The 143,147-nt window shown below is 45.5% G+C and overlaps 1 protein-coding gene across 6 annotated transcripts; it reads left to right on the top strand.

Moving 5' to 3' along the window:
- Window positions 1-22,385: 22,385 nt before the first annotated feature.
- Window positions 22,386-116,343, top strand: EBF2 (EBF transcription factor 2). Of its 6 annotated transcripts, XM_054396674.1 has the most exons (17): window positions 22,386-22,516; window positions 24,928-25,084; window positions 26,102-26,165; window positions 26,450-26,505; window positions 26,845-26,918; window positions 32,042-32,110; window positions 92,679-92,760; window positions 102,840-102,957; window positions 103,319-103,321; window positions 104,732-104,862; window positions 105,471-105,597; window positions 109,757-109,845; window positions 110,404-110,469; window positions 110,572-110,749; window positions 111,670-111,855; window positions 112,962-113,129; window positions 116,312-116,343. In XM_054396674.1, the coding sequence occupies exons 1-17, from the start codon at window positions 22,386-22,388 to the stop codon at window positions 116,341-116,343; spliced, it is 1,731 nt and encodes a 576-aa protein (XP_054252649.1). The 6 variants fall into 6 exon arrangements, with proteins under 6 accessions (XP_054252649.1, XP_054252652.1, XP_054252650.1 ...); XM_054396677.1 differs by lacking the exon at window positions 103,319-103,321 and having other exon boundaries at window positions 111,670-111,853; window positions 113,038-113,129; XM_054396675.1 differs by lacking the exon at window positions 103,319-103,321.
- The last annotated feature ends 26,804 nt before the right edge of the window (window positions 116,344-143,147 follow it).

Below are 143,147 nucleotides of genomic sequence, written 5' to 3'. Positions count from 1 at the left end.
ATCCTTACCTTGCTCTTGGGGCCAGGGTCCTTCGGGGACCCATGCTACCAAGGCACAACTAGAGGCTTTATTTTTCTCACTTGTACCAATGTAAAGCAGATGCCTTACCAGAGGTATAAGGAAATGCAGCTGGCATTGTCTGGTGTGGTTTTTGGTCACGGAGCCTGCTCTATTGTGCCCAACACACACTGGCTGCACTTAGCCCTGCTGCACAGACTCCTTAACACTCTCCCTTTGGATTGAAGGGAGCACACCTGCGAGTGAACCTGTATGAGCTTCCTGAGGAGGATTCTGTGTGTCATGCCCTCGTTAGGAGCTTCATGCTCTGGCTGTTGAGTAGTGTGGCAGTCCCTTCCACCCCAAGAGCCCACACAGCGGATGCAGCTGTCTGGCAAGCTGCTCAGCTGTGTCTGATGTGAAGGGTCCTGGGACCAGCAGAGATTGGTGCTGGGAGTACTGGAGCAGCACAGAGACTGGAGGTGTGACAGCTCTGCCTGGAGTCAGGGCAGAGATTCTGTTGTTTTTACTATGGATTCTGTATCCATGTGAACAACTGGTTCCAACCCCCTGCCATGGGCAGAAACACCTCCCACCAGCCCAGGCTGCTCATCCAGCCTGGCCCTGAACACCTCCAGGGAGGGGGCAGCCACAGCCTCCCTGGGCAACCTGTTCCAGTGCCTCCCCACCCTCACTGTAAAGAATGTCTTCTTAATATCTTCTAGATCTCCCCTTCTCAGTCTTCAGTCCATTCCCTCTTGTCCTATCACTACAAGTCCTTGTAAAAAGTCTTTTCCTAGCTTTCTTGTAGGCCCCATGTTTTTGCTGGGTGTTCCCTCCCTTGTGTTAGATGGAACACTGCATAAAGAAGCAATTGTTTGCTTAAACCACTATATCTCTATTGTCCTTTTAGAACAGTAATGAGTATGAGGTAACTGGACTTGGGGTCTGCCACAAGAAGTAAGAGCAGCCAGTCCAGAAAATGAAGCTGCAGTGTTCATTTACAGAGGTGTTTTCTGCAGCAGCTTGAAATAGATTCTTTCTCTGCTTGCTGTTTCCTCTGATTCCTTTGTGCAGTGCCAGCATCAGCAGAACTGTTGCAAGTAGCCTGGTTTCATCCAGTGTAGACAAATTTGCAGATCCACAGACCTGACCACTCTTTCCCTCCCATGTCGTAGGAAGCTACTGATTTCAGTGTTGTGTTTGCCATCCTCACAGTGTGGATGATGTGATGCAGTGCTCTAAATAAAATCAGACTCCTGTGGAATACTTTATTCTGTTGTGCCTGTAATGGGTGCTTTGTTTACCAGGAAAGCCCTGTCCCATGAGTCAATTCTGAAATGGATTCATTCTGGGTGCACCACCAGAATCTTCCATAACTGGCGAGACATTGATCTTGAGGGGAAGGTTGGGGAAGTAAAATCCAGTAAATGGGAAAACGCCATCCACAGGGCCCACCCTGACAGCCATGAATGTGCATGAACCAGAGTGATGTTTATCCAGTGTTCCTCCCTGCACTTAGAGATGTGGTTTTGGCCATGAGACAACTCAAATCAAGATCTCCAGGAGGCACATTCCAACCTGCCTAGGAGTTCTGTTGACAGCAGTAATAAGTCAACAAACCTTTGTTTTCCCAGTGTCTGATGTTTCTAGGACTCCTGAAAAGGCCACAACTACATGCACTGTTAAATATTGCTGCCATTCCTCATCTTGATACACATCCACAAAACAAAATAGTCCAGGCAAACTTTTCCAGTTGCATCTTGTCAAAAATCATCCCCAAGTTGAATGTGAAGGTAAAAAAAGTTAGCTGCTCTTGGAGACAAGCTTTGCTCCCTAGTGATCTGCATTCCCAAAGGTTTTATGATGCTTTTTACACCGGAACTGCTCCTTTCACTTTACAAGTTGTGTCAATGGTAGCAGCTGCTCCACACAGCACTGAGATTCAGCCCTTTTTGGGGTAGATTTTCAAAACTGTTCAGTGAAAAAGCTTCCAGCACCTATCAAAAAGGAACCCATCCTATGTTTTTTTTTTTTTTTAAAATCAAGGGTAAGGTTTTAATTAAAGACTGACAAGGAACTTAAGGGATGTGTATTTTTTTCCTCTGTTCTGTTTCACATTTGTTGCATGAGCTAAGCAAATAATCTCATCTCTTCCTTCCCTTTTGCCTAAAAGCGGGAACAATAATAGTTTCTTCACTAGGCTCATGCATTTGGGTTATCCCACTGTATCTAACATTGTTTTGCTGCACAAATAACTCTGTAATTGTTATTTACTAAGGGAGACCTGAAGTTCCTTTGGATGCCTGTGTAAAATACACTCTGGATAGGATTTTGTGTGATGCCAGAATAATTGTAAAAGAAAACAAAAATGAAAACATCCTCTAAAACTATCTGGGAAATTCAAGGCAGGGAATAATAACCCTTTGTGGAATATGACCAAGAACCACTGTGATAACTCTATGAAGAGTTGCAGAGCTATGCAGGTATCCTAGGCTTTTTAGAAACGCTTAACATGGAGGAAAACAAAGTCCTTGTGCCTAAAAATGTACACAAGCAGACAAGATCTTGGGTTTTAATTCCCCTCTGAGGAGGTGTAGAATTTCAAGAGCTGTGCCAGGTGTGAGGACACGATGCTAGGCAGATCCAAGCAGTGTGGACACTTGCTTGGTTATTTTTGGACACAACTCTTTAGTCAATGACTTCTGCTTTGCTGTGGAGGTAAAACTTGAGGGAGGAGGGGAGGAAAAGAAGATGAAGACTGGATGGCGTGCCCCATATCACGTTTTGCTAACAGCATTAATTCATCATTTAATTAAATAGTTAATTAAGTTCGGTGTCTGGACTGGATAGAACAATTAATTGGGTGCTCATTTTGTTTTTCAATTGAAGAAAACAAAATTTAATTCATCATCACCCCCTGAATTTTGCTTCCCTCAGAGCACTGATCTAATCAATGTGACAGACATTAGCTGCCCTTTGTAGTATTAATGGGTCATGGTAGAAGAGCTTCCCATGGTTCATGGAGAGTAGCTAGAGAAGACTGGGAAAATGTGGTGGAGTAGGAATGGCAATTTGTTTGAGGCCAGCTTTTAAAGGGGAATTTCAGTGTGGTAGTTGAAGTGAGGAGGAGACTGGGGAGGAGGCTTTACTGGAAGGAAGGTGGAGAATCATGAACACAAAACCAAGAAATTATCTATTATTTTTTTAAAGAAATAGCTACATGAAAAATGCAAATGTCCTCTTATTTATTTTTATTTGTGGGAATATGGCTGATGTTAAGATGCTGTGAAAGAGGGGGTAAGTCTGGAGAAGTTATAACTGACTTTAACATTCATTGTCAAAATGAGAATTGGTGAGGTTTACAGTCAATGGTTTTTGTTAAGCTGTGATTTTGTTTGGTTTGTTTTTTTTTTTTTTTTAGGTAGAGACTTAACAGAATTCTCAGAATGCTTCAAATGAAAACTTCAGTCAAAAAAACCAAACAAAACCCAACCACTCTTTCTCCTTGGGAGTTTGTTATGGCTCCTTGCCAAAAATGAATCCTGGGCAGGCTTGGTCAGCTCTCTCCCATTTATATGTTCACAAAGATTTGTGACACTCCAGTTAATGCTACCAGGAATGCTTCTTCAGAGCAACTTGGGGTATTTGTCCTTGATATACCTGAGGTTAACAAGTGGTGTGCACAGTGTTAGCTGTATCAGGATGGCAAGGAAGATTGAGCTGGGAGTTCCCACGGTCTGGATAATTTCTATCCTGTCTTGGGTGCCAAATGATGGGCCAGCAAGGCTTGTAAAAAAGGGAATGTCTTCTCTTCAGCCTTCTCTACAAACATTAGGGTTTTGCAATTTTCTCCTCGTTTTCTAGGCTGAAGTCAGCCAGGAGAGGGAAGCAAAAGCATAGCTATGTGAGGCAGGTGTGAGATAACAGGCAGCTTCCTTTGGGACATTTTTACCACTATCCTCAAAACAAGATGCAGAGGGTATGCAGGAATCCTGAAGCTGATGAAGCAGAGGCCTGGGCAGCTGAGTAAAATCAGCGTACAGAGCTGCCTGCTACTGCTGTGTGGATTGCAGCAGGACATGTGCCTGTCTTGGAGAGGAACTCTGCTAGTTCTCCTTCTCCTCTCCACTGAAGATGTGTGAATACCAGTACAACCAGTTCAGGTCTCACAACGAGAACTGAACTGTACCAGCTTAAAGTGCATTTTCTGATACTGTAATTGCATCAGTATCGGAGCTTTTCTCACCTCTTCAGTGACGAAAGAGAAAACGCTGTGCCCAAAAAGCAGGAAAGCTTGATGAATGGTGCCTGGTAAGAGCAGCTCTACAGAGCGCCACTGCCTGGGTGGCAGCACTGCAGAGAAGTAATTCCTGGAAAGTTGCTCCCGTGGATGCTCCACTGGATTCCTCCTGGAACTCTGCAGTCATGCTGCCACCTATGGAAACCTCCCCAGCCCTGCCCCGGCATCCTGGCTCGCTGCTCCACAGCTGTGCAAACAGGCTGTGAGCATACACCTCTGATCTGCTGATAAAACTCCTTTCTATTTTACTGGATCTTTGTTAATCTAGACATGAGATGGGTCAAATTCTCTTCCTTTCAAATGAATTAGTTTTGAAATTGAAATTGGTTCCGGAAATTGCTCCTTAAGACAGTATTTTTGTTTGACAGTGAGGCACCAAGGCCTGCAGAAGGAGGATTTTTTTCAGATGTATTCTAGTGTTCTCACCAGTGTTCTGGTTCTCTGGTTTCGGTTGTTCTTTTCCTCATAAGTACATAACTAGTGTTAGGTGTACTATGAATGTTATAAAGAAGCTGTAGCATTTGTGATTAAGAAATTTTCGTGTAGTGTGTGAAGGTAGCAAATACTGTTGAGATCTGGGGGAAAGACTTCATGAGCTAAAACTTTCAAAAGGAGCTCAAGGGAACAGGGTGCTCAAACGCTTATAGAAATTGGACCCTAGAGCTTATCTGAGTGAGAAGAATAACTCCATAACTGTTCTTAATCACTCCCAAAGTAGATATTTCCAGTCCTGAAATCCTAGTTTGTCTTTATCTGCTTTGAAGAAAATAAGAACAGTTGTAAAATGGCTGATTCTGCAATAAAAATGTTCCCCACAGAGTATAGCCTTTGTTATTTCACTGGCAGAGTTCTGAAGCTGCTCCACATAGACCTGAAAGAAGCAGAAAGGTAAAAGAGGAAAGGCAGTATCTTGATGTTTTTGAAATGAGTTTGACTACAACATAAAGCTCTCTCAGGTCTGTGACTACTTGGCATGTGTAAGCTAAACTGAGGAATGGAAATGCAAATTTACCTGGTGAAACAAGTCTAAACTGAGCAAAGCAGCATGTGTTGCATCAAAGAGCTGCAGTCCAGACGGAGGACATAACTCTGCCTCTGAGGAGGATACTGCAGGCTGTCAATGTCCATTCCTTGGAAACTATGCTCTTGGCTCTGATGTCACCCTGAACCAGTTCTGTGTTGGTGACTGCAGGGAAGACTGCTGTAAATGTTTGTGAGCATCCTGGAAAGCAGCCTAGGTTTGCATCACACAGGATGTCTTGATTATATCAGTAGCAGATATCCAAAGAATTTTTGTTTCTTTATGGCAGTTTCAGACAGAGTAAAACTGAATTTTATAATAAATAGTCACGTGGCCAAACCTGATGATTTTTATATCTAACTTTTTTTTTTGGCTGTCACCTGAGGATCTTCAATCACACTGCAGAGGTGTGATAACCCTGATTTAGAAGGCAAGGGAAAGGAGGTGAACTTGCTTCAGATTGTGAGATGCCTCATTAGCAAAGCCTGGAATTGTTGATCCTCCCTTTTTTTTTTTTTTTGCTCCAGTTTGCTGTTGATGTGATCTGTGTGGCACTGTGATGGTTTGAAACTGTCTTTTTAATTTTTCCTTGCAAAGTTCAGAACAGAGGAAGTGAAAGAATGTAAATAAGTCACTATTGGGTGTAAGAAAGCAAAATAACAATTGTTCTAAACACTTCCATTGGATAGATAGAAATGTTTAAGAACTATTACCCAAAACAAAGTAGGCATTCTGCACATTCTGCGTTCGGCAGTGGGGGCAGTTGCTGGGCTGTCTGGCTGCTGTTTCTTCTTCTCTTCTGGCTGAAGATAACACGTACTGACCTTGGCAGCTAAGTTAACAACTTTCTGCTCTAACTAACTCGCTTCTCTGTCCAGGGGGGTCTGGGGGGAAGCTCCTGGGAGAGAGAGAGGCCCCTTTGGGAGGGTCCCCTTGGGGGGAAGCAAAGGGAGATCGGTTGTGCTTTTTCTGTTGATTGTATATATTTGTGAATGTTGTGAATTTTGTATATTTGTACATATTCATTGCATTTCATTGTAGATTTTAGACTCTGCTTGTAAATACAGCTTTTCATTTGCTTCCAGACTGGGCTAGCCTGGTTATTGTTGGTGGGGGGGGGAATTTCAGCTCACACCGACACACTTTTTATTTTTGGCGCCCAACGTGGGGCTCGATTGCTTGTGATTTATTTCTGCTCAGATTAGGAAGCAAAATGAAGCTGTTTTGGATTCTGAGTCATTCTATTTCATCTATTATCAGTGTGATTGTTTACAGATGGGCTGTTTCCTGCATGATAGACAAGATTGTGAGATATGTGGCATATAAGTCATTTCTTTGGGTTAAGAACAAGTTACTGAATGTTGGTGAATTCTGTTGTGGTCTTATTGGGCTAAGAAGCTATGGTAACTCAACTATGGATCTGCTAGCAGACACATTTGAGTTTGTTACTCCTCTTACAACTACAGAGGGTCCTTGGAACCAGTGGTACCCTAGATATCTTGTGCTAGCCTTAATCTTAATTTTGTTGCTTCTTGGAATAATCATATGGCTACTGATAGCACTGTGTCAAGAAAGACATAAGGCTACTTGCTCTTCCAACTCTGCTGTGAATGTGAAAACCAATCCAGTAAATTTGGTGGCCACTGTAAGCAGAAAGAGTAAAGGAGCTGCAGGAGGAGATGCAGATGCTGCAGGAGATGGTGCAGATGGAGATGAGGGTCCTTCTACTCAGGGTCCCTCTGTTAAGAAAGATCCTTCTGATGAGGAAGAGAGGGTTAGCCTTAAAACTCTGGTAGACCTCTTGAGACCCCACATGGATGATGGAGATGTAGGTCAGGATGTAGACCCTGGTAGATTAGCAACTGCTGGCAGAGCCTCTGAACTCAAAGAAATTCAACGGAGGATTACAACAGGATTATGGGGACAGCAACCTCAGGATGATGATGATGGTGATGATGATGAGGATGACATACAGTCAGCTAATGCACCCAGACAGGAAATTAGACATGTGAGGAAGGATTACATCAGAGGAGATAATGAGCCAGTCCTGTCTTGGCTAGCCAGGTGTTTTGATATGGGAGCCCCAGCATTGGTGGTAGGCGACAAGTCGGCCTCTCAGTTGGGGATGCTCTCAAAGGATACAGGCATAGACAGGCATCTAGGCAAGTGCATTGGTAAAGTTTCTCTGTGGGCACGCCTCCTACTGGCAGTCTCGCTGAGGTACCCCAGCAGAGATGATTTACCATGGAACCCTAAGCCTTGGACCACAATAGCTGAGGGAATCAAGCGTCTGAGAGAGTTTGCTGTGAGAGAAGTAATGTATGGAGATCATAAGACTCTGAATCCTGATGAAATTCCTGTTGGAACAGGCCTTGCCAAAAAGCTCATTAAGCTTGCTCCTCCTAATTATGCTACTATTCTGGCAAGCAGGATTGTGGCAAGAAATTATGGTGGAGCACCTCCCACTGTTGGCCATTTCACTGACCAAATGAGGCAGTTGGAGGATAGTCTTGCACGTACTTCTTTGGTTTCAGCCATTGAAACTCTGTCTGGAGAGATAAAGAATTGCATGAAAGAGCTGAAGGAGGAACTTAAAACCTCCATATCCAACTTGATGAAGGGGGATGATTCTGATTCCTCTTCCTCCAGATGGATACAAGTTTCAGCTGTTAGGAACAGACGTGCTCCAAGGAGGCCATTCCAGAATAGGTCAAACCAAAACAGACAGCAGAGGCAATCACGTGGCAGTATCTGGATAACTCTGCGTGATCAGTTTGGTGAGAACATGAACAGATGGGATGGTCAACCAACTTCTGATCTTTTCAAGAGGTTACGGGAGCTGCAGAGGGGCAGATCCCGAGGTAGCAATACCAGGAGGGTAGCTGTCGCTTCCTCAGTTTCCCAGAACAACTCTGATAGCTCCAACAGTGATCCTAATTCTGGTGCTGGACGTTGTGCCAGCTGTACATGTGGATGTAATCCCCACAACTAGGGGTGCCCTGCCTTCCGCCAGGGGGAGGTAAGGGATAATGGAGATAACAGAATCTATTGGGATGTGTACATCCAGTGGCCTGGCACTTCAAAATTTCAGAAGTACAGGGCCTTGGTTGACACAGGAGCTCAGTGCACCATAATACCATCAAATTACCAAGGGGGAGAATCTATAACTATTCAGGGAGTCACTGGTGGATCTTAAGAGTTGTTTAAGATAGAGGTTGATATAAGTTTAACTGGGAAGCAGTGGAAGAAACATACTATTGTAACAGGACCTAATGCACCTTGTATTTTGGGAATTGATTTTCTGAGAGAAGGGCGTTTTAAAGACCCTAAGGGTTACAAATGGGCTTTTGGAATAGCAACTGTAGAAATTGATGGAGGAAAATTGAAGTTGTCCATTAGACCTGAGCTTTCAGATGAATCTGCAGTTGTGGGACAACATGAGATAGAGGATGTAAAGCTGCCGGTTGCTTCTCAAACTGTGCATCACAGACAATACAGAACCAACCGTGACTCTTTGGTGCCCATTCAAAACTTGATTCGTCAGTTGGAGAGTCAGAAGGTCATCAGCAAAACTCACTCACCTTTCAACAGTCCAATCTGGCCTGTGCGAAAGCAGAATGGAGAGTGGCGTCTGACAGTTGATTTCCGTGCCTTGAATGAAGTAACTCCACCCATGAGTGCAGCTGTACCAGACATGATGGAACTCTAATATGAGCTGGAATCCAAGCAGGCCAAATGGTATGCTACCATAGACATTGCTAATGCTTTCTTCTCTATTCCCATAGCAGAGGAATGCAGGCCTCAGTTTGCTTTCACCTGGAGAGGCATTCAGTACACATTCAATCGTTTGCCCCAGGGGTGGTTTCACAGTTCAACCGTCTGCCATGCAGTGATCCATGATGCTTTGGAGAAAGGTGGAGCTCCAGAACACATTCAGTTCATCGATGACATCATCGTCTGGGGTGAGACTGCTGAAGAAGTCTTCGAGAAAGGTAACAAAATCATTGACATTCTCTTGCAAGCTGGTTTTGCTATCAAGCGAGACAAGGTGAAAGGACCTGCCAGAGAAATCCAGTTTCTGGGAGTGCGGTGGCAAGATGGTCGCCGTCACATCCCAATGGATGTGATAAACAGAGTCTCCACCATGGCAAATCCCATCAACAAGAAAGAAACTCTGCGTTTCTTAGGCATAGTGGGATTTTGGAGACTGCACATTCCTGGATACAGTCAGATTGTGAAACCTCTATATGATGTGACTCGAAAGAGAAACAGTTTCCAATGGGGTCCTGAGCAACAAGCAGCCTTTGACCAGATCAAGCGAGAGGTAGTCCAAGCCATGGTTCTGGGACCTGTCCGAACTGGTCCAGACATCAAGAACATTCTGTACACAGCCGTGAGTGACAATGGTCCAACCTGGTGCTTATGGCAAAGAGCTCCAGGGGAGACACGAGGACGTCCTCTTGGTTTCTGGGGTCGTGGCTACAGAGGCTCAGAGGCAAACTACACTCCAATAGAGAAAGAGATTTTAGCTGCTTATGAAGGAGTGAAAGCTGCTTCTGAAGTGATCGGAACTGAGTCACAACTTCTTCTAGCTCCTAGATTGCCAGTTCTGAATTGGATGTTCAAAGGCAAAGGTTCTTCACCACATCATGCAACAGATGCTACCTGGTCTAACTGGATGGCTCTGATAACACAGAGAGCTCGAATGGGAAATCTCGAAAGGCCTGGTTTGGTGGAGGTGATCACAAACTGGCCAGAAGGCACAAGCTGTGCAAAACCTCCAGAGGAGAGAGTAACTCGTGCTGAGGAAGCTCCTCTTACAGTGATCTGTCTGATGATGAAAAGAGATATGCTTTGTTCACAGACGGTTCCTGTCGTCTGGTTGGGAACAAGCGAAGGTGGAAGTCTGCAGTGTGGAGCCCAATGCGCAGAGTTGCAGAAGCGAGAGATGGAGAAGGAGAATCCAGTCAATTTGCAGAGGTAAAAGCTGTCCAGCTAGCTCTTAACGTAGCTGAACGTGAGAGATAGCTTTATCTCTACACTGACTCGTGGATGGTAGCCAATGCCTTGTGGGGTTGGCTGAAAAACTGGAAAAAGAATGGCTGGCAGAGGAAAGGAAAGCCAATCTGGGCTGCAGATCTGTGGCAAGACATTGCTGCTCGCATTGAGAGAATCCCAGTGAAAGTGAGACACATCGATGCTCACATTCCTAAGAGCAAAGCTACTGAAGAACAACAACACAACCATCAGGCAGATCTAGCTGCAAGAGTTTCCCAAGTGAACACAAACTCTGATCCTGATCCTGATCTTGACTGGAAACACCGAGGTGAGCTGTTCTTAGCTCGGTGGGCCCATGACTCGTCAGGACATCAAGGCAGAGATGCAACCTACCGATGGGCTCGTGACAGATCCATTGACATTTCCGTGGATGCTATCACACAAGTCATCCATGACTGTGACATTTGTGCTGCTATTAAGCAGGCAAAGCGGATCAAGCCCTTGTGGTACGGTGACCGATGGTCCAAGTACAAGTATGGTGAAGCCTGGCAGATTGACTACATCACTCTACCTCGTTCTCGATCTGGTAAGCAGTATGTGCTGACTATGGTAGAGGCAAGCACTGGATGGCTGGAAACTTATCCAGTTCCTCATGCAACTGCACGTAACACCATTCTTGGTCTGGAAAGACAAATCCTGTGGAGACACGGAACTCCAGAGAGGATTGAGTTGGACAACGGAACTCATTTCAAGAACAATCTTGTGAAAAACTGGGCCAAAGAGCACGGCATTGAGTGGATATTCCACATTCCCTACTATGCACCAGCTGCAGGGAAGATCGAACGCTACAACGGTTTGCTGAAAACCACTCTCAAAGCCATGGGGGGTGGATCTTTGAAAAACTGGGAGAAACATTTAGCACAAGCAACCTGGTTAGTGAATAGTAGAGGTTCAGTGAATCGAGCTGGACCTGCCCAATCAGATTTGTTGCAAAATGAGGAAGGTGATAGAGTTCCTGTTATCAGAGAAAAGAATCTGTTAGGCAAAACTGTTTGGGTATTTTCTCCTTCAGGAGAGGCCAAACCTGTCCGAGGGGTGGTTTCTGCTGAAGGTCCTGGTCACACCTATTGGGTGATGCAAGAAAATGGTGAAATTCAGTGTATTCCACAAAGAAATCTAACTTTGGCTGAGAGAGGTTAAATTCAGTGTTGCGCAGATACAGCATTGCGCCCAAGAGGAGAGTTCATGAGATCCACGGTGCATGAACCCTGAGAGCCCTGAGTCACCTGAGAGTCCCTGTTCCTTCCTTCACTCCATCTGCGAGGAAACAAGCTGTTTGCTGTTTTTCCTGTGATTTGACTCTTTTGAATCATCTACATCTGAAATAGCCGGAATGGACTATGGTCTTTATTCACCTATTGTTGTAGATATTATTTTAGATTAGATAAATGATAGTAGCAGCCAATGGAATTGTTTAGAAGGGGTGGACTGTGGTGGTTTGAAACTGTCTTTTTAATTTTTCCTTGCAAAGTTCAGAACAGAGAAAGTGAAAGAATGTAAATAAGTCACTATTGGGTGTAAGAAAGCAAAATAACGATTGTTCTAAACACTTCCATTGGATAGATAGAAATGTTTAAGAACTATTACCCAAAACAAAGTAGGCATTCTGCACATTCTGCGTTCTGCAGTGGGGGCAGTTGCTGGGCTGTCTGGCTGCTGTTTCTTCTTCTCTTCTGGCTGAAGATAACACGTACTGACCTTGGCAGCTAAGTTAACAACTTTCTGCTCTAACTAACTCTGCTTCTCTGTCCAGGGGGGTCTGGGGGGAAGCTCCTGGGAGAGAGAGAGGCCCCTTTGGGAGGGTCCCCTTGGGGGGAAGCAAAGGGAGATCGGTTGTGCTTTTCTGTTGATTGTATATATTTGTGAATGTTGTGAATTTTGTATATTTGTACATATTCATTGCATTTCACTGTAGATTTTAGACTCTGCTTGTAAATACAGCTCTTCATTTGCTTCCAGACTGAGCTAGCCTGGTTATTGTTGGTGGGGGGGGGGAATTTCAGCTCACACCGACACAGGCACTGAAAGCTGGGCCTAATCCAGCAGGCAATTCCCCTTCCTGCAGAACTGCTCAGGATGGTGGGGCATTGTGCTTTCTCTTGCTTCTCTGCATAGCAAACTTCAAGTCTATGCTGCCATTTGTGTTTGGAGGGGCAGAGAGGAAGGCTTCTTATGGACCAGACTCTATGAAACTTAGTTTTGATCGACGTCAGAAGCAAAGCGTATATTTACACTACTCAAAAGCAGAGAGTAGCAGGACTTTATAGGAATCAGTCTGGCCTTAAGGTGCTATAAGGAAAAAGAAAAGTTTAGATGGGAAAGTTTGTTGGAGTACAGTGTGGGTCAGGAGACAGAAGAGACATCTCTGTCAGAACAGCAGTCCTGAGAAGGCATTTTTTTGGGGTTACATGAGCAGGAGGTGTGTTCAGTCAGTGACTGTAGCTTTCCTCATCTTGGGAACGGGTATCAGCTTTGTAATAGCAACTACTAAATGATCATCCCTCATTAAATTCATCAGTGCATACCAGAGCTGTTGAGGTTGTCCATGAGTTGAAGTCTAAGCAAAGTTCTCTCAGAAGAGAAGAGCAAGACAGTTCTGGGTTTATTCCCTCCTGGATGCGGCAGTTCTAGCAGTGGGCCACAAGGTGGTGGCATTGCCCAGCTAAACTATCCTCTCGGTACTGGGACTTCAATGGGTGTGCGTCTTGTGCAGCTTTGTTTGGGGAAAGAAAATCACCTTGAGTATTTTAATCTGTTGCATAATTAATCAGGAACATAAAATACACATCTTGATGGGAGTGACTTTTTTCTCTTCCTCTCCTGCTCTCCCCAGCCCGAGTTATTGGGCACTTTGAATGGCGTTTACCTGTCCTTCAAAAGCACTGAATGTGGATTTGGGAGTTAAGAGTAGGTTCAGTTCCTGATTTCCTGTGTGATCTCAGGCAAGTATCTTAAATTTTGTGGAGCTCTGTTTCTGAGTGGTAAGTTAGAATTATTCCATTCCACCTGCTCTGGTTTACTGTGCAGCCTCTTCAGGCATGACATGTGCACACAGTGCCTGACTCAACAGCATCCTGTCTCTTCTGCAGTATTTAAAGTACTTTTGTAATCTTTGCAAAATTAAGAGGTACAGCCCCAAAACATTTCATTTAATTGTTGTTAATTAGCTTGTACAAATGAGTTGAGCAACAGAAGCTCAATGGAGATGTGCATCAGTGGGCAGCCTCGATTGAGTTGGTGCTGAGCCCTATTCCTTGACCTTGAAATTAGGTCTTATGCTTGGGATTCTGCTCTGACAGGTATAAGGCTGGTGTGTGGTGAAGTCAGTGAGCAGATGGCCAAGGGCAGCTTCAGTACTGCTGAAACTAATGGCAGAACTTAGGCAGCTCACCCAGTTCCCTGCTTCTCTTTTGCTTATACTCATGAACAGTAAGTGCACCTAAGATACTGGGGGACAGCAAATCAGTGCAGGTGTTAAAATATAACAGATGATCAGCTATTTAGTGTCTGTCTTACAAAATAATAAGGCTAGGAGTAAAATGGGTTCTGCCAGCTGTTAAGGCTTGTAAACTATATTCCCCATTTCACAAAAACTGTGGAAGTGGAACCTTTCCAACTGTGGAGTGAATCTTTTAATAGTTTACCAATATCTGCAGTTTTACCTCTGGAGTCAAGCTAAAGACATGCAACTTTCAATGTGATCAGTGTAGATGTGTCTGTGTAAAGAGTGTGCAAGTGTGGTGATTTGGGTTTCTAGATAATCCTGTCGGTGCCAGAGCATGTACATGGCTCATTTAACCAATATTTGGTGCAAAGGTTGTCTTGTTCCCAGCCTGCAGCCTGTTTCTTAAAACAGATGTTTGTGTCTTAGCTTACTTCTTAAATGCTATTTTGCAGGATATGTGGCAAATATGCCAATAATGGAGCCTTGGGGAAATATTTTCACATATTCATGGATAACATTGTCCCAGAATCCAGGAGCTCCTGAGGACAAATCCCCTCTCTGCAGGTGACCTGCTGCAATTTGACTTCCAAGTGCTCTCAATTCCCTGCTCACTGAGCAGGTATGATACAGCAGCATTTGCCTAGTGCAGGTGCTGGGAGACTTGCCTGGGTAGTTTTATTGAAAAGGAGGAAAGACACAACACAAAGCACACCAAAGCTCCCGCTTTGTAGGGTTTCTTTTATGGAAACTAGCTTGCAGTGGTCAAGAAAAGTAGAAGCAAAAAATTAATCAAGAAATGAAAACTTAGGAAGAAACGTGAAAAAATTAACTGGGCCAGTCCTTCAAAAAGCACTGTTCCAAGCTGGACTAATCTCTGAAGAAACTTTGATTCTTGCACTTCTGATTCAGAGTTGTGAAATGAGAAGTGTTTGTTGAGGTGGCTTATTAGCTTATACAATTGCCTAATTGGTTATGTTGTCTGATGATTACTCTGCCTGATTTAAAAAAAAAGAAAATGCATGGCTTGTATTTGCAAATGGCTGAGTCCATGCACAGCAATGGTAACTTACTACTTTTCTGATACTCACTTGTGTTGAGATGATGCCTGATAGGCTGGCTAGAAAAAACATGGCTGTGCAAATGTGTTCAAATGAAAGCTGGAGCTTTTTCATACTAGGGCTGATCTTGCTGCAGATTATGAATGGAAGAAAGGAAATTATCTGCCATATGCTTCAACATATTCTAGACTTCAGATGCTCTGAACACATGGTCTGGAAAACAACAGAGGGTGTTTTCCTTCCCTAAAGCCAAAGAATGCCTGTGGACCACAAAGCTGTCTGCTCAGGGTGGTATTCTGAAACCCTCTGAACCTGCTCATCTGTTTTATTGTGTTTGATGTCTCATGGACTCAGAATAAGCAAAGGCTTACTTTTTGTCTTTGGCAAGTAGCTAAAAGGGAGGCTGCATATTGAGAGCTGGTTTTCTTTACTTCCTTTCATCCCCTGCCCCATGTTAGTCAACTGGTACACAATGAATCTCTAAAGCTGGTGCTGCCTGCGGTGAAAGGATCATCCTAAACAGAAGCGTCTTCTGAGGAATTACAGCTAAGGTGGCAATTCTTCCATCTACAAGAGAAACAGACAGATCTGAGCTGGTATCATGGCTTACTGTAGCTCTTGCTATGATTTCAAATACCTTGTGGTTTGTCATCATGAAGTTTGCCCTGGGCAAATCTACCCAGCACAGAGCCAGGCTCTGGATGGGTGTCATAAAGGTGCCTTTTTGTTTAACAACTCTTCACCAGCCTGAGTCTAACCTGACTTCTGTACTTGTCTGGTACCAGCTCGTTCTCACTGATGCCCTTAACTTGGTTCTTAAATTAGACTGATTTGAACCCTCAAGCTTGTAGATGCTCAGAATTGTACTGGTTACAGGACCCTAAGCCTGGAAAGACCTGTGGAGAGCAGTTGGTGTTGAGTACCATCAGCTTCACTGCTTGTAACACAAGTGCAAATGCTTGCAGGATCAGAATCTGCCTGTGTGGCTCGATAGCTTTTGAAATGCTATCCTCTAAGGCAGAAGTCCAGTTGGCTCTGTGAAGTCAGGTGTGTTAATAGTTCTGTTCCATCAAATAAATACCCCCTCCCCCCCATCTCTTCAGGTTATTTAATATACTTCAGAGGAGAACCAAGTTGCCTCTCCAAGGCTGTAAAGCTCTAATTGTGATATACTGAGCTTTTAACTACCTCTTTGTGCCTTGTGGAAAGAATGTAGGAAGAGTCAGATTAGATTGGGCTTCTTGTGTGTGGTATCTTAGCTTCCAGCACCAGATGCTTTAAAGAAGGCACAGGAAACTTTGCAGGAGGCAGATGTTTTGATTATTGACCCCCCCCCCCATGAGGTATTTTCCTGATCTTAATAATTTGTATTGTGGTTGTAACAATAAACTCCAGTCAGGGATTTAGAACCTGACAAGTGAGTTCCATATTAAGTAAAAAGATTAAAGCCAGTTCCTCTTGGAAGAAGCCTTCAAATGCAGCCCCTAATAACATCACCTGCTTTTTTTTTTTTTTTAATTGCAAAGCTCAGTGCCACTTTCAGGATTGTTTTGCACTAATTCTGTAACTCAAGGCTGAAAATATCCTCCAACAGCAACATATCTGCAAAAAATGGTAAATATGGAATTAAACACAACTCACACACTCCCACTACAATGCCAGTTTACATCAAAGTAATTTTCTATCACTGTAAGCCAAGCATCCACGTTTCAGTGTAAGGCTGTGCTGCACAAACTGAAGAAATTTACAGGTGTTTGCACTTAAATTTTTAAACACTTCAAAAATCAAGGGTTTTTTATCTAGCAAGTTTCTTAAGGTTTGCTGACTTTGAAGCAGGCAAAGTCTCCCTGTGGCATCACTCAAGACTGAGTATTCCTGTAATTAAAGTCAGACACCTGTTTGAGACAGAGCTCTGTTGAGCTGAGTCTGGAAATAAAACTTGGAACCTCACTGTACAGATGTTTAAGCAGGAGGTTAAGCACATGTATATTGTCAAGTAATTCTTGTAAGACCACTTGGGTGACTAATATAGGTTAAGTGCCAATATAAGAATGTTTGTAATGCTGGGGACCACGTTTTATTTGCTTCATATGCTAATGAATTTAATTCTGTTCTTCACTATGCACTTATCCAGTTGCTGCTGGAGACACTGTGTAATAGCTGGAGCTGGCTCACCAGTGTGTGGAACTAGAAAAGTCACAATCACCTGAACTTCTCCTCTTCCTGTTGAATATTTTAGATACTTTATATACAAAGCCATATTGAAAATCTGGCCTTGATTGCTGTCCATAAACTGCAAAATGAGAGAGAAGATCCCAGCACAAATATACACCCACTTAAAGCCTTTTCCCTGCATGTGCTTGTTGCTTCAAATCTCCATGTAGTTAGAAAAACAAACCTGAGCACTTAAGACTTCTCAAATCTGCATTATAAAATAAAAAGGAACATACACTTCTGATAGTAAAATATTATTTGCTAATGTGTTCCAAAAAGCATGCTAGGCAAAAGGCAGGAAAAGTATCCTTAAAAAAAAACAAAAACAAAACAAAAACTTGGGTATAAAACCTTAGCAGATGTGCTTTTCTGTTCTGGTGGAAAGAAAAAAGCACCTACTTACTGGAATGAATAGGAGAGTCAAATGAAGATCTGATGGATACAATATTTCTCCTCTTTTGGGCAAGAAGAGGTGGAGAAGAAGTTATTAAATGTTTACTTAAGCATTTGTAAGCTTGAAAGCATTCCTTTATTCCCTGTTTATAAACGTGATCAGCTGAATCTGTGAAGCTTGCCTATTTGGTAGGTGCTGCAGAGGGGCTGCAGAAAATGGTGCCTTCATGATGCGAGAGGGAAGGGGGAGAGAAAGGGAGAGACCAGGTACAGCTCCTGATGTCAGGGCTCTGAGCCGCGTTCCTGGTTACCGCTCTTGGCACGGCGGGGGTGAGGGTGTGCGCGGAGGGAGACGGTGTTTCATACATGGGGGTTCACCTTGTCAAATGGGGGAGTTCTTTTTGAGATTATATAAACCTGGGCTTCAATAAATACAACCAAAGGGACTTCAGTGCTGAAGTCCTTGGTGCTTTCCACTCAGAGTCAAGAGCTCGATTTGCTTTCAGGACTGAGTCGTGTGGACCTGAGCTGCTTTAAACCTCTCGCATTAAAAACCCCTTCAGAAGGTTTTGGGGGCTTTTGTTTGTTTCTCCTCAAACTGTGTTCTTATTAATTTAAATCAAAGGTCTGGTAAACCAGGAGTAGGCTTGTATCAGTCGGAGTAAACTTCCCATCCAGCTCTGCTCTCTGCACAGGTCTCCATGCCAGCTCAGGGCAAAGCCTGTGCCAGTTTCTTGCAGTCACGTTTCTACTGAAGGGTGGCCCGTGACAGTCAATATTTTGTTGATGCTTGTGTTTGGCTCTTGGAAGTTGTTTTCGAGGACTCGTTTGTTTGTCAAATATCGTTTATTGCAGGAATGTGATGTCTGTGTACTTGTGTTTGCTTGCGTTGTGAACGATTTAAAACTTCGGGCTGCTAACAGCTTCACGGAACGTTTATAGCAGACACTTCTATTTCTAGTACAAGGCTACCAGAAAAATGAACTTCTGGGTGAGATCACTGGGTAAAGGGGGAAGGTCAATTATTCTCCATCCTGACAGTGATGATTTTCACCTATGACTCTTCCCTTGAGACACCTCAAGGAAGGTGAGTTCTCACCATGGTTAGGAACAAAAATGAAATGTTTCCTCAAGTGCCGTCTTCAGGTGTAACTTTTCTCATTGGCGTATTTGCCTTAAGCGCATGAGGAAACGGGAACGGTTTAAAGTTGTGCTTTTAAAGGGCTTAAGTATTATCTGCAATATTTATACTTTGTCCTGCTGGGAGCTCCTGAGATGTATCAAGCCGTGAAAGTTACCTCCGACGCCGCTGAACACCTACATGGGCTTCCCTGTCCTTGTCACCCTGGCGTGTGGCAGCAGGGGGGAGGATCGCTCTCCTCCAAACGGGGACGAGCAGCGCTCGCCCTCAGCAGCCGGATTTTGGTTTTTTCCCCTTTTCAGCCTCGGGCGGCCAGGAGCTTCTAGCCGTTCGCGGGAACGGAGCTGCTCGTTGGGGCGCCTCTCGCAGTGGCGGGACGCGGAGCCAGCCCCGGCCCCGGCCCCGAGCGAGCCCCGGCCCCAGGAATGCGCGGCCCGAGTCCCTTCCGGGCCCCGCTCGCTCGGTCCGTGAGCGGCAGCCGCCCGAGGCTCCGCACCGCTCCCTGTCGACTTGGAGCCGTTTCCCTCGGCGCCACGCGCCTCCGAGAAAGCCTTTCCCGGAATCTTGCTGTGCATTTGTTCGGGTCTCTGCTTCGTATTCGGAACCGGGGGAAAACATGCTGTGGAACAGCCTCTGCTAAAGGGATCATTCCCGTCACCGAGGCTTCCTCCTCGGCTCTTGAGGCGGATTTTTGCCGAGCTCACGCCCTCATCCTTCCCGGAGCTACACGGTGCCCGTTACCTGCGGCGGAACTGGCTTCCGTAGACCGCACTAATCTCTAAAGGGTAAATCCCCATTAAGCGGCTATTGCACCAGTATGAACGCTGCTTTTACTGGGTGAATTTACATCGGAAGCGTTTGAGAGGTGGGCTTTTCCCAGACGGTGTTTATACTGTCGGCATGAAACAGGGAACCTGGATCAGGAATTTCTCATGTCAGAAGCGTTTCCAACTCCTGTGCTTGGTCTGGATGATCTCCGGAGGTCCCTTCCAGCCCCTTCCGTTATGTCACTTAAGATACGCCGCAAAGCAGGGAAACTTAGTTTGGCGGGGAAAGAGTTCTGCCCCCGAAAGTGCTTCTTCAGTCGAGGGCCGTGCCGCTCGCAGCTCAGCGCTTCTCGATGCTTCCGCAGCTGGGGGTAGAAGAGCGCATCTCCCGTGACCTGCGGCGCTGCCCTCTGACCCGCCGTGAATCCCGAGAAGCGGTGGGCTCCCGAGGGCGTCGGCACACGAGTCTCCATTGTTTCCAAAGCTGGCCCTGTCCCGCCGGGCACGCACCGGGGGGGTTCTTTAAGCGACCGGGCTGAGACCGAATGAGCATCTGGGTTGGACCCGAGCGGGGCGACCTTGAACGCGTTCCGGGGAAAGGCTCGGCTTTATCCCAGAGAGCGAACGACTCCAGTTATTAGGGAACATTTTTCTTCTTACGAATGCATCGGCCAAGGTTAGATAGAGTGGGAATTCCGCCCCCTCCCCTTCCGTCTCTATCTCAGGTTTAAGAGTAAATGCAGAAACGGTCGGAGTGACATTGCCAAAACGATCTCGGGACAAAGAGGGGGCTTTTACTCGAGGAAATGTACCCGCGCCAACTGTGAAACAGTCAACAAACAAAATCTCTAGACTATCTTCCCATCGCCTGTACACTTACACCGCATGCTCTTGTTTTCTCACTCCCCCCGTTTTTTTTTTTTTTTTTAAATTATCTTAGCCTCTTTGATTGGATCAGTTTTATTTATGCTGAGAAACTGCATCTCAAAGATGAAAAGATCATCTCTGAAAGCTTGGCCTCCCCTCTGTAACGCCTTCAAACTGTTGTTGCTTTTCTTTACCGTGCAAATAACGCCAGCCTCGGCTTTGCTAACCTGGCGAAATCATTTGCTGCATATTTATCAGCCTGGGAGGTGGGTTAGCATGGCAAATATCCTTGAACAAAGATCGTCTGAGGTGTATTAGTTCATCCTGTGCCATGTCTGTCACTTAAGTAGACAGAATAATTTGGAGTCCCGACTCTGCCCTCAGTCGTGCCTGAATTAAGAATACATTTCCCTGAAAGTTTCATGGGAAGGTTTTAATTTGCTGTTTTTTGGGGGGAGAGAACTGTCTGAAACTTCATAAAAATAATCTGGCGTTGGCTAGAAAGGTTCTTTTTGAAACGCAGATGAATGGGGATGGAAGGATTTGAGTTTATTCTGAAATGGAAGTTATAGTTCTATCCCGTTTAAAAAAAAAAATCATAAAACAAGTTAAAGAGAGGAGCTGCACATAATGAGTGAAGGAAATCTTTGCGCTGTCTCTTTAACTACCGAACATCGGATTCCCTCATCTGGCAGATGGTCTCTGAGCACAGATTTGCATTCATTGTCCTGAAATCTGTTTTCGCGTTGGTGCTATATAGATTTCAGAGGCAAATCTATACACAGATCAGAATACAAAAGGGCCGGGAGGAAAATATCTCCAAGGCAGAGTGGTTTGAAAAAAAAAAATCGACACTAAAAGCAGGCGCAAGTAGCGCCTGGTGCACCGCGAAGTGAGCGGGGACAGCGCCGGCTCCTTTCACGGGGAATTTTGCCTCTGTGGGGTGTTACAAAAAGTTTCAAGGCTTGGTCCTGACAGCTCGTCCACAGCGAGAGCTTCAGGCTCTGGTGGCTGCAATCTCTCTCCCCTCCTTCTGGCTGGGGCAGGCAGTCTGGGCACACGGAACCCCCGCGAGCTCCGCGACCCGGTTCGTTCCCCCGGAGCAATTTGGATTCACACACCCCGCCTGCAGGCAGACCAGTGCTCGCTTTGTTACAGAGTCAATGAACCGTTTAGGCCGGAAAAGACCCTTAAGGTCATCGAGCCCAACCATTCTCCTACTCTACCCAGTCCGGTGCTGAACCATGTGCCTCAGCACCACATCTCTGCGGCTTTTGACCCGTGTGTCTCGGAGATGTGCACGGTAGGAGGTCTGCCAGGACGGTCCGGATATACAGAGGTTCCTGCTTCTGGCGCAATGCAGATGTGAGGCGGCAGAGCCGCTGGGTGCGGGGCTGGCAGGCTGTGACATTGGGTGCAAGTGAGGTATCCCGTTGCCCGAGGTCCTGGGGCCTGTCCCGTCCCACGGTGAATGAGAACCGGCAGCGCCGGGAGCGCGGAACGCTGCGGAACGCCCGCGGACAGCCAATCAGAGACGGCCATGCAAATGAAGCGCCTCATATGGGCGTGGGCACCGCCTCCGCCGCTCCCGCCCGCGACCCATTCATGGTGCGGGGCCGGAGCGCGGCCCGGGCGTGCGGCGCGACTCCAGCTCCAGCTTCTCTCTGTCTCCTGCGTCCCGCAGCTCCCGGCCAGCTTCATTTTTTTCCTTCTTCTTCTTCTTTTTTTTTTTTTCCCTACCCTGGATTAGGCATCAATCAATCCTGCTCTTTCTGTCTGTTGAGAAACAGGTGATCCTTGGTAACAGCGATCCTTTCCTGGATGCGGTTTCCTCTCCTGCCTTTGAAGGATGATGACACCAAGGAAGACTGAAGCAGCGTAACTTTTACTCTACGAGAGGAGAAACTTCCCCCTCCCCCCCTTATTTGAAGGCATTAAACTCCCGTAGCATTTAAAAGCAGAAGAAGTTGGTTTTAAAGCTGAACTCCGTTTTTCTGGGAATTGTGTGTGTCAATTACAAAGACTGCGGTTTTTGTTTTTTGTTTTTTTTTTTTTTAATCGCCTTTTCTCCTTCCTTATCTCCCAAAAGGAAACTGTTGGTAGTTGGAATAGACTTTTTAAATGTTTGGGATTCAAGATACTTTAGGAAGAGGACCAATTCTGAAAGATAAATCTCTAGGTTCTGAAATGGATTCCGTCAGGTCCTGGGTCAGAAACGTTGGGGTTGTGGATGCAAACGTAGCAGCACAAAGGTAACCATCACTATTTCTCCCCAAGTTTCCCCCCGCCTTCTAAAAATTATCTTTAATCAAGTCTACTCTTTACTCGCTGTTATTTGCATTTTATATAACATTTATTTTCTTCTTTTCTGTCCCCCTCCCGGTCTCCTCTAGTCAGTGCCAATTCAAGGTAGCACACCTAGGACTGGGGCGAAGATCGAAACCCTCTGAATACCGAGTCCTAAAGCCCAGTGCAGGGATCAGCTGTCAGAGATCTCAGACCATTTCTTCTCCTGCAGAAGGGAGATGTGTGGAGGGGAGGACTGGTTATATCTAGGGTACAGGCTGCTCCTGCCCGTCTCTGGGGCAGACAGTCGAGAACGAGCAGACGAAGTCAGAATTCACTTCCCTGTAAATCGTTTCCCCGCTCCCTCCTCCCGGCCTATCTTGTTTACTGAATAAAGCGGCCACGCAGCTACCGTGGGCAGTGGTGAAATCCTGATCCGCGAGTCCAAGGCTGATGGTTAGCGCAGCAGGAAGCTGGGCAAGAAGCGGAGTTCACGGAGCCTGCAGCCTCCTGCTCGCTTGCGGGTAGCACCTGCCTGAACCTCCCGGGATATCTGCTGAGCCGGAACGCCGTTCCGCACCCTGAGCTAGGGGCTTAGCTGATCGCTCTGAACTTGTTCGAGGGAGTCAGCTCCCGCTCTGCGTCTTTGCTTTCTCTTCCCAGCCAAGTCAGCAGGACACTGTTATTCCAGTCTTTTCCCATAAGGGGCAAGACGATTTTAAAAACTCCTTTTAAGTAAAATATTTTTCTCTTCACTCTCTGGATACTTTAAAAAAGAAGTAGTAAAGATAATAAAAATAAATAATATTAAAAAAAGTAGCGTCGAGAAAAGCTAAATTTGTCCTGGAATTAAGTTGGGTTTTATTTAGTATAGAGGCAAGGTGAAGAGCATCTAACAGCAGATGGGACTTCAGACGTAACATAGAAATAGTCCATCTATGCACGCACACACGGCCTGAGCGTGGTTTTCCGAGTGCTATGGGAGGAGTTATCAGTTTTACGAACGTCAATAGATGGTTTAATAAATACCAGGTGGAGGGGGCAGATGTTTATTCCTGGAAAAAGTGGAAGTAAAAGGAATCAGCTTCTAAGAAACCTGCAATTTGTGGGAGCGATGCAGTCACGTCACGCTAGTGGTGGCACCGCTGGGTTTAATTCAGAGATCTGTAAAACAAACCAAGAGATCCCAGTCCTTACGTGCATGAGAGGAAGCCCCCGAGTAGGTGCAGTTGTGGCGGGTGTGGTGAGTTCACACCGCACCTCTTTGGCTGTGCCAAACTCGGGGAAACATCTCTAGTTCTCTCAAAGAGTCAAATACTTTTGTCGCTGCAAGTGAAGCTACTTTGGAGGATGAAAAGGAAGCTGTTCTGACTCCAAACTTGTCTGGCAGATAGACTTAATCTGTTTGTTGAATAATAGAGAGGTGCCCATGTGCACCTATCCTCTGCAGTAGGTAGGCATTAGGGAGAGGGGATTAGGGAGAGGGAGTTGCAACGAGTGTCACTTTCCAAGGTAGCTGCAGTTAGGGATAGCGTGGGTAAGGAAAAGCGTTTCCATCTCTCCAAGCAGAGGATTATGTGGGAAACGTCGCTGAACTTTCTGCAGCCAGGGATAAGATTTGTCTGAAGGCTGATTAACCCGAGTTTACTCTCCCCCTTCCTCCCCCCCATTTAAATCAGAAACTGAAGACCCAGGCAGCGGTTCAAATAGATCAGTAACTACAAACTACATGGACAAACTTGGCTGCTGAGGAACTCGTTGTCCTCAGTTGTCTTGCCCAAAATGCAGGTGCCTCAAGCTCACAGGGAATGTTCTGAGGTCGTTTGTCTTCTCCTGCAGGAAAACTGAATGACGCTGGAGTGTACAGAAAGCACTTCCAGACTCTCTGCAGTGTTAGCTCTGCTTCTCCCGCCGCATGTTGCACTCCAGAATCAGTGTGACGGGCAAGAGAGCAGGTAGAGGAGGGAGTGAAACACTTCCTGCGTTTATCAATAACGATCCCGGCGTTCGGGCTCTGTGTTCGCAGCACAGCGGCACACAAAGCGGCACCAGGCCGACCTCAGCTTTCCAGTGACAGCTTCAGGCGTTCCAGTGACAGCTCCCACCCCTGTAATGACAGCTTCCACCATGGTCATGGCCCCTTCCTTCCCGCGCCGGCTCCGCCGCCGCTCCAGCCCGTCTCGTGGCGGCCAGGAAACGCCCAGGTTGGAGCCGGTGCTGGCAAGAAGTTATTTGTAACCTCTGTGGCACCAGCACCAGAAGGACAGGGGCTCCTCGGCTTTCTCTGTGCCTTTGCTGTAGTTTTGCTGTTATTGCTGCACAACCTGGTAATGTCTTTGTCTCTCCCCCCACCCTATCCTGTCTATTTCCTCCACAGCGGAGTAGCTTTGTCCAGAGCTCACTTTGAAAAGCAGCCACCCTCCAACTTGAGGAAATCCAATTTCTTTCACTTTGTTCTGGCTCTCTACGACAGACAGGGGCAGCCCGTGGAAATAGAGAGGACAGCTTTTGTGGACTTTGTAGAAAATGATAAAGTAAGGCTTGTTATCTTCCTTCCTCTTTTCCTCTCCAGATTTGATCTTTTTCTTCTCCCCCGTTGACCTTATAACTTTTAATAACTGTTGCCCCTAACAAAATACAACTAGCTCGTGGTCAGGGGTTCAGGTGCTGTGGCAGAGCTGTTAACCTCTGTGCTGCCGCATTTGAAAAGGCTTGCAAACCTCTGCTGTACCGGGAACACAACGGGGAGTGTATGCATCCAGTAAAAATAACATGAAAAAAAAATCAAAGGGGACAAAAGTGCCTTTATTATTTTTTAATTTTTACTTTTTGCTACCTACCAGATCTGCCACGTTTTATTAGTTCCCCAACAGAAGTGGAATCTGACCTGTAATCCCTCATAATATCTGTTGAGCTCGATTAGGTATGTCTTAGGTATGTCCTAAGACTCCAAAGTCAGTGCAGGACTTAAAAAACCATTTGCTTTTGGATTTGAAATCCATGTGTTAACCACTTCACAATGTTTTTATAATGGTTTTCTTAGTCACGGGCAAGATTTTTTTAATTAAGAAGCAGGCTCATAAATAATTATCTTCTAGGAAATGGCAATAAAAAAACCTCACACAAGAACCATCCCTATAACAACCTTCAGGAAATAAATATCAATAACGACTCAACAGAATTGCAGAGTAATGAACACATTAAAAAAGAACCCAGGGAGCTTCCCCACTATCAATCTGCTTTATATTAACTGACTTGAAATGTACAAATTTATCTCAGTGTATCGCTTTGGGAAAGTCGAGAGGATAATAGTACATAAGGGAGGAAAAGAAGCTCCTGAACTCCTGCAGGAAAAGATGTCAGCAGCGTTTTGTAGCTTGTCCTGGGTCATTCAGAAGGTTAATATACCCCAATCAGTGGTTTCACCTCTCAGAATTTTAATGAACTGCATTGTCACTTCCATCATGATTATCAGTTTTTGCATTTTAATTGTGCGAAGTTTAAGTTTTGGATTCATTTATTTGTTTATTTATTTAAATCCTCTCTTTCAGGAGCAAGGCAATGAAAAGACGAACAACGGCACGCATTACAAACTGCAGCTACTGTACAGCAATGGTGAGTGCCGTCCCCAGTCACCTTCTGCAGGTGGGCAAGGCTGTGGGGTTGCTGTCACTGATTTCTAAAACCCAGAAATTCCTTCCCTTGATGCTCCTTCAGTGTAGCTATGGGCTCTGAACTTTCCCCGGTCTGGATGGACTTGGGAAAGACTCTTGAGGCAAAATGAAATGGTCTTTCTGAGGATGTTTAATCTGGCACTGGATGGAATGAGATGGTTTTGTTCTGATGTTTGGGGAAGGTGCCTGTCACACATTATTGATCTCTCTTCTCTCTTGCTCTAGGTGTCAGGACTGAACAGGATCTGTATGTGAGGCTCATTGATTCAGTCACCAAGCAGGTGAGCAGAGCTGATGTGTACCCTGCTTACTCTGTCCCACCCCAGCCTCTGCTTTTCTTAGCACTGCCCTGCATCTCTTTATTTCTGGCTCATTTTTTTCTGCATGCACATGTTATTTTTGACAGCAGTTGAAAAGTGATGCTGTAAGTCTCTTTTTGCCTCCTCTACAGATTGTAGATTTTTAACAACCTTTCTGTAGAAGCTGCTTTCCCTGCTTGTAAAGGCTTTGAGGGAAGGTATTTATTTGTGAGCAATGGTAAAAAGCCTTTGCCTCAGATCTGATTATTGTGACAAATAAGGTACTTCCTGACTCTGCTGCTTTTGCCTTTATTTTTGTAGCCCATAACTTATGAAGGACAGAACAAAAACCCTGAAATGTGCCGAGTTTTGCTTACCCATGAAGTCATGTGCAGGTAAGAGGATTTTATAACAGCATATCATTGAGGTTTGTGTCCATGGATGCTTAAAGGACCTTTCCAGTGAAGTCCTAGGTAGGAAGAGTTTGATCTGGGGTTGCTTGTTTTGTTGTGGAGTCAGAGAGATTCTTTATGTGGAAAGAACTTCCTTTTTACTTGTGGAAAACATTTGATTTGGGCTCAATATAGATTTGAGTGTGGGGGGGAGGTGTGTGTGTGTGTGTTCTGTGGTTGTTTTTTTTTTTTCTTTTCTTATCTTTTTCCCTGCAAGAGATTTAACAACCCCAGGTCCACAGACTGAGTTCTGCTGTCTTGGTTTAAACTAGGCCTGTGTATATCTTGTTTAAATCAAGACTTTTCATACCCTTATTTCTTGCAAAATTCTCATTCACAGTTTGAACAGTTGAACTGGCAAATTTTTACTTGGAAATCAAAAGGCATTCATCATGTACAGCAAAACATTTTAGTGTTCTGAATTAAATTATTATCCTTAATGTTAATTTTGCTTAGCTTTACCCCAACTGGAATCCCTCAAACCAAAATACCAATCCATCTTTTCTGTACTGTGTAAGCAAGATTTAGGTGACTTCCACCTTTTAATTTTATAACATTCACTACTTTAGTATGTCAGGTTAGAAATTAGAGAGTCAAACGAGTTGAGGCTCTTTTAAATATCATTTGTATAAGTCTGAAGTTATATCTACTTCATATATATACCTCATGCTTCCATGGTAACTTATTACTTTTCCTGTTCTTGTGTAATTATTTTTTCCCAATACACATAGCAATGCAAACAGCCAATGTTCTTAGATTAAAATGTGTTGAATTGTGCATCAAATGTACTTTCATAAAATGAAAGGCAAACCCAGGCATAAATGTACTTTCATAAAATGAAAGGCAGACCTTTATTAAACAGTTTGTGATTTATTGTATTTGTGGGAAGAGGTTAAGCTGTTGGACTAAATGTTACTTAGTTTAATGTTACACTTTGCTACTTGATGTCTTTATTTCAAAGTAGCCTTTTAAATGGATCTAATGATAAGAGCAGCTTCTTGTCAGGGGAAAGTCTCTGTTTCAGCACTTAGCAATTTTGTCAGCTGTATTCCTTTTAAAGAATACCAGGAAACAGATGAATGTGAGTGCTGCTCTGCTGTGCTCTGCTCTGGCTCACGAGGAATACCAGCAGTGTTACTCCCAGCAGCACTCACCCTGTGCACAGTCACAGCCTCCACTGTGCGAGAGAAATACGGCCGCGTTACCAGGAACTGTGGATGTAGTAGTGAAGATTGAGGGTAGATGTGTTACTTTCTGGCACATCTAGAACTTGACTTTGCATTAAATATATCTGCTATCCATCCTGTTGGAGGGCTTCACTGTAACTAGGTGAATGTTAGAGAAGAAAAATCTTTGAATTGCTCTGCAATTGACTCCTGCTTGTGATAATAAGATAGGAGTTCACATACTTCATCTTGCTCTGCTCTTCCTGCCTAAACTGCAGCTCTGTTTCAGCAGGTAAAATATTTCAGTGGTCCACCTGCACCTCCCCATTGAGACATACTTCTTTAAGATCAGATTAATTTGGCTTTTTCCTGCTTTCCTCCCCTTGCCTTTGTAGTGCCAAGGGCTCTGTTCAGCTGTTGTATACCTGGGCTCTGCTGATGCCTACAGCCGTGTTCTGTGCTTCACTTAAGATAGTGTTTTACAAATACAAACCGTGATTCCCATTACCCCGAACTCTCCTGCTTAACAGATTAGCCAAGGAAGAATTACAACTCGGGGATGGACTTTCCATGTAAAACACAGATTAGGGAAGGGACTCAAAAGTGTTCTGTAAGCTAATCAAGGCATTGGATTTGAAATGTGTTTTCCTAAAGCATCTCTGAAGAGATGCTGCGTGTGATCTGAAGAGGCATTACAGAGATCACTGTGAATAACGCCAAGGGAGTAGATCCAGCTCTAGTTAAACTTGACATTTTATTTTATTTCTTTTAAGTACAATAATCAAATCTTCTTCATTGTGTGCTGCTTAAGTGGCAGCATCAATTTTTAAAGCCCCTAGTTTAGTTTGCATTAGTAACAGTAGATAAAAATTTAATGCGCTGTACCCACTCTGCTGTCCAAATTGATGCCTACTGCTTTTAAAAAGAAAGGGCTGCCTGTCTTTCTGCTTCTCCTTGCCCACTCCCTGCTAGCTGAAGGTAGGCTTTTTGGGGGGGTATTTTTCTGTACCTAATTGCACAGTCAGATATTCCTGCTGCGTCTGAAACTCCGCAGCTCCTGCTCCGGCAGTGACAGATGCGTGCTTAGCAGGAAAGTTGTCTAAATATTGATAGGGCTGCAGCAATCTGTCACACCAATTGAAAGTTAAACTCTCAATAATTAGAGCTTTCAGTGAGAGGCTCTATTTATTTATTTGCAGATCTGAATTTTATTATTTTTTTTTAGTTTGGGTTCTTATGGCCTAATGGGAACTGCTCCTCTTAGATGGATCATAGTCATAGAATCCTCTTGGTTGGAAAAGAGCTTTCAGATCATGGAGTCTTGTCTTATGTGCAGAGTCCTTCCCCTCAATGGTTAGAAATCAAGGTAAAGAGCCTCCTTTCCTGGAATAACTTTTCTTCCTCTTTTTCTTCAAATTATCGACTAAGAAGAAACTAGTTGTTATGCTGCTGCCAGCAGCCCCCTATGCCCTCAATGCTCAGAGGGTTAAAAGGTATTATAATTTGAACAGAAGTAGTCTCAGGGCCTACAGCTGGCTAATAACAGAGCTGCATTGAGTGCAGGCGAGCCCCACAGCTGTGACTTTCGCCACAAGGCTCAGGCTAGACGGGGACTCTAATCAGCTGGGCCAGGCAGCCACTGGGCCTGTGTCTTTATCGGCCAGATGGTGTGAATTTAGACACTTTTGTTATGCAATTGCAGGGAGGAGTTGGGGAGAAGAAAACAAAACAAAGGCCACCATGCTGCGAGCTTATGTGAGTTTGAAATTAGAAACAGATTTTTTTTTTTTTTTTGTGAGGAGGGAAGTTGAGGGCTGAATTTTAAAAGCATTTTAGTCAACTGTGAGTAGGGAAAGGATGTGAGCTTGCTTTTGACATGAGCCTTCTGAAGGTTCACTCTGTAGATCTGGTGGTGTCTTTTCTAGTCTTATGGATTTATGTTCGAGTTTAGTTTTTTTCAGGGCAGTTTAGGATGTAAACCATGGAAATAATTTCCCAATGTAGATCTTGTTAGAGGGGGAAGTATAATAAGAAAAGGCATAGAAAATAGAAGTCTTAGGCCTTGATATTTGTGTTTTAATCAAATAAGCATCTCTAAAGGCATGTTGATATTTGTAAAATATTTGGAGACCTGTTCCTGACTGCGATAATTGGGCAAACTAAAATCACAGAAACATTCAGGTTGGAAAAAAGACCCTCAGGATCACCAAGTCCAACCATTAACCCTACTCTACAGGGTTCACCCCTAAACCATATCCCAAGCACCACATCCAAACGACCTTTAAACACATCCAGGGTTGGTGACTCAACCACCTCTCTGGGCAGCACATTCCAATCACTGACCACTCTTGCTGTGAAATTTTTTTTCCTAATGTCCAGTCTAAACCTACCCAGTCGTAGCTTGAGGCCATTCTCTCTTGTTCAGTCACTAATTACCTGTGAAAAGAGACCAGCACCAATCTCTCTACAATGTCCTTTCAGGTAATAAATAATAAATAAACCAAGAAAGCTCATTTCAGAACCCCACTACCTTGTACTCCAGTCTCACATAGCTCCTTTTAAAACACTTCCTATGCCAAGAAGTGGCCACCTCTCTTGGATGGATGTCAGAACTGGGGAGATGTGGTAGAGGTGCTGCTGGTGTGTCCTGCTTGAGCATTATTTTTTAGGACCATCTGCATAAGTTGCACTACTAAAGAATACCTCATTTAGTGTTTTTGCAGGGAGACGAAGTGCCTGCTGCTTCAGCTGGCTGTAAAAACCAAAACACTGCCAAAATACTGTAAAAACTGAGTTCCTTGTGTGTTGTTATAGCACTGTGTAAACCAGAAAGGTGTTTGCTCCTGTTTTTATTTCCACTTGTATTGTTGTATTGGACATATCATCCATACAGGTTCAACTTTTATTCTTCTGAGTGAGCGTTTTCAGCTCTTTTGGGGTCATTAATTTTTTTCTTTAGAAAATATGTCCTATTTTGTCTTTATAGTACAAGAATAAACAATCAATAAGAAGTGAAATGCATAAAAGATGCACTCAAACCAAAGTTTAAGTGGGCAGAGGAGCGAATGGGATATTCTTAGCTGGTGTGAATTACCAGAGCTGTGCTGGAGTCAATGGAGCTGTGACAATTTAGAGCAGCTAGAGGGTCTGCCACAGGGACATTTAAATATTTAGTGTATCCTTTTATTTTAAAAGAACCAGCAGCAATGATGGTTGCAGGCAAAGCGAGTGTAGAAATGTTGAAACAGTTAGAGCTGCTGTTCGATAGATCTGCTGCTTGTAGCTCTTTTTGCTGGGCAAGTTCACTGTGCAAATGGGAAGTTCCTGGCACTGCTATAACTTAAGGAGAAGAAAACTGCATCTGAAATGGCTTCTTTTTGGAAAGAGTTTTTTTTGGGTTTGTGTGTGGCTTTTTTTTTTTTTTTTAATGCTTACTTTAGGTATTTGTAATGGAATACTAGGCATTTCAGTACAAAAAGCTCCTCTTTCCTATTTTGTGCTACTGTAGTGTTGAAGTTTCCTGTGGGTGTATGGAATGCAGAGGTTCCTAGATATTTAATAATGAACAAATCAGTTACTGGAAGATCAATCAAGAGGCTGCTGATAGTCAGTTCTAATGCCTCCTTTTGATGGACTTGGAACCATACCTGACCCCTGACACACCTGTAATGTCATTGTGGCAGCTGCCAAACAGCACATTCTTCTTCAGTTTTGGCTGTGGGGAGCCAAGTGCCAAATCCAGCTAGAATCAGCCAGGCCCTGGGCACCCAGTTCCCTTCTTTTCCTTTCTCTTCTAGACAAATCTTGATTCCTGAAGGTTTGCAGACAAGGCTTTTAGCTGTTGCTTTGCTGTTAGCTGTCCTAGAAATTCCCTAATTTTGCTTTTCTTTCTCTCTCTAGTCGCTGCTGTGAGAAGAAAAGTTGTGGCAACAGAAATGAGACTCCATCCGACCCCGTGATCATTGACAGGTAGGAAACAATTCCTCTTTTTCCCGCAAAAGCAACTCCAAATTGTTGTTTGTGCTTTGGGGATGGCTCAGGGTCTTTCTGGATGGTTCTCTGTCAGTGGCTGCCACTTGGGGCTGCCTGTGCTTCATGATTCTTTAGCTGCCATCCCAGCAGTTGGTTCACTTTGGTCCCTCAGAGGTTACCTTGATAAAATTGTTGATGTTTATTTTTTTAGATTAAATTCTCTACAATTTTTGTTGTGACCAAACATTTCCTGTATGCATCTGGAATATTTTCCATCCACTAGGGATATGATCCAACCGGATTACTTAGACCTCCCTTTCACCTGTGTGTGTGTCTCGAAACTGCGAGTGAGATCTGGAGTTCAGCAGGGGTTATAAGGAGGCACTGAGCCAGGCAGAGTTGCCTTACCTGGCTCTAAGGGCAGCCACTAAATCAGTTTAGGCCACAGAGGAAAGAAATTATTACAATGCTGTACTGCTGCCTGGATTTTGAGGGGTTTAGAGTTCAAGATGGAGCATGATCTGTACGCTCCTATCTGGAGTGGGCACAGTTAAATTAACCACTTAGGGTACCTCTAAGGCTGACGAAGAAGCAAGAGATAAAACACTGCTGTCTGTGCTGCTGCAGCTTTATGGTTTATTGAAGACTATTTGCCTGAGTGGCTCATCTGGCAGGTCTGTCTGTGCCATGACTTCACCCTTCTGACCACCCTGGAGTTGCACCCTGCAAACCTCATGACACTAATGAAGCATTTATATCAGCTAAAGTTAAAACCTGCCAAGCAGTGCTGCAGTGAACTAAGCACACATCAAATTAGCCAAGTTCCAGGACCAGTTGCTGCAGATGAACATGACTCCATTAGCAATGCAGACTTTCCCCATTTTCTTGTTTCTCTTCCTGCTTCCCTGCTTGGTGTTCTCCCAAAGACTGCTGCTAGATGCTGGTGTTGGTGTTCCTGTTTGCTGCTGTGGCGAGGCTCAGCTCGTTGGTGCTTGCCAAACCACAGAAACTTCTATCCCTGTTTATAAAGGAAGAAATAGTTCAGTGGGAAAAAAATGTCAGCCATGTTGTTGTTGGGTTTTTTTGCTTCTCCTTGAACAAATTCCAAATGTTCTTATGCTGAATAAAACATTTCTGCTGTGACCTCTGCTCTGGGGCCTAGATTTAGATCTAAGGACCTTGCATTTATTTTCCCCTTCACTCCTGGAAACCAGCACTTTCCCTCTCCCACTGTCAAAGATCTGTAGGATGCTTTAGAACCTTTGGGTTCTTGCAGTGTTCTGAGTCAGAATTCCAGTGTGACTCAGACTAGGATCTGATCTCAGGGTGCTGCCCCTGTTTTGCCAGCAGTGATGCAGCTCAGAGGCTGCCATGCTGCTACAGCAGGAGCAGAACTGACTCCACTGGAGCACAGGACTGAAAGGACCACCTGAGCAAGTCATTGTGGTTGTACTGTGCGGAGGTTCTGAAGTCCTCTGCTATCTGTGAGCTGATGGAATGAGGCCATTTAGCTCAGATGCTTTAAGAATCCTGGGTTCAATTTCTCCTGCTGTTAACCTAAGCTCTTCCTAACTGTGCTGTAAGAACCTGTCGTGTTTTGTTAGATTTTATCTACTTATATATCTACCTTTTATCTACTTCTTTCTTGCAGTTGTTACTGGGACAGTGATGGATGGGGCTGGAGTGAGCTGCTGGGCTGTGTGAAGTGCTGCCGTGGGTTGAGACAAGCAGTAACCAGTGGGTGGAGGCATGGGGCCAGGGCTGCAGCTGGGCCAGCAGGGCTGCCTGGGCTTCACCAGCTGAGCTTGGCACACTGGTTTCAGGAGATGGTGAGCTGCAGCACTGGCATCTGGCCCAGGCTGTAAGCATTTAGGCTTTCATTATTATTTTTAAGGAAAAGCTCCAAAGCATGAGCACAGCTGTCAGGCTTGGTGGCATCTCTGTGAGGAAGCAGAGGAGGCTGGGTTCCAGGCCTGTGGCATGAAGTCCATCCTGTCAGGGCAAAAATGGGGTGGCATGGCCAGGGGCTGTCCTCCCTGCTGGCGCTGGTTCTCTGGCTGCTGCACAGATGAGCAGAGCAGTGAGGTCTCCTGGGCTGGCACCTTTCACAAGCACTAAAAGTCACTTTAGGGTAGACAGCTGTGGCCAGGTTTAAACATTCTGACTGCCCCTATAACGTCCATACTGTGTGCTAAAGTGCTCTGTGTGAGATGTCCATAACAATGGGGTTGGGCTTTATGTCTTCTTGTGTTCCTTGCTCCCCTCCCTTCAATTCCCTTTCCCTAAAAAAGGCAAGAGGGTACAGAGATTATCTTTCATTTTGAAGGATCTGGCTTGCAGTAAGTGCAGACTTCTGTCTGTCCTGGATTGTTTTGGGTTCAGGTTAGTTTTGTTTTACATTTCTCTTAATCTCAGCCATCAAAAAGGTTTTACTCTCTTCCAGCTCCTTTTCAGGCTGGTCCCAAAAAACCACTGGGTTGTGGTTTTCACAATGCTTAGAGGTGGAACAGCATGAATGGAGAGGCCTGGACCAAATTACCACCAACACTGAGTTGCCCTATTACTTTAAACAAGTCTCTTAACTCCATACCTCAGTTTCCCCCTTGTTACAAAGTGTTAACACTTGCCCATCTGTGGGAAGTGGATTCAGATCCTTGAACAGGAGTTTTTGGGTTTATTTTTCATGTTTCTACTGCAAGGAAGATTTCCTCTAAATGGCAGAGCTGAATTGCTCTTGTTCTGCTCTGCTCTCCATGCTCCTTGTAAGCTTGCCAAGGTAGAATGAATGTCTTGAATCTGTTGCTGCTTTGGGGTGAAGCTGGGAGCCACAGACCGATGCATCTCTCAGCTCCCCACATGCTCCAATCCCCCCTTCCAAGCCTCCAAACTCCACAATGATCTCTTCTCTTGTCCTAGGGAGTCAAAGTCCTTTGTTCACTGCTAAACCCTGCTCTCCTGCAAAGAGCTGCTGTTGTGCCATCTGTCTCTTTATGAATTTTTTAGTAGACTGGATGTTTGTGGGGAGTCAGTAACTCAAAGTGCACTTCCCAGCCATTTGACAAGTGGTTCTTCTGGTGCCTAAATTGTTTGTTTCTTCCCCCCCCTTCCCCTTTTTAGGCAAAATTTCTTTACTAGTTTGCTGTCCATCTTGAAATCTTCAATGTGTACAATCAATTCAAGCTTGTAAACGGAGTGAACTGCAGGCTAGCTTGTGTCACTTTGTCTTACTCTTTTAATGTCAACAGACAGTAGATTTCCCAGCAAGCTGTTGAGTCAAGAGAAGCTTAAAGAACTCCCTGAGCGTGCTAGAAAAGTGAAGAATGGACTCATAGTTGAGGCTGAACTATGGAAGTCCTGGCTTCTGCTCCTTTCTATTGCAGACTCCCTTTATTTTTCCAGCCATTCTCTCCATCTCTCTTTAATAGTAACCCAAGTGTCTCTGGGAATAGAAATTGAGGATAAATTCACTGTGCAAACAGCACAGAAGAAATTGTGAGCATGTGGAGCAGCACTGTGTGACGTGGGATCTCTGCAACCCACCCACGTGAAAAAGGGTCTGTGGTTGCCTGCACCCATCTGCACCCATTATGCAAATGCATCCTCCCAAAAGCATCCTCTGTGTATTTATGGCCTAAAATACTCTTCCTTATCACTTTTGTACTCCTCAGCCACTGTCTAGACTTGGTTTTATGGACTTGTCACTTCATCTGCCCTAACCTTCTTTGTTACTGCCTCTGGCTTTCCTTTTTAATCTTTTGTTTCTGTCCATCCCTTCTTTGTGTCTTTCTTTCACCATCTGTTTTTGATGGGACCTCAGGTATTTTCTACCCTGTAATCATCCCAGGACTCCAACCTCTCTGAAGCAAGTGCTTCATATCTGAAGAAGGCCTCCCAGTTGATGTGTAGTGTTTCCTGCTTTCAGATACAGGATGAAATAATTTGTCCTGCTCAGAACATCACCCAGAGTCCTTGTGAAATGAAGACAAGGCTGAGATCAAAAGTACAGGATGGATGTCTGACACTTGCTTAAGCCATTTGGAGATGGGCTCATGTTTTAAAGTTCTTGCCCAAGATCATGAAGGAGACACAGTTTGTGAAACAGTGCAGAGTGGAATCCAAGTCTGATGTGTGCCAGGCTGGATCACGTCAGCAGGTCCTGGAGTAGCATTTCCTCTCCTCAAGTGTACCTCGTCTGTTCCCATCTTAATCTCTGATTGGATCTCTATCATGCTACTGTCACCCACCTCATCTTTCTTTTTACTCCTTCTTTCTTTTTCCTTCCTTTCTCTGTCTTCTCTTCTTTGCTGATTCTCTTCACAAATAAGTGCTCATTTCTCCATGGGCATTCCATTTATAATGCCATGCTTGCTGGCTTTCCCTTCAAGTGGAGTCCTTTGAGCTTGTAAATTGTATTGGATCAGTGAGCCCATAATGAGGCTTCTAAGTCCAAACAGTGCAAGTCTGCTGGGATTTTATTGTTCATAAAGCTTCTTCCCGGGGGAGTGATAGAGCCATTAGGTGTGTGCTGTGTTTAATATTTGGTCATGACAGGAAGCAATAATTTCCTATCTTTTACTGTGGCTCCTGAGCTGTTTTTAAGCAGTCATCTTATTTGAGTCTTGGTGACTGTGAGCCCATTAGGCAAAATGAGTTGGCCTTTCCTGCTGGGTTTGTATCTTTCCTAAAATGGCTATTTCAAGAAAATAAACTAGACTGAAGTGGGAGCTGATTTGCCCTGTGGTGGCTTGAATCGCTTGCCCCTCTCATGAACTCCCCAGTGCTGTCACACCTGAGAGGAGATGACGCAAAGCTGATTTCACCAGACCATAGCATTTCTCATGCTGAAGGGACTTAAAGAGCCTTTTTTCTTCTGCTCAGCTTTTGGCATGAAGGTAGAAAATTCTGCTTCCCGGATGTTTTCATCCCTTTAAAGAAAAAAAAAAAGAGTAAGTATTCTCACTGGAAATGCGAATCTCAAGCAAAATAAAATGGTATCATCAACTATCACAAATGCTTTTAGGATTCAGGCTTTGTAGCCTGCTAGGAAGATGCTCCTCTGCCTCTCTATCGTATTGCTGATGCTTCCCTCACAGACCTTGTCACCTTTCTCTGCAGGATGTGCCAGCAGCTCTGCATGCTCCCCATGATTTCCATTGTTGCTGCTGGCTGCTCCACCAAGCTGATTATTGTAGGTGTTCTCTTGCTCTGTTCCTGTGCTCCAGGGGAAAAGTTTTCCACTAAATATTTTCCTGCTGAGTCCTTGCCTTGATCTTTGCAGCTCAGTGCAAGAGGCTGGTGTCAGAAAGGGAAGAAATAATTGCCTTGCTCTGGTGGCTCTGTCCCCAGGAGCTATGTGGCAGTGTGGCCGCACAAGGTGCCTGTGCCTCAGCCAGACACATGCAGGATCTTCTGCAGAGTGCCAGACCTTGGAGCAAGATCATCCAGAGCTGGAAAAGAGGTGGCACAGGGAGGGTAATTACAGAGGCGTTTACAGCAGCTGAAAGCCAGTATGTAGTGAGCAGATGAAATTAGCTGATGGCATAAAGAAATTAGACCTGAAGCCGAGAGTGTTGGTGCCAATACAAATTGGATTTAATTATTTTTGAAGAGCTGGGGCTAGGTTTTCTTATGCAACGCTGATAAAAAGCTATTTCAGCAAATGGGTCCCAATTCAGCAAAGCAATTAGCACTTGATATTGTTTAGCATCAACATCAAGAAGCCTGTGCATAAATATTTTGTTAAAAATAAGTCCTGAAAAGAAAAATGAAACCACTCAGATTCCCACCTGGGCTTTTGGCTTGTTCCACATCTGCAAACTTTCTATACGGAAGTGCAGTTGTTGAAGTTGAGTCTCGGGACTCTCATTAACAGGAATCTAAAGCAAAAAGGGCTGCTTTGGGGGATCAGTAAAGATGAAGATGCCTCCTTCAGACAGGCCACTTATCTTGTGGATCTGTCTGAAGTTTTTCTTCTTTCAATGATCCTTCTGTTTATAGCTACTAAAAACTGCACTGGGTCTTCAGATTGTGAGTATGAGTGAAATCTTGGATAGTGACATGTTCCCTCCTTAGAAATGTGGGTGCTCAGGTCCTTGAAGAAAAAATAATGACAACTTTTAGGGCTGAATTCTTGCTGCTATAAATCATCCTACTTGATTTTAACAAAATATCTGGCCAGTCAAAATTCCTCTGCTAAAGAGACGAGAAAAAGTATACAGTGTTGTGTCATGTCACTTGTTGACATGGAGCCTCAAAAAAGTCTCCTCTGGGACGTTTTGGTTAAAGGTGGTGTTTTGGTTTGTGGTTTTTTTTTTTTTTTTCCCCTTTCCTTTATCTCAAGCATTTCCCAGCATTCCTGCAGGCACATCTGGTTCTCTCATTTTCTAGCTTTACTTGATGCCTTCAGAAAGGATCCTTGTCAATTCCTTTCTGTTTAGCCAAACACTACAACAGGACAGTGGCCCAGCCTGATAACTTGCCTAAAATACAGTTGCTCTTTAGAAGCAGTGACCTTAACCCTTCCTGGCCAGGAGCAGTGCAGGCTGGCTGTGGACACACCACTTCTACAGAGCTGATGAACCAGGAGCACAGTCATGGCCATGTCCCTGTGCAATGCCTGCAGGGTTTCACAGGCTGCTAAGGTTTTGCTCAGCTTAGCCCTACACATGTTGAGTGTCTCTGTCATCACCTTCTCTTCCCTGCCCTCCCCAGGCACAGCATTTCAGGTACACCTTGCACATGTTTACTGGTCTTGGACAGCAAAGTTAAAGCTGAAGTCACTGAAGAGACAATTTGATTGGAGTTGCAGCCCTTCCCCTTCCTTAACACATAGATCTGAACTTGAAAAATTACTGAGTCTGTCTCTCTCTGCAGCTGCTTCTAGTCCACAGGAGGCTTAGGTTGGTCATTGGAAGAAGCTTCCTTAGTGAAAGGGTTCTCAAGGACTGGCACAGGCTGCCCAGGGAGGTGGCTGAGTCTCCATCCCTTGAGGCGTTTCAAAGCCCCAGAGATGTGGTGCTGAGAGACATGGCTTAGCCCCAGCCTTGGCAGAGTCAGAGAATGGTTGGACTGGATGAGCTTAAAGAGCTTTCCAACCAAAACAGTTCTGTGATTCTGTGAAAACTTTTCTCCTAAATGGCAAAACATTTTGGTAGGTTCTGTCACTGTCTTTTAAAAGAAAAGATTTTCTTTATAAAACCTTGCTCTATTCACAGCATGCTCCTGCCAAATTCTATTTTTTCACCAAGAAAAACTAGTCTCAGATTTAAAATTAGGGATTACTGAAGATGGATTAAGTTCTTTGTGAAAATTTATTCTACTTCTATGCCCCAACTAATTACTGCTAATGACAGGGTCTCTTATTTTGAGACTGCTGGTTCTAATTGATGTTATTTGATCTAATCTGTTTGCTGGTCATTCAGTGGTGGCTGAAACATGAGACGGCTTTCTGAGGGTCTGGGTGAAAAATCATTTAGTACCGTTGCAGCATCACTGATGAACTGGCTGGGACCAAAAATCCTGCTCAGTTCTGTGCAAACACAAACTCTGGATTTTAGTCCATTTTTGTCTGACCAGCACTTATGTCCCAAAAATCTTATCGCAGCAGCCTTGTTGCTGTGCTTCCAAGGTCAGAAGAGCACCAGGCTGTATAGCTGTGTGGCCTCCTGCTCCAGGACTTGTGGCTCTGTGTTACTGCAGTGATCCCTGCGGAAGCTTCCTGCACGTTATCCACCTGGATGCTCACCAGTAATAAACCCTCAAAACTCCTCCCTTGGCCCACTGAAAATTTCCTGTGCTGTATGCTGTTATCTCTCTCCTAAGCCATGTTTTCTTCTGGAGTTCACCATTGTTTTGTCAGCCCACCCATCACAAAGCAGAGGTCACATCAACATGACCTTTTGCTGGTACAAGGAGGCTGCTAAATAATTCACTTGGCCAACTTGATTTCGGGGTCCACATTTGTTTTTTCCAATCTCCTAATCAAGATGCTCATTTAATTCTATTCCAGCACCTGTTCAGCAATTAACACCCTACAATTTGCATCTTACCCTGACATTTGCTATCTTTCCAATTAGTTTTTATATCAGTATAATTAGGTAGGGTTATTACAGTGCATCAAGCAGGGTCGAGGATATTCCCAAGCCTTTAAGCTCTTTCCCAGATTTGTTTAGGGAAGCCACGGAGGGTAAACGGTTGATTAGGATCACTGTTTTTCTTCTTCATTCAGATCAGGAGAAAATTGTTTCCCCATGTGGCTCATGAAAGATCAGGGAAATATGTCGGTCTGTAAGAACTAATATTGTGTAGTTCGTGACTTTTGGGGTGCATTTACAGGGGATTATGGGGAAGGGTCAGGCTGTGTGGCCATTTGCAGTGGTGTTCACCAGGGGACATTATGCTCTTGCTTTGTATTGCACCCAGCAAACTGCAACAATGCTTTTAATGTTTGATACTAATTTTTGGAGTTAACCTGTGGGTAGGGGGAACAAGTCCCAATTAGAGGGCAACCCAACCATAGTGAACACTTAGCTTAATTGGTAAAGACTATGGGAGTGAAATGGCTACTCTGAACACCTCTCGATTTAAATTCCACAGAAGGAAGGTCTTACTGTTCTTCTGTGACTGGTCTGGGTTGTAGGCTCTTGGTGTTAAAAATTGTCAGCCAATGTACATTGGATGTGGCCCTTCCCCTCTAGACCTTGATAGGGAGGGGTACAGGGGGCCCAAAGGAGGAATCAGCCCACTCCAATTCCCCAGTCTGGAGAAGCTGGGGAGAGACAGAGATCTCATGTGCTGAGCTGGTACAGCCAAAGCCACAAGCAGCGTTAATGTTTTCAACTGTACAACAGGGTTACCCCTACTCAAAGGAATAATGATAATTGCAATGAGCTTCACCTCTCCCCACTGTGTCTTTGTTTTTAATCACTGATAGCTTTATATGGGGAACTGATCAGGCTTAGGAAAACAGTGTGGAAAACTGTGAAACCGGGGCATCAAGGAAGAAGTAGAATGGGAAAGGAGGATGGAGATGGGTAAGAAACATGGGGAGATGAGGCTAGTTAATGGGAAAGATCAGATCCAGAATAAGAAAACCTAAGCAGCAATCAGGCAAGTTTAGAACATCAAATCTCATTGCTGTGGGCAGGATCTTTGTCTTAGCCATCCTCTCTAAGTAATTTTTAAATTGTTACCCCCTGCTGCGTTTCACAATATCAGATCCATAGGAATGAATTTTCGTGACCAGTTGGTAAGAAATTAAATTCCCAAGATCTAAGAAGGTTTCAATAGGGCTGCACCCCCTGCCGTCCCCTCCCCGCCGCCGTCCACCTGGCGCCCAGGTTTAGAGCCAAAGCAGGGGACGGAGATGCTGCAATTCGCTCCCTCTGCTGGTGAAGACATCGGCCCTGGCTAACTGTCTTGGTTTGTTCTCTGAGTGTGAGAGCAGAGCCAGATTTGAAAATTAAGGCAGCATTTATTACTTTGAACACTGGATCAGGCCGTACTGGCAGATAAAAACACGAGAGTGTACTGAAAGACATAGGGCTACAAAGGAGGAGAGCAGGAAAGAAAACGAGTCTTGTGCGGGTTGAAACTGAACTTTGGAAGAAATCAACTGGAAGAAGAGATCTGCCCAGAAGACTTTACTGCCTTCTGCAGTTGGCAAAGCCAACACTCACCTGTGGTGTGTCTTACTTTCAGGCTTTTGTCTTGGCCAGAAACCTGGTTCTTCAACTGAGCTCTTTCGATGAGCATAGATGAGGTTCTGCGGAGCCATGGCTGGAAATGTGCTGAGAGGAATGGGAGAGGAGGGTTTGTATAAGCCCTGGTAAAAAGAAGAGTCTGTGAGATTTCCTATCCCGTTTTTCAAACTCATAGCCTTCAGCTGGACCCTTATCTAAGCTAAACCCTGAGCAGCGTGAAGCTTTGCCCCTGATGTTCACCTCTGTATCTCCTGTGGAAATCTGGAGTCTCATGTGCTTGGTAGGTGGGTGGAGGAGAGAGTGAACAAGCAGTTCAGTTTAAAATGGTAACCATATCCTGCATTGTGTAGATCATGTCATTATCTGATCACCTTGTCTGCACTGAAATCTTACATTTCATCTTTCCCCATGATAGATTTCACCCTGGAATGCAAATACACTTTGGCACTGCCGGGCAGTCTGGTTCACAGAGCTCCTGGGTGCTGGAAGAGAGGTTCTTAATGTGCCCCAGAAATCACTCAGAGTGCTGAAAGTTGAGCAGCTTCTCATTGCATGGCAAGCAGATCATCTCTAGCTGCTCTTGGTGACATCAGGAAAGGTTGGGATTTGTGTGTGTGTGACACCAGTGATTGAATCTTACTGGTGCTGCGTGTGGATTGTTTCTGAACCAGCAAAATGAGAACTTTGGGGCTGGTCTTCTTATGGACTGAGATCTTAAAAATGTGAGTTTTAGCTGCCCTGTCACTATTCAGGCTGAGAACTTTTGTATTGCCTATGAGTTTAGAAAGGAAATTATAAACCAAGTCTAATGTTTGGCATGGACAAAATAGCCCAAAGGCAGCAGCTGATGTTACAGAACTTGCTGGCTCTTAAGGACTTTTGAAAATGAAGCCATTTCTAGCCTGGTACTTTTGAATCTAAGAATTCTGCTCTAAATTGTCTTACCTCATAACATGAGTGACCTCTTTTCAGGAGAAAGAATGAAGTCAGACTGAGGAATCTTTTGCCAATGTCCAAAGAGAAAATGTACCCTGTAGTGTTCAGAATGCACTCATGGTGGCTTTGTCTTTTACTCTGAGCTGTGGAGCTATTTTGTGAAAGGAATCAGACTTTTCAAAGTTAAGTCTCTTCCACCTCGATAAGGTCACTCAGTGCCCTCCCCAGTGTGGCCTGCTCAGGGATCTCTAGCTGTGTTTTGTTAATACCTTCCCCTGCTGTAACTTGGTGCTTTGTTTCCCTGAAGGCAGGTGTCCAACTCTAGTGGGAGGTGGATTTGCTAGCAGAGGGATGTGCCAGCTCCTCAGTCTGCTGTCTGTAGGAAAGGGAGAGGAAAGAAATTAATTAAGTGAATGAATAATAATATTAATGATGTTTTTTAAGTCTCTCACTAGGCAATGTAATTTCTGCAGTGCTTTGTGTGAAAGCCAGCAGGTTGATGGAGAAATAGAAACAGAATTGTTCCCCTCCCTTCTTCCAAAGAAGAAGACAGCCACCAGTAAGGGCTCTTTGTTTCCTAAAAACCTAAAAATAGGAGCATGATGTGTGAGCAGGCAAGATGTGTATATCCAGTCAGTGCTAGCTCTGCTGCCAGCTATCCAAGTTCCTCTAGTTTGGGGGGGGATCTCTCAGAGCTTTTAGAGTTGTGTTAATACAAAAGAAGTTTCTCTGTCTACACATAAAAATATTGGTGTGTGGGAAAACCTGCAGTTTGACCTGGTTTTCCCAACCCTGATTTAGCAATGCACGATTAGACTGAAATGATGTGAAACTCTGAAAATCCTTTTAAATATTTAAAAACAAAGTTTGGAGAAAATAAAAAATAATAATAAAAATAAAATAACAACAACAACAAGAACAACAATAATAATATCACTTTAATTTTAAAAGATGACCCCAAATTTAAAAGAAGGCAGAAATCCTTCAGGTTAAGTAATATCAGCAGCGTGTGTGACTACTCCAGTTGTCCTCCTTTAAATCCTTTTGGGATGAGTTCAGGGACTGCAAGCTGTCAGGTACAAAAGGAGTCGGCTGCTGTTTGGAAATAAATTAATTTGTAAGATGAAAGGTCATGTAAAATATTTGTGAATTTTGGAAGCACTGCAGCTGAACTTGGTTGGCACCAGGAGCAGCTGCACAGCTGTGTAGTTTTTAAGGGGACATGGAGAGGGATGGGATGGAAAAGGGGAGCCTGGTGAGTGTTTTTCTGCCTGGAGCAGGTGACCAAATTGATTAGTTGCTACTGTGTTTTGTTCAAGGAGGGGTCAGGGAAGAAAATACATGTGGGGAGGGAGCCAGGCTCTGCATGGCTGCATTTTAACACCTCCTCTGCTAAGCAGGAGGCCAGTTTGGGGTGCTAAATTCCTGTCTGTGGCCGTCTGTGAAATAAATCTGTGTGTCGTGCAGTCCCAAGCTGTCAGCAATGGTTTGCAGTGATGGACTCTGAAAGAGGTTTCCTCCAGGTTCGCGGTGTGGCCGGCAGCCGCTAGGGAGCTGTCGTTAGCTCCGATTTCGGAGCCAGCTCATTAGAGCAATAACGGCAGGCACCGCTGCTTTCTGCAAGGGTTTGTCAGCTCCTGCCTGTTTACAGCGCTCTGGCTAGACAACAACATTGCATCTCCCTCTACCTGCAGCAGAAGACATTGACTACAATGCCATGTCGGTTGGAGAACAGGGTGGTGGTGGCTGCTCCTTACCAAACAGAAAATATGGTTTCTCTTGCTGTCCCTCTGTCTCCCTCTTTGGTCTTTCTTAGATCCTGAGGGCAGGGGGGCTTGTACCCAATGTGACTCCTGGAACGCTGTAGAACTGACACCAGAAATCATTCACACCATGCATCTATTGCCGTAGCTCCTCAGTTTTGTGTCCCACTTTGCTCTTCCACAAGGGGCATCTTGGCTAACTGGCAAAGATGTGACTAACCTGCACTGCACTGGAGGCACCAGTGGTGAGCTGGCACTTTGAGCTCATTCCCTGCAGCAGCAGTTGAATGAACAAGGCCAACTCACAGATATCTGGCAAAAAAGCATTGGCAAACTGAGTATTAATTAAACAGCTGATAAAGTTTCATTTGGTTCATTTTTCCTGCAATAAACCACTAATTATATAAAAATGAGAACATTTCTGAATATTGCAGCAGAATGGGATTGAAATGACAGTGGCTGTGCTGAGGCCGATGCCACCCAGTCCTCCCACAGGCTGCTCTGCTAAGCAGAAGAGGGGCACGGTGTGCTCAGAGCCAAGGTGTGGAACCTGGTCACAGAAAGAGGAGACGGTGTTTGATTGCTCAGCCTTCAGTAAAATGCATCTCTGTCCTTGGGCTGATGGAAGGAAACTTCCACTCAAACAGATGACAGTGGTGGAAGGTGATTGGTGCTTGAGGTTTGCAACTACTAATTTTTAGACTTTGTACACAAAATTTTCCTCTCTTAACAAGAAACTCTTGAAACTTGGAAGTGTATTTTCAGTTGTTGGAAAGAAAAAAAAAACCACAATGTTTTTCCTGCCAATAAACTCCTAGAAGAAGAGGAACAGTTGCACTGCAATGCTCTTTGAGGTCACAATATCACAGTATCACAATATATCAGAGGTTGGAGGGGACCTCAAGAGATCTTTGGGTCCAACCCCCCTGCCAGAGGAGGATCACTTAGGGTAGTCTGCACAGGAATGCATCCAGGTGGGTTTTGAAAGTCTCCAGGGAAGGAAACTCATTCAAGCAAGATGAAGGAAACATTTGTACTAATTTTGAGTGGGTGTTGATGCTCTTAAAAGCACTCTGATAAAATGACACGAAGGCACACACCCCCAGCCCTTCTTTCTTCATGATGTTAGAGGAAATTTGTTCCTTTTACAAGCCAGAGTGTGAGTGCTCATAGCCTTTGCAGAGAGCTATGCTTTGGGAGGCATATGTCAAGTCTTGTTTGACTCGATTGCCATTGGCAGGGATTGACACAGTCCAAAGCTGTATTCAGATATATGCCAGATATATCTCTTCTGCTAGCCTCATGTCCCCTGGGGCACTCACAGAAGATGAATTTTCCATGTGATCTGAAAGAAAAACTCATCCCTTTCCCAGCACTGGTCTTTCTGAATTAAAATATTAGCATAATCTTCTTAGTTGCTTGTAGTATCCATTCTTTCTCAATAACACTGGTTTCACAGTCTGCCCCTTTTCTGTCCAATATTCCCCCTTTTTCCCCTCAAATCCCAGAGCACCTGGGCTCTGTTGGAGTCTCCTCCCACCCCAGGTGTGGCCACTTTGCCCTCCACACCCACTCCACTTTTTAATCCCCTCCAGGAAAAGCAGAAGCCCCAAGCTGAGCCCATCTGGGCTGAAGGATCCTCTTCTCATCACTGGTGAGTACCCACGGTGCACACTGGGTGACTGGGATGGGGAAACAAAGGCCGGGGGGGCCTGGTGGCCCCCTGCCTGGCTAGGTAGGCATAGGGTTGATCTCCAATATCATCCATGAGTACTGGCTGGGCCTCCTTACTGGGGCTGAGCTCCTCTGTCTGATATCTTGGCTGGTTGAGGGACTTGCCTCTGGCTTTGAGAGGGGTGTAAAAATAGTGGTGGTGGAGCCTTCCTAGTTGCCTCCCTACATCCTCTAACAACTGTCCTATACTCCTCCCAAGGGGCAGCCCCTTTTTCTATGATCTGTAGACTCTCTCCTTCCACCTCAGTTTGTTTATCAGCTCCCTACTTAATCATGCAGGTCTCCTGGCTCACTTTCTTGATTTTTCTATCCTTTGGGATGCTCTGATCTTGAGCTTGGCAGAAGAGGTCCTTGAATACTAACCAACTGTCTTGGGCCTCTCTGCCTTCTAGTACCTTGTCCCCTAAGATTTCCCCTAGCAATTGCCTGAAAAGGCCAAAGTTGGCCCTGCTGAAATCCAGTGTCGTGATCTTGCTTGGAGAAAACATTTCCTGGAAGGAGCATAAGTAGTGAGGAGATCATTGTGTGACAAGTGGTTCAGAAGTTTTTGGGTGGAGAATCTGAAAAGGATTTGGGGATCCAGAGACCAAACTAAAGATAAAATTGCAGGGCATGAAGGAGTAGGATTGATTAGTAGTGATTTTCTAATGAATTTAATTTGTATCTTTTGTAGTATTAACAATTCTATTCAGTTAATGTTTTCATTAACAGCTTACTATTTTGATGCCTGTGTGCTAATTCCAGGGTATCGTTCTTAATTAAGAACCACCATCTTTACAACTTTTTAATTGAGTTAATGGATTTTGCTTTCCAAAGTGTAACTAGTCAGACTCACAGTGCTAAAATTAATCTGTGATATGGACTTTGATCTGGGTGTTTGGAATGTGTGTCTGGAATGTGATCCTGGATGCTGAGGCTGACACTCAAAGGCAAGGTCAATCATCTCATCTTGAGAGGGTTACATAATTCTTTGTGATAGGAAGTTTGGGCTCTTCACAGCTGTGTTTCAGTTTGTGCTGCTTTTCTAGACTGCCAATGCCTTCATCTCGTCAGAGGATGTTTGTAGCCCAGGGACTGAAACAGGCCAAAAAAGCAAGTGCCTGCATGTTTACTAGAAAAATCTACTTTTAAGCAGCAATTAGCCTGCTTGTCTGCTCCTCTTATCTCTTCTGCACTGTCAGCAGAAAGCTCTTATTCTTCCTCTAGATTTTGGTTTATGCAGATCCCTTTGCTGCTGCTGTTCTGTATGGACCACTGTTTTTTCTCAAAGACTTTTCTGAGCACAGGCCAGCAGACAGCAGTATGAACCAGGTCCTTTCAAGGTCTCTTTCAGTGCTATTTCTTTTAAGGACCAAATACAATGCGATGTGTCCTAATTTCCTTCAGCGACAAAGATGCTGCAGTGCTGATCACTACCGTCCTGGTAGGAGCTTTCTGGGGTCCATCTGGCAGCTGTGTTGCAGGCAAGGTCTTCCCAGATGTTACCAGGGTGCTAGTTTCATGCATGATTTCTCTAAAGGAAACCATGTTTTCCCAGTTGTCTCTCTCATCTTTACTCCTCCCCCATCTCCCGCAGCCTAGTGTGGATGTTGTTTCTCCTCTGAGGTTAAGCTACAGTTAGAGAGAATAAAATAATGAATGCAAGGAGGAAAGGCAACTGGAGTTTCTTTTTAGCATTTCAATTTTATTTCTGTCAAATGACATTTGAGGACCTGGAGCCTGTTAATGCTCTCTCCAAGGAGCAAGGTTCCTTTTGAGAGAACAACTATAGGGAAATGCAGCAACAACAAAAAAAGTGCGCCAGAATTCTTCAGACCTGGGCATTCTCCAAAGAGCTCTGGCTGTCATAATTTACACACCTTGCCTAATTCAGAGCACATGTCTGAGCTACAAGAGGCATTCAGCAGACATGCTGCTGTCTTCCTCTCAGTGGGCCTGCTGTGAGTTTGTCAGCAGTGCTGTTAACAATGACAAAGTAGTTCATCAATATATTTTTATTTTAACACCAATATCATAGAAGCAGCAAAAAAAAAATCTTATGTGCTGCTCCTACACAGCCTTCTCTGCTGCAGCCTTAGGGTAATAGAGCTTCTGCTGCTGGATAATGAAGCCCTGTTCTGCTGTGATCAATACCTTGGCAGCTTGTCTTTAGTGCCACACTACCTGTGGCTCACCCCAGCCAAGTGAGCTGACCTGGGCTGCTGGTGGCTTCCACAAGCACGGAGCTCAGCAAACTTGCAGGGCTGATCTGGAAGCAGTGTTCAGTGCATATCTGCACAGGTCCCAGGCAGAGCCATTTGTACTTCTGCATCACATTTCCAGCAGTTGTAGGGCTGGCAGTGTCCTTGCACAGGCTGCCTTGTGGGGCTGTGTGGACATGGCAGGCCTGAGCCTTCTCCTATGTCTTCTCTGTGGAACATGACTTGGGAAGCACTCCTGGATCCAGAAGCTCTTGCAAACAGGGTGTAGAGATATTTGAGCTGGCTCTGCAGGAAATCCATCTGGATGATTCTATTTCCTGGAGACTTTCCTACTGCTGCAATATCTAATGACAACTGAACTGCACTTTATAATCCTCAAATCATCACTTTTGCTTATCAATGTACCTTTGAGCTGCCCATTTGCCTCAGTGGGACTGATGGGACCAGATTAGAAATTTAATGAAACTAAAGACTGATGACTTAAAAGCAGCAACATCAAAATCAAATTTAACTTAGAAATGGTCTTGGAAGCTGGAGCAGTTTAACACAGTGAGAAATGGAAGAGTGTGGGATGAAAAATCCTGTCTAGCCTGGAACTTGTGATGAGACTTTGGTGGCACAATGAGCTGCATTTCTGGAGGAGTGCTGCAAAAGTGGGAATGGATAAATAGGTAACACAAAGCAATGTGCAACAGTACATGGCATGGACCAGGGGCATAGTTTGTTGCAAGTTAAGCAAAGAGAATATTCAATGAAATGGAAAGACTGCAGACAAAGAAGTAGCAGTGTTTGGGGCTGTAGCCAGCCTCTGGCATTCATTGCCAGTCAATGGTAAGCAGTCAAATTATCAAGGTTTATGGATGTTCTGTATGGATGGGATGTGGAGGGAGAGGATTTTATTTCACGAATGATGTGGCTCACTGCTTGGTGAGTTTGGTACTGATCAATAACTGTAAACATACATTGCAAGATTTTCTAGAAGGGTCTTTGATGCTGAGGTGCTTGGCAGGACTGTTTGTAAGGACTGTATCTGTCTTGCTGCCAGGCTCTGGTGCTCTGTGAGGTAGCACTGCCATGTGGAATAGGCAGGCTGGCAAATGGCCCCAATTTTAGCTGATAAAGGAATACTCAGCTCTGCTTACCTTCTCCCTCCCCTTCCCCACTGCTTAAGAAGCTTGGTCTGACTTATGTCTGGCCTTTGCGACATGTGTTAAGAGTTAGGAGGAGGGGAAAAAAGAAAAGAAAAAAAAAAAAAAGTTGGGGGAAGGGTAGGATGGGAAGGTTCCACAGAATTTAATAAGCCTGCTTAGAACTTATGCTAAAATCCTATGGGGAATGTCTGCTCCCCTCCACCCCCACCCTGTGGTGTTTGTGCATGCTTAGAGCCAAGAAGTGTAACACTTGGATGGAGGTGTCAGAAAAGACATGAAGGTAGGGCTTGCAGGTAGAGCAAACGAAGAAAGGGGAGTTAAAAAGAACACAAAGTTAGAACCTGGGCTTGGTGGAAGCAGTCCTAGGACTATTGAATTCACATCCCATGTGAGAGCAGCTGGAGGTCTATGCCTCTCCCAAGCTGTGGTTGGGAAGGCTGATTGCACTCATGCTTGGCTGCAGTGTTGGGTAAGTGTTTGAAGGAATAAAATTGATGTTGCTGAAGCCAAAGCTGCAGAGTCCATGGGGTTTGTTTTCAATCCCATCCATATTTTTCAGCCCCATGGAAGATGGTTTGGAATTATTTCTAAGTACAAGGATTTGTTCAAGAATATATCTTGTCTGCAGCAGTTTCAGGCCTGGCTTTACTTCGGACCTGCTGATCCAAGGTTTATGGGAATCGCTCTTGAGCACGTAGCTGAACAGGGTCTTGGTGTTGTGCTGGTGTATACCCTACAGGGAGGGTTTGTGTTTTCCCTTCAGTGTCTTGAGGACACATTTGCTTGTGTTACCTCTGTGTGGGCTTTTTGGCTGCTCCTCTGCTAATTTGTTGACATAAGAATATAACCATCTTTTCAAGCTACATCTGCTTGTCTTTCTTCCATGAATTCTGCATATTTTCTGCTTTGTTTTTTCCAAAAGCCTCTGGGCCTGCATCCAACAACCTCTCCCTAACTCTCCCAAAAACTGTTTCCGGCAATTGCCCAACAGCCTGAGCGAGACTGAGAAAAAAACTTTTCTGCAGGAGAACAACTGTAGCAGTGCAACAAACTGGAAGCAAAGGAGCCCACCTCCCACAGCATGACTTGATCGGTGGAGTCCACAGCAGCGAAGTTTTAAAAGCCAGGCCGTGGGGTACAGTTGCAGGGCTATAAAATCAGTTTGAAATCTTCTCACTTAAGGCTTTGATTTGTGTTTATTTACAGTACATTAGTTTCAGATGGTGCCTCTCTTTCACTGCAAAGCTGTGAAATGTGCCTTGCCTCTTACTCCAGTTATGGACAAAGATGTAGCTTGGTGGCCACTGAAGGTGCATTTGAGCTGAGCTCAGCTGGTTCTGATGGGCAGGTAGCTGCTGCCAGATCTGCTCTGAGAGCCAGCTTCAGAAAAGGAGCCGTCTGAGCTAAGGGCAGAATTGCAGAATGGTTACGGTTGGAAGTGACCTGTGGAGATCATCCAGTCCAAGACCCCCTGCTAACTCAGGTTCCCTTAGATTAGCTTGCACAGGATCACAATGTCCAGGTGGGTTTTGAAAATCTCCAGCACCTCACAGCAAAGAATTGTCTCCTTAAGATCAAGTGAAATGTGCTGGGTTCTACTCTGTACCTTTTGCCTCTTTTCTTACCACTGGGCACCACTGAGAAGAGTCTGGCCCTGTCCTCTTGTCCCCCACCTTTCAGGTCTTACTGAGCATTGATCAGATCCCTTGTTAGGCTGCTCTTCACTAGACTGAACAGCCCCAGGTCTCTCAGTCTCTCCTCATAAGAGAGATGCTTCTGTCCCCTCAGCATCTTCATGATCCTCTGTCAGACTCGCCCATAGTTCTCTGTCCCTCTTGAACTGGGAAGCCTAGAACTGGACACAATATTGCAGGGTGGACTGACCGGAGCAGAGTAGAAGGGGAGGAGAACCTCCCTCGACCTGATGGCCGCATTCTTCTTACTGCACCCCATAATACCTTTGGCATTCTTGGCCATGAGGACACTTCTCCAAAGCTTTTGTTGAAGCTCACAGGCAGGTTGGTGAGAGCTCATCTATCAGCATGTCACTCGTGCAGGTACCTTGATGGAAACCAACTGAAGGGTGAAGCCTGTAAAGGATGAGCCTGTGTGCTGCCCTCATGCCTTCTGGGTCGCGAGTGCGGATTGCCAGCTCCTGCAGCAGAGATCAATCTTCTCATGAAGTGCCAGATACAGCTCTTAATTGCCCTGTTGTAACACGTTACTCCTTTGCTAATAGTTTGAGTTATTTCTTTGTTAACCTTTACACAGCCAATAACAAATTAAACATCATTATCTGAGTTTAAAATAGGCTGTAAATCTCGAAGCCCTGGTTCATGCTCAGGTACCTACAACGAGGGAGCAATAAAAGGGCATTTAATGACACTGAAATGCAACATGGGAAGTGTTACAAGCAAAAGAGAGAAAAACGGGGCAGTTATGAATTGTCTGTGGAAAGAAGAGTTTACATAAACGACAGTGTTCTTAAAATGTGTCTCTGATCAAAGTGAGGAGCTCTTCTTCTCCAGCTGCAGGCAAACTCCAGCACGATTCTGCACAGTAAAGTTTTCAGCACAATCACTTGGTGTTCTGCAAATACCATTGGCACGAAAGACAGGGAACTGAGCTGAGGGATGGGAGATTTTTTGATCTGTTATGAATCTTTATTCCTTCAGTTTTACACAACCAGCTTCTGCTTGCCAGGGGTGCTCTTTGGTTATCAAGCTGCCTGTTACGTGTACCACGTTGGCAACCTCTGCTTTTAGCATTGTCAGGCGAGGAGTGGGGGCTGGAATTAGGTGATTTTTCTCAGCATTACATTCCCTCCACTATGGCTGGAGGCAAGGGAGCTAACAGACACTTAGCTGTGTGCTTGGGATGGCAGTGCCGAGTGTGTGTCTGTATCTACACCCACCCCACGGCTGAGCATCTGAGCACTCCATGTTCCTTAGTGTGCCAGACACATCTGCAAAGCAGCCTCTAGGACAGCTCCTCAATGCTGCTTGACTTATTTTTCACTTGAAGGGACTTTGGAAGTTGGTGGTGCAGAGTGGCAGTGAAATGTCAGGAAGGTGGACTCTGGGCATCATTAAAGGTGTCAAAGTTTGAGGATTTCAGAAAGCGCACTTGACCCATTTCCTTACCATGCTGGACCTTGAGTCTGGAGTGAGCTCCCATGGGGACAGTGCAGTGGGTCTGAAGCTGAATCTTCAGCCCTTCCTTCCCATGAGGTGTATAATGTGATATTTACAGCCTTTCTCTCCAACAAGGTCTATGGCACCTCAGGGACCCATTCTGTAAAGAATGCTGATTCCCTTTATGAATTTTTGATGGGGGAGGAGGAGCAAGGGAGGCCACAATGGGGACTTGTGAAATGTTAATATTTTTTTCTTCTTAGCAATGTTATGATCAGCCCCTCTGTGTTTGCTGGGATAAAGTTGTCTGAATTTTCCTTCTCCTCTCTTGCTCCCTTCTCACCTACAAAGCAAGAAATAGAGAAAGGAACATTGATCACCTCACAGCTTCTTAGCAATGCACAGATTTTTCTGCTGGTGTTCTCCCAAAACACAGATGATCAGTAAAGAAGATATTTTCCTTGAATATGGCCCAAATGAACCTCCTTTGTTCTGCTTTATTTTGGTGGTCCATGGGGGTGGCACTCCTGGGATTGGGAGTGCCTGACAGTATTTCAGTGCAGAGGAGGAAATGAGGCTCCGCTTTCCCTTAGCATGTGTGAATGCATGTTACTCAAGTTGTGATTTTTCTTCTTTGTGTCATAAACACAAACAAATGTTCACCCCTGCTGCCTTCTTGCAGGTGAAACGTCCACCAGTGTGACTTTAACCACAGTTTTCATCACAGAGGGAGTTTGTTTTTTTTTTTTTGGGGGTGGGGAGGTTGGGGAGAAGGTGGTGGTGGGGGCAGGGGGTGGTGTCCTGTGCTCTGGAGAAGTCACTGGGCTCAGGGCTGTAGCCTTCAGGCCAAGTATTGATGCACTGCTTTTACTACTGCGCAGTAAGTACCATTGACACATGAGAAAGCAACAGGCAGGGCGAAATTGTTTCCTCCTGCAGGCACTCCAGCACCTTTCTTGCTCTTGGAGAGAGGCTGCGTTAATGCTGGCCACACTCTGCCTCTGTCACATCCTCCTTAAGTCACTGGAGCTTTGGCTCTAAGCTCTGGGTCACTCCACATGCAGAAGTCAGATTGCCTTTAGAAGGGCAAGGCTACTGGCAGAAGTGGCTGAATGTTCTGCTCTCACTCATGCTCTGCCTCTTTCTACCTTCTGGCAGAGTCTTGTGCTTGCTCTAAAATCCTATTTTGAGTGCTGTCCTCTGCATCTGTTCCCATAAACCTTACCTGCTTGCTTCCTCCTCTAACAAGGTCATACTGACTCTCTCTGAGCTGTGAAGCCTCTAAGATGATGTAAAATGTTGCAAAGACCCCTGCCAAAGACTTTGCACAGCATGAGAAGCTGAGACTCCTCTTGAGTGCAAGACAATGCAGGCATTGCTGTGATTAGTCAGACAGCTCCGAATGGCAGGAGGGGGCTGAGATTTCTGAGACCATCTGAGACCATCAAGGGCTTTTTACCTTGGCTGGGGGAAGTTATAAATCTAACATCTGTGGTGTGTTGTGCTTTTGCTTTTGATTGACTCCTAAAGCAATATTTGTGAAAACAGAGGTGATTCCTGACTTCAGCTTCAATCCTGGAGATGCTTAAAACACATCTTTAGCCTTGCTGTCCTGAGCAGTCCTGGGAAGTCAGCTGGTGCTTGGTGTTGGTCTGCTGCTGGACTGGTAGATCAGGAAACTGGAAAAGAGAGCTCTCAGTAATCTGTGTTGCTCTGAGGGGTGGCTATTGCCAAGGAGTGAGATGAAAAGGACATCAGAGAACAGAGGAGATCGGCTCTTGTGTGACTTGAAGACGGGGGTGGAAAAAGAGGTCTGGACCTTTGCCTTAGATTCTCCCATCTGTTCAATGGGGATTAAGGTACTTTCTCTGCTTCCCATCAGGGTGTAAAACTCAATGGATTACATTGGCTGCTGTTTGATTCCACCTGCTAGGTACTGTGTTATCAAGCTTGCTAGATGCTGTGCTCTCCAGCAGCTCCTTCCTGTAGAATCTTTATCCTCATTGCATTTTCTCAAGTCAGTCAAACTCTTTTCCTTGTGTTTATTTCCCATTCCCAACTTGTTAAACACCTTTGGGAAAACAGAATAGATCTCCCAGTGTTTTAAATCAAAATAACCTTTAATGCTAGTGTCTGTGATGAGCCACCCTGCAGTCTTGATGCTGTATTGGTTGACTTTGTCTTACTTCTCTCTTCTTTACTATGTTAACTTACAAGTTTGCGTAGTAAACCCTGCGGACAGACAGTGTTTGTGCAGTGTGTTGCCAAGCATGCTTGAGTTTCTACCAGTACTTTGCAAATATTTGCAATAGGGCTGCTTTACATTGAGATCTTCTTGGGAACAGTTTTTAGCATTAGCAGAGAATAAGGACAACAACTTTCCTACCTAGTAAAACCAGCTGAATATAAAAAGTCTTCACACAAATGTGTTAAAAGTAGGCTGTTAGGACCTCTTAAATAAAACATCCAATATAAGCAAAGTGCAGCAGGCTATTAAAAACATACATTCCCCTCATGATGGAAGTAGGCTTAATACAAACAGGGCTAAACACCAGCCTTTACAGAAGCAGACACTTCCACAACACCTACAGAAACCTCCCAATCAGCAGAAAGATACAGCAGACAGCAAACACTTCACAGAAACCTTGTTCACCACAAGCAAAGCAAATTAGCCAGGCAAATGCCACAGACAGATGTCAGTGGAATCTCTGATCTGTTCTGAGTGACTTGGGGCCTCTTGGTTCCCAGCAGCCACATGGTTCATGAGTGCTGCTCCCTGAGGTTGGGTGTGTAGAGCTGCTCTCTGAGGCTGAGTCCTTGACAACACCCAAATGGAGATGATATTCAGTTGCAAACAATCCTGGCACTTAGACTCTTCATATTCTTAGCAAAGCTGGTGGCAAAGCACTCATCAAACTCAGATGCAAGGCAGCTGATCTTTCACTTTTTGGTGCCAGGCTCTGATCCATGTTACCCAGCTCTAGCTCCCATTTGGTTTAGTGGCTGTGTGTGACTGCAGCCAAGCCAGACTGCCCCAGTGTCCCTAGCCACGGATACAGGATTTGTGTAGTATCTACAGCCTTTTGTTCTGTATATCTCATGTTGATGAGCTCTTTGTTATTAGAAATGCTGGTTGGAAAACAGGAAAGCACTTCCTCAAGTGTTGAACCAGTGCCTGTGTGTTGCGTTAATCCATTGTAGGAAGGCAGTGGAATCCACTGTTTGTCAGGGGTGAATTTTTGTTCTTGTGGGGGTGAAAATTTTATCAGGTGTGGAAAAGGGAAAGAAGAGTGATCATCTGAAGTTAAAGTGTAGTGCCTAAATGGCCTGCTTTCAGTTCTGTACTTTGTCATAAGCTTCATCAGTGGCTTGGGATTACTCATTTCAGTTCTACAAGCATTAGTTTTCCTGTCTATGAAACAGTTATTATGGAACTTTCCTTACAGCTAGTAAGTGCCTGGGATTCGGTGCTGATAATGCTTCACTTATGGATTGGCAAGAAAGATCTTGAAAGAAAGTTGCACACAGTGTGTACAAATATCTTGTGTGGTTTGTTTTGGAGATGGTTACAAGGCTGAAATCCTGCTCTCCTGGTCAAGGACTTCTGAGGAGCTTTCCCTGTTTGCAATCTAATATCTTCCCAGGTGACCTTCTGGTTAGCAAACAGAAAGTGCCAACTGCTGATTGGGGTTATCAGTGAGTTACTGCTCTGGGTTATTTTGTTCAGCTGCAGCTTTGGAACTGCCTCTTTTCTCTATTCCCTAAATGGATATCAGTCAGAAAGCAACCCAGTCCTGGGAACATGAGATTTTAATGTGCAGTGAGACTGAAGCCTGTCACTAGAACTCATCTGGAACTGCTTACCACAGGGTAAATTTGCTAGAAGCTGTGACTTAATACTGGACTTTAAAAGGTGGCATCTAAAGAAATCCTCTTAATGTCTCAACAAGCTGATGTTAACAAGTTCTTTGCATTAAGGACTTACAGCAGAGTCCAAATCCTTGCTTGGTATGTTAGACAAATAGTTATAGAGAATTTTTATCTTGATCCCTTGCTCCAAGATATCCATTCATAAAATACTTACAGTAGCCGCAGATGATGTGACAACCATTTAGTGGGGTTTGTTCCTTTCTTTTTCTTCTCTCTTCCTAGAACCATGGTTTGTAGAGTTGTAAGAATAAAAATCAGGCTTCGCATTTTTTAGCAAAGACACTTCTCAGGTGAAACTGATTTTTTTTTTTTTTTTTTTTTTTTTTTTTTCCCCCCCCTTATGAAATTCTGTCTGGCTCTTTGGTGGCTTGGTGTTTTTGTTGCTGTTGACATTTCAAGCACTGGAAACTATCAGAATAACTAATAATAAATGTGGGGACTTGTCCCTATACAAGAGCCTGTCGAGCTGAACTGGGCTGTGTATTTGTGGAGCTAACTCCCACTTTATGTCATTTTCCTGAGTCTCTTGCCCAAAACGTTATGAGTGCTTCTAAAGATGTCAAATCACCATCCAGCATCTACTGGGGGCTGCAAACCTTTATGGAAGTGAGAACTTAGCACTCAAGTGGTGTTTAATAGCAGTCTGTGATGGGAGATTGCCAAATTGGCTAAATTATACTGATTTTGACTGTGAAGTGGGGAAATAACATGGAAAATTGCATGTGGGTTTAAGGAACTATATTCAAGAATAATTTAACAATTTTAACCACATCCTATTAAAAAAAATGTATTTTTATGAAACCATGATGTGATTTATCTGGTGAGGAGTTTGTTCACTGGAATCAGAAAGATCAATGTGAACCTGCGTTGGGTGCCTCTTCTCTAGCTATTTGTTTTGCATAACAAGTTGCAAGTTCTTCCAGGCAGGGGTGGCTGGAACATTGAAAATGTAGGATTTAATTACTGCACATAGTGAATGAGTGCACAGAGACGTGTGAGGGAATGGAAACAGTGATTCTGGGGTGGATTCTGTATTCAGGTATGCAAACAATTTCACACCAGAAAAGGAGGAAAGATTGCTCTGGCATTTATTTGCTTAAATCATTATTTCTTTTGGAGGAAATAATTTTTCTGCCTAATTTATCAAGCAAACACTGTAAGCTTTTAGCCAGAAATAAGAGCCTCAACAGGAATAATTATGCTGGGTTTGGTGGTGTTTTCCTTAGAGCCACAGAGTAATTTAGCTATTTTCCAAACATTGGCAGCTTTGTTCTAGGTGCTTTCAGAATGATCTAGAAAAAAAGGCAGTTCCTGTCCAAAGTACTTACAAGAGTTTCTAATTATAGATGACAGAAGGCTTTAGGAAATTCCAACATTCTTCCTACAGTCAGCTTTCTGGTGCCAAGCAGCACTCTGGGATAGAGACTGGCAGTGACTTTTATTTGTTGGGCTTTTTGTGGTGGAAGTCAGTCATGACCAAAAAACATTAAACCACTCAAACCTACAAGAAGCAGACTCTCAAATGAATCCTCTGCCTGTGGATTTCTCATTCCCAGTGGCAGGGGCTATTTCTCTACCCTGGTGTCAGCTTGGTAATGAGGGGGGAGGCACAGCCAGTAGCTTGATTGTTCTGGATGAACTATCAGCGATCCATAGGGAATGCTGGTACCTTGACCTCCCTGACCCTCAAAGTGCTGAGTGTGGAAAATGTGAAGTCTCCATGGGCCTCAATATGTGCAAGATGTCAGAAAAATGCAGTTCTTGGAAAACCTTTTTTTAAAGGTTGCATCGTTGTGCTAGCATTACAAGCTCACCTTCTCTTTGTTTTTTGTCCCCATATCCACCTTTTCCTTTTTCATCCCTTCAGTGACATTCACATTTTTTGTTGCATTTAGGGTGTTTGCAACTGTCCCTAGGGAAGGAAAAATGTAATAGAGGATTTTAAACACAGTTACACTGCAAAATTTTGTTCTGCTGCTGCTGCCTCCACCAAGGAGCTGGGATCTCTTTTAATAATGCCTTCCCCACTCTTGGCCAAAATCTCTGCTGAACTTGAGTAAACTTCCTACAGCTCCTTTTGGACTCATTAAGGGCTAAGCTATATCTCAATTTTGATATTTGGGTGTTTCCTTGGCAACAGTTTTTTCATTTGGACACACAGAAGGTTATGGATCATACACTTGCTCCTCTGAATTCCCAAGCATTGTTACTGTAGCAAAGCACAGCCTGAAGTGCACAATAACAGCCTGCTGCTCGCCACTGGTGCTGCAAGTCAGGATTTATAAGCATTTCCAGATTGTTTTTGTCAATATCCAGAAATGTGTATGGTGAGCACACAGCTCACAGAAAACTTAGTCAACAGTTTAAGATTTCAGTTAGTGAGCCAAGAGTTACTTTTTTTCTTCCTGCTCTGAGGACAGAAGGGTATATTTGATTTAAAGTTTATACACTGTGCCTCTTCAGGCTCTGTTAATTTTGTTTTCCTAATGGCCATTCACACTCTGAGCACTGCTGCCCTTGCCCTACTGCACTGTACCTCGATTCTCTCCCATTTTCAAACGTGATGTGTAACACTGGCTGTGGAATTAGGAGCTGAGAGTAAAAGTTCATCTTAGGCTGGTTTGTATAAATTAATTTTTCATTGCGTGTGCTTTGGTTTCTGCGTCTTGAAGGATGCAGACTTTTAAAGGGAACTGAGACTGAATTTTTAAGGAGTCCGAATTGTTTGTTGTTGCAAAGGAGAACTTGATCTCATCACAGATGCTGATAGCAGCACCAGGCCTTGTACTGCCTCTCCTGAACTGTTATTAACATTCCCTAGTTCTGGATCTGATTTCATTGGTGGATCCAGGAGTCTCTTATAGAAGAGCCAAAGTAGTTTTTTAATTGGAGTTCTTTTGACATGGATGATGGGCTTTTGGTTTTCTTAAGATGGTGTTCTTAATGAGGTGTAATCATTTAGACATGCCAAAAAATTCTTAATTAACTGAAGACATCAGCAGACATAACTAACACAGTTAAAACAATCTCCGCTCTCTATAGCCCAGATCCATAGCAATTCTTACTATGTAAGGTCTGCTGCTTGCAAAAGACCATTTTGTCTTTCTCTTTTACTTTCCATAAGAGACAGAATTTGTTAATATCAGCCTTAACTTCCAGTTTCCTGGGGTTCGTCGGCTTAAGCCAGACACTTAACCTTATTCAGAAACATTTCGCTTCAAGGTTTTTTTGGGGTTTGTTGAGGTAAAATGTTATGAAGAATTGGGGAGGGAAGAAGTTCTGACTTAAACACATTTGACGACCAAACAGTTTTCAGTTTCTTGAAACAAAGAGAAGGTGAAAAATGCTGATTTTTTATTTTTTTTTTTTTTTAGCACTTTTTCCCTAGGGAAAAAGGGGAGGTTGGGAAAGGAAAATGTCTTGTCTCTGTTTATGCCTTTGCAAATATAATTCTGAAATCCAGATGTATAATTAAAGTCAGTGAGTCAAAAACCTGTAAATATTACCGCAGCCTTCACCAGTATGCAGTGAGCTCCTGCTGGCTCAGGGGTAGTAACGAAGGGAAGCTGAGGGATTTGTGGTTCATGAACCTTCAGCATGTGTGGCATACATCACCTTATCGGTGCTGGTGAGTGACTGAAAATGCAGCTACCATTTGCCTCCAATCCTTTCCCTTGTAGGCAACTTCTTCTGGACTTTGCTGTGGTATCGTTCAGGGTTCATAAATCAATATCCAGAACCACTGTTGTGTTGCTTGCGTCTTGCCTGTGGTGTTCCTAGAGCTTTTCCATTAGGAGTCCATCCATGATGTGCATGAGAGTGATGTTTGGGAGCTCTCCCTTCCCTCCCTGCCTTACAACCACCAATACATCACTGGTGGATGTGGTGCTGAGGGATGTGGTTCAGCAGCAGGCTTGGTAGTGTTGGGTTAATGGCTGGACTCAGTCTGAAAGGGCTTCTCAAGCCTAAACAATTCTGTGATTCTAAACCCTTGGAGATCATCATTATGAGTACAGTTTAGCTCAAGTATTTGAGGAGAGCTTCCTGTCAGATTTCCCAGCTTATAATGGAGAAAATCCAAGATTGCTGCAGTTAAATGCTGAAGAGAAATGGCAAATGATTTTTTTTTTTTTTAAGGAATTAATGGTGTTCTTTCCACTGCAGTACTAACAATGGTCAGTTCTGGCTGGAAGGGTTGTGTCAGTGGGGACTATGTTCTCTCCTGAGTTTGCAGGATGTGTGGCACATTGGGATCCTGGCCTGTTATGAGGGGACTTGGGTTTTTTCAAGCCGCAAACACAAACGGGCCAAAAAAATTTCTCCCACAATGTTTACCTTAGAAGAACTTCCAAAGTGTTCCCTCTTTGGGCACCTTTCTGCTAGAGGTGTGAAGCTGTGGGAGAACTGACCCATGAGCTGTGTGTTTGTTGTGGGCTGTTTTATTAGGGAAAGAAAAGCAACTCACCCAGTTTGCAAGTCTGAGGAGAGCTTAATTAAACTGATTTTCTGTTACTTTAAATACATCTACACCTGCCTCTGTGGTGCTTTGAGAGGCTCCTGTTCCCAGAAGGCCAGGGCAGATGGGGGGAACAAGGAGAGTCATGTTCCAATTTGCTTTTTTCACCCAGACTTGTGAATCTTGGACTTGTGTGTTTGGATTTGAGTGCATGCGTGGTGGAAAAATGAAATGTAGAGCTTTTCATGGGGGAAATTTCCAAATACAGGCAAACTGCATATGTTTTAATTTTTTGTTGTGGCGGTTGTTGTTCAAAATGATCTTTAGAATTTTTCAAAACACAGCATTTAGAATTTGGTTGTTTACAATCCCTAAATAACTTGTTTTGCTTCCTTTGTTTCCTGTTCTGGATTTTTTTTCTAGAAAATTAAGGCTAGGGAAGAAGACAGGAAAATAATGAAGGAACAAAATCTTTCTGCCTCTTGCCCAAAGATTGGAAACACTGGGGACAAAGGACACCCTTACTGAAAAGTTTCATCAAGGGTATTCTTCACTGGAGCGAGTAGTTTAAAAACCAGGAGATTTCATCATCTTGAGAAGCTGTGCCTTGCACAGCCCAATCTTCTGGCCCAGTTTCAGTGTCGTGATGCAACACAATAAACATGGAACAAGTAGTAAATTGGGTCCTGTGCGTGGTTATGCGTTGTGTTTACATTCCACCTGTAATAAAGTTAGTATGATTGAATTCATTAATTAATTAAATTACAGGAGATAATTGAAATGTTGAAATTTTGCCCTTAACACTAATTGTTGTCTGTGAAATGCTGTGGGTTTGATTAAACTTGCATTTTCTGCAGGACTCTTGTTTCTGCTCGACTTGATGCAACTGGGGAGGCAGAGGCTTTAACACTGCGTTTGCCTTTCCTTCCTTGTCGGCCTCCAGGTAGCCAGGACCAGGGCTCTTCTTTCATGAACATTTATTTGTTTAGTTAAAGCTGAGAGGAGTCACCAGGCAGTGTCCGATCGGCTCCGGTGTCTGGAGCGGATTTCTAAAGCCACCTGGTGCGATGCCGAAGTATTGCAGCGATGCCATCCCGATCGCGGGCAGCCAGCAGCCATCAGGAAAGCTGCCTGGGGTAAAGGACTGCAGGGCGCCTCCTGAGGCTCAGATCTGCTCTTGCCAGTCCTTGTGGGCGTAGGTGACTGGGTGGGACAAAGAACGAAGTTTTGGGTTCACTCCTCAGGCTCTTGGTTGACACCAGGAAGGAAGAAGGTTGTGTGAGGAAAGGGTTGGAACTGCCTGGCTTGTCCTGAGCACCTGCAGGTGAAGTCTGGGACCTTCTTGGAGACATGGGAGACTGAGGGGTCAATAATCTGCCAGCCCAGTGCCCAGGGAGCAGCTGCACTGACCTTGGTCAGGTCCCCTTCTCTGTAGCACGCCCTGCCATAAACCCTGAATTACTCTAAAAGCTTATGAACATGAGCAGCTCCATCTAGGACTGGTGGGCATGCACCCACCTCTGGCCTCAGTGTTGTGATATCAGACTGAGTCCTGTGTTGGCTCTCTAGGGCAAGTCTTGCTCTTTCTTGGGGGTGTGTGTGAAAACCAGGGTGGGGGATTTTTGTTTGGTTTTTTTTGTTTTTTTTTTTTTTTTTTTTTTTTGTTTTGTTTTGTGTTGTTTTTTTTTTTTTTACTATAGGGCATACTCTGGGACTGCTCTTTGTCTTCTCACCAGCTGAGCCTCAGCTGCAGATTCCCAGGCTTCTCTTTTTCCACCTCTGTTCTCAGCAGTGATTTAATAAATATATTTAAATATCACTTTTTCCTTTCTCCTTCACTCAGCTGCCAGCTCCCACCCCCATAACATTTGTGTGCACATACATGTGAGCTGAATTCACATCCGCAGTGGGTGACAGGGCTGATTTCACCAAGCGTAACACAATCTGGACTTTTATTTTTTTAACTAGTTCCTTCCCCCCCCACCCCCTTTTTTTTTTTTTCTTCTCTCACTGCTTATGTCCTTTTTGGATCTTGGTGTAAAAGTCAGTTTCACAGTGAATATGTGAACTAAATTGATGTACTCAGAGAGAGTCCTTCAGCTGAGAAAGTGAATTTCAGAGTGACCAGGTCACCAAATAGCTACCACAGGTACCACTGAAGCTTTCCACAGTGCCTGCCAGCACCAACAGAATTCCCTACCCAAACTTGCTCAGTGCTACAGCAAATATTTCAGTTCTTGTTGCTTGACATTCAGAAGCCTGTCTGAGTGTGGTCTGTGTAATGGGATTGTCTAATGTGTATGGGTAGCTCTTGGTTGTTGATAGGAATTTCCTGGTTCTGAGAACTCAGATTTGAGTCTCGTTGGCATTGGTCTGTCAAGGGCTTCAGCGGCACTTACATCACAGAACCCTTGAACACTGAACTGGAACATCCAGAGGGCAGGGCTCTCTGTTCTGTGTCAGGCTGTACTTGTGTGATATTGGTCCCAGGGCCGGCTCACAGAATTATTCAGGTTAGAAAAGACCTCTAGGGCCATCAAGTCCAACTGTCAACTCAGCAAACATCCTTCTAGCAATGGCTCTGTTCCTTGGTTGAGAATGGTTGGACAGGGTGATCTGAAAAGGGCTTCGCAGCTGAAGTGATTCTGTGATCAGTGGAAGGAGAGGCCTGGAGGAATGAACTGATCCACACCAGCTACAGTCTTCAGATCTTTTGAGTCGCATCCCCGGACTATTTTGTCTGGTGTTATCTTTAGTGTAAAATTCCTTTAGCTTCTTGGATCCAATCAGTTTAGACCAGATCAAGGTGTAACAAGGAACGCAGCAGCAAAGCTCTTTTCCTCTGCTCGTTCATCCTCATGGCCACAGGGACTGCAATAAAAATTCTCGCACAGTAGGGAGCAGTTGGCTGTGAATAAACCTGTGACAGAGCTCGGCCCCAGGATTACTGGAGCTCATGTACTCCTGAAACCTCCCTAAGCCAGTCCCAGTGACTTACTGGTGCAATGGGGTATAGCAAAGGCATTAAGGATCTGAATGCAAGTGAAGCAATGTAAGACAAGTTCTGTCAGCACAGGCTTTAATGTTGCTTAGCAAAATATGTTACAGTAAATCTTTATAGACTGTATAAGTGCATTGGGTTCCAACAAAGTAAACCAAAGCAAACATTTCTCTTATGGGAAATTAAATTCCATGTGGTTAGGGCAGAGCTATGCTTAATTCAACAGCAATGAGATATAGTGAAGTTATTGACTGTGTCTGAGAAACAATTTATGTCAGAAAATAAGTTTGAACACCAGGGAAAGGGAGGTCCTGATCTTTAATTGTAAATTAAAGCATTGATGCTGTAGGTATGAAAGTGGCATCAATTATTGATGATGACCTTGCTCCAGCATTAGCAAGGCCCCATCTGCAACTCTGGGGGTACTTGCACATGTATGGGGGTACTTGCACATGTATGGGGGTGGTTGCACACATGTAGGGGTGGTTGCACACTTGTGTTGGAGTGTTTGGACACACATGTGGGGGTGCTTGCACGTGTGTGTGATTTGGTGTGTTCCCCTCACCAGCAGGAGCAGGGAGCACTCAGGGGGCTGCTGGCCTGTGGTTCATGGTTTCATAATGCTTGCTTTAACTTTAAATGATTTTTAATATTCTACATATGGTTTCATGGTTTTAAGGCTCCTCACTGGGAACGAACAAGGCTGTGGTATTATGATGAATAGTGGATCAGGTCCAGGAACACCCACTTGCTTCCCTACATATCAAACATGTGGCGCTCCCATTAAACATGGGGATCTCCCAGGGGATTAGAGTTGTCCTATCTAATCCAGTCCTATTCTGTTCCCCTGACCCAGATTGAGTAGGATGCATTGTTCCCATACATTCTTCTTTTAATTAAATGCAGTAGATATGTCATGTCAATGAAATATTCCAGGTCTGTTTTTACATCTGTAGCCATTTTCTCCTCCTTTACTTCCATTTGCCTTCTTGGAAAGAAATTCTGCATTAAATACTCTTGGATTAGTTGATTGGCTGTGTGTCTGATGCCAAAACAGTTCAAATAAAAATCCTAATGTTGGTTTTTGCTTTTCTGCCTGTATAAAACTGGACTGCACTGTCACAGAGACACTGCTCCTCTGAGAAGTTTCAGACCCACCAGAAAACTCAGTCTCCAAATTACCTGCCCTGCTGAGTTTGTTTGCTAAGTGGATGGCTTTTGCAGCAATCACACCAAGGGTTTGCTCCTTGTTACTCCTGTAATCCCTACAGGCATTAGCATGATGGACACTGGGCTGGCTTGGTTTGCATGTTTGCTGCAATGATTTGGTGACTGATCCAATTGATACAAAGCTTCATCGTTATTTAGAGTCAAAATCCTCTCTCGATATATGCCAGGCAGATTATCCAGGTCTTGAAACTGATCTCCTTTTAAACATGCCGTGTTCAATTATTATTTTTAAAATGCTGGATTACAGCTATGAATTCTCTGGAGGTTAAACTGGAGCCTTATTATAAGGGGAACTACAAGTAAACATTATTAATTATTAAAAAAAAAATTGCTTAAATTAGGGTTTTTTCCCACCTGCTTCTTTCTTAATTAGCTAGGAGTCCACACATTTCAGTCAGCTGAACCCTTTAGTATTTATTCAAGCATACTTGACATTAACATACTGTTTGATATCCTGAGTTTTTAATTTAACCACATGACAACAAATGGTATTTATGAAATATCAGTGAGCTGGAAAAATATCCTGTGTCATGGTTGTGCGCTGTAGCGAGCTGGAAGCTGCTTCCTTTTGGAGCTCTAGGCCAGGCTGAAATGCAGGGGGGGATGTGTGCCTTGCCCTGATATCCTGGGGTTTATCCTTAGCAAGATTTACCAAGAGAGTAGCAGGATCCTGCTGTAGGATCTGGGAGGGGTGAAAACACAAAAATGCTTTTTAAATGATGTCATAAGTTAGAGAGGTCTTACACAATGGAATTGGTGCTGACATACGAGTCATCAGCAAAGTATGGGGCTATTAATGCTGTTACACTTCAGGTTTGGATTGCTTCTTCTTCCTCCTTAGGATCCACAGCAATTCACAAATTTTCCATCAAAATTTGCAGAACTTGTTTGTGTTAGGTTAGTGCTTGGAGACCAAGCTGGGCTCGTGTCTGTCTGTGTTAGGTACTGCTCACCGTCAGCAGAAGACAGTGGCTGCCAAAGAAAACTTGCATTCAAAACAGATTTGTATAAACAGAGGGTGCTGAGCCCAGAAATCACAGAGCCATGTGAAACAACTTCCTCAGGATTTCACAGCGGGGCAGTGGCAGCATGAGGATTAGAGCTTGCTCCCCAAACCCCACTCCAGTTACGACAGCATTACTCCATAGATAGCTTCATAGTAGTTGTATTTTTTTTCAGTGGAGAAACTGAGGAAGGAAGCAGTCAGCTGGCTCTTGAGAAGCAGCTCTGTGCTGAGGACAGAGAGCAGTCCTTCAGCCTGTATGTGAGTTCAAGAGGTATCAGCTCTCTGTCTCCCAGTGAGTAATCTCACATTTGTAACTGCAGAGCTCCACAGCCAATGATGACAGCCTCTGGAGCTGGCTTGCATTAAACTTGCAGAGCCTTTGCCAGAATCTTGATACCTGCTGTGCTGGTCCTCGTGTGTCATCTGAGCAGGGCCTACAGGTGACGTCTGGCTTGCTGGTAAAGGTCCTCAGCGGAAGGGTGTGGAAGATCTGACTTGTTTATTAAATCTGCTAGAGATTTTCCTGAGTTGTGTCTTTCACAGGCTGTTTGCTATCTGACAGCAAAGTTTGGGGATTTTGCTGTGTTACATTGAGCAGAGCTTGAGTGCTTTGCACACAGCCGTGCTGGTAACTGACAGTTTATCAGTTGCAATACTGGAGAGATCCAAAATGAAGCATTTTCAACAAAATGGAATACCATAAATGGGACATTTCAAGTAGATTTAGATAAGAATTTTGTTTGGTTTTGAGTTTCAAAACAGAAATTTGTCTTGAAATCAAAGGCCTTAACTTAGAAAAAGTGATAATAAAATGTCTGGGTTTTTTTGGTTGTTTTTTTGGTTTTTTTTTTTTTTTTGTTTTTGTTTTTGTTTTTTTTTTTTCCCCCTTTTGAAGTCTCTGCCCACTAGGAAAATGTAACAATGTTCATGTCCTTAGCCTACCCATGTCTCTACTTTTTGGGTTGCACTTTAAAGCTTCTGTTTCTGTGTTTGTTGAAATGCTATTAATAACCATGGTGACATTTGAATCTTTTTTAATCCATTTGGGCCGTACAAAGGTTAGAACTACAAACCTGTATCACCTTTGTGATCCCCACTTCTGGGTCAGGTAGGATACTGTGATGAGGAAAAGCTGCCAAAATGCCCTGGTTCAGACTAAAACCCCTTTTGTGTTGTTGCAAGGTTGCTGCTTGTTGTAGCAGACACCAATTTCCATGTGATCTTGATCGCCAGTAGATCACTGCAGCTCCAGCCACATGGGTGTGTGTCCACACTTCTGTTATCACTGCCTGGCTGCCGTTAGGAGTTTGACAGCAGCCATTAGCTCTATCTGCTTGCTGTGCCATTAAAACGTTGGCAGTTAGTGAAAGAGGGCAATAAAAGAATATTTGTGTTTGCACCCTGCATCTCCCAAGAGGCTGCGTGCTCTGCACCAGGGAAAGGCTTCTGCTCTGGGGTGGGGCTTGGTCAGAATCAGACCCTGCTGTGTAACAAACGATGCACACGTGAAGAAATATGAAGCGTGGATTTGGAGGAGATCCCTCATGTTAGTGGAATGTTCTAAACTGAGAAGAATATCTTCATAAAAATAAATGGGAGACAGATGCGTGGATTTCAAATGGCAGAATAGATGCTGAGTGAAGAGAAAGTTTGGTTTGGATGTTCACATGTTAGCAGGTCAAGACAAGCCTTGAGAAGATAAAGCTCATTCATAGCAAAGCTGCATTGTCTGTGTTGGGATCTGAGCTTGTGACAGCTGCCTGTGTCTTGGTGTGGCGTAAGAATGCACTCCACTGGCTGTGTTACCTCTCCAAAACAGAAAGCTGGACTCCCTCATCTGCAGCAGAAGGAAGGGTTTAAGCTAAACCCACAAAGCCTGGGACCTCATCACATTCTCCATTCATGCCTTTGCTTTTCAATGCTTTTTCTAATGTGACATTCTTCAGATAGCCAGGGCTGGAGGGTGATGAGATCTCGAGGCATCATTTCCACTTTGTTGGCCGCTGAGCACTGCTTTAGTGAGGCCATGCTCTGTTTGATTCCTCAATATGCCACTTAGCAGCTGTTTGCAGAAGATGCAGTCCAAAGACCACTGATGTCAGTGGGAGCCTTTCATGGACCTTGATCTGAGTCTCTCATTCAGAGCTGCAGCTAGAAAACAGTTTTTCCAAATCTTCACCTTGCCCCTTACCTGTCAGGCTGGTGTTCTCCCTGTCTAGAAGTTGAAACTTCACTTTTTCTTCATAACTGGATTTTGACTCTGTTATAGGCAGGGACTTGGGGGCTGATTATTGCCTTTGGGTAGAGGACATGAAAGAACTGGGAGGTGCAGTATGTTAGACCATGGCTCTTCTAGAAAGTGTAGTAACAGGCCCAAAAGCAGGGAGAAGCAGGTTGCTTTAAAATTCTTTCATGACCTGGGTGCTACAAACACTGATGCCAGGAATATTTATTGAAGGTTTAAAAAAAAATTCCTTGAACAAAACTGTTTATGAAATGGTCATCACCTGCAAGGCTGCGAAGGAATGCTCAGGGAGAGCTGGAGAAGTTCCTGAGCTTTTCCAGCAGAACACTTTGAAGTAGGAGTCCAAGATACTGTGTAGGGATTAGTGGAATAATCTGACCTAGAGGAAGGGAGGTGTTAAGGAGAAGCTGATCTAGAAGACGAGCCAGTAAGCGTGGAAGAAAGGCACCAGACCCAGTAGTCACAAAGGAGAGATGCAGCCCTTTCAGTCCGCAATTGAGGGAAAATCATTTCAGGTGTAACCCCAGGGTTACTTTAGGGCTGCTTTTTTCCTTAGCTCCTTAGTCCTCTGGTGATCTATTGGTAGACAACATCTGCTCAGAGTGTCTGGAGGCATTGAGACCTGGTGAGGAACACTGGTTCTTCGCAGTGTTTTCTGTACGTATGACAAGGGGAGAGATGTTTGCAAACACACCAGAGCAGTTCTGTGGAATGCAGAGCTTGGCAAGTCCCTAACTCTGGGCAGTTGTAGTGAGGGCTTAAATTCTGCTGCAGCTCAGCTTTGGGCTTTCACCTGCATGAAACATCTTTTATTGAACCACTAAAGAGGGTGATATTTCTTTAAAGAGCACTGACAGAATACCAGTTTATTCCACAGGTAGGAACAGAGCCAGATCAACAGACCTGTGTAAACAAGACACCACAGGCCTCTTGATTTTTTTTTTTTTTGAATACATATAAAGAGGCTACTTCAGATTCTGCAGAAGTAATAATAAAACCAGACCTAATGGGTCACCATATGTGGAGAGGAGTTCTCTTGGGTCTTAGGATATACACTTAGAGAGTGAAATAAAGAAAAGGAAAAAAGCAGTAATATTGGCAACTGTTGTTAGGTAGTATAAACAATAGCCAGCCATTGGCTTGGAGCAGGGGATTGAGTTCCAATAGCACTCAATAGGGAGCCTTCCTTAAAAAATTAGAAGAAGCTGGGTTGGAGCTGGTCCATGCTGGGAATGGCAGAAGAAGCAAAAACAAGAGTAAATGAATGGAAATTAAGCAGCAGGAAATGGGGATTTGGCACAAGACTGGAATTTGAAACTGCAGAGAGGTGTCAGTGATAAAGGTTGGATAGAGTTTCTGGCCAAAAACAGAAAGAAAGAATGCAGATGTGTTCATTGAATAAAGTACAGATGTAGAAAGTGGAAGGGGGGTGGGAGGTGGCAGGGGGCAAGAGGAATAAAGAAAAGAAAAAAAAAAAAAAAAAAAAAAGGGAGGGAAATAATGCCAGTAGGTGCACTCCTGTTTAATGAGGTTTTGCCACAGTTTATGTCTGTAGAGGGCAGCATCTGTAGGCTTGGTCTGGGTTGCTGCACCCTATAGCAGCCTGTGTTTGCATACAGCTTGTCCTGGCCCTGGTGTGCTTGGCCCCACACTCCTTGGGACCACACAGCAGTCAACATCTAGGTGTGAGGTGGGGCTGAGGATCTGCTCCTTTATCATCTGGCAGCATCTCCGCAGAAAGAGGAGGTGATGTCATTGCAGGGACTGCTGGGTTTATGCTCCTAGACTCTGTGTAAAGAGCCTGGACTGTGGAAGTCCTGTTTACATTTGCTCTGGTTCTCACCCTTTCTTCAGTTGTCTTTGCTCCTTGCTGCCTCCCTCCAGGGCAGTGTTTGTGCCTGGCTAGGTACAGGACTACACCATCCAGGTTTATTGTTCATTATTTAGACAAGACCACATTGTGGCAGTCGACAGTGGATCTGTTCCTCCTGATTGCAAAGGAGGCTTATTTGCTTGAATTGTTGTGAGTATGAAGCCGTTTCCCCCTGCAGTTGGGCAGGATGACTGCAGTTTGGTCTCCATTTCCGCAGCTCATCTGATGAGTAATGCTGCTGTATTCTCTCCCTAAAGTCCTTCTGTGGCCCACGTTAATGCTGCTTCCCAGCATTTCTCTATGGAGCTGCCTTCAAACTGCCCTTGTGGCAGAGGGAAGTCCTGACACTCCTGTGGTGCTGCTGTGCCCTTGGTAAACCCAAACACAGCATCTTGGAAGGCATTTAGTTATTTGTCTCCTATTGATTTGAGCACATGAAGTAAAAAATACGGTCTGAGTGACTTGCCAAATAATCACATAGCCTCTAGCAAAGCCAGAGCAGAGCCTTCTAAATCTAGGCTAGGACTTCAGTCACTGGAGCATGCTACTTCAGAACTGTGCTGACAGACCTGTATCTTAGGGAATAACCAGACCAGGGATTAAGCAGGGTCCTCCTAGCAGTGTCACTGCCTTCACCCTAGAGGTCCTGCAATTAATTATTTTTAATTGGTATCTGGTGTCTTTAACTTGAGTATTTAAAGAGGTATGTTAGAAGGGTCTGATTCTCTGCTGACCCCTGGCTTTTGTGTCCTTTACTAAGTAGGAAAGTTGGCATTTGGTGCCCTCTTCACAGCTGATGTTAATAAATGAAGTGCAGTGCTGGACTAGACCACAACTCTCAGAACAGCAGCTAAGATGAATGGCACTCCTTGAGCTGTGCTTGCCCAGACTGTGCTGTGGTTTATGGATTCATGGGGCTAGAGCCTCATCTTGTAACTCAATCTGCGCTGTGCCCTGTTGGCTTCTTTAAGAGCCTGTCCAGGAAAACTCTTTCACTGCACTGGCAGCTCAGCCAAGGCAGCTGCACAGAACCACACTCACTGGTGTATGAGGTCTTTGCCTGTGTGGAGGTGCCTAGAAAGGACTTGTAACTTGGCTCCCACCTCTAGTCTGGACACAGCAAACCTGGCCAACTGACAAAGGTGCTGCACAAATGCTAGTGAAAGAAGATGTCAGTGCCAGATTCCCCAGCTGAGCTCTGTTAAACCCCTTTGTGAAATCATGAAGTGTCCCAAGCACTAGCTGGGATCATTTGCCTGTTCCTGTGTTGGAAATAAACCTGCAAAATCAGATGTGTCTTTAAGGGATGCAAATCCTGGCCATTAAAAGGGTTGTTATCTCTGCTTTTAAAGCAGCATCTGGCCACCTTCCTCTTTCTGTTTCTCCATTCTGCTTCGTATCTCTTCTCCTCTCCCCCCACCCTTCCCTTTATGGAGTCTTTTAAGTATAGATGCTACTTACATGCCTAAACAGCTGTAAAACTACCAGTACAAACCCCCTGCAAATGCCAAACAGATGCGCAGTGGTGAGAGCTGCATATGGACAGGACTATCAGCACGTTGGAGCCTTGGACTCCTCACCTTCTTCCCTTAGTGGAGGGAGTGAAAGAGAATTGCACCAACCTTCAGCTCCTCTTACTAGGGCAGGAAAGGTCACTCTAAAACCTTGGAGCTGGCAGCCTGGGACGTTGTTATTTTGAGTTTGGGTTAGTTTTGGTTTGGTTTTTAAAAGAGAGTGATGGACAAAGTTACACTGTGGTGGTGTAAGAGGACAAACTGCGTCACACTGACTTGTCTTCTAACTGCCTTTCATCCTGCACTGAAGATGCATGGCAGGACTGGGAATGCCTCATAGCAGCACAGTGGCTTTGGGAGAACTACAGGATGTGCAGCAAGAAGCACTGCAAGCAGCATGTGGAATGCCTTTGAAGCTCATCCTACTGCATCTCAGCCATGAACTGTTTGCATGTAGCCAAACAAGTTGTACTTCTCCAGCAAACGTTTCTGCCTTGGCCACACAGAGCCTTGCAGAAGGAGGTAGGGATGGGTAACACCTGACAGGTAGATCAGAGGTTTGCATGTGGAAGAATCTCCTATCACAGGCTGGGCTGAACAACTGTTGATATTTAACAGTAAGCAGCTTTATATGGGGCCTGGTGTTGTTGGGCTTACAGTTGGACTTGATGCTTCCAGGGGGCTTTTCCAACCTCAATGGTTCTGTGGTTCTCCGATTGTAACCCAGTTTCTTGCTTTAAATATGTCTGTGAGACTGCTGCCCACAGGAACATGTGGGAACACAGTGGGCCTCATCTCTAATTGAGATCCTTGGCAGGTGCAGTCTATTAACAATGGAATAAGGTCAAAACTCTCAACCCTCACATTAAGGTACATGCAAAAAGTCTTTAGCTTTTACTATTTGTATGAACTGGGAAGATTGATAGAGTGGTGACCTGAGAAGGAAGATGGGACGTTTCCAGACTCCAAAATAGGACCAGATTTGCTAACAAACCTTCCTGAGTAGATGGGGCAGGGGGTGGGGAGTAATGTTGCTGGTTTTGTGCTGAAACCATGAGAACTGCAGCTGTGAGTAAGGAGGTGTCTGAGCCATGAAGTTTGGTCTCATTTCCAGATTCACAGGCATGGGCGTGGGGATGCAATGTTGCAGACTGAGCTGCTCCTTGGTTCAGATCCAGTTCAGATTGCTGTGTTCGCTTTTCTAGCTTATTTTGCTCCCTTAAACTCCAATTCGTGACACAAGTTCATGCAGGTTTGCAGCTCCAGGATTCAGAATCTGTTGTGGGAAAGGCAGAGTCAGGCTGTGTGGAAGCAGCAAGTGAACATTGTGAGGAGTGGTCTCAGTCCAGCCAAGGGCAATGACGCAGGGTGCTGATGGAACAAGCGTGGGTTGTGTGTCCAAGGATTCTTTGCCCAGGCATGCTGCCTGCATTACATCTGGGTAATTGCTCCTTGCACCATCTGAGCATGATCCTTGCGCGTTTCCCAAGCTTTGTACTGCGATGTGCAAATTGCAACTCTGGTTGCGGGCAACCTCTTCTGGAGTTGAAGTTCTGTGCAAACAATTCCCTCAGTTTGAGTAGTGCTTCAGAGATCTCCGGCAATGAGCATGCCTGCAGCAGGAACCTAGCATTTTGTTCTTCCCCCAAACGACAGTTCCACCAAACCCCTGATTTTAGCAGTTTGGCCAAATGTTACTTACTGCAATTACAAAAGGGCATCACACTGAGCATCAACCATCTTCCACTGCAAATGTTTGCAGCTAGCCAGGACTGAGAAGAAAACAAATAGACAAGATGTGCATATGTTCTAATGTCAGTGTGGAAGAATCATCCTCAAGGCTGTTAATGTGCAGCTAGGTTGGAGCAGGGCTGTTAGCAGAGGGTACCTCTGAATCTGCTTCCTGAGACTGTAGAGCCAGAGTGAGAGTCCCCTTGTCAGGAGCATTTATAAGGGGCCCAGGGACTTTTCTCGATATTCTCTCTGCATGTCTTTTGAAACATCCATATGCATCTTTTGATTCTGCATCTATGGGAGTTAATTCACTGGAGTCGCTTGAAAAAATATTTATAGCTTCCCTCTTGGAATTCTACGAAGTATCCATAGGATCCCGTCTGATGAATTATGAGAGAACCATATGGTTTATCCCCAGATGAATACAGGACTTCTGAAAAGGAGGATGGTGGCATAAATTTTTTCAGTATAACCACCCTTGTCTCTTTACATCACTTTCACAAGTATATATTAGGCAAATGAAGCTGTTATAAGATTCTTTTTTCTCGTTTTTTGAAGGGCCACTGTGGGATGTTGGGAGTTGAATTTGATTTTAAGAGAGACATTCTGACAGCCAGGCTTGTGAACAAATCTGGAAGGAAAAGCTGGAAATGTGTGACTGTTTTGTTGCCCGATACTTGATTCTCTGTTGTATCATTTTTTCTTTTTCTTTTTTTTTTTTTTTAATCAAAAGAGAATTTTTTTCTGCACAACTGCTGAAAAATCTTCTCTGTAAGGTGACCTAGAATTGCACAGCCACTTCTGTGGCTTTTTTCCTCTGTTAAAAAATAGATGATATCAATAGGGCTTGCTTCCTGATTGTTCCTTTCAGGGGTTATTTGGTTCTCTCTGTTTAGCTAGAGCTCACTAAATGCACCAGATTCATCTGCATGCTTAAAGCATCCTGCAAGGTTAAGCTATTGCCCATCTCTGTGTATTTTAACCTAGAAAGGCTTTTTAACAGCTGTGTAGCTCTACTGATTTTTTTTTTTTTCTTTCTCCTTGATTTTGTTTGACTCTTGGGAGGGGGCAGGGGAATAAGTAGAGAGGAAAGAGAAAAAAATAACATTAACACAAAGGAGCACTTCTTATTAAGAGTAGGTGGGTAAAGGCATTGGAAAAATAATACCTCAAGATGCATTGAAATATTTTAGGGAATTAGGGAATTCTGATCTCCTGCAAAAGAAAAAAAAAAAGGGGGGGGGGGGGGGGAGGAGAAAATTAATATTAAAGACAAGCTGTGAGTTTCCATCTGGCCTTGCCGCTTTCGACTAACGCTTCCATGACGGAATTCATCTGTCCATCAACTGTCAAAAATTCTCCTGTCAGTAAATCCCTGGGTACTCTTTCCAGCCCACCCCACTCAAAAATATTCTGAGCCACAAAGTCCTCCGAATTCCGAGTTGCCTTCTCCCCCGCTTCCCACTCTGCTCTCAGTGCTGCTAAAGTTGCAGCCCTGGTTATTTACTTATTTATACCCTCCTTCAGAATCAGGGTTCCAGGACAGGGGGAGCTCCAGTGGAAAGAGGCTGGAGAGCGTTCAATCATCTGGAGTTTAAATTCCCACCAAGATCCTCCTAAGTCTTTCAATTGCAGTCTGACAGCAGACAGCCCACATCTGTTTTAAAACACTGAGTGGTTGTGAAGTGTGAACTCCCCACTGTTTAATGTAACTACATGGCTCTTTAATGTACACACTGCTAGAGCAGCTTGCAATGCCAAACTGTTGTGACATGCCTGAAGGACATATATATAAACACCATATACAGTGGTTTATTGTGACAAAGTGCATCTCTGCTTCAAGCAGAGCCAGCCCAGCCTGCTCCTGAGTGGAGTCAAGTGGGAGCAGAATGCTATTTGCCATCTATTTGTTCATTGCCGACATAAGCCAAATATACATGAAACTTATGTTCCTTAAAATTGCATGGAGCCTATTTAAATTCCCCAAAGAAAGAATTTTTAGCTGAGGATTCATCCAAACGTAGGTGTTCTGTGCTATTATTGACGTGACAGAAGTAGGACTGAAGGAAGCAGGAAGAGAGTCTTGGCAGTGGGCACCACATATGTGGCTGCTCCAGCTCCCACCTCCCCTTTGTGCCTGCCAGACCTGGCCCCACCATTTCATCTTCTCAGAGATTAAAGGGGCTGCATGCTACCAAACGTTTCTGGGGGTTCCCTGTCTAAGCTTAATTCACGAGAAGTGGCAATTCTTTATTTTTTTAATTCTCTATTTGCCTAACCATGCTGAAAGCTAAACCTGCTTCTCCTGCAGCAGGCAGTGGGACCACTGCTACATCTTTCAAAGGACATTTTATTTCACTGTTTCTTCCTTCAAAAAAGTGCTGGTTACTTGTGGCTCCTGACACCTCATTAATCAAGTGATCAGAATTCAGTATTTTATGGCAGCAAGACCAATTAACCTTTGCTAGCTAAATAGCAGCCAAAAATAATTTCTAATTGTCAAATGGGGAAAGAAAACCTCACCCCAAACACAACTTCTGAAGAGCATAAAGATGAAAAAGTGGGATTGCTTTTTTGGTTTGCAAGCACTTAGAGAGAAACCCTACACTCTGCATGTGTGCATGTCTGCTCCTGACTTCTGAAGTAAGGAAGAAATTTGGAGCGAAGCAAGTTCAAAGGTTGGGCTCTGCACAGTTGCAGAGTGCCTGCCTGTAATGTGTCTCCAAATCCCTTCGGATGAGAGATTGGCTTTGCTGCCCTGTAACTCGAGAGCCTGTGTTCTACAAAATCTTCCTTCCACATCTCAGATATTAGTAGGAGACAAAAGACAATGTGAAAAATCTCAGCTCAAACCATTTCACTTCCTCTCCAACATTTGTGCTGTGCTCTTCCCTGTTGCAGTGTCTCAGTGCAGCACTCCTGCTCTGGACCTTCTGTGGCAGAGCTTCCTGGTAGTGATGGAGTCCTGGCAGCTCAGGAGCTGGCCTGTGGACTTCATTTGCAGCTCCTAGCCTGAGCATTTCAAATGAAACCCAAATATTACCACCCAGGTGTTACTTTTCAGTGGAGACTTTACTGTGCACATTAAATCAAATCAGCTTTTGCTTGTGAATTGTGTTTTATTCTTTCAAGGATCATTGCTGGTTTAAAGGCAATCAGAGCAGTAAACGTTGTTTTGGTCTTGAGGTTGCTTTAAAAGAAATCTTTTAACTATTAATGCTGAGGAAGGATGGTGCCATAACAACTTCTTCATAAATGAGAAAAGTTACTTGAATTGTCTTTATTGTTTTATTATTCCTGAGGAGCAAATGCAGAGTCTTGGTCAGAACTCTGGTCTGGCCTTTGAGATACACAGAATGAACCAGCTGGGGACAAAGGGACCCCAGTGTGCAAACTGCTTCTCTGCCATACAGCACCTCATGTTTCCTTAGCACTAGCGAGAGCTCTCCTGATTTCCCAAGCATCTTTTGCTGTGACACTCTTATTTTATTCTCTGTGTTTTGGATCATACAAACCATCATAAGTTCTGAGTACAAAGTCTCTGCGAGGTTCAGATCCTCTCTGAGCTTTGGCACCGAGTTTCACAAGTCCATACTGCTGCCAGGGTTGGGTTATGCAGCTGAATATTGTCAGGCAGCCCTGAGGCTTAGCTGGGTTTTCTTTTTCTTTACAAGCTGGTAACGTTTTTAGACATTCATTACAAAACAAAATTGCATTGAAGTGTTCTTGTGCATTCCTCAGAAGCTTCAAACCCTAGCTGGCTTTTCCTGGTTGTTGGGTTTCTCCACCATGCTTTTAATTAAAAGAGGGCATCTCCATCCTCACTTTGGACACGAAGTGCAGCAGGAAATTGTTTATTGGGGAAGACCTGTGAGGTTGGGTTTTTCATTGTGATTTTATCCTCCTCATTCTAGATTCCCCCATCCTCCTTCTTCCAGGGCTGCTCAATGTATTCCAGGCAGAGGAGGTCACAAACACTGGTGCATATGCAGGAGCCAAACAAATAGCCTTTCTGATAGGGCTGGGTGACATGCATCAACCCCTGTCATCCAGGAACAAGAGAGGCAATGTGCCCAGACAAAGGAGAGGGTGGAATCTCAACACACTGGCAAACCCTGACCCACACGCAAGGGCTTTGTGCAGCAGATGCCGCCTCTTATTGTTTCCTGCCTCTCTCCCCACCACCCCGACAACAGCCACTGCCGCTGGCATTCCACCCTGACATCTGTTCAGCTTTATTGATGCTCTCCTGGAGGAATTCCCAGTGTAAACAGGGAATTCTCTACGGGAACCCCATGTTGTAAAAGGGATGAGCTGCATAATGCAAAGATTTAACCACTATTTAAAGGTGTGACACTTGATTGAAAGCAACTTGATTTTATTTTTTTCCCCCTCCCCCTCTCCCCAACCACCTTTAGCCATATTTGGCACAAATTGCCTGGGTAGGATTTTTATTTTTCTTTCCTTTAAATTTCCCTTTCCTTACACCCTCCCCCCCCTTTTGTTTTCGTAGAGCTGGATTGTCAGGATGAATGAAAACTAGGAAATAGAGCACTGCAAAAATGGAAAATGAAGCAAAAACTTGAAAAACCCTGGAAGGGTGGGAGAGAGAAACCTGATGTGTGGGTACCAGAGTCTAGGTACTCCTATAAAAGCTGTCAGAGCCACAAACGTCTAGGGCTGACAGCAAACATCTTGAAGATCTTCATATCTCTTGAACCTAGGGAGAATTTCTTCTGAGGGGGCTGAAAACTGGAACAGGTCATTCAGCATCTCCAGCAAGAGGAAGCAAAGGAACACACCCAGCCATGGTCCTTTGTCATCCATTATTCCTCAGTATTTCTTTTAAAAGGAGTCTTCTCTACTTCTGTCCTGCTTGCGACTCTGGGTGGGTTTTGCAGCCACCTCCGTGCACATGCAGCTCTGCTCCTGTAGAAAATATTGAGCTGAATTTTGGCACAAAAAGTTCTGCTCCAAAATCCAGAGCAGCTGATGAGAGGCAGTCCATTGATTTGAATTGGCTTTGGGGCAGGATATTAGATGTTGAAATGGCCAAAATAGCAGGAGGACTGGGAATTGCTGTGTATTCTTGTCACCTAGGGAGCACTAGGAAGAGACTGGATCTGGCATTGTTCTGAGTCCCTGATTTGTTTAAATAACTATGTGAAAATAAACGCAGATACTTGAAATGCAAACAGTAGGCTGTCTGCTCCTTGTATCAACCAAAAAGAGACAGAAAAAAACATGCTACACCAGTCCTGCAGAATTTTAACAGCTAATACTATTCTGTTGAGATTGCTGGGTAAAGCCATCATGCCTGGCAGTGCAGAAGCAGCTGAAGTCCTCCTGTGCCCACAAGCAGACTTCTCTGAATTAACTGAAGGTCCAGCCTAGAAGCCCTCAGTCTTTGTTCAGGATCTGTCTGTGTTCTTGTAAGAAAGATTGAATGTCAGGTACAAATATTTCTGTTCTTGGATAAGATGCAGGTATAAGAACATGCCCTCCAAACAGTGAAGAGCTAAAAGAGACACCATCTAAGGAATGAACTAACACGTGGGAAAAGTGTGCAGAAGACGAAGGAGTGCTGCAGGATGGAGGAGTTCCCTAAGCCTGGAAATGCTGTGCTTAAAATCAGTACAAGGTTAGGCAGCTCTGGGCACAGGGATTGGGATGTGGTTGTTTTGGTTCTTAGTGAGATGCTATCACATAGGCTGGAGTTGTTAGCAGGTTGATGGTGTCAGTGGGGTGGTGAACAAAGCAACCCCAAACTGAGAGCCAACATGCACAGTCTGCAGCCGGTTAGGTTAATGAATATCTCTGTGCTGGCTGCTAGGAGGAAAGGTCTGATTGAAACCATGAGTGAAGCCTGATAGGACTCTCAATAGATTTTTGCAGTCAGATGTGTGTTTGTTCTATCGTTCCATTGGGTCACTTAAAACACATTGCTAATTGCTTATATCTGATTTCAAAATACATTTTACAGGCTTTTGGAGGAATTTCTTTTTGGAATCTTTGGCTCAATTATATTAGCATTTTTTCTGTGTTATTCTGAGAATGGGAACAAATATCTAAGCTTCTGTAAAAAGAAAAAAAAGTACCAAAAAAGCAACATTTCCCTTCCCACAAAGGCAGTGGCCAACCAAACATCTATCTGTACCAGCAAAGCTGGTAGGGAAGTCGAGACCTCAGTGAGCAGGGGGAGATCATTCTGTGTCAAAACAAGTTGTTAGCATTATGAGAGTTAGAGCTCCCAATAAAGTCAGTGCATTAGGAGCAGGCCCTCTGAGATTATTTTGAGACTAAACAGAGGATTGTAGGAAAAGAAATGAGAGACTCATAATGAAGTTAAGGAGAGGTGGATTTGATGGTATTTGTAGGAGTGTCTCTAATCAGAATGTCTTATTTTCCCCCTCATGTCTACTTTTCCCCTGCTCCTAGTAGCTGAAAAATAACAAATACAAACAGCAAGGTGTTGATGGATGGCCAAAGTCATGGCCAAATCTCACTTTGTGCTTCCTGTGCAGTAGAAGCTGAAACACAAAGAGAAGTTGATACCAGAATTCTCAAGAGCAGTCAATCAGGAACAAATTTACAATAACAACCCAAGTTTCTCTAGGAACAAATCACTTGAAGCTTTAAGGATGTAAACAAATATCCAGCAAGAGTTGTTTGAAGCATAAAGAGGATTTGGTTCCATTAGAACATTCCTCTTGATGGTGTTCTGAAAGGCAGCTCTGCTCCCTCCTGTGTGTAAATAGTTGGGGAAAAGATGCATTCTCTAAAAAGTGATCAAATGCTTATCTTGATGTGAGCAGGGCCGCAGGAGTGACATGGGTGGCAGACTTCATCCATACACACGTGTGTGTGTTTGTGGACTTCATCCATGCACACACTTGTCTGTGTGTGTGTACTTCATCCATGCACACGTGTGTGTGTTGCAGTGTGTCTGTCTGTCTGCAGAGATGCACAGCTGGCTCTGCAGCCAGGTCACGTGCCAGATGTTATTATGAAGTTCAGCTTTTATTACCAATTTGTTGGTAGATTCAGGCACTATTTAAAAAAACCACAAGTCCACATCTGAGCTTTTTCCTAATCAGCTTCCTCATTTTGCTAATATTCTAATGACTGTCAATTCACTTCAGTGGTGCCATTTGCAGAATTTTCCAATTAGCAGAAAACCTGTTCCACCTTCTCCCATAATTACAGGGGACTCGCTTCAGATCAGCTGTGGCCAGACAGCATATGATGTACTTGCCAAAATCTGTGCACTGAGGGTTTTTCTGTCTCTGTGTGTGTGGAGGTTTTTTTTTAACCTGTGCATGAGCTGGCACAGACTTTACATCTCTGTTGTAGGCAGGGAGCTCCCTCAGTAGTGGCATGTGTCAAAATATCCAAATAATTTCTGCTAAACACACTGCAGTGAGAACACAAATAGGAGCCTGGCTGGACTAGTGTGTGATGGATGCTCAGTGCCTTGTCCTTCCGTGAATCTCTGTTCACAGCTATGAAAATCAGGCAGCTGCTCAGTGACTGCTGCCTTCCACTCCTACTAGAGGATTTTTATTCAAGCAGCATCCATTTGGTCACTCTTTATCACCTTTATCCCTCAGCACCTGCGTCAAGCAGTAAGGCAATGACAAGGTAGTGCTGATGCTCTCTGATGTTAACCCAGCTGATCAGAAAGCAATCAGCTCCATTTCTTTAGAGCTGCTTGCCCAGCTGAGATTCCTGCTCTAACAATGGAGCAGCCATAATTGTTATTGTTACATGAAAAGAAAATATATTTAATAATAAGCTCATTGATTTTTAACAGCATCTCTGTGTTGCCTAATTGATGGGAAGTTGTATGTTTGTGTAGCCAAGGGGGGGTTATGAATTAAATATGGTCGTCATTCCTTGAGGGATGCATGTCAATGCAAGAAGGATCGGGGATCTACATCTCCCCCAAGCTAAACAAGCCCCTCCAAAGACATAGGAAAGCCTAGAACAGGAGGAAGGGGGGAAAGGGAATAAAAAGCATCCATCACTGTTTATTAAGTGCTGCTACTTGAAGGTAAAAGGAGTATTGAACTGTTTTTAAATTGGAAGGAATGTAGCCAGACACAACATTGATGGCAATATTAGGTTGGTGACAAATTTTATTCTTTTGTCCATGTGTATTACAGTAGCAATTTGAAGTGATTTATGTCTCTCTGCTAACTTGGAGTAAATCTGCTTGCTGTGGAGCTGCAGTGGTAGTGTTTGCTTGTTCTCATAAACAGCTATTACAAAACTAGGAGTAATTACCACTGGGGATGCTAATTAATGGGCAGATTCACACTGCGACAGGCAGAGTCTGCAGCATTCAGCCCAAAGTTTGCACCCAACAGGGAGTTTGCCAGTCCAGCCCCTTACAGCAGCACTCACAGCCAGGGTGAGCCAACCCCAACCATGGCAGCCAATAGTGGGGGAGGAGCCCTTTAAAAAAGCAGTTTCACTTTGGTCTCAGAGTTTTGTCATGTTCTAAGCTCAAGCGAAAACATTGCCAAGCAAAGGAGCTGCACTATTGCTTCTGCTCAGGTGCTCAGAAGAGATTACTCAACAAGTGAAAAAGGGAGCAGGCTGCTTTTTATGAGCAAGAATCTCTCTGCTGTGGGTAAAAGACACTTTCCCACTAATATTTTCATTGCTAATAGGTCAGTACAAGGTAATTACATAAGGCAGATGAAATTGTTCCTAATGCCTCACTTTAAGAACCAGAGTGAAAGTTTTCCTGAGCTGTCCTCCTGGTAGTCTAATCGAGCAACAGAAAATCATATTGGCATTTGCTGAATTATTGCAGAAAACCCTGAACCTGTTGTCTAATTTTATTATTTTTCAAAGGCAGAGAGGGAAAGGGGAATAGAGAAGGATCTGTTCTTAGAGCAACTGATTAATCTTCTGAAAATCTCCAAGTATCCTGGTAGAGATCAGAGTTTCTGCCTTGGCATTTATCAGTTTGATGATTCCTTACAAGTGTGCTTAGTAGATGTAAACCCCAAGAGCCTCAGAGCCATGGTAATCTCTTTAGCCTCTGTATTAAGATGTGGAAGTCTTGGAGCTGGTCTCTCCAGCAAATGCTGGTCTTCCAGAAAGAGATGCAACATTTCTAGGTCCTCAGCAAAACATTTTTTTTCAGGTTTTTGATGTGTTACTAAATCCAACTACATGAAGAAAGAGAAACTTCTGTAACAGGAAAGCTCATGGCAGACCTGTCACTGCCAGTCCTGTGCCAGCCTTGCTCAGCAGCCTCCTGAACTGCCACAGATGCTCTTAGGCTGATGTGTGATGCTCTCCAACAAGCCACATGCCTCCATCCCATAACCTGTCCTGACACTGGAGGGACTGACTCTGTGTCTGATGTCTCATCTTTCAAGCTCTCCCTGATGACAGTGCTACTCCCATTAGCCTCCCTTCATGTCTATTTACCACAGCAGCTTTTCAATTATTTAAAATGCAAACATCTGGATTAAATAAATGAAGAAAACATCCAGCAAATGTTGCATGCACTCTAAAACTTTTCTCCAGAAATTATGACTGTGGTAGAACTAGAGAAGGAACAAATCTGCAACTCACTGCACACATCAGCCTGTCAGTGCACCAGGGACAGGGGCAGGAAATCCTGAAGCTGGGAACTGCCAAGAGACCTTTCTCGGTAGAGAGCACATTGTGATGGTGCATTTGGGATGACACCTTGGTATTTAAAGCATCAAACCCTGAATGTTTGCCATCAATAAGCCAACAGCCACTTTAAAATTGATACTCTGCAAGGGGGGGGATGGTGTGTGTGCCTGCTGCTGGAGTCTGTAAAACATGCACTGTGTATGCATAAAACACCTTGCACACCTCTCACGGAGGCACTGGGTTGGATTTCCTCCCTGAGAAGCCATCCAAAGTTGGTTAAGTTTGGGGTTCATGTCCAGCTTTAACTCTCACAGACTCCTGCAAGAGCCTCACCTCTTGGCTTTTGCAGTGCCTGCTTAAGCAGGGCATTGGATCTGTCCCTGTCATCTGTACAAGTCAGGAAAGAACATTGGAATCCAGAGTGAAGAGTGCAGATCGTGGCTGCTGCACTGGGGAACATTTGGAGCCCTCACACAAGCTCATTAGTCTGGCCTTAAAGCAGAGCCTCCCACAAGCCTTGCCTTAATGATATTCAAAACAAGCACACACAACCCAGGGGGAGAAGGACCACTCTGGTGGGGCAGAGACAGCTCTTGGGAATACTGAGTGCTTATTAATCATTGGCTTGAGCCAGGGGGGACCTGGTCTTGAAGTGTTCCCAATCTGCAGACTCCTGCAGTTCCCCTCAAGGGAAGGTAGCCCAAAGCCAGGTCTGTATCTGCAGTGGAAGATCAGGAGCTGAAATCATCAAATCATTAAAGTTGGAAAAGACCTCCAAGAGCATCAAGTCAAGCCATCAACTGAACACCTCCATGGCCACTAAACCATGCTCCCAAGTACCATGGCCACACATTTCATGAACACCTCAAGGGATGGGGACTCCACCACCTCCCTGGGCAGCCTGACCACTCTTGCAGCAAAGAAATTGTTCCTAATTTCCAATCTAAACCTCCCCTTGTGCAATTTGAGGCCATTTCCTCTCATCTTATCAAGTGTTACCTTGGGATCTCTCACAGAAATTGCAGGAATGTGCTTTGCTCTCAGCAGAGGGTCAGGCTCTGTAGCTGAACACAGAGCTCTGTAACAGCTTTATAAATGCACAGAGACATGGTCGTGGGGAGATCAGAGCCATGACCTTCACCACCAGAGTGTGGGCACCGATGGCTGTTCTGAGGGAGCATTCCACTTCCCACATGGAGATGTCTGGAAGGAGGCCACCACTCCAAGCAGAGCTGACCATGTGCACCCACTCCAGTGTGCAGCAAGTTCTGCGTTGTCTGCAGTGCCCTGGGAGTGGGTGTTACACATGCACAGGAAAATGAAACCAATCTCATGCTTCAGGCTGTAAATTGATCACTGGAAAGGTCAGGAAGCAACTTTCCTCTGCTGTTAACATCACTGCACGGGCAACTTGGGGTGTGTGTGTGCACGGGTGCCAGGCAAGAAAAGCCATTTCTCCTGTAGCACAAAGTATTTGCCAGAGGCAAAATAACTCTGCAGCCAGGAGCTGAGAACAAGCCTGTTGCCCATGTGCTTGAGTTCTGCCTTGTCTTTCTTTCTGGGTGCCTGATCTCAGACACTTTAAAGGCTTTGGAGATGCATCTCATGAAAATCTGGGCTGTGATGCTGTGCAGTTGAAGCAGGTGACTCTTCTTTCATGGAACTTCTGCTTTGAGCTTTCTGTGGGGTGAGGATGTAGAGTCAGGGGTTTGAATTGTGAGCCCAGAAAAAGGGCAGGCTGGATTTTGACCCACTGCATTCTGGAGATGTGTCTGAGCATGAGACCTCTTGCAGTGTTCTTCTGAAGGGCCTTGATCATAGAATGACTTGAAAGGTGGAGGTCATGAGGACAGGGCTGGGCTCTTGTCAGTGGTGCCCACTGACAGGACAAGGGGCAATGGGCACCAACCAGAGCCCAGGAGGTGTGACTTGAACTTACGGAGAATCTTTTTTGGTGTGAGTGTGCTGGTGCCCTGGAACAGGTTGCTCAGAGAGGTTGTGGAGTCTTCTTCTCTGGAGACTTTCAAAACCCACCTGGAATTTGGGATCCCTGCAATCCGATGCAGGGGGACCTGTGTTATCAGGGGGGTTGGACTGGATGATCTCCAGGGATCCCTTCCAGCCCCCACCATTCTGTGTGATTCTGAGACGTGAGACACAGTTTAATGTTTACAGTGGTGTTAGGTTGGTGGTTGGACTTAATCTTAAAGGTCCAAGACAGGAAAAGCTGAGTTTCAGAGTTCCGAATTTTTCCCTTTTAAGTAACCCAGGGGCTCTCCAGGAGCTGTTGTGCACATACACAAGAACAAGGTGCACAAGCCTGTCAGCCTTGGCAAATCCCATGGGCAAAGGCTTAGGAAATGGTAGGAAGCTCTGGACATCAGAAATGCTCTGAAAATGGGGTGCTGGGATTTGCTTTTGGCCATGAGCTGTGGCTGTGAAATGTCTTCTTCTGGCAGAACAAGAACAGCTTGAAAGATCTATAGTGCCTGGCTCCTGTGCCCAGCTCTGTGGCTCTGGAGATACAGATTCTATTTCTGCCTCAACCATCTGACCCAGATATCTTTGGGCCATTTCACCCATGGTCTAAAATGAGGTGCAGGCAGAGCTGAGGAAGGAAATTAGAGACCCAACCTGTATTATTTTATTTTTAAAAGCTCATTCTCTCTTCTCTGTCTGCTGAGCTGGGGTCTGGGCAGGTAAGCAATGGAGATGTATGTATGAGGTAGAGAGATGCTTTCTGTTTGTATTACTCATTTCATCCTTCTTTAGCTCCCTTGGCAGCTGGTGATGTGTTCAGTGACTCTCAGGAAAACAGCAGATACTGGGGATGTCTGTAAATGTACAACAGTAACTGCTGGAGGAGCTATTCCATGTCTGGAACCCTCAGCCCCGTGGTAATCTGCCACAGACCTCATGGTCTTGCTCTGCTTTGTGAGTAGCTGGGCTGCTTCTCTGGTTTTAATTGTGATATGCTTTCTTCTCCTGGAGAAAAGTCTTTGTTAAACATGTGCCATCCACGAGCACACTTGAAGGCTTTCAGTGGTTCACCAATCTTCTAGCACAGGAATTCATTTTTTCCTTCTTTCTGCCTTTGTTTGGGTTGGATCATGAGGGCTTGCTTCAGGTTTTGCTTACTCAAAACTGAAGCAAACCCCTGGTGATGCTGGTGAGCACTGCTTTGGGGAAAGGTGGAAGTGAAGGCTAAGGAAGAATGCTAGCAACAGAGCTGAGATATACAGCAAGAGCTATATGAAGAAATCCAGCAATCAGCAGATGGGACTGCAGGTGATGTAAGTGCAATACACTCCTGCTATTGTCTGCATCCTTGTTTGCCAAACATCCTGTGCTATTTGGGGTGCCCTTTCCCTCTCTCCCCGCACGGTCACGTTGCTGGGTGAGATCTCAGGACGTGGCTGCTCTATGCACAAGGGTTGCTTTGTGCATGAGGGGCAGGCTCCCCAGTCTGTAACACTGCACATGTCAGAACAGCCCTTGGCAGGCACGCTCCTCTGAATCCCAGCTCCTCAACATTAAAGCAAGAACCTTCATTTTAATCATTAGAGAATGAATCCAGTGCTAATAGCACTTAATTGTTTCACTACAATGCTCTCCGTTGGTTTTGGCAGCTGCAATGAAAACAACTCCAAACAGCATCAAAGGAGCTCATCCACACAGCATGCAGGGCAGAGCGCTCCGCTCCGCACTGCCGTGTTCACATTCCCTCTCTCTGCAGATGCTGCTGTAATCCTCTCCTGTCTCAGGCTATGATCTGGGGAGGTCTGATGGGTAAAAGCAAAAGGAATAAAATAGACACAGAAAATCTTGGTCCTTGCCCTTGCAAATAGCAGCCCGATGGTGCCTCTGCTCCAGCCATGCTCCTATATTAGTCCTGACTTCCTTGAAGCCTGCCTGCTCGTTTGAATTTGTATGCGACATCAAACATACCTTTTCACATATGTTCTTTCCAGATTTTTTTTAACAGTTACTTAGCAGTTTATAGAAGGAAATGAATGATCTCATCAAGCTGCTTAGAAATTAAAAAAAAATCTGTGCTTATTAATTATGCAGGATTAGTCTAATTATAATTCAGCAAATTAATTAGCGACAGAAGGTGTTCTGAAACATTGGAGTACATTTGCATGTTAAATGGAGAGGCTAGTCTGTAATATATGTAAATTTATGCATGGCTTCATAGTTTAATTTAAAAATTTGCAGCTGCATATGGTATGGGAGCAGGTGAAAAGTCAGTTTTAGTTTAATGATGCTAACAAACATTGGATGCTGTCCTGTCTTAGGGAAGGAATGTGCCGAGCATGCCCCTGTCTGCCAATCTATAAATCTGTCACAGGAATATGATGTTCCACTGGCGCCCAGAGTCAAGGTCATCTGTGGCCAGACCCAGAAGTACAATAGGTGCAAATCCACCAACTGAGCAGACCTCAGAGAAGGGAGGGGGCAGCCCGGCCCTGTCTGCTGGGCTGTAAATTCACCTCTTTAGCAAATGACTGCGTGGTCGTTCAGACCAACCCAGCCGAGGGACAGGCTCCTGCCTTCAGGAGTGAGTGAGAGCTGTCTGCTGAGCAATATCCACTCTGGCAGGTGTGAAAGAGGTGCCTAACCTTGGGTCTGTCTGCAGCATTCGCATCAGCACAACTTTCTGATCTCTTGGAGTTGCTGGAAAGTGATTATGAAGTTCTGCATTAACTGCAGGGTAGAGTTTTAATGTGCTGGCCTCTGCCATCTGGCAGCAACAGTAAAAAGCAGCAGAGCCATCAGCAGCAGAGAGGCTGCTGGTGTAATTGGTGCTCACTGTTTAGCCTAGCATGGCTCAGCAGACAGATATTCACTGAAAGCAGTGGGGTAAGAGGAGAGGAGTCAAAAGAGGACAGAGTCATAGATCTCTCTGAGCATGGCAAATAAAACAGTGGGGATCAGGTTCTGTGCCCACTGAGCACCCCTGTCAGGTCCTACCTTTTCTGGGATCTACAGGATTTGAAAGTGGACCCTGAGTTCAATTTGCACCTGATTAGAGCTGGAAGGACAAAGTGACACCACAGAAGGAATAGATGTGATCAGTGCTGCAGAGCATCCTCAGGCCCACGCCTGTGTGAGCCAGTCCCTCTCCAAGCTGGGCTGCAGGGACGAGGCTGACAGAAGTGTAATGAGGAAGAATTTGGCTCTGCTTTCAAATCCTGCTGGGTGTTGTGTTCAGAGGCAATGAGCTCTATGAAATTTTTGTCACTATTAAAGAGAACCATCAAAAGCACAAACACAGGATGCAGGAATGGTCCTTGGCTCAGGAGCAACTTGAGCTACTCCGCAGGTTAAGTCACTTAATTTCTAGGTGCCTTGACTTCCCCACCAGTGAAATGTGGACAGAAGCCTTCCTTTCCTCCTGTCCTTTGTGTGTCTTTTCTCCAGGAAAAAATTCACAACCTGGCTGTGAAATGCTTAGCAGAGTTGGAGTCTGTAGCTGCTGTAATAAACCAGAGAATATTATCTGAATGTCCCGTTCAGCAGCCCAATCCTCTACTCGATTACCTCCTGCCTACTGACTTTTGATTATGCTATGGCATTTGGTCCTGTGCCAAATGGCAGGAATGGTATGGATCTTGCAGGATAAATAAGTTTTTAGCCATTGTGTTGTAGGTTACTGGAAAGTTTTAGTGTGGGAGGAAGAAGGAAAACCCAGAGGGAAAGGGAAGCTGCTCAGATTGCAGAGTCCTCCAAAAACTTTGGAGAACAATTGCAATTACTGAGGCGCTGTTAGAGTTGTATTTCATTTTCAATCTTGAACCTATAGACTTCAATTATTATTTTCATTAATAGTGTCATCAGGTTTTCATCAGAGTGCACAAACAAGGACGTTTTCCTTGGAGAGTTTTTTTCCCTAGCAAACGTGGCCATGCCAAATGGCTCCATTCAACACCAAGAAATGACTGCCTGGGTGACCGGCAGTGTGCTCCCCCCAGCCTTGGCTTCCTGGAAATGGGATCCCTTTGCAAGAGAGGAGAAATATTCACCAAATCACTGTGAACTGCAGCTGGGGAGGGGTGGGGGGGGGGTGTGTGGGTGACTTTCTGCTGCTGCCCAGAGCGTGACAGAATCCGGAGATGAAAATTGTGCAGAAGGTGGCAAATGTACAGAATATAAATACCAAGTTTGCTGCTGGGTGGGGTGGGGGGGCGGTCTGGAGATCATTGCAGGTCTACATTCAGCTGCTATCAGATGGAAACGAAAAAAATAAGTCACAGAAATTTATGGGGAAGGATCCTTACTCCGTCTCCTGTAGGTCTGCACACACCTTCACTCATCTCCCACCCAAGGCTGAGGAATTCTCTTGTGTTGTCTGGTTGTCCTCTGCATGCAGAGGTGTGGGCTGGAGAAAATTCTTCCCAGATTGGTGTCCCATAACTGAAGAAATTCCTTTGAATTGAAATGGGAGGATAGAGAAGTGTTTATTGATTTTCCCATCGGGAAATGAGGGTGGTGTTAGGGGCAGGAGTAGCAGGCATAATGTTCAGGTCCGTTTTTTGGTGCAGCTGGAGTCTATCAAACAAGTGGCAAAAGAACAGCCAACTTCTCCTGGCCTAGGCTTGAGACCTCATCACATCATCTGACTCCTGCTGCCTCCTCTCCCATCAAATCTCTGACAAACCCAGGAAAGTCTCCTGACCTACATATGTTGGTGTTCACGTTTGTTAAACTGGGTTTGCCCTATATGCACAGGAGTTTGGTGAAGATTAATTAGCTGCTGTTTGTGGGGTATCAGATCTCTGGAATATCGCAATAACCTCACTTGCTCCTCACGCAGCACGAGCTGCCTGCTTCTTCACAATGCCTTTGTGCAGTGTCTGATCCCACACTGCCTGCAACTGCTGCAAAGGAGCAGCAAATATCCTTCTCAGCTCCCTGGTAGTACACTCACTAATAGAACAAAATTACTCCAGAGATAAATATTCAGATTATAAAGAAGCCTTCTGCTGTGATAGTTATTAGAACCAAGAGAATGATCTCAAATAAATGCAATTAATTGATTTTAAGCACTGACCTTCAAATGTGTGAGTAGAATTTGAGCAGAAGCTGTGGTGGATGTCTTTGCTCCAGTTAAACTAAGATTAATACTAAGATTAAATATACTGTGAGCTGCAAGACTGTCACTACAGTGAGGGTCTGACTCCAACCAGCTCCATCCAAGCTAGGGAATTCTGAGATCAGGGTCTCTCATCCTACCCTCCCACCACACACCTGTGTCTTGGCACAGCAGCCTCTGAGATGAGTGTGAGAAGCCACCCTGCCCCACTAGACAACACAACACAGAGCAGAAGGCTCTACTCCACATTATCTCTTTTCAAAGGATAAAAGAGGCTACAGGTTTGAGCACAAGACTCATTCAACAGAATATATTCACTCAGAGCAGCTCCTGAGGCAGGAGGTTTTGGAAGGTTTTCAGTTGAGGGTACAAGGAGGTGACCAGCACCAGGGCATCTCCCCTGCCAACCCCCAGGGTGAAGAGAGCCTGCAGCAGGATGTGAGCTCTCACTCTGCTCCGTGCACATAAAGTACCAGACAGCTCTAACTCCTAAATGAGAAGAAATGGCAGAGGTGAAACTCAGTCTGCAAAATGCACACCCAGAGAAAATAAATATTTTAAGTATTTAAAATGCTTGTGAGAAATTTAAGGCAAAAAGGAATGTTTTAAGTGAAAAAAGCTCACGGGAAAGATTAATTTTTTGCAGTCGTTTTACATGACGCTACCGAGGGCTTTTCTGTGGCTTCGGTTGTGAAGGGTTTTGTTTGCTCAAGCAACATAAAAATGGATCAGATCCTTTGATGTTTCTTTGTGTGCTTGGGGCAGAAGGAAGAGAAATACCCCAGGAAGAGGTGCAAAGAAAGTGGGAGAAGGGAGAGCAGCTTTCTGCTTTATTGTCTGGCATTAGAGCTGTGCTGGCTGTTGTTGGTAAACCCTAGGAAATATCCATCTTTCTCCTTTAAAGTTCTAATTCAAGGCATGAATGTGTGAGTTCTGAAGGGACTTAGGGACTGCGGTAAAAAATCGTTGTCATAGTAACAGAAAGGGAAATAGGCCTGGCTCACCTGGGACTTTAACTTACTGCAAAAGCGGATTTTTTTTTTTAAGGAAGGCACTCAGCAAGAGAAATAAATAAATAACTTCTTTGTATTCTACAGCAAGCCTTCAACTATTTATTTTTGCTTCCATCCAAGTCTTTTTGCTTTTAAATCTATTTTAAAATCTTTGATCCCTTTTAATTTCAAGTGTTGCAACTCAGCCCAAATGAAAATGCAATGAATCACAGAAAATATTGCTGCTTGTGACAGAGGATGCCAAAATGTTTTTCTGTTTGCTGACTTTTGCAGACGTGCTTCTGTTGTTGTTAATCCAACAGCTCTGATTCTGCCTCTAGTTTCTTTACCTCTGAAACTGGCAAATTGAGTCAGCTTAACCAGGTAACAAAGAGAAGGTTCCTTTCCTCCCTGCATGTGACACAAAAAACCTGCCTAATATTTCTGCCCTGCAGTCCCAGTGCTGTGGTGCCCAGTGCTGGGTAAGCCAATCGAGCACGCTGAAGACTCCACTTGTGCTGATGACAGGCTGAACCCACCCGAATAATGACACATAAAGATAGGCATCTGTGACAGGGCAAAGGTAATTGGCAGGAGAACTTTGTAGGAAGTTAATAGATTTATCTGCTTGGACAGCAGGAGCTGTCATGTATCACTTCAGGTTGTGTTTTTGTTATCCTCTCTCAATCTAATTTAAGTTTATAATCTGGGCTGGTGGCAGCTCTGCTTCTCTGCTTTAGTTACTGAAATTTTAGTAACTAACAACATGACCGGGATGAAACCTCACCAGAGCCAGATTTGTTTCTACGTTTTAATACACTCAGAGTGGTTTCAAGCCTTATCTGCTCCACAGTTGCCCTGGGTTTGTAGCTTTCACCATAAAATTATCCTTCTCTGTTGTTTCATGGAAAATCCCTTCGGACAGCCAAGGAAAGCCCTGGCATGCCAGGGTGGGTAAAGAAAGAGCCTGGAACCATGCAGCCCAACAGGCAGTGAGGGAAGGGGCATCAGTGGGAGCAGACACAGCAACTGGCAGCAGCGAGCAGCCAAGCTCAAGCCTTGCCTGCTTCTTTCCCCTTCTCTTTGTCAGTTTCTTTGGTTCTGTTATGTTACATTCTCCTAGCCCTGCTCTGTTGCTAAATCCCTAGGATGTGGACCTGCAAAGAGAAATCCCAGCACTGGTTTGTTCCAGTCCACATCAGTGACTTGGTTCTTTATCTTTCCAGGTTCTTCTTAAAATTTTTTCTCAAGTGCAATCAGAATTGCTTGAAAACAGCAGGAAACCCAAGAGATATGAGACGGTTCCAGGTAAGTCTTATAAGGCACGGCATATAAGGCCTTTTCTCTTCTTCTTTTCCTTCCCCTCTCTCCTGCACAGCCCATAACAAACATGATGACAGTATATGCTAAACCAGCTCAGAGATTGTTCAAGCTTTCCCCCACTTGTGTGTTTAAACCTTTCCCCCCTTTTTTCCACTCTGAATCCCCAAGGGGACGTGCTGTACAGTACCAAGCAGCAGTGGATATTTGATGCGACACCCTCGGGCAGAGCACTCCAGCACTCGCACAAGCAGCTGCCCACAGCAGGGATCCTGCTCGTGAGACTCAGATGCCTCCGAATTGCTCCGAGTGGCTCCGTCAGTGGTGCAGAAGCAGCCTCCTCATTCCCCCTCCACTCCCTATCTCTTCCCATCTCTTCTGTCTTTTAACACTCTCCCGCTCTCCCTTTCAGCTTCTTTACAAAAAAAAAGAGAAAAAAAAACCAAAATAGTGATGGTCACTTTAAGATCTCATGCAGCAAACCAACAAGGCCCAGGGGACACTGACCCAGCTGCTTTGCAGTGAAATCTGCCACTGGTTTCATCATAGATGTGGCTGATGTATTGTGAGTACCAGCTAATAAAAACACAGGAGGAGGTGAAGTGTGTTACTGGTGAGGAGGAAGGCAGGCACAGGCTCCCCCTTTCATACCCTCACCATTAAGGAGCTCTGTTGGGTTTTACCTGTGGCTTAAGCCACACAAAAATGCCCAGGGAATGCTGAAGGCTTTCACAGCCTGGAGGAGCTGCCTCTGTGTGGCATGGAAGGTGGCACAGCACAGAACGCTGGGGAAAAGTGATGCTGGAATGAACTCTGGGGCAGCTGGGGGTGAGGTAGCATGGGACAATGAGAGGGACACAGGATGGCGAGTCAGAGGGTTGGACTGATTTGCTGGGTTATCTTTGACCATTGTCTCTGTCTTTTAGCACCTCTCCAGATTTCATCTTGGGAAAGCTTTGACCTCTTGCTTCAGGAGGGTGTTTGATGTGGCTCCTGCACACTTTGCCAGCCAGAATTTTAAACCCTACCCATGAAACCCAGGACTGTCCTCAGAAAGGCTGTCACTGCTTGTTGCCATTGTTACTGCACCTTCACTGTGCCACATCCCTGGTGCAAAGAGAATTTTGGCTCCCTGAGGGGTGTGTGGTTTCCTTGTAGCCCTACAAGACTTGCAGTGGGAAGGTGACATCCTTTGGTTTGGCAATTTGTGTTTCATGACTTGCATCACTTTCCTCATTTATAAATGAAGTTAAAACTCCACAGGAGTTTACAGAGTGGTTTAAAACTTTCCACCCAAACATGTTTTCACAGACAAGTGATTTATTTTTTTGACTTTTAGTGGCAATGACAAATTCACAGGAGATAGATTTTTATATGTAGAAAAATTTCAAGTTTTAAGAGAAAGGCTGCAAAGTGAAAGCTGCTGAGAGCTCCCCAAATTGGAAAGAAATTTAGGCAAGTTATGGAAGTTATGAATGTTTTGAGTTGAGCAGAAAAAAATGTAAAGGAAAATTCCTGACCAACTCCATTTTTTTCACTGGTGGTTTGAAGAGGCTGCAGCGACTTCTTCAGTCTGTCTTCTTCCAGGTGATAAGACAGGAGAAAAAGGAGGTGCTCACTGCTAGGAAACCTGCCCTGATTTCTTTTTCTTCAAGTGGCAATTTCTGTAAAGAAAAACACCAGTTAGGGATCATCTGCCAAGAATGTGAAAAACACAGGGAATAAAGGAAAATTCAGTTTGTAGCTTGTAAAGGGATCTTGTTAGCTCCTAGAGCTGGCTGGAGCAGCTGACTGCACAGTGGCAGAGCCATGAAGGAGTCTCCTTTTTGTTAGGAGTTTGTAAGAAATCTTGCACAAGGGAACCCTAGTTAGTGCCTGGGGATCCCAGCACTGCTACATTGCAAGTGATGCAAATAGAAAATCTTGATCCAAAGACACCCAAACCCTGCAGAAATTCATCTCTGATTTCAATCTGATGTTCCCTGCCCTCTTGCTGTGGCAAGTGAAACCAAAACCCTGAACCAACTGCTGAACTGCAGGCAGATTTGGGATCTAATTTTTTGGGCAGAAATCTCTCTCTGGTATCAGCCACGTTCTTTGTTTCACCTCATTATACCCACACCCAGACTGGTGATGTTACAGAGCCTGCATAGCTTTGTGTTTCCAGTGAGGCACTGGGCAGGGAAATGGAAGTGGGTCTGCAGCACCCGCATGGTCACACTGGGACAGCTCTGCCTGCAGCCAGTCCACCCAGTATGGCCTTGCTTTTCATCTTTGTACCAAAATCAGCAGTTTATTGGAGAAGAAAATGATCTGGGACAGACTCCTCATCTGGGTGTTCTGCTGGACACTATACCAGGCCAGCCAGGCAGAGCCAAGTGAAACTCTCTAGTTGTGTTTTACTTAAACTTCTGCACTTTCAGTCCATGGGAGTTCAGACCCTTTGAGGTTCACTGTGAGACTGAAGTTCAAACTCCCAAATTAATCAAGATCAGACAAACCCACTGTTTACCTTACTTTGTGTCAAAACCAAAAATGTTGATGAGGCTCTTTTTCGGCATCACAATAATGAAGCCTTTGAGACCCAAACTGCAAAATGCTTTAGGTTTGGAGGGAGAGCAGGACCTGCATCCAGGCTGCTTCAAAGCTGGATGTCTCAGCTGATGGGCTTTGTTCTGGGCTACATAGGTCATTATGTGAAAGCAATGCAGAAAGTAGTTCAGTTGCTAGAATTTTACACACTGGGAGTAAAAAAGCTCTCAGGGCCAGAGGCAATTAGCCAGGAGGAGCTGGAAAGACAATAAGCACAGAGAGCTTGTTTGCTGTCTGCCTTGCTGCTTCTGAGGTTAGAAGCAAGAACTTCCCTGAATGCAACCTAAGTTCAGAGTGGTTTTGAATGCTCCACTGTCTCTGCCTCCTGAAATCTCCTTTTTTTTTTGGTTGATTTTTTTTATTTTTTGGCTTTTTTTTTTTTGTTGTTTTTTTGTGTTTAGATTTGACCAAATGCTTTTTTGCCTGCTGTTTGTTGTGTATTGTCTGTCAGCTGCCCTTAAGGTCAGGAGTGGGGAAAACACAGTGGATAACTCTTAGTATCGGTGATGTGCTTGCACACTGTCAGCATGTTCATTTTCGCTTGAATTGTCAAGATTTACACCAAAAAAGTAATGAATGTGCAGAATGTTCAGGTCTGAAAAGACAGCTGCTCATCCTGCCAGCACAGGAAGATGTGGGCAGAGTGAAGGCAGTGCCAAAAGGCACAGGCCAGTAGGGTACTTGATTCCCTTTATGATTTAATTCATTATGCTTTATTCTTGGGTTGCATTTAAACCCTTTATTGTTTTTTCCTAATAAATTATTTGTACAGCTGTCGTTATCAAGGCTCTGCTCTCTTTCCAACCCTTCAACTTGCCTTGTGAAAACAGATTTCTGCTCTGTTGAATGTCTTTGAATTGGTACATTTCCTGCAGACCTAAAGGCATTCCTTCTCCTGGAGCAGTGCTTGCCACATCTCCAGGACATACTAACATATTTCTTTTTAAAACAGTGATTAAAAAGTCAAAAGAAGAGAAATGTCTCCTGAGTCCTGGCACTTAAAGACTCTGGTCAAAAACCATTTCTGCACTGTAATGGAGATTGAATGAAAGCCCAGAACTCAGGTTTTGTTGTTGAGACACAAGCACAAATAGGAGACATGGAAATAGTGCTGCACAATGCATCTCTCTGAGCTCTTCAGCATGCAGGAATGGTTACTCATGCCTGGAAACAGGTCAAGTTAATGCTTCTGATTAGAGATGGGTGTGAAGCTGCACAATTTGGGCTGGGCTTGGCTGCTGACCAAAGTTCCAGGGCGTTGGGATCCAGACTGAGCCTGGCCTCAGCCTCATGTCTAGATCTGTTACGAGATGTGGATGTTTTATAGTGGAGTTACAATGCATTAAACTAAATTAAATGTTAGGTTTTACTTATATCACACTCCTGAAAAAGAGGGAAGTGGAGAGAAACAGGGATGGAAAGGTCACATTAGTGCTGCACTCTACGTGTGACACAGCTCCAGATGCCTGCAGAGGCGGAGGCTTTTCAGGTCTAATTCTTCCATTTGGAGAGCAGCAGCAGCTGCTTGGTGAGCACATTAGCAGCTTGAAATGTGCTGTGAGGTTAGATAGAGCTTCAAAAGTACAATGGCAATCTCTTTAATTTTTTAAAAATCAAAGACAAATGTTTTCTACTGTTGAAAAAGATGTTAGACCTCAGAAGGTAAAGGGTGAGGGAGGAATAATTTAGTGTTTACTTCCCAGTAGTAACAGAATTGTATTGCAAGTCAGTGTCTGTCTGTGGCTACAGCACGGAAAGGGAATCTTCCTAGATCCAATGGTCATGTGATGACTGCCCAAATACATCTGCAGATGGAGCAGTATGTCCCTGTGAATGTAACTGAAGCAAATGTTGATGAGTTATCAATTAAAATATTTCTGAGTAAAGATTTTTCAGTGAAAATCTGACAAAGAAACGTGGTGAAATCAGCTTTTCAGACCCTGGGGCTATTACCTGAGCTCAGGTGACCTGCAAATCTGAGCTTACACAGGCAGGGTTGTTGCTGTCAGTGCTGTGTTCCCAGTGAGTGATTCTCCCAGGAACTGAACCAAAAAACCCCTGATGCCCTCCATTTAATAGAATAGAATAGAATAGAATAGAATGAGGACTTCTCCTAGAGAACTTGAAGCCCAGTGATACTTAATGGTAACGACCAGTGTGTAATGGGGGACAATAATTCTCTGGAATGAAGATGAGGCACTTCAGCTCAAATGCTTCAGCTGAGACCTGGTGCTAATGCATCAGACTCCTGTTGACTGGGAATTCTGCTTCCTCCAGCAACACACTGATAAAACATCCTGCAATGCACGGCTGAGGCTGGGACAAGGTACCAGAGCTGCAGTGCTAACAACACTCAGCTTTGAACCAACCTGCTTTTTTAGAAACAAAAAGAGAAAGGTCAGCAGCTGCCCTCTGTTTTTGGTAGAAATCAGGATGTGGAAGGTTTCCTGGCAGGTATCCTCCCTCTAGGTGCTCTAGGGAGAAAGAGAAAGGAAAAGAACAAGGTGTATCCCTGGGGAGATTTCCTTCCTGACCTGAGAGTGGCTGGATCAGTTCCTCATCAGGCATGTGAGCAAAGCTGTCTGTGTTTGACAATTCACCCAGCCTCTGATGTGAGGCACTGCAGGATCTCTGTCATCCAGGAGGAAGAAGAGTGGACAAGAGGGTGGGATAATACTGTGAGTTAGGAGTGTAGACTGTGGGAAGCAAAAAGGGATGGCAATGATACAGGATAACTGGTCAAAATCTAAATCCTTTTCAGGCTGATGGTGAAAGAAAGTGCCTGAGACCCCCCCAGGTCAGGTCTGGGCAAGGACAGGAGTCACCCAGCTGTTGTTGGAGGTGAGCACTACATGGGCTGCTCTTGTGGCAGACTGAGCCCTCAGCAGTCTGGAGCCATTACAGGATGGCAGATTTCTGCAGCAGATAGTGACTGACCCAACCAAAAATGACTTTATTTGGGTCCTGTTTGAGTAAGGGAAGGACTGACTGCAAATGTAGAAGGAAAAACACTTGAGGAGCTAAATGTGGTCAATCTGAAGAGCAAAAGGCCACTGTGACAGGAGCTCCAGAACTGTGCACTGCCTGTTAGAAATGAGATGTCACTGTCTCAGGCAGGCTTTGGCAGCAGAAGGAATGATGTGTTTGTACCTTCATCCCCCGCCGATTTCTTGTTGGGAATGCAATCCACTGCTTTAGCTGCCTTCAAAAGAGATGCAAATGAAACTGGGACAGGTGCAGGAAAGGGTCATTAAGGTGACTGGGGAGTGGATAAGAGCTTGGCTCAGATGCTTTAGTGACATGAACTGAGAAGGGAAAAAGCTGCTGTCTGAAAATGTCCTAGGGTAGATCAGAATGGGTAATCATAATCGGAAAAGTAGTGTTAGGTATGCACTGAGTAGGAATAAATGTAGACTGTAAAGCACAAATCCTCTCACCATCAGGACAAGAGGTTTCAGGATGAGAGAATATCAAAGGCAGAAGCTTGGAATGGCTGAAGACAATTTATCAGAGTAGCTGCATGGCTTGGAGGCTGGGTGGCAGTGATCCAGGAGTTATCTCCTACCCCTGCTCCTCTATAATCTGAGGAGGCTTCATTCCTCAGCTGAAGCCCTTGTGCTTGGCTTTTTCTCTCAGGGTCCCAGGGAGGTTTTCCCAAGGAATTCAATGGGTGCTTTGAGCAGTGAGAGGCTCTGGCACTTTCCACGTTGTTTATCTTATCCCTAACCCAGCTCTGAAGCAAACAAACTCTGTTCTCACATCCACTCCTGTGTTACTTGCTCACCCAAAATGTCTCCTTGACATCAATGGGAGCCCTCTCCAAGTGAAGACAGCAGGATGAAGCTTGACATCTTTGTTTCCCAGCTGGAAAATCATAATGATGATAATTTAAAAAATCCTCACAGTAGTTATCCTTTTGAAAAGTTAAAACAACATGGTGCTGGGACTAGAAGGTTAGAAGGGAAAGTGCATCAGGAATGCAATATTGTTTCCAGATGTACAATGTCATAAAGAATTTTTTTCCGCACTTGGAATGGTAACAGGAATTTTTTGAGAGAGATCATTTACACAGTGATGAGATCTGTTACATGTAAGTGAATGCCTGTATGCCTGGAATGCCTGTACCATCTGGCTAAATAGGTGTCCATGAGTGCTGCAGCTTGGGGATGCATGCTGATAGCTATTGACTTGCCTGCCTGTGATTTGGAGAAGAGCCTCTTCTGGAGTACAGAGATCCTGACACAATGTAGTGATGGGGAAAGAAAAATTGTAGTATCCAGGTGAAGGTTTGCAGACATACAGCACTTGGAACTGTGCAGGGGAATGAAAGAGAGGCAGTGCAGCTGGCAGAGCCTGGGTTTGATGTGCTGGATGTGGTGGTGAAGCTGCACTGTGGCTTTTGAGCAGGGACTGAGCTACAGAAACACCTGGGAAGCAGAAATGATGTGAAGACCCAGCACAGGCATGGCTGCAGCACTGCTGGGGAATCAGTGTCTGCGGCTTTATAACTGCTAATGAGACCCTTGCAGATCTGAAGAGAGAATCTTAAGCACTGCCAAAAACTCCACATGGAAGCCTGAAACTCCCTCACTGTTCCTAGTGATGGAACCTGCATGTGGATGGATGAAGGAATATCACATTTCCCTGCCTGTTCCTGGCTTGATTGGCTGCCCTCTGAAACTCCAGCACAGATGAGGGGATCCAGCTGTTGTGTGGCACAAAATGTTTAGTCTTTATGCTGCGCCAGATTTGCTCCTCAGCAACACTTACCAGAGCCCATGGTCTACCCAACAGGTTTTGATGTTCTCAGGTCATTCCCTAAGGATTACATTGTGCATCACATACTGATTTTAGATACAAAGCCATCATGAACAGACAGAGAAGCCAAATTATGATCCAGAAGAACAAGTGCCCTCAGATCAGGTAAAGACAACCACACCACTCCCATTTCCCAGTGTTGTGGACAAATCTGAGGTGTAATCCTCCAGGGTAGTTTGCACATCACCTTTCATCAGCACTAGAGAGAAGTTTGAGGCTAAGAGACCTGAAGTGTTTTATGATGTTGGGAGAGCAAGTGTTGCTGCTAAATGTTCTCAGAAGTCTAGTGGCAAAAATGCCTAGAAATGGTTAACAAGGTAATGGTAAGAAACGTTGACCTTGATTTGTTTAGCTAAGATGTAAAGATTTTTGAAGGTCAAAGGTGTTCTTGTGTAGTGATTTGGAGTCTAACTGTGTCTGACCCTCTAACATTAAGCTGCTGTGGCCTGCAGTTTTGAAGAGTGAAGCAAACCAGGGGGAAAGAGAGAAGGGGGAGAGAACAGGAAATGGAGTGAGGTGTTTCAGGAAGTTGTCAGGAGTTGACTGATTGATTCCAGATGGAAAGGGTCACCCATCATGACCCAGGAAATACTGACTGGGGGAAAGCAGTTGCCTTGTGAAAGGGAAGGGCCTGGGAGTTAGAGACCATAGTGGAATGCACATTCCTCTTCCTTTTACCCATAAAACTTTGGTTTTAAACTTCAGTATAAAACAATTGGGTTGTCATCCTCATCAAGCAAGAGGCAGCAAAGGGAAGAAGCTCAGCAATGATCTCACAAGTGTTCAATTTCTCATGGCTGGTATGAGTTGGGTAGCAGCAAGGAGGACAAAGACCTCTGTTGAAGAGCAGCAGGAAGCTGCAGATAGCTGCAACAAGGCCCAAAATCTTGAGAATGTTCTGGTCCAGACCTGAACTTTGCATTTCATCCTGCCCCTCAGAATGCTGCCTTCATTTATCCCAGGTCCCAGCCTGTGAAATGCCAAGTGGCTTTCACCCTCCTGTGTTGAATGGGAGAGGTGAATAAAAATGGAACTTCTAATGGAGAGAGGTCTAAAAGTGCACCTTCCATCCCTGCTGGCTCAGGGAGGGGAGGATGCTCAGTGCTCATTGTCTAGCAGAGGACTCTTGCTTGCCTTCTCTTGTGCTGCAGGGATCTCTCCAACCCTTACTGAAGTGTCAACATTCCAGCCAAGCGGTTATCGAAGCAGGGCAGGAGTGTGTGCACAAAGCCTGCCTGCAGGATAGAGATCGCATGCTGAGAGCTCTGGGGGTGATTGTCACACAGGTACTGAGTGTGAGCTCAGATGTGTTCCTGCAGGCCAACTCTATCTATGCCTCCACTTTATTTACATTTGGTTACAATTTAAAGACTTGTCGTAAATATTTCAGGCACTGGAATAATTCAGGTCTATTCCCCTGCTGCCAAAGTGTGCTCTGTGCTGGCCAGTGAGAGATTAAAATTTATTTCCATTGTTTAAGGGAAAATAATGAAGTGCATCTGAGTAGGTTCAGCAATGTCAGGAGGGAAACGCTCGCCCCGGACGGGAGCCTCCCTCCACCCAAATGTGCAATGATGAAATCAGTTGGCACACAACAGCAACATATTTTGTGACAGGAATGCTTGAGAAGTAGAAGAGTACAGCATGACAGGAGCCTTTTGGAATGAATTAAACTTGTCTGAAGAAAGAAACTATTCTTGAGGCTAGGCAGGGTTTCTCCTCTCCAGGCTGAATATCATTTTATCAGCAATTAGAGCCTGACATCCCCTTACCTGTGACAGCTGTGTCTGTGCAAATTCATGGACACATCCAGGGTCAGATCTTCAGTGGCTGTGAGCTGCTGTAGCTGTGTGGCAGCTGAATGGGGTTAGGCTGATTTACACCAGACTCAAAGTTTCAACAAGCTGCATCTTCTTTCAGCAGTTAAAACAGTTTGTTCTTTCTCTCCCCTAAACTGTTGTTGTCTATAAATGTGTTGCACATATTTCTGGATTTGTAGGCCCTACGGATGTTACAAAGGGAAGGCTGAGTTGGATTCATCATTGCCATAGGCAACTGCTCTCTAAGAATTCCTGTGCTGTTGGAGCGCAGCAACAAAGGTCCTGTGGGCTGATGTTTGAAAACTGCTGCTTGATTTGGGGTCCTCAGGCTGAGATGATTTTCAAGAGGCACCAGGCAAGCCTGTGTCGAAGCCCAGACACGATGCTGGGTACTGTTCCCATGTAGTAGGAGGTTCCATTTGGCTCATTCAATGGAGAGGTGTGTTTCTGAAGCAGATGCAGATACATTTGCATGGAGAGCAGATGGTTCTGAACTTGTGTGTCTGTTTCAGAGGGCAAATTGCTGTGGTGCTCTCAGCCTGGCCTCCTGGTTGGTCTGTGCAGACCCCTTTGACATCAGCTATGCTACAGTGCATCATAGGAAAGAAAATTTAGGGCCATCTGCAGAGCTGGTTCATTATACAGTGAGGGCTTTATATGGCCCTCAGGATGCTGTGCTGCCCAGAAGGGGCGCAGAGAACCCAGGCTGAAATATTTCCTCCCCTTCCTGTTAGGGAGCAAACCCTGCAGGACATGATGCTGTTTTACAATCATCACCAAGTCGAATTTCAGGGCGAGCTGCTCACCTGCCTGTCTTTGCTCTCTTCCTATGCCCAGGTGGTGCTGTCAACAACGGTGAATGTGGATGGGCACGTGCTGGCCGTGTCTGACAACATGTTTGTGCACAATAACTCCAAGCACGGACGGAGGGCCAGGAGGCTCGACCCCTCTGAAGGTAGATATATGTGTGAAGAACAGCTGCAAAGGAATGCAAAAGCTGATTCCCCATTCTTCAATTTCTGTTTGTTTTCAGGAGGGAATGGAGAGCTGAGAGGGAGCTGCAGAACCTCCAGGGGTTTAAAGAAGGAAGAGGCAGGAACACAGCGCCTGCTGTATGCACAATGCCATCCTCTTCACATCTGAGAGACTGCCTCCCCCTCACCCCCCACCCCCCCCCCAGATTATTAATTAGTTTGTACTGCAGAGATGGAAACCACAGAAACACAAAGTATTGTCTAAATTTCAGCCTTCTTGTTCAGCTGGGCTAGGTTTGATTGCAGGCAAATTAGGCAAGATGACATCTTAGTTAAACAGAGCTGGTGTGGCACTAGATGTGTATGAGAAGTGTCATGGCTCCCCCAAACAAACGAGGCACGAGGCATGGCAGTGCACAGGAGGGAGCTGACAGTAATTGATTTGAGTTTGTTTGGCTAAGCAAGACTCATGGCTGGCTACAGGATGGCTTTGGGGCTATATTAAAGCACTTACAAATAGTTGTATCTGTTAAGCTTCAAAATGCTGGGCCCCTCCCCTCCTGCTTCCTCAGGTTCATTTCCAGCAAATTCCACCTCTGTCCTGCAGACACTGCTCACCCTGTCCAGCAAATGCTATCTGTGGCTGCTCTGCCCTCCCCTGCAGCTAGTGAAAGTGAGAGGAGCTGGTGATGTTAGTAGAAAAGACAAGCAGGGATATTATTTCATTATAATGTTTTGCTGCCCCACTTCTTAACTGTGCCCTGCATCAACCTAAAAGAAGAATTAATGAACTGGAAGAAAATGATTGAATCAGTAAAGAATTCAGAGTGGTGTTAATTCTCCCCCAGCGGGCAGTGAAATGGTAGAAGGAAAATCCCAGGATTCCTAGCCTAGGAAGCCATCCAGTTTTTCCTTGACTGATTGGATGTGATTGACTGGCTGTTCAAAGGAGTCTCATGTTTTTGGAGCACTGCCAAAGTTCCCCTCCACCTCTGACCCTGTCAACATCGGGAATGGAGTGATGGATTGACTTTGGTTATGGCCTGGAAACCATATTGGGTTCCTGATGGGATGTATAGTCCAGAGGCCTTGAACATATGGAAGAGAGAAGGAAAAGAAAAAAAAAAAATCTACTCTATAAGCTCAAGAAAATGATTAGAAATTGTCTCCTGATCAGAAGTGGAGCAAACACTTGGTACTTCCATATCTTTTTACCCATTGATAAGCTTCATAAATCTGTCTCTACTCTTATTGCACAGGGTTTAGCTTTGGTGTGATCCTAGGCTAAGGAGAAGGCTCTTTTGCAAGGCAGCCTCACAGAGCCACTGAAGTGTTTCATTTTTCCACCCTTGCAGTTGGCCTCTGAGGCTTTAATGGGAGGATGTTAAGTGCTGGTAATGAGTAGGCAAGTAATTAACACTAGCAAGGTAGAAAACACACTTGATTATTTGCTTATTTACTGGGATTTGTGGAATGGTAAAGCAGCCTTCATGGATGAATGGCTAGAGAGGACTTGTCCCGGGACTTTGCCAGCCCTAAGGAATTCACCCCAGCCCTGAAGCTGCAGCAGTGCAGAAGCTCCCAGGAGCAGGCAGTGAAGCTGCTCTGAGCTATGGTTTGCAGCACTGGATGTAAACCTCTGCAACAGTCTGTGCACATTGAGCAGGCCCAGGTCAAAGTGAAGCAAAGTCTCAAGCTGTGTGGGGCAAAAAAGCCCAAGACCTAATATCCTGATGTCCTTCTTGTCTTGTTTAGCCACACCATGCATCAAAGCAATCAGCCCGAGCGAGGGCTGGACCACAGGAGGAGCAATGGTGATCATCATTGGAGACAACTTCTTTGATGGGCTGCAAGTGGTGTTTGGAACCATGCTTGTGTGGAGCGAGGTGGGTAGAGCTGCCTCCCTGTTGCCAAGCTGAAGAAACACTCCTGCTGTGAGCAAAGTGTGGGGAACAGAGCTCATTCCTGTTCCAACAATAGTACATAAATGGTGGTGTTCAAGATGGGCAGCAAAAACCTGTGATGAGAAAACTCCTGGGATGAGATTTCTCTCTGAAACTCCTCCATTTGCAATATTGTTGAGGTCAACTGCTCAGTAATTTCCAGAATGGATGGGAGCAGTTCTAGGTGACCTGAACAATGCTTGGTGGCTTGAACAGTTCTAGGTGTCTGGAAAGAGGTAAGGAACTAAAGAAAGGATTCGATAAAGAAAGGATTCAAGTTTGGGAAGGAGAAAGGATTCCTGCTGGGTCCAGAAATAAGCCAGCAGTTCAGCAGTAGGTACAGGCAGTACAATTTTCCTGGTGACAATTGATCCTAAACTGTGTCCTCCTCTCCTGGAGGCAGGAAAGCAGAGCAGATGCATCCCTTGCCTGGTCCTGTTTGGGAAAAAGGGTTGCCTTTACCCATCAAACATGTTTGGAGGGTGGGAAGTGAAAGCAGGGTGAGGGACACAGGCATATCATCATACTTCTTCTCCCTTTCTTGTCTCCAGCTCATCACACCCCACGCTATCCGTGTCCAGACGCCTCCACGCCACATCCCTGGGGTGGTGGAAGTGACATTGTCCTACAAATCCAAACAGTTCTGCAAGGGTGCCCCCGGCAGGTTCATCTACACAGGTAGGTGCCCTAGCAGCAGAGCATTATCCACAGCTCTGGAAGAAAACCTCAGGTGGAGGCAAACTGCACAATTCAGTGGAAACCTCTCTCATGCTCCTTTCTGCTTCTGCAGGCCTTGCTCTTAGTGTCTTCACTGAGGGCCACCAGCTGTGTGCTGGTGTTACCTGGGCTGAAAGATGGTTGGGAATGAAGTGATTCAGAGATGCATGACAGAAACGTGCATTCCTCTGTGGAGAAAAGGCATCTCCATAAGTGCATCTAAGGGGCTTGAGTCAGACTGCAGCACAGGTCTTTGAGGTGTTAATTAGAGTGCTTCCACACAGACAAAGCACGGAGATGTATGCAGAAGCCAGGAGGAGAGAAGGAAGCTAAAGATCCTGTCCCTGTGTTGCTTTGGCACAGGGCTAGCTGTGGGTGTTTTCTGAGCAGTGAGTGGGTGCCTGCTGCCATATGCTGCAAACCAGCACTGCACAGAGATGGTGAGCTCAGAGTGAGAGTGGGACAGACAGCTTCTCAATCTGTCTGCTCAAGAAGCTCTGCTGCTCCCACCACAGCAGGCAAAATGATAAACAGAGCTGTTAGGTAGAGGCTCACCTGTGCAATCAATTCCCCCAGGCTGTTGCTGCTAATAGCAGCACAAACAGCTTCCAAGCTATGAAAATACCATGGTGGCATTTTTTGTGTGTGCCATGGCTGAGCTACCAGGGTCCAACCTGAGTGGTTCTAGGAGTCTGTGAAAAATGCCCAGTAGCTGCTGAGAGGTGCTTCACAGGTACAGTGGCAAGAATCATTCATGTGAGCTCAAAAGGTCTATTTCCAAATACCACAACTCAATATTTAGTCCCCCTGTGCACCTTGGTCTGGTGAGAGTGCAGGTTACAGACACATCTCCAGGTTCTGATTTACTTTTCTTCCATCAGCTGTTCCTAGCACAGCAAGACATCTGTTCTCTGCTGCTAATCCAGCAGCAGCCTCATGTTCTGCCTTTAATGCTGCACAAACTTGAGTCCTCTGCTGCTGTAAGCAGCTCCATTAGAGTTCCCTTGACTTTCATAACTCTCCCATCCGCTGACGCCAGCCTTGGATGTGCCTCTGAGGCTTTCCTACCTTAAGGCTGATCACAGCTTTGCATTTACTTTGTCGCAGAGATGCTCACCTGGAAATGTCTATAGCAGGGAGATTTTGAACATAATTTTCCTTGCTGAGCAGAAATCCTCCAGAGGTTAACTTGTCAGAGCAATGCAATATAAAATAATTTGCAGGCTGTGTCGAATCCTGGGCTGTGCCAGATCCATCTCTGTGCCAGGGAGCAGGGATGGAAGGGTGGTGGTTTGCTAAAGCTTGTGAGTAGATTTGAGAAGGACGAAAGCACTTTTCTTGGGGGTTTCGCCTCACAGGCCTGATCCATAGGGAACCATGAGCAGCCTGCTCCTGTATCAGACCCCCTCAGGTTTCTCTGTCCAGGGACCCCGAAGCATTTGGAGATAACTTTGGCCTATGCTGTGAAACACCTTGATCAACCCCTACTGATCCAGCAGCTCTTTGCCCAGTGGTGTTTTGGTGAAGCTGTTTATACTTCCTGGTGGAGTTCACAGCTTGCCCCTCAGGTGCCATGTGGTTGTACAGGTGTTGGTTTGTAACAGGATTTCATGACAGATATCTTTGTTTCATCAATGAATAAAATCAGTAGTAGGCATTTGGGTGCCAGCTGTACAGACTTGATGTGCCCAGTGATCCACTATGGCTGAGGAGCTCTCGAAACAGATCCACACTGCTGAGAGGGATTTGCTGTTCTTTATCTATCAGAATGAACATGTCCACATCAATCCATTGGAAAATGGCTGTTGGGTACTGGCCAATTTCTTTCCCTGAGTTAGCATTTTATGTATTCCCATTAGCTATTTTTAATGCACTTGTGTACACATCCATGTTTGAATTCCTCTGGAGCTCACACTGCTGGTGCTGGGCTGCAGATATATATATCTTAACTGATTAGCCTCTAATCAAGAAGAGAAATGACACATAATGATGCACTGGCTCTTGGGAGAATTGGCCTATAATTCTCAGGATTATTGGCAAGCCCCCCACCCCCTAAAACATCCCCCCCTTCCCAAACGGTATGTAGATCCTGTGGCAGTGCAAATGTGTATTATTAAACTCCTTAAGCAAACCAGAAGGGCTCCCAGTGGAGAGCAGAGACATTCTAAGTATAGCCAAGACTAAATTCTCAGGTCTGGGTTTTCTCTACTCAATTCCCACTTGATTATCTCCTGTAATATTTAAACTTCATGCCATGCCATAATTATTTAATAAAAAGTAAATATAAGATGTGTCTCAGTGGGGAATGTGACCTTTTACCTTCATGTTGTTCCACTGAAGGCAGACACAGATAAACAGCCAATCTGGATCAGCAGAAGAGTGTCTCACTTGACAGATTCATTCTTCTGGTGTCCAAGCCTGGTATCCCAGAAGGTGCTGAGGATATTTGGGAAGATTCCATAGGTGCCATCAGTAGTTCTTGCAGTTGGGTGGTTTCAGCTCTGCTGATGTCACCAGGTACTGAAAAAAGTTTCTTTTTCAGAAGAACCACAAATGGTGCGGAAGGGTAGAAGCAGCTAGGACTGACTGGGGACAGTGCTGAAGGACTCACATAGAAGCACAGAAGGCACTGGGTTGGAAGGGACCCCTAAAGCTTGAGTCCAACCACCCTGCACTCAGCAGGGCCATTCCCAACTGGAGCAGGCTGCTCAGAGCCACATCAAACCTGACCTTGAACATCTCCAGGGTCGGGGCTTCCACCATCTTCCTGGGCAACCTGCTCCAACGTTCCACCATAGTAAAGAGCTTCTTCCTAATGTCCAACCTAACTCCACCCTGCCCTGTTCCAAACCAGATGTTACTAAATGTGTCAGGGAATTCCTAGCAAGCGTCTCAGCATGAAAGAGGCACCGAGATGAGAGGGCATCTTCTGAAGGGTAGGGAAATTCTGAGCCACCCTTGCACCGTGAGCACAGGAATTCTGGAGTGCTAGAGGCTGCAGAGCTGTGAGCGTGCAGGATGCTACACAACTGACTGTTGGCTTCAGCATTAATTTGAGCTGGAGTTTAATTGTGAATAAATAATCAGAAATCAGATGTGCCGCGACTGCACAGGAGAGAGAATTACAGCAGCTGAAGTTTATGAAATCACCAGCGATGCCAGTAGGGCTCTGCCAGCTATTACTAAGGATTTGGGTCAAAATATCTTGGTTTATCCACTGGAGACCAACATCATTGCAGAGTGGCTGTGTGTGCACAGCAGCCCTGCACCACTGCAGGAGTTCCTGTGTCCTACTTTGTGCCAGCAGCATGTTGGGGCTGTGCGCAGTGCTGGTGAGCTGAGCCTGCAGGGCTTTGGGGTTCTGGCCGTGCACCCATCACAGAGCTGGTCTCATGTGCATTGCACTGGGACTGCCTCTGCTGCTGCTGTGCTCAGTCCTGTCCAGAGCAAGCAAACTCCTCCCTGAAGCAGAGTTTTGTGACAGTGCTTCCCTGCTGCAGCTTTCAAATGAGTCACTCAGCCTTTGACAGATGGTGAGCAGCCAGCAGCTGAAACTGGAGCAGGTTTAAGTGCAGAAGTTGGGATTTCTTTGTTCCCTTAGTAAGACAAACTCACTACTGTGACCCTCTGGAATAGCCTCATCTGTGCCCACCAGCACGAGCAGGCAGAAAGGGAGATTTGCACACAGATGTGTGTGTGGCTGCCCAGAGTTCTTGCAGGGCTGGGCTGTGAGCAGAAAGGTGCCACCAATTCTTTACCAAATGGCAGCCACCCTGAGGAGCAGCCTGCCCAGGAGCAGGGTGCTGGATAAAGAAAGACAGAGATGTGGATAATTCAGTGGGTGGAGCTGGGGTACTAGAGGCTGGGGAACTGTCCTATAGAGGCTGGGGAACTGTCCTATAGAACATGGTCCAACATGAATAGCTCCTGGCCTGCACTCAGTGACCAGAGCTCACCTCAGCCCTGGTCCTTCCCAGTGTGCACCTTCCAGGAAACTGGGCAAGGAGGCTTTCTGTGGAGAAGCTGAGAAATCATCTTCCTTAGGTCATGAAACTTGTCACACAAGGAGAGCCAGACACCTCTGTACTCCTGTGACAAGCTCTTTCTGTTTACCTTTCAGCTTTAAATGAACCTACCATAGACTATGGCTTCCAAAGGCTGCAAAAGGTCATTCCAAGGCATCCCGGGGACCCTGAAAGATTAGCTAAGGTAAAATACTTGTGAGCGCTTCTCTGAGCACACTGAGCATGGGGGGATTGCTTTGCTGGGATGCTGTTATTGAGAACAAATAAAAGGATTTGGAGATTATTCAAGGGTTTTATGTCCATGCAGAAGAGTAGATGGACATTCAGTGGAGATCAGGGCTCTGGTTCTGTTGCGTGCCTGGAACCTCTCTCCAGTGATGCTGCTGCCCTTGGAGCAGCTTCAGTACTCTGGAGAGCTCCAGGGTGAAGCGCTAGGCACGGTGCTGGCTGACATCACTCTCAGACATCACTGTCCACAGTGACCAGCACAGGAGATGAGCTTGGAAAGGACTTCTGGAGATCATCCAGCCCAACCTTCCTGCTAGTGCAGGGTCACCCAGAACAGGTTGCCCAGGAATGTGTCCAGGTAGTTTTTGTAAGATTCCAAAGATAGAGACTCCTCCATCTCTTTGGGCAGCTTCTCCAGGGCTCTACTGCCCTCAAAGTCAAGAAGTTCCTCTTCGTGTTTAGATGGAATCTTCCTCTGTTAAATGCCCACTGTGTGCATCTGCTCCTCCTGCAGGAAATGCTGCTGAAACGAGCTGCCGACCTGGTTGAAGCCCTGTATGGAACCCCACACAACAACCAGGTCAGGCTGACTGCTCTCATGGGGGGGATGCTTTCAGGGTTAGTAACAAACACCAGGACACTCCTCCAAGCAGGGCTCTGAGCTTGTCCCCTCCCCCTTCAGGACATCATTCTGAAGCGAGCTGCAGACATCGCAGAAGCTCTCTACAGTGTGCCCAGGAACCCTGCACAGATCCCAGCCCTCTCCAGCTCTCCTGCCCACAGCAGCATGATGGGCATCAACTCCTATGGCAGCCAGCTAGGAGTCAGCATCTCAGAGTCAACACAGGGCAACAACCAAGGTGAGCACTGACAGCAGGGGAATTTCAACAAAGGAAAAGCGAAACTCAGTTGCTGCCATTTTGGAGCATTTGTTAGGCCAACTCAACCCTGAATTCTGCCCCTGCTCCCCTCAACACCTTTTGGTTCTTTCAGGTTGGATCTGTTTTCATAAAAGGACAGCAGCTGCAGACCCCTCTCAGTTCAAGAGGTGGAGAATTCCCTTCTCCTTTTTGAAGTCTCTTATTCAATGTGAATTTTACCACCCTAAGTGTCAGTGTGCCCAGCCTGCACATGGTTTGTGTATCACATTGGCTGATGGCATGGAGAGATGTCTCTAACACTTTAAGGCAGTAAAACCGTATCAGCTAAAGTAAATGTCACATATGCCATGCTCAAAGCCATCATGGAGATAATTTTGCCAGTTCTCATCAGAGAAATGGCCAGAAATCACCTGACTTGCTATTCAAGTGATAACCACTCTGCAAGCAGCTGCTGGACCCTAACAAAAGCTTTTCAATGGAAAAATCCCTTTGGAACTGCCAGCAGTGCTGAGAGCTGTGGTGTTCTTCAGGTCTCCTACTGGGAGAAAGAAGAGGCTAAATTTTGGTTCTCAGATATTTGTGATTATTTTTTAAGACCAAAAAAATTTTTTTTCCTTTCCCAGTTTATCCTTTTCCCCCCTCAAAGTCAAAATGCAAGCTGTGTGTGAGTTATCATCTCCCCTTGGGGATGTCCTTCCTTTATTTGTAATTCATCAATGATTTGAAACTACAACTGTAGAGAACCCTTCAGGAAAAGGTGCCACACACAGTGGTTTCCAGGTCCTAGAATCAATTTCAGCTCTCAAGCTGGATGCAAGTCAGTGACTGATTTAAAAAGGGAACCTAGAGTGGAGCTTGGAGCCCAATCCATTGACATGTTTTGAAATGTGGGTTTTTAGGTTACATTCGTAACACCAGCAGCATCTCACCCCGAGGTTACTCCTCCAGCTCCACCCCTCAGCAGTCCAACTACAGCACCTCCAGCAACAGCATGAACGGCTACAGCAACGTCCCCATGTCCAACCTGGGCGTCCCAGGCTCTCCTGGCTTCATCAACGGCTCTCCCACGGGGTCCCCCTATGGATGTGAGTGCTCTGCTCCTCTGGCTGCAGGCTTGCTTCTGCTTAGTTTGGCTTGGCAGCGAGGGGTGGCTGTCAGGAGGAGTCCAGGTGTGGTGCAGGGGTTTGTGAAAGGCTTTGACTGGTGTCCTGGCATGTCTGAGAATGAAGCAGAACATCCCCCATGTTCCAGAGCAGAGGAACAATGAATGCTGCTCGTGTGTCACTCACTCTTTGTCCTTGTGCACATTCCCAAGTGGTAAAGGCCACCTTGAGGAATGAGGCACAGCTGGCAGCTGGGGATGAGTTAGCGAGGAGCCCTCACTGCTAGCAGAGTGACTGCTCTGGACCCTGTGAACTGCACTGCCAGGGACTGAGAGCTGACTTCTGGGGTAGCTTCCTCTGGAACTCTCTTACCTTGGGAACCAGAAACAGAGCAGGGCTGGAGCTAAGCATCTCTGTGTTTCTAGTTCTTAGCTTGCCATGAGTGAGTCACTTTTCTTTCATGCCCTGATTTCCTTCTGGCAAGAATGAGTGTGAAATACATAAACAAATATCTGCATTTGAGGCTGCACAGCTATTTCTGTACTTATTTATTTACTGGTTATTGAATTATTTACCTACAGAGCAGCCAGCTTAGGCAGGGGAGAGCTCCCAATAATGTCTTCCTTAAAAAGAAGGCAGTTTCAAGCCAAATCTAAACAGCAGCTTTCAACAATCCCCCCTCAACTGCAACACAGGAGCCTTCTTGTTTTAAAAGCTCAGAGGGTACAAGAGTCACAGAATTATTTCAGTTGGAAAAGACCTTCCAGATCATCAAGTCCAACCATGAGCAGCCTTTCCAGTTTCCAAAGCAGTCTGAGTGGACAGCTTGTGACTGTTTCCTCTTTGTTCATATTGATTCTCTCTCTCTCCCTTGATTTTTTACCATTTTCTCATTCCTTCACCCTTGCTTTTCAAACCTCAAGCTCTCTCTTGTCTGGTCTGTTCACCTCTCTATGTCAGACTGGAAGCCAACAGCTCAGGCAGAGTGAGGGTGGAATCAGAGTTACCAGAAGTTAGACATGTTGGGCAGCTTTACCAGACCTCCACAGTGACATTTCTGAGGAGGAATCACTTTTTTTCTTTCACAGTGATGTCTTCAAGTCCAACAGTTGGCTCCTCCAGCACTTCTTCCATCCTTCCATTCTCCTCTTCCGTCTTCCCTGCTGTCAAACAGAAGAGTGCCTTTGCTCCTGTCATCAGACCCCAAGGGTCTCCTTCTCCTGCCTGCTCCAGTGGCAATGGCAATGGGTTCAGAGGTAAGAAATGCACAATTCATGCTCAGCCTGCAGATGCAAAGCACACTGTGCTGGTGCAGGCAAACACAGCAGCCACCTGCACCAGTCCTGCAGTGAAAATCTGACCCAGTCCAGCCGAGTTAAGGCAAAGCTCCAAGCTCTGTTTTGTTGAATTTAAAACAGCAGGGCACAGACACTCATTGACACCAGGAAGGGCCTGACCCAGGCTGCATTTCAGCACCAGCTCTTTTGTCAAGGCTGACTTCTCCTTAGGCTTCCAAGACCTGTAAAACAACCCTTGCCCTACAGAGCTGACCCATGGCTCTGTGCACAACAACCATGGCTTGAAACCTGCTGCAAGGTTTAGGCTTATACTGGAATTGAGCCCTCTAGGATATTTACAGCCTTTTTAAAGGGGGTCTGCAAAACAAATGTGAGCACTAAGATAAGAATGGAAACTGTGCTGAATTCTTTCCTTTAACACACTGAGGAGGGCACATAAATACACTCCAAGTCTCTATAAAAAAAGCCTTTATGGGGCCTGGGACGTCATCTGGCTCATTCAGACTTGACTAGAGATACTGCAGAAAGCACAGCTCTTGAAATTCACCACACCAAGAGCCAGAGGTGACTCTAAAATGAGCCCCAAAAAACACACCTGTAGCTGTGGCTGCCTTACAACCCCTTAGCTGGCTTGCACCCAGCACAGGTGCCTGTCACCACAGCATCTGGACACCACCCCTGCTGGAGTATTTATTTGTAAAAAAATTCTCCAAGCTTGTGACAATTTTAATCAAGAGTTGCAGCTGATAATTGCAAGCTGTCAAGGTTAATACAATAAGGCTCATCTCTAATTCTTTTTCCATTTCCCTCCAAGAAAAAAGCAAAGACCCTCTGGGATAATGACTCTGGTTTCTATATTCCCAACTCATCAGGGAGTGTCCTGCATTGAACCACCTTTATTGAAAAGTTACATCGATTCAATATCTAGTAATACAGGCAAAAATAATTACAGCTTTGCTAGCAGTGTAAGACCTTAATCCAAACCTCACAAACATTCAATAAAAAGCCAGACAGGCTGGGAATAGGCTTCTGACAGTTCAGCCCCACAGGGGAGTGGAGGTGGGGTGGAAATGGACGGTCAGGGGTATGTGAAAAGAGAGAACCACAGACCAAAGCCCTTCAGATGAGCTGTGGAAGCCCAGGTGAGAGTTCCAGCCAATATTCCTCAGCCTGCTTGTGCTTTGCTGCAGGAGGTGAGGCTGCAACAATGGATGAAAGCCAGTGAGGCAATCAGGCTTTGCTTGTCCTGTCGAGGTGCTCTTACACTTCTACCTGAATTTGTCCACTGGCAGGTTCTGTCCTGACACCTTCTAAGGAGTCTCTCTGCTCTGGAGCACTGGCAGGACAGGCTTGGGTTGGGGGATGACAGTGAGGAAAGCAGGAACTTGATGTTTGCTCAGAAGGAAAGGAAGGGAGGCAAAAGGACTCACCAGAACCCCAGGGGTTCCTCCTGATTGCAGGTGGCACTTTCAGGCACTTTTGCTGTTGCCATCACGCAGCTGAGTCCAGGGCTGCTAGATAAATATCTTCAATTCTACAGAAAAAATGAAACTCCCCTTCCAGCTCAGGGACTTGCCGAAATGTGTTCTTGAATTGCTTCTGAAGAGACATGGCAGAAACTCAGGCTCTGAGCTGCTGGAGGATTTGATTAAAAAACAATGAAAATAATGTTGATAACAACAGTACCAGGGAAAGCCTTGATGCCAACGCAGCCTTTGCCCCTGGGAAGAGAGTTTAAACTGCTCTGGCAGCAGCCCCTGCACCTCTCAAATTCAGCCCCTCTGGCTGTACCAGGCTCTACTGCCTCCCTGTACACAGAGCCTGGCTGCTGTGCCAAGAGGAAAGAGCAGCCACAGGTAGGCCTGGTCAGGCACTGGCTGTGTGAGTGCCCCCAGCTTTGCTCCAGGCAAGAGACCCAGACAGGCTACCCGAGACAAGGAGCTCAGGTTCTGGGAGCTGACCTGGCTGGTTGTGCCTGCAGCATCTTGGGAAGCTCCATCAGGAATCCTACAGGGTGGGAGCAGCTGAGGGCATCATTTCCCTCTGCCACCAGATAGCAGAGATGCAGCAGGGAGGCTTATGGCAGGAATGTGGCTGGAGAAGGAGAAAGCTTCCCAGGGTCAGTCTGGGACACAACAGTTAGGATCATTTTTGATTTTGGGGGTGAGGAGAAGGAAAGGAGCAGCCCCCTCAGCCTGATCAGAAAATCCCTGCAAACAGGCAGACAAACCTTCACCTGCTCGGTTTGGGGTTATGTGGATGGTTTGACACAGAATAGCGAAGTCCTCTGCAAATGAAACCAGCAGGTACGGGACCTAAGGCTGTTTGCTTCACTTTTTCTTTCAGCTGTCTGCCGAAATTGGCAAGACCTTGCAGCCCCAGGCAGTTACAAAATACAAAAATATTTGTTTTCCTATTGTATGAAGTCGCAAACCACATCCAGAGCTGTTTAAAATCAGCCCAGCTGCTGTAACAGAGTGATGCCAGCTGAGGATCTTGCCCTAAGCATTTGTGTTAAACAGGATGAACAAGAGGGTGAAAGGAACTCTCAGAGGACAGGGCTTTAAGCACTTGAATAATCTCACAAATTCCAGGGACCATAAATCTTTGCAGGATTAGGACCTTGCACTGTACTGAGGCCCCTGTGAGAATGCGACTCAGTCATTTATTTTACAAATATACAGAAACTGAACTTACCCTCAAACCTTGGGGAGCAGCACCAGCTCCAGGCAGCTTCAGAAGGACAGGGGAAAAGCACCCAAAAATGAGTCACAGAGCGCACTGGGCTGGAGGGGACCTCTAGAGGTCGGCCAGTCCAACACCCCCAACCTGGGGCATGGTCCAGCCTTTCTGAAAAACCTCATACTGACACTGGGATGAATCCTTTCTCTCCTTTATCTAAGTCCCAGTGGTGACTTCACCGTGAGCTAGCACGTTGTGCCCAGGCTGTGGGCACTCTCAGTCTCACCACCTTTGCTCCCACTAAAGCAAAAACAGTTCCAAGCCACTAAGTTCCAGTTCAGGCTGCAGGTGAGGTCCCTGCTGCACTCCATGGCTGCACACATGAGGGTGAAGGGCTCAAAGATCTTTTGTCCACAGAAATTTGCCAGAATTTCACCTCTATCAATTTTCTTTTTCAGCCATGACTGGGCTTGTCGTGCCCCCGATGTAAGCAAGAGGCAGCTTTGCTCCTCTCCCTCTTCCCTTTTTTCCTCCTTTTTTTTTTTAATTTTTTCTTTTACAGCACAAAACTACTTATTGTGATGGACCAATAAAAGAAAAAATAGCACTACAGGCTCTTTTGGGGGGAAAGCCAGGCCCAGGAAAAAAAAACAAAACAGCATTTTTTATGGATTGGACAAGCCACAAGTCTGCATCTCTCACCTCTTTCATATTCCTTACACAACCACGGCAGCTCCTCAGACCCTGGGAGTGAAGAGTCAGCCCACAGCCAGGACAGCAACACTGGCAGGAGGGAGCCAGAAGTGCAAAGTCGTTCTTGCCAGACATGAAGCCTTCCTCAGATTTGTAAAATATGGAAAGGAGAAAGAAATTGGCACAAATGCTTCAAGCTTGCTATTTTGGATACAATTTGTTTTACTTTGTAGGGGAGAAAAGTTGAAGTTTCTATTTTCTATGGAGCCTTTCAGATATCGATTTAGTTTATGCAGAAAAAAACAACTCAACAAACAGGGTACCAGCATGGAAGAGTCTCTAGGACAAACTGCCAGGAGTGATGGACCTTTGGTGTATTTGTGTATTTGCTTATAGTTTAACCTCTTTAAAAATGTAAGATGTTTTACAATTATTTAAATAAATAAACTTGTAACTTATTGTACGTAGAGGTAGAAATTAAACCCTCTTTTGGATTTTTTTTGTTTTGTTTTTCCCTCCAATTGTACAATGAAGAAAAAAGTGATACAAAAATGTAGTGACAAGTTTGAAATTTATTTTCACTCACCGCTTCCCTCTGACTGCATTCACCTGCCAGGATGTACAGGATTGCTTCTGGTTGCCAGAACCAGCAGAGACTTTTACACCTTGGGTGTGGATTTGCAACCTCCTCACCTTTCCCCCTTTCGGTTTTTGTTTCCATTGAAATATTCAGGTACTAAGAGGAACTGGTGAGCTTCAGAGTCCCACTGGTAAGAGAGTGGCACTTAGGGATCTGAGCAGATCCAAGGTTTCATGAGGTACTGAGTTTATTTTATAGATTCAATGTCTGAGTGAGGAGGGAAAGGGTTCTCTGTTTCTCCAGGTAGTTAGAACACCTTCAGTTCAGTTATACTTCGTACTAAGGGTGCATTTATGAAGGGTAAATATGTATTGGAATAATTTATGCACTTTTATGCTGAGTCATTAAAAATGGTAAGTATTTTCCAGTTAGATGCTGAAGTTCATGAAGTAATTGATTGCTTCCAATTTTTATGTGTTTTAGCATTAAAGAAGTTTAGTTCTGCGTTGCATCTCCTCTCCTGACATTGGCAGGTGAGGACAAGTCTGATAAAAAAGTCACCACCTTCCTGACTAACCCAGAGAGCACAGGGAAGAATTTGGTTCTTGGAAAGGCATTTTTAGAGAAACAGACACTAAACCAGCTCCACTCCTTACCCCCTCTCCCCCTGCTTTGTAGCTGCAGGAAGAGTTGTTCCTATGGCAACACCTTTATCTACACAAATAAACCCTCACTATATCGCCCCTGAACGTGTCCATTGCCTGGTAGTTTTGGTGGTGGCTAAGTCAAATAGTGTCCTTGGTGCCCCTTAGAAATGGTAGAAGGTGTTGGGTTCACTACTGGACAGCTGTGACAATGTGCATGGCTGAGGTCATGGGGGGCTGTTGTGGAGCTGATTAGGGGTAGAGCTGGACTAGAAAGCCTCTGTCTGCATCCATCACTCAAATCCAGCTGCAGAGAGTTGTGACCAAGAGGTTTGGTGGTGTGTGTTGAACTCCATGATCTCCAGAGGTCCCTTCTAACCCCTACCATTCTGTGATTCTGTGAGCAGGTCCTCCCTGGAGCTCTCTTTTTAGCTTAGGGCAGAAATGGGAAGCAGAAGCACATTTGAAGGGAGATTTGGTGGCAATGATGTGTTTTTGAGAAGCATGAATGGAGTTAGAACCTGACAGTCAGGTCACTGAAGGTGTCTTCATTCCAGGAATGCTGAAACAAAACAGCTCACCATAGATTATGGTGGCAAGGTCATTGGTGCTGCAGGTTCTCTGCATGCCCTTCATGCCATCAAGGGCAGAGCAATCACAGGCTAGCAGGAACCAAGCTTGAAGCTAAGTGATCTCTGAAACAGGAAAGAGCTACAGGAGTTAATTCTGGAGTTGTAACTGTGCTGTGGGACAGTCACCACTGGTGACACAACAAGGACCACTTTCTAACCTGAGCAGAACAAAAACCCCTCCAGACCACAGGTACCAATGTCTCAGCAAGCTTGAGAGCAGGAAGTCCAAAATCCCAGGTGGAATTCTGCATGTGTACAGGGGAATACAAACAGACTGAGGACTATGGACGGGTTGGGATGAAAACGTCCCTAACCCTTAGTGGATTCTGCAGAGTTCTAGATTTCCAACACACACCTTGATGGACCAGGCTCATTTCTGAGCTTCTCCCTTCTCCCATTGGGACCTACTAAAAAGCCCCAAACAGCTCCAAACAGTGATGGTGGATTTTCCCCCTGCCCTTCTCTGTTGGGCTTTTAAAATTTTATTCTCCCTGCTTACCTCAAAATCCTGCACCAGCAAGTATCCCAGAGCCAGAGCTTTCTAGCCCTGCTGGAGAGCAGCAGCTTGCTGCCTGGTCTCACATTGTTTAGCAAACAAGATCTTCCTTACAAAAACCTCATTCAGGAAGGTTTCCAATTTAAATAGCTGAGACACTTCATGGAAAGGTTATGCTGTTAATTGTCCACCCTTCTTTTTTACTCAACTTTAGTCAGCACAGGCAGATATAAAAGATCACTGAAGTGTTGGGAAGATTCAGGTTAAAAATGAGACACTGGCTAAAAAAGGAAAGGTTCTGAACCACTCCGCATTGCTTTCACACTTCAGTTATTTTTATTAGCTCTGTCCAGTTGCTCTGGAGTGGGAGAGTCAAGAGTCCAGATGAAAAAGAAAACCTCCCTAGAAAGTGACTTCAGGTCCTTCTCTTAGGAGAAGCAAAGCGCAGCTGACTGTGTCAATGTAAACATGGGAAATAGTTTCTGGTTTGAGCTGAGCCAGACAAATGTAAAAGCCCCAAACACAGGAATGGTTTAGGAGATTAATTTTGCTCATGCTTGGAAATCATCACCCTCAAGATGAGTGCAGAACTTACAAAGCTTTACAAAAAAACAGGTGTAAATAGATACAACCAGAAATCCTTGAGAGAAGGACTTTGGCAACGACAAAGCACCCAACAGAAAGGAAAAGTGATGGGAAAATGACTGTGTAAGGATTGTTTCAGTGTGATTAAGCAAACCTGTCCTCTCCTAGATGTTGTTGTTTCCTGTTCCCCAGCAGCTCTTCCCTTGCCACTAGAGAGGTGAGAGCCTTGCAGTCGGTACTGACAGAGCTCATCACCAGTGGAAGGAGAATGTTTTATCTCATGACTTCTCTTGGTGTAGCATCTTCCTCTCCCTCTTTGCACACTTCCAACATGCATGGTTTTTGAAGACCATTTCTTCCCTTCTGTAAATTAAGAGCCTCGTTTCTCCCTCCTGTGTAGAGCTGGGGTTGGTTGGGGTTGGTTCTTTTGGGTATCTTTGCTTTGTCAGTTATTTCTGGTATGAAGTTGCTATGCACAGAGCTTTTGTAAAGACAGCTTTCTTTGGTTTTGGTTACTGTTTTTAATGGTCCTACTTATGGAAGAATATCTTGTTTGTAAAATGAATATGTCTACTTCAGTTTTAAACTTTAAATTATCCTAACAAAAAAAATAAAATTTTTGTACTGTACACAAGGGGGCATGACCTTGATTTCAGAGTGGGCTGGGTCCAAAGGCAAGGGATTTGGAGAGCTGCTAACTTGTGCAGGATGGAGAACACCGAAGAACATTCCATAGAGCCATGGAGTCAATAATGTGGGAAAAGTGCTTTAAGATCAGCAAGTCCAGCTGCCAACCCAACACCACCATGGCCACTACACCATGTCCCCAGGTACCATGGCTACACCTTTTCTGAACACCTCCCCAGCTTACTCCCACCCCTCCTGACAGTGGTAAGTGGAGTCCCTCCTGTAGGTGGCCAGTCCAAGCCCATTTAGTCTTTGCCTGAGGAGCAGATGATTCCAGCCAGGCATGGCCATGCTGCCATCTGCATGATGTCCTGCTTCAGAAAGATATCTAGCAGAGCAGATTGGTTCCCACTTGCCTTTGTCCCTTCCCAGCTCTTTTCTGGGTGGCTGTTCTGTAAGAAGTTGAGTTTCCCTTTAATAAATGGAGAAATGCTAGCCCCTGGCTCAGCCACTTAGAGAGGGCAGCTCAGAAATTGCCAGACCAGTTAAAATATTTATCTCAGTGACAAGACACAGCTGCTGAGGTGCAAAGATCTGAAGCTTTAATGGCAGCAGGTTGTTTAAGGAGGAATGTCTCATTAACTCTGCTGCAGGACTGGATTAAGCAGCCAGCTGGTAGCAGAGAGTGCGGACACAGTAGCCATGGCAGAGAGAGTGTTGAGCTGTAGATAAGGGGAAGCAGGAAACCCAACACTTCCCCCTCCCCGAGTGGAAAGCACCAAACCACTGTTCCAGGGAGGCAATACAAGAAGGCTGGGGGCAGGGGAAATCAGATCTGGTGTCCTGATTCCTTTGGGTGAAGTTACAACAACAACAGAAAAGGGATGGGAATGACCAGACAGAGCCTGCCCGTTGCCAGTTCCTTCTTCTGAGAGGATGTGGATGGAGCAAGGCCTTCTGCAAGCTTTACAGCACCTGGACTTGGGGAAATCCTCCTGGTTCAGTTGTCGTAGACTCACAGGATGCACTGGTTTGGGAGGGGCCTTCAAAGCTTATCCAGTCCAACTGCCCTGCAGTCAGCAAGGACATCCCCAACTACAGCAGGTTGCTCAGAGCCTGACCTTGAATGTCGGCAGGGACACTTCTCTGTATTCAGTCCATCAGAGGCTGTAGCTATCCAGCCTGGAACACAAGAGACTGTCCCTGCTGTGAGGTGCTGGCTGCAGTCTTGCCACCATTAAAACAAGTGGCAGCTTCCCACCCACTTCAGCACTGGAGCAAGGTTTCAATGAATGTGACCCTGGGTGAATTGGTCAGAGGCTGCAGACAGCAGCAGCATTGAGGAGCAGTGAGAAGGGAAGGGAGAGTGGCATGCGGGAAGATCCAGAAGCAGACTTGAGATCTTGTCTGTGGTAGCAACTCCACCTGCCCCTGTTTACAAGCTCAGCACTTGACAAGACAAGGGCTGAGCCTGAGTCAGTGCATGTGCACCAGCAGCCTACACCATCTATTGATCTGCCCAGATAATTACTTTCCCCTCTGGCCTGCAAACCAGGAGCACAGCTACAAAATAAAGTGGGGAAGAAAAATGTACAAGCATTGGATTTCTGTTATGTTCAAATTTGTCCCAACACAGCACCCACACTTACACCACAATGGCAGGAGAGGGCTTCAGAACCTTCTGTCCTTGTGATTTGCAAAGGAAGATCCTTTGAAATGCAACACATCTCTTCATGGAGCCATAAAGGTTGGGAAAGTCCTCTAGCTCATCCAGGGCCACTAAACCATGTCCCAAAGTGCCATGGCCAAAAGTTTCTGGAACACCTTCAGGGATGGGGACTCTACCATCTCCCTGGGCAGCCTGTTCCAGTCCCTTACCACTCTTGAAGCAAAGAATTTTTTTTCTCATCTCCAATCTGAACCTCCTCTGGCACAATTTCAGACCACTTCCTCTTGTCCTATCACCTGATCTGAGGGAGAAGAGACCAATCCCATCTCACTGCAACCTCCTTTCAGGCAGCTGTAGCAAGCAGTGAGGTCTCCACTCAGCCTTCTCTTCTCCAGCTGAACAGCCCCAGGTCTCTCAGCCACTCCTCAGCAGATGTTCTCCAGACCCTGTTCTATCTTTCAGGAAGGCCTTGATGGTATGATTACAGCCAGCAGTATTTTTAGTCTAGGTTGTGATTTTCTAAGCCATGACAATTACTGAGGATGAACGGAGCTGGAGTGGAAAGAAATATTTCCAGCAGCCAGTAGAGCTTTGAGAAGGTTTCAGATCAGTTTTGGAAACAAAGCTAACCCTGATGAGAAAGTTGAGCCCCTCTGGTCTCCTCCAGACAGTTGGGTTCAGCGGCTGCAGCCAGCAGCGGAACAGCCTGAAGAAGGCCTTCTCTCAACACTTCCCTGAGACTGCAGGAACTTGATTGAAATTTAGCAGCAGGGTCCCTCTGACACTGCAATTGCTGCACTCATTTCTTTGTCTTTAAAATGCCATATAATTGCTAATGTAATTAGTGCTGTATACAGAGGGGGCCGTGCAATTACCAACTCCTAAGATCAAGTAATTAATGTCTGTCAAGAAAACAGCAACTGTTTCATTAGCAACTGTCTAGGCCTGCAAGCAGCCCCACTCGGAGTGTTCCCCACTCAGCTGAGCTCGGCAGTCGCCGGGAATTCAAACCAAGCCAGCCAGGATCGGCAGCGTGCAGGCAGCCTCCACCCACAGCCACCAGCCCTTTCTCCTTCCAGTAAGGAGTTATTAGTGCTGCTCCAGGAAACAGAACCACATCTGTCCAGTCTGCTTCCAGGAAAGAAGTTTTTCCTCATATCCAATCTAGACCTCCCCTGGTGCAACTCGAGGCCACTTCCCCTCATCCATCACTGGATGCTCGGAGCAGCAATTGCTTCCATGCTGGCAGCTGCTATTCCATTTTCTGAGTACTCTCAAGTGTTAGAAGCTTGCAAAGGGGTTCTAGGATCTGCCAAGGTTTGTTAAACATGGTGAGGTTTTGGGTTTAGTAAGGCAAATAACTTTGTTGTCCTTTGGATTTGATTCACGTCTCCAGACTTCTCCCTGCTGCCACAGCCCAGCCCCTGTCTCGTGATGTAAAAGGAGGAGCTGGGTACCCACCCTGAGCTTGCTTTTCATTCTCCTTCCTTTACAAAGCTTAGTTTCCCAATGAAGATTTTAACCAAGATTTGTTTTTTTCTTTTTCCTTGTAGCTCTTTTGATCTGACAGCTTTCACCCCTTGAAGTGCCCACCAAGCCCACCCTTGTGTCTCTTGCCCAGCTTGCATGTTTCAGTGCTTGGATAGAGGCTGATGTGAGGACTGGGAGAAGCTGTACTGGTCCTACATGACTATGCAACCTTGAGCACCATCTGCTGGCTTTTAGCTCCCACTTTGTCCCAGCCTTTTGCCCCCCCACCCTTCTCTTTCTGAGCATTGATCAGATCCCCTTTGAGGCTGCTCTTCTCCAGGCTCTCAGCCCCAGGGCTCTCAGCGTTTGCCCCTCACAGAGATGCTCCAGGACCCTCAGCATCCTCATCAGCAGTTTTCTGTCTCTCTTGAACTGGGAAGCCCAGAAATGGACCCAGGACTCCAGGTACAGCCTCTGCAGTGCAGAGCAGAGGGGCAGGAGCCCCAGGTCTGTTCTCCCACTGTGCCCTCCCTGCCTCAGAGCTGCACAGCAGACAGTGAACAGCGAGAGGATGAGCAATGGCTGTAGTAGAGCAGAATGAAGCAGCAGAAGCAAGAGGGCTCCGTGAGGCTTTCCAGTGAGACTTGCAGCACAACCAAGCATGAGGAGCTCCACAAACACACAATTCCTGCTCCCCTCTGTGTGTGTCATTTTATTACAGGGTAATTAAAGAACACTTTAAAATTGTGATTAATAGGCTTTTTAGCTTCAGAGAAATCAAATCTTTGATGTCAGTTGCTTAAACACTCAGTTTACTTTGCCATTGAGGAATGCAAATAAATAAGGAATGGCAAGCGTGGGGTTTCCCCTTCTCGTCTGACTTGCTGCAGGAAAGCTGTCGAACAGTAGCATGGATTAAAGAAGTGAGACCCAGGCCACTAAATGATGACTTGCCAGACCAACCAGAGGAAAACTCGTGCCACCAGTGCCAGTGTTCTGGCACCTCAAGCACATCAGCAGGGCCACATGGACACATGGTCAGTGACCAGGGGCAGGCAGCAGTTGGTGTTTGTACACCATCGGTGCAAGAGATGCTGTGAATCTCTCTGGGGGACATTCAGCGTCCATGGATGGAGAGAAGGAGCTGCTCCCTTTCTCTGTAGCAAGAGCAGCAAATCTCAGCTGCTGAGAGCCTGGTTTTCTGCCTAGTTTGAGCCACTGATTGACGTAATCCCTCTCAAGGGTGCCTGTTTTTATTTCATATAACTATTTTTAACCATGGGTGGATTGATGCATGGTGAAGAGCTATGAGAGAAATCACTTTTAATTGCCCTTATTTTCTCTTTTCTCTGATAGCTGAGCTCCAAAACCAGGAAGCACCAAGGCCTGGTAGCCTGCACCCCTGTCTATGGTTAAGGTTATGGAGGTGTCCACTCCCATGGCAGTGTTTTCAGTGCACTGGCAGCCAGCATGCACAATAGTTGTTCTTAAGGCATGACTCTTGCCTTTGCTTTTCTCCATTTCTGTCTCCACTCAGCCTTTCCCATAACCATGGATCTGTCTGAAGGACTCACATGTCTGAAGTCACTGAGTACCCCTCAGTTGTTGACTGCTCACAAGTGTTCAGCAAGGCAGGGCAGTGCTGTGGCTTCACAGAAAAGGCTCTGATTGATGCACTGAGATGCAGAGGAAAATCGATGGCACTTGAGCACCTGAATTCCTTGAAGTGTCGTGGCCCTAAGTGATCTGCCCAAAGCCCAGCACAAGTCTGTGGCATCACCAGAGACTTGAACCTATGCCCTAAAAGTGAGAAAGGTACTGTAGGAAAGGAGCAAAAGCTGAAAAGGCAGCTCTGAAAGAGTGACTGCATTGAACTGCTCTCAGTGTTTCTGCAGAGCTTCTCTTCATGGCTCTGTCCTACTGTCTGCATGAACCCTGCCTTATACTCCCTGCCAAGGCTTTCTAACCTGTCACACCTATGTGGAGATTAAAATCATGGATGCTTTTCATTCAATGTCTCTTGGAAGAAAAAGGGAAGGGAGAAAGGGGGGGGGGGGGGTGAAGGGAGACAAGTTTAATCCTCTACAGTAGCACAAACCTCCTGGGCACAGAGCATCATTCAGGTAACACAGCTGGTGAAATGCATCACATCAAATTAGTGCCAAGGGTATTGAGATTCTGAGACGACTGGCAGACAATTCCCCTTCTAATGTACTGCTTTTTAGATTGTTGAAGAAACTTGAATCCCAACTCTCCTGTGAAATGAGTGATACTGAACATGCCTGCTCAAACGCTGAAAGTGAAGATCAAAGACACGGTGTCCAAATTGGCTTTGCAAACAAAGCAAGCCCAGGGATCCCCCAGAGAGTGTGGTGCTAATTTTATCAGATCTCCCTGACTTCTTCCTCCCGTTTGTCATTTAAGAAAAGTAATAATAATGAGAATGCATCTCTCTGACTGTCAGGAGCCTTGTTGTAAGGCAAACAAATTCATTCCCTTTCAAGTAGATGCTTTGCAGGTCACCTAATCGTCTTAATCTGGTTTAAATGAAAAATGAGAAGGTTGCAGTCCCTGAAAGCTGCCCAGGGCTCCATCCCCAAACCACACACACACAAACACGCACGGCCATGAATATTTCAGTTCAGCTCAGCCCTCCGGATCAATACAGGCAACTCGCGAGTTCTATTGATTTTTCAGAGGTTTGGCTCACAAGGATGATAAAATATTTCTCAAGTTATGAAACCTGAGTTAAGAAGCTTTTGCTGACACTTCAGCACTTACCAGACACAGCTCTCTCACCCCTCTGTCTGGATTTATGACTAAGCAATAAGTCTTTGTGGGCTGGGCAGTATCATCCCATAGGGCCCACTTAGGGTCAAAAAGAGAAGTCAGAATAATAGGACAGCCCTTCAGGTCCCAAAACTTCTGCTTTCTGAGGCAATCACTTATTCTTTTCCACATGCCCTCAAAGTCCTTATCCTAGCATTCATTAGCCAGAGAGTGAAATTCTCTTTCAGAGCACCTCTGTAAGCTGTCAAAAAGAAAGGGACACCAAAGCAGACACCAAATAAAGCAACTCCCTGTTGAGGCAAGGAAGCTAATCCTCTCCATATGGGAAGGAAATACACTTAATTATGTATTTATGCATGTCATTGCAGGCTTATATCTTGTTTCACTTTCATCCACAGTGATCCAAACCCATTTCAATATCATGAGTAAACATTTCTGGTTTACAATAACATCAATGCAGCGGTTCCCAGATGGCTCCTTGCAGGATGTGGCCATCCTGGGGACTCTTACTGGTACTGAAGCAGCAATCTGGGAAGCCAGCCATGGACCCAGGGAGTAGTTTTCTGGTGCTAAGGCAGTACCTAGGAAGGCAGCCATAGACCAGGACTCCACTGTGCTAGGTGCTGATCATCACAAGAACCAGAAGGTAAGCACTGCCAACTTGGAGCTATTTCCTCAGAGGCAGGGCTTGGCTAAAGCACATCCAGGCAGAGCCCTAACCTTAAGGGGAGCAGAATATACACAAGCAACAAATCTACCCAGGCTACACTGACATATTTTAGAAATAATAAAGACATTTCAAATACCAGAATTTCACCTGGGAAACCCAAACCCTTGGCTGTCCTTGCAGGGGCACCAGGAACCCACTCCATTTGTTTTTTCTCCTTCCTATCGATGCTTTACTCTGACCTCCTTTTTTCCACTGCAGCTCTATGGTTTCATGCTGACTGTTCTCCCACAGCCCCAAATCCCCTTCCTGATCAGTATGCTGCATGGCTCTGCCATTCCACCTCTGCTCTTACTTCTGCTCCATTGCCCTCAAGATTTAACATTTTATATTTGTCTACATTCAAAGGTTTTTCTCCAGTTTTTGGCCTCAAACAGACTACAGCCCTTCTAATAGGGGTGATGCTGCTACACCCTTGCTCAGCACCTCCTCTGCTTTCAGATGAAACAAGGTAAAATAGCACAGTTCCCACACACAGACACAAGGCAGTGCTGGAAAGAGCACCACAGAACTTCCAATCCTAAAGCATGGAGGTACTTTTGAAGCATTATGTCCAGCAGGCTGGATTCAGAAGTACCAAACCATCAGTGGTTATGAAGCTTGATGCTTTGGGAACAGAACACAAAGAAGTCCAGCTAATTATTCAGCCTAACCCACAGTTTGGTAACCTCACTGTGGGCCTTGCCCTGACGTTATCAGCAAATCTCTGCTGAAATGTATTTTAAAATAAAATCAACCAATCTTGAACCAGATTCTAAGCTGCTTTTTGGTAGTTCAGGAATGGAATCCTATTGTAAATGTTTCTTTGTTTAACATTATTTGAATTGTTACTGATATCAGTCTTTTTTATCCAGTAGCATCAAGAAGCTTTGGGAACTTTGACAGCAGGGGACACCTTGTGCTTGCTGCTGTCCATCACTGGCAGGAGGCTGTTCAAGGCCCTGTTCAGCACAGAGAAGGTTTGGGAAGGAACAAGACTGCAGAGGAGAGAGACCTGGCCAGATTCACAGCCTCAGTGGCCAAAGCAGGAGTGGAAGCCACAAGAGATGTTCCCTGAGCTGCAGCCTGCAATTTAAAAAGGCAGCACAAAGAATGTCAGCATTTTATTTTCAGACTGATCCACACAGAGGATTTGTGTGCCTAGCACTGATCCACTGACACACTTGCACTGCTCTGTGACCTCCAGAAAGCATCTCAGCTGTGGTCAGGCACCTAGAGAAGCTCATCTGAGAGAACTTTCCCTGGAATAGCTTCCCCGAGGTGGCAGAGTTTGGCATGGCAGAGCAGCTTGCCCAGGTTCCATTGTCTCTCCTCTGATGGTCTTTAAGACTGTCAGGAAGTAGAAGGCCAAAAAAACAACCAACCAACCAACCAACCAAACAAACACTAGAATGGTTGGGGTTGGAAGGGACCTCTGGAGATCTTCTAGTCCAACCCCCTGCTACAGCAGGTTCACCTAGATCAGGGTGCACAGCAATGCACCCAGGTGGGTTCATGCCCCCCAGAAGACCATTGGACTTCTTGGCCACAAGGGCACATTGCTGGCTCATGGGCAACTTGTCCCCCAGCACTCCCAGGTTCTTCTCCACGGAGCTGCTCCCCAGCAGGTCCCCCCTCACCTGTCCTGCTGCAGGAGCTTGTTCCTCCCCAGGGTCAGGAGCCTACACTTTCTCTTCTTGAACTTCATGCACTTCATTTTACTTCTTCATACCAAATCTTTCACCCCCTGCCTGGCTAAGGGCATTGATCGTTCTCCTCACTTGAACAGGATGCAGGTTCATCAGCAGAGCTCTGGGAGGCCAAGAGGAGCTCTACAGCTGCATCCCAGTTTGCCACGTCAGAAAGCACAAGTCCAAGCCCCAATCCAGCCCCACTGCCTCCCGTGGCAGCAATACCTTTGAAGACTCCTAAGTTAGTTAAAACCCACCTGGAAAGCCCATGTTGGCCAACTCTAAGCAAATAACACTTTACAAGCTGTTCCCTCCCTAGACCCCAGCAAAGGCTTTCTCCTATTCTCCCACAACTGGTGTTACAGCATAATTACTGCTGCAGCTCTTTGCCCCTCTTGAATAATTGGTGTTAGATTTGGCACTTTCTGGTCCTCACGAATGTGACCAAGGAAGCTTCTGAAAATATCAGTTAACACTTCACAATTTTCTCTCCTTTATTTCCTTCTGCAGCAGTGGATGTGCCCTCCCAGGACCAGATACCTGATCTGCTTCTGAGCAGAAAACCTTTCAGTGATGATTTCTGCAGTTGTTTGTACAGCAATACCTTTGGCATGCCTGGGAACGCCCAGTCAGACCTTCCCCTGGTGTAAACTGGCACAGAGGGGGTCTGGTCCAAGCTCAGCAAGAGCTAAAGTGTGGGGGGGAAGAGGATGGGGCTGAGGTCTGGAATTGCCCAAGCCACTGTCCCATGGCTCTAAGCTCCCTATGAAAAGGATGAGATGCCTCTGCCTCAGTCTGTGTTCAGCCTCCCTTCCCAGCACAGCCCTATCGCAGTGCCAGCCCCACAGCTCCAGGCTGCAGGGCGAGCTGGCTGCACTCAGCAGTGCTGCTCAGACTGCACAGCAGGCTAACCCCTTGGCCTCTGCTAGCAATCTGCAGTGCCCAGTGTCACACGGTTCCTAACGGCACTCTTTTGGCACTGGACAGGGCAGAGGGCAAGGTCTGGAATGCCACCAGGGTGGCTGCTCACTGAGGAAGGACAATCAGCTCCTTGTCCGGACCCCCAGTGGAGTGCTGTGTATGATAGGCTTGCAGTCAGCTCGGGGGTGACATAAACAAGCTGCCTCACCACTGCCTTTTCCTTCTCAGCCTCCCCCTTCCCTTCCTGGGCATCTCTGGTGCTCCTTCTCCGGCTGTGCTGCTCCACACAGCTCAGCTGCTCTGCATCTGGCAGCTCTGCTCTCAGGGACAGGCCAGCTGTGGACATCCCAGCTGCAGAGCACAGACAATGCTTTAGCCACAAAGAGCTGCTTGTTAAACCCAAAGCATGTCTTTAAGGTGACCCAACCCTCATCTATTACTTGCTGGAGGTAGGGAAAAAATCTCTCTGTGGTTTATTTTCCTGCGAAACACTGATAATGCCAACTTACAGCTCTGGAACTCCTCTGCCTCCAGCCACCTCCAGGTGCTTCACTCTGGCCGTAGCTCACCAAACAAAGTAATCACAGCATTAAGATCCCATTTCCTCCTGCTCAAGTGCTTTGCTGAGCTGGGAACAAGGCCTGTGAGGCAGAAATTATCTGTCCTGCTTCACTAGTGAGAAGAAAATGAAGATCCTGGAGCAGCTCAGACTTATACTTTGTGATTCTAGGTGTGTCCAAATCAAACAGAGGGATGCAGAATCCAAAAACAACAGGCTAGAGGCAGGCCCTGTTTTAAAGAGGTTTATCTTTTCATCCCTGTGCCACAGAGACCAGGCTGGCATGCAGAGAAGGAAGAGGAGCATATGGGAGAGATCAGTGCCTCAGCACTGAGGCTCTAGAAAAATGATCTTAATTGCTCTTTTCCCTCAAAACAGGCAACCACCTCTAGCTGTAGACCTGGTAAACTGGCACGAACTCAACATGTTGTATTCAAACCTTGCCTCTGGGCTCGCAAAAGGATTTATGTCAGTAGGAGCCTTTTCAAGCTCCAGGGCCTGCAGGCAAGCCCTTGGGGCTGTCTGTCTTACCCAGAGCAGTTTTACAGGACCTTCTCAGGCAGAACTTGCAGAACAAAATGTCCTGGGAAAATTCTTCCCCCAAATTTCTAAGTGAGGCTTTGGAAGAAATGTATCTCAGGAGGATCCTTCTTGTGTTTTGCACTGAACCCACCCACGTGTCCAGGGAAGTGTTTCTCAGCCCTGTGCTGTGCAGACACAACCCATAAAGCTCACAGGTCACCCTCTCACTGTCCATTCTTACTGCCTTGATTTAAAGAGGTCTCAGTAACCTGGGACATAGCAGCAAACTTCACACAGGGCGAAAGTGAGGTGAGGGCAAATCTCCCTTACATCACCCAAAAGCTGACTGCATCCTGGCGAAGAGAACAGCCAGGATGTGGTTTATTTACATTCCTCAAATAAAGCACTTGGGCTTTTGGGGATTTTGTGTTTTGGGGTTTTTTTAAACCAACTTTTGTCAAATGAGTTTGTCTAAAAATGTCTCATAAAGCCCTGAAGGAGTTCTGCTGAGCAAAGCCAGCTCTGCATTTACTGTGCTCCAAGCTTCCAAGGCACCTTCCTGCACCATAACCACTCCATGACAGAACAGTGACATAAAACTGAGGGAAATGAGTCAAGGCTGTTAGTATCCAAAGCACTGCACGTAAAACTTCTGTTTGTGAGCCTCAGAGGCTTCTTAAAGCTCAGGGAACGTCACCAGTCAAACCATGCTGGCAGCTGGGAGCTGTTTAAAGCCTGATTTAGCAGAGTTTCTTTCAGGTTCAGAGCCACTTCAGACACATCCTGCCTCACGTGGAGTTTGGTATTCCACCGAAACTCACCTGAAAAACATCTGCTCAGAGCCAGAGGAGTCCAGCAGATATGAATGAAAGGCTTGCTCAAAACAGACAGGATAGATGCAGGAGAAAATTCATCCACTGGTCTGAAATAAGTCCTGGGCTGGCCATTGGTAGAGAGCTTCCAGAGTGGTCCTCAGCCCTCTCTGCAGACCCAGCTGAAGAGACTTGCAGGTGATACTGAGGAAAGCCTAAAGCTCTGCCCAGCCCTGGCAGTGGTGGTAACCCAGGGGTTCAGGAAAGAGCTCCCCATAGCTGTTGGCAGCAGTGTGCCAGAGGCAGATCCTCCACACAGCCCCACCACAGCCCTTGCTCTGATGAGGTCGAGGCAGAATTTAATGATAGGAAACAGCTCTGTCTGTCCCAGCTGATCCTGGGAGTCAAAAGACCTGGTCAGAGGCTGTTTTTTCTGTCCTCAAACACCTGATGCAGGAGCAGGGCAGTCTCCGAGTAATTCCTATTGCATTATAAACAAACAATAAAAGATGAATGTTTGTACAGCCTGTGCAGACTTTGCAGCAGGTAGCCAGAGCAGGGAAAGCCTCAGCTCATATTGCTGCTTCTGTGAGATGTGTTAAATCAACTTCCATCACTAGCAATTCTCCTGCAGAAAGGGGCCCTTCCTCCTTCCTTCATATAATTTGACCCCTAGGGCATAAGAGCTTTCTCCTCCACAGCTCTTGCCCATCAGTGCATCTTCTTTGCATCTCTTTCCCCCTTCAACTCATTCACACTCTCTTCTCAACTCAGCTGGAAGCATCTCTTTTCCCCCTTGCCCATGACTCTTAATTTCTCTCTCCCTTGGCAGTTATTTAACTCATTAACTGAATTAATTTTAACCCTAAAGCACTTTGGGTGAATAGATTTTATGAAAGATCTGATACAAAATCAGGTCTTGGGGGCCTTGTGCCACTGTAGGTGCACAAAGGAGCCTCAGTAAGGCTGAGAATCAGACCCTCCTTTCACAGGCTGCACAAGGGTTCAGTCTCAGTGCCACTCACAGACTCCATTTAATGACAAAGTGGCTCTGTGGCTGATAAAGGTCCCAAGCCTCTGGTGCAAACTAAACAGCCAAGCATCCTGAACAGTGGAAAAATTATTCTTAGATCTGTATGAAACCAGACTCTCCACCATTTCACACACACACAGAGGCTTCTGAGAGAAACTCCTTCCCACTTCAGAGAACTCTTTTGCTGGAGTGGACTCCACCAGGGTGGTTCTGCATTTTGCTCTGGGAGGTGGCTGTTTGGCAGGGGGAAAAACAGAGAGTCAGCAGAGAAAGACAGGAGTTACCCTAAGGACCTTTGCTATGCTGGGTGCACTGCTGCCTTTGGAAAGTGGTGAAGTTTTTCTCAGGTTAATTAATATTTTGCTCAGCACAGCTGCACTGCAAACAAAGGTCTAAGAACATGAGGCACTGACTGCAACCTGCTGGTACCCAGAAAGGGGCACTGTCAGCTGGCTGTGCCTGGGTGGCTCCTGAGCCTACAGGATTCGAGACAAATGCTTGGGAAAGGAGCAGAGGTAGTCTGCAGAGCTCCAGAAGTGTGCTGAGAACCACCACAGGGGATCCTGGCCCTTCAACACAGCTGCACTCCACAGACTAGCAGACAGTTCCTGACTCATGTTCATGGGGTTCCCTTTGTCCATGCTCAGATGTTTGCTTGCATGCCTGTAAAGCTGCCTACAATTCTAAGATGGTGATCCCTGCCCACCAGCACTGTCCAGCACTGTGACACTCATCACAGCAGGGTTGTCCTTCCCAGCAGCAGGCAGTGTTGCATGCAGCCTTGCTCCTGCAGCATGCTGCCCAGGTCAGGCACAGATCACAGTTTTCAGGTCATTCCTTCACCAGCAGCACTCCATAGAGCAGCCTGTGCTAGAGAACAGGGATCTTGCTCTCAGCTTCTCAGAATAGGTGACCTCACAGCTCTTTCCTCATCTGCAGTTTTTTGGATTCCAGCTGACTTAAAAGACTGCTAGGAAACACAGCACTGCTCACAGACCAGGGCCAGAGAGGAGCCCTGGTATCAGGAACACCTCTCTGAGACCTGGGGAAAACTGACCCCAAATGTAGTTCTGGACTTGGTGGTGGTTTCTCCTGGAAGCAGTAAACAAGGAGCAGGGCTGAGCTCAGCCAAGCCAATTTGGCCAGTTGTGACTGAGCTGAAAGATGACACTGAACACTGAAATGGTTTATCCCCTTCTTGTTAGTGGCATCATTCAATCACGAGTACTAAGCCTCCAAGTGAAGGGATTGCAACTACCAAGGGAATTACTCACTCCAGCCAGGAAGTGTGGGGTTTGTTAGTTCAAACAGCATCTGTAGGGAGCTGGTAAACAACAGCTGAGATGATGAAAGATCACATCAGCTCCTTGCTTTGAAGTAAAAGATGTTAAAACCATGAGTGTAAGAGTTGTTATTATGGCTGAGTCCCCCCTGCATGCTGATCCCCAAGAACCTGGCAAGGTTCTCCTTGCTGCATAACAAGCTGTAGAATGGAAATCCATAAAAAAATCAACCAGGCACTTGAAAGAGACATGGGAAAAGGAGGGAGGTCTGTTTCTGGTGATGCTGCCATTAAAGGCAATTTGTTACTTTATGCCTGGAATGAAATCAAACATTCTTCCAGGCCCAGAGTGACATTTTCACTCTCAGAAACCCAAGCTGTCCCCTGGATGGGCAGATAATGCATGCTCAGAGGCAGACCCATTAGCAGCATTTGTACATGGAGTGGTTTTCAAAAACCTGCAGACATGGCACTTGGGGACACAATTTAATGGCCAGGGTGGTGCTGGGTTGAGGATTGGACTTGCTGTTCTTAGAGGTCTTTTCCAGCCTTGGTTCTGTGATTCTGTGCAGTGAGCAGAGGGCACAGGGACACACTGGCACAGCAGACTCAGAGGCCCTTGCAGTGTCAACTCTCCCATTTGCACAGATCTGAGATGTTTGCTGTTTAATTACTAAGGTACAAACCCAGGTGAGGTGCCTCTGCCCCTTGGCCTGTCAAAGGGCTCAAAATGCTTGGTAGCAATGGGCACAGCTCCTTCTGGAAGCTCTGTTCAGCTCTCTGAGCACTGCCTGGCAGTCCTGAGCACACACAGCTTACGCTGCTGTCACTGTCAGCTTCTAGGATCTTAATCCACAGAGAAAAATCTCCTCGCTCACTCCTTACCCAACATCTGCTTCCTCCAGCTCTTCTAAACCCACTCAAAGTTTGCATTGTGTTTCCCTTTTCCTCTCCCTGCCAGTAACCTCTCCACCTTGCTTTTCCCTCTGAGATGATGAATCCTGTCTTGTTTTGCACCCTTAGCAAAAAAAGTACCCGCAGAGTCCAGTCAATGAAGGCTCTGGACTGGGACAGTGAAGGGCTTGACTCAGGGTGGTCCTGATCAAGGCACTGCTATTAATCTACATGATCATCTCTCTCCTTCCCACACAGAGCTGCTGGATCTGATTCAATCAGCTTTGAACTGTGGAATGTGAAAACAAATCTGTTCAGGTTCGCTCTCTCTGCTTACAAGACTTAGCACCTTTACAGAATGAGTAGGGAGAGAAACACAGACTGCAAATGAATTAATTAGATGACATGGAAGCACACATAGGCTTGGAGGAGCAGTTTCCAAAGTACCAATTGGTAAAAAAAAAATAAATTGCATTCCCCAGTGCCCTAAAAACACAGGTGAGAGCAACCAGGATAGAGAGAAACCTATGGCCTGTGTCGGAAGGGACACACAGCCATCATGTGTGGAGCAGAGCTGTCAGACCAGGCTGCTCCTGCTCTCACCCCCCTGATCTGAAGGGATCTGCTTGCATTATGGGGCTACAAGTAATGCAATACAGAAAAAATTCCAGTTTCATTTGACTCTTGCTGCACTGTACACCAGAGCTGCATGCTTTACAAGTCTGCCAGAGCGAAATAAAAAGTAAAACTTCCTGAATGTCTGCTCCACTTCTCAAGTTATGAGGCAAAGAAAAAAAAATCATCAGTAATTGCTTTACATATAAATGTGAAAACAATTTTAGAGCTCCCTGGTCCTGCATCAGCACACACATGTCCCTACCAGCTCTGAACTGCTCAGGATCAGAGCACAACAGAGCAATGATAAAGGGGAGGCTCATACTCCACACTTCTCTGTTAACCTCCTTACAGACAAGCCTTTGTGGTGACTCTTTTCCCTCTGAGATGTGTCTGGGGATGCTGAGAGCTCCACAGCTTGTTTGCAAGGTGCTGCAATACAAAGTCTAGGAGCAGCTCCCTGAGCCCTGCTCCCCTCTGAAGACAGAGCAGCAGGAGGAGGAATCTGACACAAACAGACCTGCACCACAGTAAGGGGGTGGTTGAGTTCCATTGCACTGCTACCTCTGGCTAACCTGGCCACACAAACCAGCCCCTCACTGCACTACATCCATCAACAACAGAGCACACACTACCAGAGAAAGGAAAATCAATACCATGCAATTAAAAATATTTCTTCTAACCTGTCCTTTCCCTTGGCAAAGGCACCCAAAAGCTTGTAGAGTACAAACACAACACAAACAAACCCGAGTGGACATCCTCCTCCAGCATCCATAAGGAAACGCAAAGGAGCTGAGTGCCACTTGATGGGGAAACAAAGCACTTACCTCAGGGTAGCAATTGCCAGAACCATTTAAAAAAACCCACAAACCAACCAGCACCCCAGAGCCCTGCAACCCTGCCCGTTGTGTGCAGCCCTGCACTCCAGCTCCTTGTGGGAGCAGCGGTCAAAGCTCTTTGGCAGAAGATTGCAATTCAGCAGTTGGGTTAATTAATGCATTGAGTGGTGAGGGTGTGTATGGCCAAGGCCATAGCAGGGAAGGAAGCCCTAAACTCATAGAAGCATTGGGTTGGAAGGAACCTTCAAAGGTCATCTAGTCCAACCCTGCTGCAGACAGCAGACAGGAATTTTCAAAGCAGGAATTTCTTCCAAAACCTCTTATTCCTTCCCACCCTTCTTTCATTCCTTCAGAGTTCTGCTCATCACATTACATCCAAATTGAGAAAAACACACAGTGACCAATTAAAGACAAAGGAGGTTCCCCTGAAGGTGCTGTCTTCAGTTCTGTGAAGCTGCTACCACTGGGTATGAAGATCTGCAGAGCTTTGTGTTACGAGAGTTAAAGATCAACAGGCAAACCAAGCTGCACTTCAGCTTGAACCATCGTGGGCTGCTTGGGTACCAAAGGGGCCAGCCTGAACAGTCTGGAATGCTCAAGGCTCTGCTTTAGTGCCCACTGAAATCAATTATGGATTGCAGCAGGAGCTGGAAGATGTCTCCTGTGAATTGCCCAAAGGGACACAGGAAATTCATGGCAGAGCTCAGAACCAGCCCAGATCTCCAGACTTCCCATCCAGCCATATGTCCATCTGTCCTTTTACATCTTTCTGGTTTCCTTTCAAGAGCAGCTCCCCCTACCCCTGCCCCCCGTCTCTGATGGGATTGAGTAGATGGCACTTCAGCTCTCCTAGCTGCACTGTGTCAGCTCTCTGCCACTTGGGATGTGCTGTTGCTTCCATGGAAACAGAATCATGAATCTTTTTCCCAGGAAATGCCTCCAAACTGCCTTCATTTTGTGGTGCTGTTTCTAGGTGTGGGGCTTTTGCTGCTACTTACTGGAGAAACAACCTCTTGGATACCAAATTTGGTGCAAATTTAATCTCAGTGGCAAATATCCTGTCTGATTTTCCAGAGGATTTCCCCTCTCTGCCTGGGACCTCTCTGCCTGGGACCTCTCTGCCAACACTGGCCAGGCCAATGGGTATGGAAATATTCACTGATTTATCTGCATCTGTCATGGTCAAGGCAGCTATGTTGCAGTGAAGGGGAAGCTCCTCCGCAGCAGATCTGGTTACAGCTGAACTCTCACAGGTGCCCTCCACCACCTTGGTCACCGCTGGGGATTTACCTGGAACAGAAGGCAGCCTATGGCCTGGGCTGCCAAGCCAGATGCTACCACTGGGAAAGATCAGCATCACCTCCTGAATAAAGGCCAGAAGGGGCAATGCCAAATGAAAGCTCCCCCATGCCGCAGCACCCCCAACCCCAGAGAGAATAGAGCCCAGGAGAGCAGCCATGGGCCAGGGTGATGCTCTCTGAGCAGAGGCCTCTGCAGGCAGCTGGGGCACGGCAGGGTGAGGCTGTGTGAGAGGGCAAAGCTGTGGGTAAGAGGGGCAGAGAAACTTTGCTCTGCTGTGCCCTTGCCCAGCCTGCAATGCAGAGCAAGCAGCTCTGGCTGCAGAGGAGCAGCCTCCTGCTCTCCACAGACACCTCCAGGCTACTGCCATGGATTGGAGCCTGAGGGAAACTTTCCTTTTTTTTTTTTTTTTTAATCTCATTCCTATCTCCTCCTATTTTTCCTCCCTCCTGCAAACAATTAATTATAAAGCTACACCTAAATTATAAATTACCAACTTTGGTGGGGGGGAATGCTTAAAATTCTGCAAGGCTGCTCTGTCAGGATCGGAGGGAAGCAGCTGTTTTGGAAGTGTTGCCTTTTCCTTTGTTCCGAATGCTATTTAAACATTGGCAGGGGGCCTCATTAAAGATGAATCGATGAATTAGTAAGTAGTGTTGTAGCCAGAAGAGACAGCATGTGCTCCTGTGGTGAAAACAGATTTACACAAAAGAAAGCAGGGGAGGGGGAGAAAATGCCCTGGCTCGATGTGTAACAAAGTCAGTGCTGTACAATGGTCTATCAAAGCTGCACCAATCCCAGGCAGCATCCCTCAGAATTTCCAATATAAATTCATATTTGGGGAGAGAAGCTGGAACTGGATGCAAAGTTTCCTCTGGGCTAAGATGTAATAGACAAGTTTTGAACCCTAGAGCATTTTAGTTACCAAAATGTTATGAAGTGTGAAATAAAAATAATTAGGAATATAACATGGGAATCGGCAAGCAGGAGGCTCTAATCCAGCTGAAAAAGTAAAGAGAGATATCAGAGCAGCTATCAGAGCTGATGCCTGCATTAATGTGCTAATGGCTCCTCACTTTTGGCACCAGGCTTCAATGGAGGCCTCAGAAAAAAGGCTGAGCTTCAGTTGAGGGACTGCAGGGGAGGGGGGCACACAGTCCAGGGTGACGAAGGGATAGACATCAAGAGACAGACCAAAAGTGGAACTGTTGAGCTGTCACAGCTCCTGCCCTCAGCACCACTCTTACTCCATTGGCCTTTACCTCTTGCTCCAGCACCAGGAGGTGCAAACCAGGAGCAAGGTAGCAGCAGTTCTGTGCTGTAGTAACAAGAATGGTGCTCCCCGTCATGTGGCTGAGCTGGCCTTGCACGTCTCCTCCCCACAGGCATGTGCCCACCACCTGGTCCTGAGGGTACCAGCACACAGCTGGACATCAGCCTTCAGACATCAGCCATCATCCTTCTCTTCTGCTAACAGACTCCTGACCAGCAGCCGAACAGAGCTGGGCGCAGGATTGCACCTCTCAGCTCAGCCACAGAAACCAGACCCAAGCCTCACTCCAACGTTCTGCAGAACTCCCTGCATGACTTCTGAGGAACTCTTGAAACAAAAATCTTTGTCACTTTTTCCCATGGAGGCCTTCTCCTGGCAGGATTTCCAAGTCATTTGCCAGTCACAACCAAACCACAGCAGTCCAGCAGTTACTGGGAGTTGCATTTTGCGCTTGAAACAAATGGAACAGGCAGCACATCAGCGACCTGCTCCCTATGTAACCCAGCCTCAGCTCTAATAATAAGTTGCCCTCTGCCTAGGAAATAGAAGCATGAAAACCTAGATGGTGTTTCTAGAAGACTACAGAAGGATGGAGGAGGAAGAATCCATTGCTGTTGTCCTCAGCTGGGAGCTGCTAATTCTGCTCCCCATGTCCCAGGCACTCTGCAGGCAGAGGTCACATTAAACCTGCACGCAGCCCAGGGAAGATTTTAAGTAACTTGCACACAAAAAATCAGAGCAAACACAACCACTGAGTTCTGAAAGTGGAAAACTAAGGCACAAAAAGGTTTTGTCATCTACCCAAGGTGACCCTGGCAAGCTCAGGCAAAACCAGAGGCTAGATCCAGATGTCTCTCGTCCCTTTTCATATGGAGCCATCCTGCAAATCACAAAACAGAGGGATGTAAGCATCTACCAAGCAGCCATAAGATTTCTAAATGACTGCAGTGGGTTTTTAACTCATATAAAATATTTGTATTGCTCCAGCTTCTCAGTCTCCAGTTCATTTTGGAACTATCACTATTAATAAACCTCAAGAAGACTTCTAAAAACCTGCAATATGTTAGTTGCTCTTTTACCAGAGGACCATTTATCCTACTTTGTTTTGTGTAAAGTGTCAACATTTTCAACTGCTTTAGGTTTTTCTCCACATTGAGAATTTGGAGCAGATAAAAATTAGGACAATTTATGTCTTGATTGCTCCAAGGCTTGACCTCCTCTGTTGCTTTGCTGTTTTACATCATTTACTAATTCAGGTCTGGTTCAAGACACTTTGCATCAGGTACATTTTGCTTTTAAAGGAAAAAAAAATAACAAACAACTAATCTCTTCTTGGTGAACATCACATAAATTAGTGCCCTTCACACAGGGAACCTGGGGCACAGAGCACTTGGGTGACAGCATTGGCACAGGAACATCCTGAGCTGGAGCTAGGACTCACATGCCAGCAAGAGACCTTCCCAAAGAAGACCTTCCACAGCTTTTTGCCTGAATCCTGACTCACTCCTATCTAAGAATCACAGAATGGTGGGGTGGGCAGGAACCTCTGGGGATCATCCAGTCCAACCCCCCTGCTCCAGCAGGGCATGCACAGCAGCTTGCCCAGGATCACAAGAGCCAGGAGGGTCTGGAATCCCCCCAGAGAAGGAGATTCCACAATGTCTATGGACAGCCTGCGGTAGGGCTCCAGCACCCTCACAGTAAAGAAGCTTCTCCTCAAGATCAAGTGGAAAGTCTCTCTCTGAGCCTACAGATTTCTCTTGTGGTGTCTGCGCTCTCTGCAGTGTCCATAGGAGACAGCCATGGGATGACACAAAGTTCCTCACAGCCAGCCCTGCTCTCACAGGCTCAGGTGCCAAGAGCTGCCAGCCTGTGCTGGACGTGAGCAGTTTGATTCCCCTTCAAACCAGCTTCCGAGACCTTTATGTCATTTGAAGTTTGTTATTAGGGATATTAAGAGCAGATTTTTTTTTAATTAACTTTCTGTCCCCTGACTCCCCCCCAGCTGCTTCATGTACATTATTCTGCACACTGTCTCCCTGTGACCGTGACCCAGATTCTCACCAAGGCAGAGATTTGATCAGGCAGAGTTGAGACCATGCAGAAGTGAGGTTGGACTCCCTGGTTCACATTGGGCAGCCACACCAGACCTAACTTGATGGCTTAAGTTAGAGCAACCCAGAGGACACTCCACCCCCAGAGTAAGGCAATCAGTCTGGTTGGAGCCAGCAGCACAGGAAAATTAGGAGCCTGCAGATCTCCTGCCTACCTCAAATGCACACATGTAGAGGAATAGGTCAGTTCAGACCCTCCCACCATGTGTCATTGCCACTGACAGATAAAGTCTCATCTCTGTGCCATCAGACAAAGTGAAATGGTAACACATGGAAGAGATTTACTCTTTGTCTCCACAGTAAGCAGCATTTTATTCCTTACCATATTAATTACTTGGAAAATAAAACACCACTTAGTGTAAATAAAGGGAACAATATTTGTCCCATAAATCACAGCCTGATTCAAATGAACTGCTAAAAACCAGAGAGATGAGGAAAATTCTGCATCAGATTGTTTCCTAGTTCAGACCAAGAAGCACCAAAAGAAATGCCAAAGGTAGGATGGAATCTGAATTATTGGATTCTTTATATCAAGGGGTCCAAAATGCTTTAAAAAAGGGTGGGAGAGGACAACCAGAGAGAGCAGTGTGAGCCAGAGTGGGCAGTGGCAGCTGGGTGTTTAATGCCAAAGACATGTTGGGGGTAGAGCCCAGAAATGGTCACCTACCCTTGCAACAGGACTTCTCTTCAAACCAGCTAAATAAATGAATAAATCCCAGCCCACTGCTCTCAGCCACCACTACAGCTTCCATTCAGAGTGTTTGCTTCATGCCTTTGCTGCTGCTCTGCCTTTGCTGTACCTTCTCTAGGTAGGGTCATAAAAAAAATATTGTACCTTAAAAAAAAAAATGTACTTGGCTCTATTGATTTCTGCTGCAGTAAAGCCCCTGACATTCTGGTGCAATGAAGATATTGCTCTGGACCCTGTGTGCCTCCTCATACTTCTCCTCTGCTTATGAGGGTCTCTAAGGATGGTATTAAAGATATTGTAGTTCCCACTTTCCGACTCTGGGATATCAGCAAGATTCTCCTGTGTAAAGAATAATTATCAGCACTGCTGTTACCTCTAGTAAGTGTGTAATTACATGCTCTGGTTTGTGGGCTGTAGGCTGTGCAATTTTAAATTATACAGTAATGACAAATTCTCTCTTTTTCACCACCTTCTTCCAAATAATAATAATCATCATCATAACCATCATCAACATCATAATGAAAGAAAGAAAACCCTCTTCTCCTGTTAGCATTAGCAGTTTGTGTTTGGTTGTGGAATATTTTTTTGCTTTGAGACTGAATAAAGCATTGAAACCTACAATTTCTGGGGGAAACAGAAGAAGAAAGATAATAGAGAGAGAAAGAGGATGAACAAAAGCACACAGAGAGAAGCTCTAACGCAGAGAGGGCACAGGCATGGAATAATACAGGATTGAATTCATCCAACAGAATTTCTCCTACTCTTATTGGAAAGTCAATAACAGGAGCCCAGTGCATGCTGGAATCCTTTCCCCGGCGTGGGAAGTGTCTCTTCACAAGACTAGATTGAGACCTCCCCACGGAAGTACATCAGCCCTCGGTGAAGGAAATCAGCCTGACCACGATGGGGAAGGTGAAAGCGGTTCAAGAGATCAGATGTCAGAGTGCTCCTCGCCTGTCCCTTGCCCACCACAGCAATCAGCAACTGAATGTTTAACCAAGGTCACTGTCTATGTGCTGGACTGCTGGAAGCCATCAGAAGCTCTCTCCTGTGCCCACACAGAACAGGAGACACCTTCATGGGCAAATGGAGCCTGCTCAGCAAGCAGAGACTGACACCAACTCCATCTGCAGCCATGCAAGAGCAGTGCTTACCTATGCCAGCAGAACCTGTCTTGCTTTGAACACAGAGAGATTTTCAGCTTGTTTGGCTTCAAGAGAATTAAACCAGTTTGGTTTTGCTGAAAATTCAGTTGCTAACATTGCTTTTGTCTTCCTGCTCCTGCTCAGGCCCAGAGCAGCACCTTGTGTCCTGGCACCAGTAACCCTGCGAGGGGGACTGCTTGCAGTGAACAGGGGACAAAAAAGTTCTCTTTACATTGTGTTTTGTCTGCATAGGAAGTAATGGAGGATGGTTTCCTTTTATAGGATTTCCCATCCATCCTATAGGATTTAATCCAGGACTCCAGAAGGTTCCAGCTAGCACTGAGAGATCTCTTTCTCATGCTCAGCTTTAGAGCTCTTTCAGCCTCTGTGTCTGAATGCCACTGACATGTAAGCAAGGAGGGCAGCTTGGAACCAGCTCCCACTGGGAGTCAGGGAGACCTGGGGACTAACTTGTCTTGGAAAAATCCTGTGTTAACATCTGTGGGACTAGTTAGATGTTGATGTGTGTGGTTGGATCAGACTCAAAAGACAAGAATCAAGCCCTAAAAAGAATGAGGTGAGGGACAGGCACGACTGGGACATGAAAAATAGGAATTAAGTCAAGCATGCAAAATTGTCATTAAAATTTACCAGGCCAGGGACTAAATATCTGTGTCTGCCTCACAAAGCCTGCTGGAGAAACCCTATAAAA

The sequence above is a fragment of the Indicator indicator genome, chromosome 38 (assembly GCF_027791375.1).
Source record: "Indicator indicator isolate 239-I01 chromosome 38, UM_Iind_1.1, whole genome shotgun sequence".
Classification (NCBI taxonomy): Eukaryota; Metazoa; Chordata; class Aves; order Piciformes; family Indicatoridae; genus Indicator; species Indicator indicator.
This window is presented reverse-complemented; position numbering and strand designations above follow the sequence as displayed.

What these genes read in the sequence shown, in the direction of transcription:
- EBF2 (XM_054396673.1), top strand. Translation starts at nt 22,386, where the DNA reads ATGTTTGGGATTCAAGATACTTTAGGAAGAGGACCAATTCTGAAAGAT. An exon ending in CCCTCTGAAGGTAGATATAT is followed by an intron (nt 102,968 to 104,696) that starts GTGTGAAGAACA and finishes AAAAAGCCCAAG; the next exon opens with ACCTAATATCCTGATGTCCT. An exon ending in CACGGGGTCCCCCTATGGAT is followed by an intron (nt 111,856 to 112,961) that starts GTGAGTGCTCTG and finishes TTTCTTTCACAG; the next exon opens with TGATGTCTTCAAGTCCAACA.